The sequence below is a fragment of the Rhamphochromis longiceps genome, linkage group LG12, assembly GCF_057381845.1.
Source record: "Rhamphochromis longiceps isolate RC_006_pf linkage group LG12, R_longiceps_female_GT1.1, whole genome shotgun sequence".
NCBI classification, from domain to species: Eukaryota; Metazoa; Chordata; class Actinopteri; order Cichliformes; family Cichlidae; genus Rhamphochromis; species Rhamphochromis longiceps.
In genome coordinates this window covers 44987064-45129215 of record NC_140568.1, presented here as the reverse complement: position 1 = coordinate 45129215, position 142152 = coordinate 44987064, and the positions used below count along the sequence as shown (strand labels likewise).

The 142152-nt window shown below is 45.5% G+C and overlaps 8 protein-coding genes across 16 annotated transcripts in view; 3 read left to right on the top strand and 5 right to left on the bottom strand.

Annotated features, from left to right (window-relative positions):
• LOC146658128 (dematin-like) overlaps window positions 1–11473 on the bottom strand; it is a 30055-nt gene extending 18582 nt beyond the window's left edge. For 2 of the 6 annotated variants that reach the window (XM_085426573.1, XM_085426572.1), the window contains exon 1: window positions 11195–11469. The gene's annotated coding sequence lies outside the window, so the exon portion shown is untranslated. Of the gene's footprint in view, window positions 1–11194 lie in introns of all 6 variants that reach the window. The other 4 variants (XM_085426580.1, XM_085426576.1, XM_085426575.1 and 1 more) reach the window with 4 other exon arrangements.
• A 295-nt stretch (window positions 11474–11768) lies between these two features.
• Window positions 11769–17434, bottom strand: rsph14 (radial spoke head 14 homolog). 2 transcript variants are annotated; one of them, XM_085426564.1, is made up of 6 exons: window positions 17136–17434; window positions 16754–16856; window positions 15728–15846; window positions 15302–15524; window positions 15081–15220; window positions 11769–14930 (listed from the first exon to the last, which is right to left on the bottom strand). In XM_085426564.1, the coding sequence occupies exons 1-6, from the start codon at window positions 17308–17310 to the stop codon at window positions 14632–14634; spliced, it is 1059 nt and encodes a 352-aa protein (XP_085282690.1). In that variant the 5' UTR covers window positions 17311–17434; the 3' UTR covers window positions 11769–14631. The 2 variants fall into 2 exon arrangements, with proteins under 2 accessions (XP_085282690.1, XP_085282692.1); XM_085426566.1 differs by having other exon boundaries at window positions 11770–14912.
• A 3962-nt stretch (window positions 17435–21396) lies between these two features.
• Window positions 21397–24514, bottom strand: srp19 (signal recognition particle 19). Its single transcript, XM_085426570.1, has 5 exons — window positions 24316–24514; window positions 22786–22861; window positions 22028–22099; window positions 21835–21943; window positions 21397–21750 (listed from the first exon to the last, which is right to left on the bottom strand). The coding sequence occupies exons 1-5, from the start codon at window positions 24351–24353 to the stop codon at window positions 21620–21622; spliced, it is 426 nt and encodes a 141-aa protein (XP_085282696.1). The 5' UTR covers window positions 24354–24514; the 3' UTR covers window positions 21397–21619.
• Window positions 24515–26939: 2425 nt separating this feature from the next.
• Window positions 26940–46219, bottom strand: LOC146658125 (uncharacterized). Its single transcript, XM_085426563.1, has 6 exons — window positions 46141–46219; window positions 40826–40940; window positions 40276–40320; window positions 37830–37917; window positions 29054–34187; window positions 26940–28954 (listed from the first exon to the last, which is right to left on the bottom strand). The coding sequence occupies exons 1-6, from the start codon at window positions 46217–46219 to the stop codon at window positions 27411–27413; spliced, it is 7005 nt and encodes a 2334-aa protein (XP_085282689.1). The 3' UTR covers window positions 26940–27410.
• Window positions 46220–86012: 39793 nt separating this feature from the next.
• LOC146658124 (serine/threonine-protein phosphatase 2A catalytic subunit beta isoform) lies at window positions 86013–98646 on the top strand. The gene is made up of 8 exons (XM_085426567.1): window positions 86013–86423; window positions 88582–88620; window positions 91454–91624; window positions 92871–93044; window positions 95469–95558; window positions 96153–96314; window positions 97340–97458; window positions 98112–98646. Exons 1-8 carry the CDS (start codon window positions 86322–86324, stop codon window positions 98182–98184), a joined length of 930 nt encoding a protein of 309 aa, XP_085282693.1. The 5' UTR covers window positions 86013–86321; the 3' UTR covers window positions 98185–98646.
• Window positions 98647–99833: 1187 nt separating this feature from the next.
• Window positions 99834–105645, top strand: shld3 (shieldin complex subunit 3). Of its 2 annotated transcripts, XM_085426569.1 has the most exons (3): window positions 99834–100680; window positions 100746–100974; window positions 104501–105645. In XM_085426569.1, exons 1-3 carry the CDS (start codon window positions 100505–100507, stop codon window positions 104702–104704), a joined length of 609 nt encoding a protein of 202 aa, XP_085282695.1. In that variant the 5' UTR covers window positions 99834–100504; the 3' UTR covers window positions 104705–105645. The 2 variants fall into 2 exon arrangements, with proteins under 2 accessions (XP_085282695.1, XP_085282694.1); XM_085426568.1 differs by having other exon boundaries at window positions 99838–100974; window positions 104501–105644.
• Window positions 105646–106336: 691 nt separating this feature from the next.
• Window positions 106337–124302, top strand: LOC146658122 (phosphatidylinositol 3-kinase regulatory subunit alpha-like). Its single transcript, XM_085426562.1, has 17 exons — window positions 106337–106534; window positions 109165–109617; window positions 110391–110520; window positions 112929–113021; window positions 113468–113539; window positions 113623–113739; window positions 113839–114037; window positions 115050–115132; window positions 120042–120147; window positions 120222–120320; window positions 120851–121031; window positions 121103–121228; window positions 121475–121617; window positions 121875–122051; window positions 122123–122197; window positions 122503–122673; window positions 122757–124302. The coding sequence occupies exons 2-17, from the start codon at window positions 109426–109428 to the stop codon at window positions 122944–122946; spliced, it is 2154 nt and encodes a 717-aa protein (XP_085282688.1). The 5' UTR covers window positions 106337–106534; window positions 109165–109425; the 3' UTR covers window positions 122947–124302.
• A 2616-nt stretch (window positions 124303–126918) lies between these two features.
• On the bottom strand, window positions 126919–141152 carry LOC146658121 (GTPase IMAP family member 8-like). Of its 2 annotated transcripts, XM_085426539.1 has the most exons (5): window positions 140688–141152; window positions 140567–140604; window positions 137689–137740; window positions 131062–132216; window positions 126919–130976 (listed from the first exon to the last, which is right to left on the bottom strand). In XM_085426539.1, exons 3-5 carry the CDS (start codon window positions 137705–137707, stop codon window positions 129415–129417), a joined length of 2736 nt encoding a protein of 911 aa, XP_085282665.1. In that variant the 5' UTR covers window positions 137708–137740; window positions 140567–140604; window positions 140688–141152; the 3' UTR covers window positions 126919–129414. The 2 variants fall into 2 exon arrangements, with proteins under 2 accessions (XP_085282665.1, XP_085282666.1); XM_085426540.1 differs by lacking the exon at window positions 140567–140604 and having other exon boundaries at window positions 126920–130976.
• Between the last annotated feature and the right edge of the window lie 1000 nt (window positions 141153–142152).

Below are 142152 nucleotides of genomic sequence, written 5' to 3'. Positions count from 1 at the left end.
GACACCGAAACAATCGCATTAATCCACAGATACGAACGTTAGCTGTCCTCTCGTCAACATCAGCGACCTGAGCGGGCCGCCGCAGGACTGTGAGCTGGTGCTAAATGTGGCGGCGTCGGAGCTGTGAGACGCCTCGAAGCAACGAGGCAACAGAAGAATTCAGACTGTAGGAAAACTTCTGCTTGTCTTACTGAGGACTTTTAGGTGAATGCAGCACCGAGCAGCAACCCGGCTCACATAAAAGATGCTGTGGGCACAAATGGCAGGTTTAAATGTGCATCGGAGGACCGCTTGTTCTCCGGGGCCCAGTTTGTTTGTAATAAGCCGGTGACCGGCACTAACGACCCTCTCAGAGAAATCAGCCCAATAATTTACATCCAAACACAAAGAGTCAGAGAAGAAGAGACGACCGCTGAGGTCAGCGAGCCGGTGACTTTGTTTCTCGTTTCCAGACAAATCGCTCGTCCTTAAACGTCTGCAGAGCGCGAGAAAGAAGAAACGAGTGCACAGAAGCGCGTCTGTAATATTTAATGGAATAAATGTTTCTACAGCATCTCTTTATGTCACTGGAGCCATTTTTAAGCCCAGAGCTGCAGAGGATCGTCTCAGTGATGCTAATTATTAATGACCTGTTAGTGACTGTTCATACAGCCAGGACCACAAATATGTGGACACTGAAGGCTGCAGTTTGACATGCGTGTGTTTAACATGAACACAGGTATGAATCCAACACTGTGGACTCTGCGTTGGTTCTCCGGCTTCCTCCATCAGAATCCTGCATTTCTGTTGTTGGTCTTAAAGAAAAGCATATTCTTATGAAGGCACGTGATGCACTCACCTGCTGCTCAAATCTGTTTGAGAGTGGTGGCCAATCAGTAGAAATGTGGCTTAAAGGGGGAGGAGCTAAAACAGCTTGTTTCAGACAGAAGACCACTGGCAGGCTTATTTTGAGCTGTGCAGTCAGAAATAAACAACAAACACATCCACCAACTACAAACAACTCAAAGGAACTACTTCCTGTCTGAACTTTTAAGGCAATGACACAAATAAATGTGTAAAAGAACCACATGAAGAGTCCCATGCATTTGGTGCACAAAACAATCCAATCGAAAGCTGCAGTTTCAGAGCCACACCGACGACCCTCCTCGTGTCGAGTCGTGATGCAGGAAGTGGGTCAGACACTGAAAAGTGCCGAGTCACAGCTTCACGGTCCTCAAACATCCACTGAGCTCTCAGTGAAAGAAGTCGGACTCTAAACGTCAGCAGATACACCAACTCATCTAACAGAGAAGAAGACGTGTTTAAAGAGGATTCAGAGACTGAGCAGCAACTTCAGGGCTAAAGAATGAAACCAACACTGAAGCACCAAAACCTGCAGTTCCTCTGACGTGCAGCAGGGGCAGCAGCGAGTCAGTCCCATAGACTCCCATGTTAAACAGCCTGATACACAGACTGGTCTCTCTAAAAAAACACCTCACAAAACTTGCGACACGGCGTAACTCGGCTCATAACCGTAGCACGTGGGAGCAGTGTGCTCACGTGATAGAGCGGCTGTGTGTGTTTGTAGCCTCAAACCAGCATTTCATCTCCGAGGAAGTTTTCCCCGAGAGAAGTGAAGCAAGTGTGTAAGTTCGTCTCTGAATGTTTGTAAAGCATTCCTGCGTTAAGCTTAACAACCGATATATGGAGCGACTGCCTCTTCTTGCTGCTACTTCAATCATGAAACTGATCAATGATCAGCTGATCGTCTCTCTTCATTGTTTTTGGCCCACTTTGCACCAGAAAGAGGAAACCAGCGGCTGAACAACAGCAGCACGTTTAAGCTTGATCAGCTGTTGTTAGAATTTATTTAATATTACTTTCTACACCAGGATCTTTTTCTACAGCTGACGCTGGTAACTGTGCAGGGGCGGATCTAGCAAAGTTTAGCCAGGGGGGCCGATAGGGCATGAACAGGGAAAAGGGGGCACAAAGACATACTTTTCTTTCTTATTCTCATTTAAAATGTCGAGCTTTTAATAAATAATTATCTGAATCTTACACCCAAAGTTTTAATCTGATGTATAGAAGTCCATTACTGTATATAGTAACTGTTAAGTCTAATATACCCTAGTAAGCTATAGTACTTTTTCCTTTGGGAAGGTACCATCTGTGCAGTTCTGTTGAAGAAAGATGTTGAATCTATTTAATTATTCTTGAAAAATAATTGATTTCTGTGCATTTTTCCACACTGCATCAAATTAAAGTTGATTACGTCGATTAAGCATCATGAGGTGGAGTTTTTTGCTGGGAGTTTGCAACCCTATTAGTCAGGTTGTTTAATATTTCTGCTAAGTACTCTTTAAAACACCAGAATAGGGAGGATGGAGCAGGTTTAAGTTTATTAGATTGATCAGTTTTGCTGAACTATGAAATATTTTGGGTGCAGTGTATTTTTTTTTTTTTTTTTTTTTTTTTTTACACACAGGTATAACAGAATAGCTTTAGTGTTTTTTTTAACTTGAGTTTGAACTTATACAAAATGTGGCAAGATATTAAAAAAAAACTGTTTTATTGATTAAAAAACACACTAAATTGGATTCATATCGGTAGCGGCAGATATCCAAATTTATGATATCGGTGTCGGACATAAAAAAGTGGTATCGCGCCATCTCTAACCAGAACCAACAGTCACTTGTGAGGACACAAGTTTGAAGCCTTTTTGAGGCTCAGAATGTGGTTTTAGTGTCACAATTAAGTCATGGTCAGGTTTATGGTTAGCCATTCATTTTTAATGGTTAGGGTAAGGGGCTAGTAAATGCTAAATTTATGGTAAATAACCTGTATTTGTACAGCGCTTTACACATTCAGTCATTCACACACTGGGGATGGCAAGCTGTCAATGAAGGTCCTCACTAAGATAGCTGAACAGGCTTGTGTGTGTGTGTGTGTGTGTGTTGGCAGCGTCTTATCTCCGCTCACAGAGACGTGACCACACCCAGCCTATCATCGTTTATGTAACGGCTGCTCTCATTGGCCGATGCGGATGACATCACAGTGTCTGTGGCGTGTTTGATCGGACAGGAAGTTTAAACGTTTCTTTATTTCCAGCAGAAGAAGAGATGAAATCAGCTGTTGGATTCGTTTTCCTGATAAACTAATAAAACCAAACAGGAAACGCTGGTTTTTACGGCGCCCCGCCAGCGTCTGTCTCGCCTCCGATCCTCGTGAGGTTTCTGAGGCGGAGATTTGACGCTCTGCCCCGAACAGACCCAGACTCATCCTTCCTTCCTCCTTCCCTTTCTTATTCCCTTCTTCATTTCATCTTCTTGTTTTTTGCCAAATCTCTACCATTCATGCTTCCTTTTTATTTCCTACATCCTTTCTCCCTTCTCCAACATTTTGTTTTTGTCCCCTTTCTTTCCTTGCTTCATATCCTTTACTTATTCCCTACCTCCTCCTTTCATCCCTTCTTCTGTCAGATCTATTCGTGTGTCTTTATGCAGGCTCTGTCCTTCCTTCCTTGCTTCCTTGCTAGTGTCTCTTTTTTCCTCACTTCCTTCTCTCGCTACCTTCCTCCCTCCTTTCCTTTTAATCTCTTCCTTAAAGTTTTCTATTTCCTTTCCAAACTTCTGTTTCCTTCGTTATATCTCTCATTCTTTCCTTACCACCTTTCCTTCCATTCTCTTTTTTCCACCCTGTTCCCTCTCTCCTTCTTTGATTCTTTAACTGTTTCCTTCCCTCTCTACTCTCTTATTTCCTTCTTTGTCACCTTTATCCATTTCCTACCTCCTTCCTTTCTTTTCCCTTGCCTTGCTTATCTCCCTTCCTCTCCATGCTTCCTGTTTCCATCCCTCCTGTCCTAGTTTCCTTTCCTTTAACATTAACTCGTTCCTTCTGTCCTTCTCTCTCGCTGTTTTAAGGAAGCCATATTTTATTTGATCATGTGACAGGTTTGATTTGCAGCTGTGTGGAATAAAAACAGGTCACTGTGAAGCGTCGGGGTCGTTCTGAACGTGTTGTTTTGAAGCTCGCCCGGCTGCAGGATATCAGCCGACACTTAAAATTCCTGCAGCCTAAAGGCCTGCAGCTCCGCCCCCTGCCTCATCCTCACAGCATCGACAGCCCCCCGTCGCCTCCTCGGCCCCCTGCTGCACTTGCAGATAAGAGCCGAGGCCTCCGTCGTGGTATTAAAGGACCAGGCTGCACTTTTACAACCCGAGGATTAAACTGGAGCCCAGAACACCACAACACGTCCCTGAAGTCACGTTAGGCGTCAGGAGCCCCGCCCCCTGACTCAGACCCTCAGAGGGTGACAGCTGGAAGCTGCTGCTTCACAGTAATACAACGAGACAATCAGACGAGCTCCCGAGAGCGAGCACTTGGTGAGAGTAGGAACAAAAAACTGGAGCACGCTCAGGGAGGGGCGGGGCCATCTGCTGTGACAGGTTCAGGGTCATGCTGCACACCTAACCTGCTCTGATCTGAGGTCAGAGGTCAGCAGGTACAAAACCACCGCCGACTGACCAATCAGATCTCTGGAAAATCGAAGGCTCCCTCAGACCTCAGCGCGCTGACAGTGACAGCTCTGCAGTGTTTGTCTGCGCTCAAGGCGACGGTCTCACGCCGCGAAGCAACGAGAAGACAATGAATCAAACTCCTCACCATCACTGAACAGACCGGCGTCCAGCGTCTCTGCGGCAGACGCAGGGGAGGAGCTGAAGCTGCAACACAAACCTTCAGATTAGAGCGAACGCAGCCGTTAGCTCACAGCTGCACCTCCAGCAGGTTCCTGTACGCGCTGCAGCAAAGCCCCAAACTTGCTGTTGTATAACATGAGTGAAGATGACTCATGTGTCCAGAAATAGAGAAGAAGAGCGCCCACGCAGCACGGCGAGGCGTTCAGGGACTCTACGAGCATACGGGACGCCTCTGAGGACTCCACAGACTAGCGTGCGCCTCTGGATATGTGAAAGATTTACAGACGCAGATGATTTTCCACCAAGAGCCCAAAAACCACGACAGCAGGAGAATGTTAACTGCACGAGACACACACGAGCAGCCACGCTCAGCGCACACACGGTCGTGTATGACGGAAACACAGTGTTACGTCCCCACATGAAAGCTAGAAGAGTCATCAAGGTGACTCCAGAAGAAGAAAATGCTGACCTCCGAGCGGGAGCTCAGAACAGTTTATTTTATTGGGATTCCATAATGTTGATTGGAGGATGTGGAAGTCTTCTGTGAAGCTTTTCCTGACCGAGAAGAGCGACCACATCTGAGGCTGGGATTTTTTGTTCACGTTACCCAGTCACCTTATGTAAACTGGAGGGTTTTTGTGTTTATGAGGACTATTTTGAGGGGGAGAAAAAAAGCTAAATGTTCTTTATATGTTTGTATAATTGTTGTAATAGCAAAAACACATTCACTGCATATAAGCTTTGTTTATATTTGCAGCACCCATAAAAAGATGCAGTGCTTGGTTTGAGATATTGAATTTAATCAATTATAAAATAATACAAATCTTATGTCTTAATTTCTTTGTTATTCAAATAATCTGCGACAGGATATATGTGTATAAAAAAGAGCAAGAGAGGAGGCGGAGAAAAACACCACGCCCACACAAGGGCAGTATCAGGGGGCCCAGCTAGGGCCGTAACAGCCCCTCCATACATACAAACCAGTGGTCTGTCACAGAATGTCCTACCCAACTTTTAAACATATCACTTACCATGCACCATAATAACGGTTAGGCATAGCCTGCCAAATCTGACCTTTTTGATGGGTCGAACACTGAACGGGGTTGGCTCAAGTCCCTCAAAATAGTGTCCAAAGCGACAGCCAGGTGTGTTTTGAGCCTTCACATATGGAGAACCCAGCGAACAGCTAAAAGGCCTTTCACTTTTCAGACGCTTCTTCGCTAGGTCATGGCGACAGGTATGCTGGTTAGCCAGAGGTGCAGGTTTGAATGTTTGTGTTGTACACAGTGTGTCACACTGCAGGTCATCTGGACCTGAAAGATTGTCAACAGGTGGCATCTCATAATTAGGTGACCTCTGACATTCACCAAATGACACCACTGAGCAATTATGCTCCAATTGTTGCCTAGGACTGGCAACTTTGCCCGTTTGTGAACCACAGTTCACTCTTTTGAAAGCAGATCGATTTTGCTTTTGAACAGTGAGCAATCAGGTGGCCAGGCTTGTGGCAAAAGAAACAGCTTTATTCTGGATCTTGAAACCATGCCTGCATTAACTTCGTTAGCAGGCACACTCCAGCCCTCGAGACTGTCTGTTTCTGTTTGTAGGTCTTACAATTTGCTACTAAATGGCCAGATTTAAAACAGTAAAAACATTTCCGGTCTGACCTGGGACGAGGCCCAGGCACCTCCCCCCTCGTGCCTTGTTCACCACTAGCACCGCTAGCCTTCGCTAGTGTGTCGCGTCGCTCTTGCTTAACGACACTGGCTTTATGGACGAGTGCGAACTCGTCAGCCAGTGTCGCGGCCTGCTGCAAAGTGGAGACTTTCTGTTCGTTCAGATATACCGCCATCCGCTCGGAGATGCAGTTTTTAAATTCCTCAATGAGAATTAACTCCCGTACCGAAACTAGGTCTGCAGATTTACAGGCCATACACCTTCGGCCAAAGAGGACACTCTTTTCCCTCGCAAAATCCAGGAAGGATTGACCCTGCAGCTTTTTCCAACCCCCGAAATCGCTGCCTATAAGCCTCGGGGACTAGTTCGTAGGCCAACAGGATTGCACTTTTCAGTTTGTCGTAATCCAAACTGCACTCAGCGGACAACGAGGAACAAACTTCTTGTGCCTTGCCCACCAGCTTGCACTGCAGCAGGATGACCAACGCATCCCGCGGCCAACGCAAGGCTGTCGCTATCCGCTCAAATGATTCAAAATAAATCTCCACCTCCGTGTCACAAAATACAGGGACCAGACGACTATTCCTTCCTACATCAAACTGTACCTCTGTCTGTGACAGCAAAGCCGCCACAGGAGGGGAGGAGGCCTGCTGGAGTTCCAGCTGTCGTAGCTTGACCTTAGTCTTCGCCTCCACCTTCTTCAGCTCAACCTCCCTAGCCCTAGCCAGTTCCGCGTCCAAACGCCTAAGCTCTATCTCCCTTTTCAGCTGGAACTCTCTCTCAAGCCCCTCCTTTTCCAGCTGGAGACGAGCCAGATGGACTTTGAGCCTAGCATCCTGCTTAGAACCCTCTGATGACTGGGTGGAGAGCAGATCAAAACGGGGCAGCATCATTGGCCCGCCCTCGGGCAGCCCCTGGCCCACAGGTGTAGACACTGACAGATCTACGGCCTGGCTTGGAACCTGAGGCGCTGCACTTCGTCCAGCCGGACCGGGTGTGCTCGGGGGTTCTCGCCTTACAACTAGTGATGTGACGTTCTGTATCGAGGCTTCGAAGCTTGTGTCGAGTAATGGAGGGGGCGTTTCCGCGATGCGCGTATCGAGGCTTGCTTCATTTATGGGAGGAGCTGAAAATGATGACGTCCGAAGCCTCGCTGCCCGGCTGTACCACGTGACTGGTTCATGAAGTGGTTCGAACTTTGCCACGAGCTATGACAGCGATATAAACCCCTCAGACTTCATTCAAAATGTGGGTGTTTGATGGAGAGTTGTTAGTGAGAGTTTGGAGACAGTTTGGAGGTTTATGAGAGTGAGGAGAGAAAGTCAGGAGAGAATGGAGCCAGCTAAGGAGAGGAGGATGTCCTCCCCTGTGTGGGAACATTTTGATCTTATTCTTCCCAACAAGGTATGTAAATTTCTACAGAAGATGCATTTTCATAATACTGATGGTGCAATAAAACCTATGTGAAGCTGTCTGTACTTTTGTACAAGGTGAAGTGTTTGCTATGTGCCAGGGAGCTGGGCTATAACAACAACACCTCATCCATGCTTAGGCACTACAGAGCTTTGCATGTGAATAAGGGGAACACCGATTGTGGAGCAAGACCAGGTGAGCCATCAAATGCCATGATAATACAACATGCAGTAATGTTACTAAATGATATAACAATATTATACAACTGTTATAAGTTACGTGTGTGATATTTATATTTGTGCTTTATCTTTATTGTCTTTCCTCAGGAGAACAATCTCAAATAGATGAAGACCTGGTTACCATGGTGATTGAGGACTCACAGCCATTTAGCATTGTGGAGGACAAAGGATTCAAAAGATTTGTTAAATCGTTAAATCCCAGCTATGTTCTCCCCACTAAAGGTTATAGAAGCAGTGAAAATTTAGTTTTTACTGAATAAAATATGGGCAGGACTGACGCCTCAGTGTGTAGCTGTCCATACCTCAACGTTACAAAAGCACAACTACTGTCCACACCCCAACCACACCTCACCTCACAGTAAATGATCATTTCCATTTTAAGCATTTCCAAATAATCATTTTCCATACTGCCAGTATAAATATACACAGTATACTGCCATCACTACAATATACATGTTTTACACACTCCTTTTGTTGTTGACATTTACAGGCTGTGTGCAAAAGGCCACACTCTTCAAATTCATGCCAGCTATTATTTTTACGTCCAGTAGGTGTCCTACTAGAGCAAATGAAGCTTCAAGAAGCTTTGCGCTGGGGTGAACCAATTGGATGAAAAGCTTCAGTGCTTCACGAAGCTTCATCTGCCCATCACTACTTACAACCACCCCCTTCTCCAATAACCCAGACACCAGAGCGGCCTTCAGCTCCGCTTTGCGTAGACCAGTGGAGACACTGATCCCGTAATATGTTGCCACCTCATGCAGATCCCTCTTCCTGCAAACATCCAGCAGGGCAAGTGAAAAGCAGCATTCAGATGATTTTAATTGTGTTTAGATTCATATGCAAAAGGTCAGCTGAAGAACACTGGAAGCTTCTTCAGAGCAGCCTGAAGCTCTGCACATGTGACATCAGAGACACCAGGTTTGAACCCTGACAGAAACTCTGACATGTGAATGATTTTCATTGACAGGAGCTAAAGAAACACTGATGGTGCCTGAACTCAAAATAAACAAAAGGTGATTCTTCATGTTTCACTTTTAAACCAATCAGAATCCAGCCTGCACATCACATGCAGTCATCACAGTCAGGCCATGTGCTGTTGTTTCTTTGGAGCTCTACAGAGACCACGTCATATTATTGCTTACCCAGAATCCTTCACTCCATGTAGCCAAAGAACGGCGTAAACAGACACACCGTGAATGAACCTTCCCCACGCCCACTGACCCTGATGATCACGCTGACACAGCAAACACGAGCGCTCGGATTTCAGATGCGTGCAAAACACCCCAAACATCACTTTAACTTCAGGTTTGAAGCTCCTCACGAAGCCCTCAGAGGTCTGCACACACACACACACACACACACACACACACACGCACACACACACACGCGCACACACACACGCACACACACACGCACACACACACACGCGCGCACACGCACACACACACACACGCACACACACACACACACGCGCGCACACACGCGCACACACATGCACACACACACACACGCGCACACATGCACGCACACACACGCGCGCACACACACACGCACACACACACACACACGCACACACACGCACACACACACACACACGCACACACACACAGTGTTCTCCTGCTCTCTCAGGACTGCAGGCTCATCATTCACAGCAGCACAGAGAGCTGATGCAGTTTACATCACACACTCTGTTCAGCGAGGGCCGGACACGTCAGCGCGCTGTGACCTCTGACCTTTAACCTCACCACTGCTAGATTCAGCATCACACACAGTTAAAAAAGCTCAGATTTTAAACAAGTCGATTCAAATCCATCTATCCGTTTTCCTGTTGTTTCCATGACTACGCGTCTTTCCCACACCTCTGCTGAGGTCACGTGATCAAACAGTCATCCATCATCGTTCTGCACATGAACAGACACAGGGACACTCCACCTCCACAATCAAACGCACCTCCTCAGGTCTGTCCTCCGTCTTAAAGACTGTACATAAAAGATGGACATAGCTAAGGCGAGGTCACCGATTGGTTGCATGTTGAAGCCTTACTGTTAGCGTTTTGTAGTTGCCATGGTGATTTCTTAGAGACCAGGCTGTGTAAACACAGATGAATATGAATATGTACTCAGAGGCTGAAGGCGGCGATCGCTGAGTTCTTACTGCAGAAACACACACACGAGCCATCGAGCGTGAAAACAGATTAAAATGTGGACAGAGAGACATGGAGGGAGGTAAAGGTACAGCCAGAAACAGAAAGACATGCGGAGACACAGATAAACTGAGATACTGTGTGGGGTGACCTCACTGACAGATTTATAAAGACCGAGACAGAATCTGGCTTTGAGGATAAAGAAGAAGAGAAATCACCAGAGATAAAAACTGAGATAAAGGAGCAACATAAACCGATCAGGATCAATCAAGAGAAACTGATAGAAGCTGAGATCCAGAGAGCAAACCACAGGAATGAGACCGGACATGCAGAGAAATCCAGCTGGACAAGAGGACAGGAAGGAACAGAAGAAATACAAGACGAGACAGATCAGGAGACACGGAGACAGAGCAAAGATAAAGACACGTGAATAAACCAAAACCAGTGGGAACAAACCAGCAGAAGTGAGAAATCCCGGAGACATAAATCAGAGAAACGAATAGAAACACTTTTGAGTCTCTGGTGAGAAGAAAGTTGCAGAAGCTCAGAGAGGAGAAGACAGGGATGTGTGGAGGACTTCAGGGTGGAGGCCGGCCGGCGGAGCGATGCTGGATGAGGAGGAGTGTTACATAAACCCTCCTCCTCCTCTCCTCCGCGTGCTCACTCTCCAGCAGCCTCTTACATAATTTCACACCGTCATCATCATCATCATCATCAGTATTCATCATCCTGACTTTAAAGATAACTGAACACCGGGAGGAGCTTGTCTCTGTGTCCGGCGGAGGCGCACCGCAGCCCGGCGTGATCAGCGGCTGCTCCCCCGGACAAGGTCGACCTCAACCGTCGAGAGAGCTGGCCAACGTCCCGCTAAAAACTCCGCATTTTAACCCAACAGCATCCGCCTGAGCTCTGAGAACGACTCGGACTCTCAGGATCAGCTTCACGCTGAGGCTGAAACAGCTGCTGCTCAGGAGGAAGCACTGAAACTCCCACGATCACAGCGTGTAACTCGTCACGGCAAGCACGAAGGTGAATCTTACCTGCGAGCGTCAGCGCTGCTGGTCAGAAACATCCAGCAGCTCGTCACCACCTGCTCTGGGTGATAGCGGCACTGCGCCTCTCACTATCTCTGCCCACTACCCCTCTAAGTCTCTCTACCACTCTCTCTCTCTGGACTGGTCCATTCACAGCAGCGGGGGGGTTAAACATAACTCTGCAACATGCCTGTGCAGGGGCGTATGCAGCGTTTTTAAAGCGAGGTGGCACAAAGCAGAGCCAACCTGTGTGTGTGTGTGTGTGTGTGTGTGTGTGTGTGTGTGTGTGTGTGTGTGTGTGTGTGTGTGTGTGGCAGTGGCTTCTGCTGAACTAGAAAGAAAAAACTGGGAGTTTCATCGCAGCCAGCGGAGGCTGTGGATCAACGCATGAACGAGCTTCGAAGCAACCGGAGCCAACGAGAGGAGAAGAAAGGGACCACCCTTTGAGCTTAAAGGGGGCTCCTGATTGGATAGTCTGTCCCCAAACTCAGTCAGTAAGAGCTCCCCAGCTGTGAGGCGACTGTCAGCTGTACTGGGGGTCGGGTTGGGTGTGTCTATTACTTTAAGAAACTCATTAAAGTCTCAAAACTGTTTATTTGCCTTGTTTGGTCTCATCCTTTTCAGCACAACCTCACGTGTCTGAATTTACAGTCATGTTTTCATTTTGACTACTGTATTAACATAATTGATCTAAAAAAAACATAAAATGCGAGTAGAAAAAGTTATATTTTTACTGTAACAACGACAAACATGTTTAATGAATCATATTTCATAACAAATATAAATTGTGAATTTTAAAATCATATGCTCAAGTTTTGCAAACAACAAAGTTATTTGCAGCCATTTACCTTTTTTAAACAATTTCTTCAAACTATTTACAGAACAATCAGCTGTTCTTCAATAAGATGTCACACAAATTATTTATGCCACTCCAAAAAAAATAATTTCTGTCCACTATAAAGGAAACATCACAGCCTGATACCTGCAGGTCTGACAGCAGCAGGTGTGTCAGACCTATTTCTACCCGGAGACAGCAGTCGCCTCATAAACGTGACAAAACTATTGAGGAAAAAAACACACGTATGTGATTGTTTTGCCCCCTGAGCTCCAGGTGTTGTGCTAGACAGTGATCGTGATCACCGTCTGCGGGAGCACAGCTGCTTAAAGCTGTAGCGCTCAGATTACTTACAGCTACTTCCTGCAGCTGATATAAGATGCTGTAAGCTGAACACAGCTTCAACCGTCTGTTTGTTGAAAAATAGTAACGCGACCACATTTTTCTTGTTAGTAACGGTAACGGCGTTGTAACGATAGGAATAGTAATTAGCTAGATTAGTAGTTACTGAAAAAAATAACGGCGTTAGTAACGCTGTTACTTGTAACACTGTTATTCCCATCACTGCCAGTTACATATCCATAATATCAACGTCCAGTGTCATGGCACTTGTTCATCATGTGATCCATTCAGGCTGAAGCTCCGTCATTCATTTTTGAGGCGTTCACCGCGTGTTTGCTGAGGATAGTACCATCCGTGCCACCACCAACCTCCACATGCTCCATCTTTGTGATATTAATGTGTTTGTTTGACCACACTGCCACGTTCTAGTGCAATGCGTGTTTGTCCCTCTGTGTCGTCTTGCAGGTTCCTGGTAGGCGGAGTCAGTGACGGTGAGCACCTGTCCAGCCTCCCTGTGTCAGTCTCTGCCCTCTCTCTGTTTATGCAGCACATCAATTACAGTTAATTATGAGTAATTTTTCCTTCTTTATATTTAACACATTTGTATATTTTTGTTAAAGTGCGTGTCGCCCATTATTTGGACCTGACTGAGCTCCCTGTACAGACGACCTGAGACAGTCTTAGTGTGTCAATAATCTGCTGTTGTGTTTGTTCTGTTCTCAGCTATTTTCTTATGTGTAAAGGGACAGACATTGGAAACTCGTCTGATATAAATCACGTTTCCTTGCGCAGACTCATGTTTCACACTTTTGAACAGCGCTGGCCTCTCCGGCTCCCTCTTTTGTTTCGTTCATGCAGTTTGTTTGGCTTCATGTCACCACCTGCAGCGTCAGGCTCTCAGTTTTGTTCAGAGCAGCAGGTCTGAGAGGAAACGCCATTCAGTACGAACAAGGCGATCCCGCTCACAGGGGCTCAAACACTGGTGCGTGACCCTGAGGGGGTCACAGACGTCTCTGGTTGTTTTCTAGAGTGTGCATCACCCTGCTCATCTGCTAATAATGCTAATACATAATACTGAATATCACTTAAATATTAAATATTTATTTAAACTACAATAGTTAAATCAAAGAGGTTTTATATAAAGTCTGTCATCAATGACTTTGTTTTAGACTAAAAACTGAATTAGTTTGATTTGTATCCGAAACACGCTGCACAGGTCAGGTCAGATTATATTTAAACTTTACATTTGGGACACTGGGGGACGTACTTGTACCTAAACCTTTCAGGTTAAGTAGAAAGTGGGCGTATTTTGCTCATTTCACGTCCGCTGTTCTTCTAAATGTGTTCTGGAGATGACTAAAGTGGCTTTCCATGAATAACAGTTCAAAGTAATCCTTTATCTGAGCTTTCATGGAGCTGTCTGAAATAAGCTGCTTTAGCTTCTGTCTCTTTAACACCTCACTCACAATTTAAGCCCCCTGTCTTCTGATTGGATGACTTCAGGAAGCCTGCTGAGGGGCAGTACTCTGCACTGATGAGCTGTGCGGCCTACACCTGTGAGATGTGATGATGTGATTATTTTTTAAGAGTCCATCAAAATTTCCGAACATTATTTCATGTCCCTGAACACGGCGTTTCACCCGCATGTACTGATTCACGCCCATGTAGCCACGCCTCTTATAAAACAAAAGTTCAAATTTGGAGTTGGGAGGTGTTGGTGATGTCATTGCGTGTGTGAGAGACGTTTTTTATTTCTCGTTTTTCAAATACATTTAAAACGGTGTCACTTGGTTAATGTTAGTAAGACTTTAGTTCGGGTTAAAACGCGACGCCTGTTGAAGCTTTGTTCCCTTCTTAGTTGCCGTGGTAACGCCTCTCTATTGGACAGACAGTAAACATAGTTCCCACTAAAACACATCGCTTACAAATCTGTAACATTCACGGACATTAACGATACACGTCAGACTTCTTTACTCAGCCGGAGGTGTCGCCCCCTGCTGGACATTAGAACAAATGCAGGTTTAAGCTCTTCAGTCAGAAAACACAGTGAACACATGCTGGCATTCATGAGCACAACACTTTAGAGTAAATGTCCTCAGCAGTTAAAGTAAACAACCTACTCTTATAACACATTTATAGAAATATCCCATGATGCACCCAGATTTGATTGGGCTGGTCATGTGATGTTTAACAATGACATCAGAAAATGTGTGATGAGTTTTGCTTTTTTATTTTCTTACTCCATGAGACCTCTGGAGGTCAGAGGTCATGGAGTCCAGGTGATGACCTGGATGGCGGTCTGAGTGGCCCGCCGGATGTCCTGGTCCGCCTCCGCAGCCTCAGCCTTCTTCTCCAGCAGGGGGAGCTGCTCCAGGAGGAGGCGGCGGCCGTTAGGAGCCTCAGCCAATGAGGTGAGCGCACGAAGGACGTACATGATGAGGGCCTTCCTCCTCTTCTTCATCTCCTCCTCGTCATCGTCCCCGTGCTTCTCAGACAGCAGGCCGAGGAGGACGGGGAGGACGTCCAGGTCCAGGCACCGCTGCTTACCTGCAGTCACAGATACTTCTGTGTTTGAAACATGGAACTAAACTGAAGCTGGGTCGATACCTTCAGACTGATCGTGGATGTAAAAACCGATTTTACTTAAACTGATCCTGATTCAAAGTTTGGAGTTTCTGAGTTGAGGGTTGTGGAAGCCGGTGTGTGCGTTTGTACCGGTGGTGATGATGACGGTGTTCATGATGACTCCTGCAGCGTTGGCTTGAACCTCCACGTCTTTGTCCCGTAGAAGACCGACGAGGACAGGAAGGACCTCGGCATCCTCGCAGACCTGTCGCTTCCCGTCCATGGGAACGCTGTAACCAGCAAACAGTCGGTTAAACCAGCGCACGGCGAGGAAACAAAAGCACAGCCTGGATCAGAGCGAGCTGATCTACCTGAGTGCCATCATTGCTGCGGCCGCCTCTCGGCGGATGATCGAGGATCGGTGGGACAGTTTGCGTCCCAGCAGTGAGACGCCATCGGAGGCCAACCCCGGCAGGGCGTCCAGCCTGGAGCAGTGGGTGAGGGTGGAGAGGAGCAGCAACTGCACCTCCTCATCTTCCTCCTTTGTGAGTTTCAGCATCAGTTTAGGCACCAGAGAAAGGAGAGCCTCTGCTCCTGCAGGGCGGCATGGAAAACCCACAATTAAGCCCTGAACTGTCCTCATGAACGCCCACAGACGTACGAGTGCTGCAGCATGTGACCTGCTGCCCTGAGGACACGCCCCCTGACCCCTCAAACATCAGCTTAGTCCTCAATCATTAAACTCCAGGTTTGAGTTCAGGGTTAGGGTTAGGTTGATGCTGAGAATCCGAGCTTACCTGCAGGCAGCAGAGCGAGGCGGCTCAGCACTCGGTGGACGTTCCTCCTGCAGGAGAACGAGGAGTCGTCCAACAGCTGACAGAGAGGAGGGAGCAGGGAGGAGGCGAGGACGGCCTGCCTGCAGGAGGAGGCGACAGGACACACACATGAACCCTGAACAGCTTTAAAGCTCCTGAACTTTCAGAAAGATTCAAAAAATGACACAAACGGATCCCAACAAATATCCTAAATTTATAAAAGAAACTCTGCTAGTTAATGTTCCACAGGCAGACGCAACTCTCATGATTTAGCTCTTATGTGATGCTTTATTTATCGTAATAATTTTAAAAAAGGTAAATTCTTTGTTTTTAATAGGTTATTAAATAAAATTGAAAAGTTATTTCACAGCGTTAATAAAAAAAGTATTTTGTGTAATTTGGTGGTTTATTTATTGTCAAATAATTTTAAAAAGTGTTTGTTCATTTGTGTCGGACATTTATTTCAATGTCATGTTTAAAAGCTCCATAACACAAAGAGGAGCCAAGCTTCAGCTTCACCTGGACCTCACAGCTGGGACACAGCGCCACCTGCTGGTGGGGCCGCAGCACAGCAGAAACTGAGAGCCCAGCAGTTCAGATTTTCTCTTCATCGTTCTTTCATTCTGCTCACACGTCGCATCCTGTTTTCCAGAACAGCCGTTTGTCAACTTTTCAGGCTCAACATTTTCTCTCCTGTCTGAAAAACTCCAAAACAAGATTCTGTTTGCTTCTTCGTGATGAACTCGAGTGTTTGAGCGGATCTTTGGTCTGTGATCGACTCCAAACACGTTTGTCTTAAAGACACGAGAAGCTTTATTTACTAGTTTTGGTAGTTTTTGGTTGTCATTTTTGTGTATCTGTTGTTTTGCATTATGTGGTTGTTTGATCTGTTTGCCTCTTTATTGCAATTGTGAGTGTTTTGCTTTCCTGCTTTTCCGTTTTAAATAGAATGACCCGATGACCCCGTCTTCCTCCCGGTGCCGTGCCTGTTTGTCTCGGTGCACGTACCTGCCGATGCTGTGTGAGGTCAGCAGGTGAAGAAGCTCACAGGTTTTTGCTCTGACTGATGGATCTTCATCCCTGAACAAAACCTTCAGCTGCTTCAGAAAACCTGCAGAAGAAGAACCAGTTTGTACTTTTCCCAACTTTCCTCCATTTTAGTCACAGCAGACTTCAGAGTGGGCCGGTGCCACCCCAAGTCCCACCTTCAAACACGCCAATAACAGCTAGTGAAACACCTGAAGTCCTCAGGTTATGTTTTATAGTTTTCAAAAGCAGATGTCCAGCACAGTGTCACGGCTCCTCCCTTCTCTCCCTGATTTCCCCTGAACTGCACACCTGTCCTCCCTGTGCAGAGGGCGGACCTTACGGTGACCCTCTGAGCTCTTACCTCCGGTAACAGCCTGGTGCAGTCGCTCCGGCTCGTGCACCAGGTCGCAGAGTGACGTCAGAGCCCGGAGCCTCGCCGCAGCCCCGGCCCGCTGCAGCTCCCCGAACAGCTGCGGCACGGCCCGCCGCCCGAAGGCCACCGGAGCCCGGGTCGGGTCCGTGAGCGCCCCGGCCATCCGGGACGAAGCTCCGCGTAGAGGTGAGAGAGGGGGCAGGTTAATCGATCAGGAGCACACCGGGTCCGCTGGTCAGCCGATCAACGCTCACCTGTTGCCTAGTAACCGCATATAAACATCAGGCCACTGTGGTGATGCGTTTCAGGCCCGTAGGACTTATGGGAACCTGAGTTTTCAGTTTTATTTGTCATATGCAAGTTAGCACAGGGTCAACATTGAAATGAAATGTGTTTGACGAGCAGCAGTCACTCAGCAACATGATACAGTAGGAGAAAATATAATAAAATAAAATAAAATAATAAAAAAAATAGAAAAATAGTAAGGAGCAAAATATTAGAGAGACATGGCAAAAGAGAAAAGATGACTAAATATATATATGTATCTATAAATATATGTACACTAGTGATTAAATAAGAAAGTCTTGAAAAGAAATATGACGGGAGGGCAGATGGGACATTGCACAGGAATGAGCAGCAGAAAATCACAGTATTGCACTTTTAAATATAAATATCAATAACAATAAAGTGGAGTGACCAGTGCAGATTAAACAGAGTACTTGTGAAGCTGCAGGTAGCTTCTGAGTGCTGTGTTGTGTGTGTTTAAGTGTTGTGGTTGAGGTGTCGTGTGGCTTGGTGGTAAAAACTGTTTTTAAGTCTTGTAGTCCGAGCAGACAGACTCCTGTAACGTCTGCCAGATGGTAACAAGGAGAACAGCTGATGTGCTGGGTGGCTGTGGTCCTTGGTGACCTCCTGACTGGTCCTGTTATTCCGTGATCGTTTGTTTAAATTGAATAGAAACACAATCATCAAATCAAACAATCGCAAAAAATAAAGCGGAAGCAACACCCGAAGGAGCTACTGCCACGGAAACCATCCAGTGAGGGTCCCGGTGTAGCTTCTGTGCTGTTTGGTCTAAGGAGCTTGGAAAGAAAAGCGTCTGGACTTCTTTAAGTTGCTTGAAGACGTTTCACCTCTCATCCGAGAAGCTTCTTCAGTTCTAAGGTCAAATGGTGGGGAGTCCCAGATATAAACCTAGTGGGAGTGACCCCCCACAGAGGGACAAAAGGACCCCTGATGATCCTCTAATCGCCTGAGCCAAGGTGGGAAACTGGGCGTGGGTCCCAATCAGCCAGAGTTTCGGGTGAGTTCATTGTGAAACCTGGCCCCACCTTATCATGCAAATTCCTGAGGTCAGATGGCCCAGGATGTGAGTGGGCGTTAAGGCGTCTGGGGAGGGAACTCAAAACTGGATTATAGATGGCAGAGAGTTGGTGTCGTAAACCCCCGCCTCTGTTCAAAGATGGTCGCTCACAGTGGACATAGATGCTTCTTTCACTCCTCTTTCAAACCATCTGTCCTCTCTGTCCAAAATGTGAACATTGGCATCCTCGAAAGAGTGTCCTTTATCCTTAAGATGCAGATGGACTGCTGAGTCTTGTCCTGTGGAGGTGGCTCTTCTGTGTTGTGCCATGCGCTTGTGAAGTGGCTGTTTGGTCTCTCCAATGTAGAGGTCTGGGCATTCCTCGCTGTACTGTACAGCATACACCACATTGTTAAGTTTGTGTTTTGGAGTTTTGTCTTTGTGATGAACCAGTTTGTGTCTGAGTGTGTTGCTGGGTCTGAAGTGTCAGAATCAGAATACTTTACTGATCCTTGGGGGAAATTATTTTTAAACAAACATTAACAAGACAGACAATACACTAACTAAGAACAGCACCATATATATACATAAAAGTCACTTATTAATAAATAGCTGAAAAAGAAACATGTAGCTGTTGCAGCAAACAGTGTGTTAAGTGGATGCGTTGTACAGGGAGATGGCCACAGGCAGGAATGATTTCCTGTGTCGTTCAGTGTTGCATCATGGGTAATCTCAGTCTCCCCACAACATTGCTGGCCTTACGGATCAGTTTATTAAGTCTGTTGGCATCTGCGACCCTCAGCCTGCTCCCCCAGCATGCAACAGCATAGAGGATCGCACTGGCCACCACAGACTCATAGAAAATCCTCAGCATTTTCTGGCAGATGTTGAAGGACCTCAGTCGCCTCAAAAAATAGAGACGACTCTGGCCCTTCCTGTAAAGTGCTGTGGTGTTTTTAGCCCAGTCCAGTTTATTGTCAATGTGTACTCCAAGGTATTTATAGTCCTCCACAATGTCAACACTGACCCCCTGGATTGAAACAGGGGTCAAGTGTTTCCTGGTCTTCCTGAAGTCCACGATCAGTTCCTTGGTCTTTGCCACGTTGAGCTGCAGATGATTCTGCTCACACCACGTGACAAAGGAGTCGACCACAGCCCGGTACTCTGTCTCATCATCCCTGCTGATGCATCCAACCACCGCAGAGTCATCAGAAAACTTCTGAAGATGGCAGGTCTCTGTGCAGTGGCTGAAGTCTGTGGTGTAGAGGGTGAAGAGGAAGGGGGAGAGGACAGTCCCCTGTGGTGCCCCTGTGTTGCTAATCACCTTGTCAGACACACACTGTGGGAGACGTACATATTGTGGTCTTCCTGTCAGGTAATCAACAATCCAGGACACCAGAGAAGCATCCACCTGCATCGCTGCTAACTTATCACCCAGGAGGGTCGGCCTGATGGTGTTGAAAGCACTAGAAAAGTCAAAAAACATGACCCTCACAGTGCTCGCCGGCTGGTCCAGATGGGTGTAGACACGATTGAGCAGGTAGATGATGGCGTCCTTTGTTCTGAGACGAGGCTGATAAGGCTGATCCAGATGTGGTCTTACTATGGGTCGCAGCTGGTCCAGGATGAGCCTTTCCAGGGTCTTCATGATGTGGGAGGTCAGTGCCACGAGCCTGTAATCCTGGGGGCCACTGGGACGTGGCGTCTTTGGTACAGGGACGAGGCATGATGTCTTCCACATCACCGGGACCCTCTGCAGACTCAGACTCAGCATAAACAGTTTATGAAAGAAGTGCACTGGGATGTCGTGCTTGGAGAAAACGCTCCTGAGTTTCTCTGATACACCGGCTACATAGGGGATGACAATGTTGTTGCGTCTGTCCTCTTATCCTCCCTCACTGGTGTCTGATCTTCTTTTCGGTGCCTCTTTGCTGACTTTAAGAACGCCCAATTACGATAACCATGTTTTGAGTGCTTCCTTCACATGTGTGTTCCTTCTTTTTCCCTTCAGGCTTAGAGGGAACATGTTCTGCCCGGTGGTGTAGGGTCTTCAAGCAACCCAAAGAAGTCCAGACGCTTTTCTTTCCAAGCTCCTTAGACTATGATGACCTGGATGACTGAGAACCTTCACAGACAAACGTCTGTGCTGTTAATGCTGGACGAGGTTTGGACTCTGGACCCTCATTCACACAAGTGCGCTCTTCTATGCTTTGAGTGGTTACCAGTTAACATTCACCTCACAGTGTGACACACCTCTGTGTCGGCCGTCCGCTGGGACTGAACCAGCTGATGTTAATCAAAGCGGCAGGACTGATGTCAGCTGGGGTCACGACCTCCGTCCTCCTCATGTGTTCAACTCTTCTCCTGTGACATTTCTCATTATTACACATAACCTCTCTCTGCTTTGGTTTCTTTGCATGTGTCGACCGGATGAGTTGTTACAGAAAGAGAATTTCATTGCAACATCACTTTTACAAACATATTTAGAAAACCGGTAACGTGTTCAAGACTTATTTTACCCGCTGTGAGCTGCAGAGACTGAGAAAGTGCTAAGACAGTCAAAACTAATCCACCCTGTGAGAAAAGAGCCCACTGAACACAAATCAGCATGATGAGAACTACTGATGATGAAAGGAAGCATCTTTATCTGAGGACTTTATTTTAGTCTGAGCCCAGTCCCATCTGCTAACATGGAGGAGGCGGGTTTATGACCTATACTGCAGTCAGACACCAGGGGGCGATAGAGACGTCTGGGCTTCATTTTTTGAGAGCTATTAGGTCGTCCATGTTTTCTACAGTCATTGGTCAAACCTGTGGGAAAAAAAGAACTTAGGTTCTCTTAAACCTGAAAAACACGTATTGAAATTACTGGAGAACATCAGAACGCGCCGATGCTGACGTCACTGTTGGATTCGTTCTGAGGTCGACACACGAAGGCAACAAAAAAAAGGAGAGAAAATGAAACGTTTATTGTGTGAAGCTGTTGGACGAGGTGAACGGAGCCCTCAGTTCAAACATAAATGAAACATGAGAACATGAAAAACATTCAGGTTTTCATTTTGGAAGCAGAATAAGAGAAGAACAAAAACCTGCCTCCATCCGATTCTCATCCAATCAAATCAATAACCAACAAAAAAACATTTAAAGACAAACCAAAATCATTTTGTGTCTATTTCTTCTTCTTCTTGCTCTTCTTCCCTCCCTCTCCCTGCTGAGAGCTGGTGTCGCCTCCTCCGCTCTTCTGGGTCCGAGTCTTGAGTTTGGGGATCATCTCTGCGACGTAGATCATCACGTCTTTACCTGCGATCACCACAAACGGCACACCTTTACCTCGGCTAATGTTGTCTACGTGCAGCAGTGTCCTTTCAAAATAAAAGCACTCACGTGAGCTGAACTTCTCCTGACACGGGCTGCCGTCCGCCTGCTTAATCTGAACTCTGACCCGACCTTTGAACTGGCCGTCCCTGTTCCACTCCCGGGGGTGGATTTTGTTCTGGAAGAGACACACAGAGTCCGACCACGCTGTGTTTTACAGTGTGTGTGTGTGTGTGTGTGTGTGTGCGTTCTCAGGTGTTACCTCCATGTAGACGTTCATCCCTGCAGCCGCCAGCACGTCTCTGATCTCAGTGCAGGACGGATTCTCCACCGCCTGCAGACACAGCAGCACGTTCACACTCAGCACGCCACTTCCTGTCTATTTTACTTTAGTACATTTGAGCGAGCAGCAGATGTCCTGATGCCCGATCAGTCATCCAGGTAAAGAAATCCCAAAAGGTTGATTCTGTTCATCTGGATGTTTTCAGTGGGAGAAACGTATCATGATGATTAACAGCTGCTGATCAATGACCCTGATCTTTGATCAATGGTCATGAGAATTTGCATATCATTGATGATAAGCTGACCTCCAGCCCACTGCTCATGGACAGAATCAACCTTTTCACAGTGAAACTTTTTGTTTCAGGGTTTTTTTCTCCATCTGGTCTTTTTTTTTTTTTTTTAATCCAAGAGTTTCTTCACTTTTATCTCGTGTTTCAGTCGACTGTAAAATGCTTTAAAAGAAGATGAGTTAAGTTCAAAGATCACAGCTCAGGTTTCAGAGGTAACATCAAACACGATCATTCAGGCTTATCAGAGGCTGTTTCCATGTTATGCTACAAACACTTGTGCCTCATGATTTTTACTTATTTAAAAAAACGAATCTTCCAGCAGTCGTGCGTCTCCTGTAGACGCACAGCACGAGCTCTAATGATCTTTATGCCGTTTTCATCTACAAAAGCATGTCACACAGGCTGCGAGCGTACGTAGTCATCAAACACGTGAACGTTAAACTGTCACCTTCTCCGCGGAGATCCTTCGTCCTTCAGCCAGCGTCTTCTTACTGTTGATGTAGATGGGATAGAGGCAGACGAACCTGAAACAGACGACGCAGCGACTCAGTGACTGACGGCCGTCCTCATGCATGAAGCCGAGCGCGCTAAGTAAGAACTCCTTATCCAATAATCGCTCGGCTGGAATCACTCACCAAATGGTAAAAATGGTAAATGGCCTGCATTTGTACAGCGCTTTACTCAGTCTGTAAGGACCCCAAAGCACTTCACACTACATCCAGTCATCCACACATTCACACACTGGCAATGGCAGCTACGTTGTAGCCACAGCTGGCCTGGGGCGCACTGACAGAGGCGAGCTGTCAGTGCGCCCTGCCTCTGTCAGGTCTTTCAGATCCTGTTGATCCACTGTAGAGTTTTTTAGGCCTCACACTTCTTCTTCTGTACAGTTTTTCTTTAGACTTCTAAATAAACGCTCCACACCACGCTGAGATATGCCACGTTATCAGCTCTTTGGGAATCAGCGTGTTGGATCAAAAATATTATTTTATGTCAAAATGTGATGTTTTTGGCATTTTTCACAGACTCGACTAAAGAAACGGTCTGCTATGTGTCGGCACGGCGCGGGTTCATGCCTTCAGCTGGGAGCTGTTTTTAACGTTTCAGTGATTCGTAGGTCAGAGTTCAGAGGCTTCATCAAAACAAAGATAACAAACACACACTATAAACACGGGCAGGAACAAGGACTGGGCTAAAAATGAGGGAAGACAATGGAGGCCTTCTGGAGAACTGTTGCTCAAGAGCACTTTAAAAGTTACAAGAACGTCTGTCTGCTTGTAAACAAAACAAAGACATGAGACCTTTGTCTTCCAGTTTGGTTTCTCCGCTCTTCACTCAGATCTCTGTGGTACCAGCTCCTCTGACTGAGGAGGGAAACATCCTGTAAGCTCCACAGATCTGATCAAACTCTCCGAACCGGAACGTTCAGCAAACTTTCTGCACATTAATGTGACTCTGACACATTAATGTGACTCTGACACATTTCGCCCCTTTAGCTTTAAAAATAAGGCGGTCTGTAAACATCAAGCTTAAGCTTCTAATCACACGTCATGCTTAAGGATGAGGACCACAGGCCAAACTTCATGTAGAAAATGCGCAATTTAACTTTCCCTCTGTTCCCCGTGACTTTACACACAGCTCAAAGACATTTCACTAAAAGTCCATTAAAAACTCAGTGTCAGCTTATCCTAATGTCCTCGTTTCACCGGCGTTTCATCGTCGAGGTTCGACTCTGAAGTGAACATTTAAACCTTTAAAACAACCTTTTTCCGTGGAGCTTCAGTTAAAAGCTGCAGGACTGTATGCCGAACTGAAGATCAGCCTCCCAGGATCCACATGAGTGCTTCAACATCTTAAAATAAGCACGTGTCGTTTGTAGATGCATTGTTTCCTTAAATGTTTAAAATTCTCCACAAGAGTCCGCACGAGAAACCGGCTAGCTCTGTTAGCTGTAGCTTAGCCAGGGTCCTGGACTTACCGCTCTTTATCCGCGGGGTTCTGGGTGAGATGAGCCATGGCTGTCGCTGCTCGGGGACTAAACGCACCGTCTGATCCGAGCCTCTCAGTAATGGACACTAATATGTTTGTAGTATCACCTCACATACACACAGGCTACCGTAAGGATAACGCAGCCATACGGCCACACTGTTGACAACAGCCGCTTCTCTTCTTCGGCTTCTGTATTTAGGCAGAATACACACAGCGCTGGGATGTTGCTGCCCTCTACTGTTTGTTTGTCAGTTCCGTTTTGACATGAATATGAAACCTGTCAGTGAAGAAAGAAGCCGTAGACTCTAAGGCTTATGTCACATGTGAGCTGTAGCCTCAGCTTCTTGTTGTTAGCTGACAGGTGTGGCCCACAGTGTGGTCTTCTGCTGCTGTAGCCACTCTGCTTCATGGTCTGATGTGTTGTGCTTTCAGAGATGCGCATCTGCATAACTTGTGTATAACAAGCGGTTGTTTGAGTTACTGTTGCCTTCCTATCACCTGTCTCGAGTTCATTCTACGAGCCAGTTTCACCCAGAGAACTGCTCCTCACTGGATGTTTCCTGTCTCAGGCCGCTCTCTGTAAACCACAGCAGGGAAAAGTCCAGCAGTGTCTGAAATACTCGGCCCGTATCAAGAGCCTCGTCCAGTCATCCTCCTGATGCTCAGTTTGACTCCAACAGGCTGTTCTGACCATGTCGACATGCTTTAACGTTGCTGATTCATTACAGGCTGATTAAATGATATTTGCATTAACGAGCAGTTGAACAGATGTACCTAATAAAGTGGCTGTTGAATCCATGTAACTGTTCAGCACTTTGTTTGAAAGTGCTTTATAAATAAAGTTGTTATTATTATTATTGTTGTTGTTAAAGCGATGCAGGAAAACTGTAAATGTGCAGCTGTCTGCACTCTGCCAGCCACTTCACATGTTATCAGTCATTCACTTTCTACACTCCTTTATGGCTGAAGAATTGTAAATATTATCACATTTACAGCTACATAAACATTTATTATTAGCCAGCCATTCCTTTAAGCAATAAAACACAATGAAAACATCTCAGTGGACGTAAAAGTGCTGCAAGTAAACATAATTCCTCTGAGGACAAATATTCCCCCTCAGTATTATTGTTGTGTTTGTTTCAGGCTGGGGTTGTTTAATTACTTTTTAAATACTTTACATGTCCAGGACCATATTTTATAAATCATGTTGCAGATGTTGTCCTGTGAGAACAGCTGCTGATGAACATCAGGGAACAGTTCCCCCTGCCTGTGTATCAGGGTCATAAATAACATTGTTATAATTACACAAAATGTGTTCTAAACTCCCAAACTGCTCCTTTTATACCTGACTTTTAGGACCTCCAAGCCTGTAGTTGTGTTCATTATCAGTTAGAGCCCCTCCTCATTCTTTTCTTCTTCTTCTTTGGTGCAATCCTATAAATACAGTGCACCCCTTTTGCCTCTCCCCTTTTCTACAATTCCCCTGTGGGAGAGGTGGGTGTCATTTCTTTCCAACACTTTAAAACACACATATAATGCATATTTAGCCACCTGGATGTTTCTGATTGCGATTTTAATTCAATTATTGTCATTATTAAGCCTGTTTTTGTTAGATGTTATAAGTGTGTAGTATGTGTGTATCATAAATGTGTTTTAGGCGCCATAAATGCTAGCATGAATATATACTCCTTGCTAGATTGGAAGTTGTGGTGGGTTGAGCTAACCCTCTTCCCCACTGTTTGTATTTGGTCGTAGGAGCTGGAGTGGGCAAATTATTTACTTGGAGGTCTTTCTTTCTTTTACCTTTTTTTTTTTATCAGACACAACGCAGAATCACACCGGTTACACCTGGGATAGGTTTACTGGGTTAACGTGTGCTGCAGCGGCCAGGACTGTCTCAGGCTGGAGTTGCCCGGGTGAGAGGCAGTGTGCTGGGCTGAGTGTCCCCTCAGCTTGCTGCTCTGTACGAGAGAGTGTGTTCCCTGCGCCTTCTGGTTAGGGAACGGATCCTGACTTTACCTGTGCTTCTGCACTGAGCAACAGTCAGAGTCTTGGAGTCCGTGGGTAGGATGGTTGAGGGCGCTCCACCCGGGGACTCTGTCATCTTGGATGTGCTTGCTCATTGGACGTCATATGATTGTATCATTGTAGGGTCTACTTTACAGTATAAAGCACCTTGAGGGGACTGTTGTTGTGATTTGGTGCTGTCTAAATAAAGCTGAATTGAATTAAATTACTATGTGATTTTCTACATTTCACAATGGACTAAGAAAAAAAATCCCATTCACTTGACATTAATATTAAAATAATACATAATACAACTGCGGCCTGTCCAGGCTGTGCCCCGCCTCTCGCCCTAAGACGGCTGGGATAGGCTCCAGTGACCCCGCGACCCTGAAAAGGATAAGTGGAAGTGAATAGATGGATGGATCAGAGTGGTGGTTACACTTAACATCACCATACAGCACAAATCAGTGACAGTAAATGTTTATTGTTCAACTATTACAAAATATATAGCATGAAAAATCAATTTTAATGGTGTGGGGAGATGAGTCCACATTACAAAACAGCTCACACTCTCCACCTCTGAATAAGCTCAGAAATTTGCAGCCGTTACAGTAAATAAAAGCAATAAAAGACGATCAGTGTTATGTCAGGTACATGTTTGGTAAGAACTCGACTAGCTTGTTCAAGCTGTGAAATTCACACAGTGTCTAATGATCCACGGTGGTAAATCCCAACGACACCAAGTGCAGTTCTTTTCTTTGGTATTTGGCACGTTTGTCCACAGTTTGTCGACTTTGTGTAATTTAAAGATGTTTGAAGCTGAACGACTCCTCGGTTACTCTGGGTAACTGAACCAGACACATTCAGGATCTATGATTACAGGAACTTTCCTTTAGTTTGCAGTTGATTAATAAACGTGACAGATTTAGACTTTAGAAAGCAAGAATACTCATGATTAGCTCAACATTTAGAGTAACTAGCAAAGTGAGTATAATTATAAGTATAAAAAGAACTTATTTGTGAAATCACATATTTAAAGAATGTGTGACCTGCAGCAGCAGCAGCAGCAGTGGCAGTCTACTTTACTGTTGGTGCTGACTCTGCTTCAACATTAGTTTCATCTTCTTTTTGTCTTTTTTGTTTTTGTGCTTTTCTGATTAATTTTCGAGACCCTTGTAAAGCAAAAGCCAAGTGGAAGACAAGAAGAGTGATGCAGATAGCCCAGGTTATGATCAATGACCAAAGTGATTCCTTCTTTCTATACTGGCACTCTTGCAGCAGCATGTCCACCGACGCCTCCACCTCCCTGAACACCAGCACCAAATGGCCACATTCATCATCATCACTAATCCAGCCTCGCAGTGCAATTCTTACAGTTGATTGATCGAATCCAAAGAAGGTCAGCAGGACTCGGTCAGATAATAGTTGGCAATCAAACTCTGGACTTGAATTTGAGCTCAGGTACAAAACATCTGTGGCGTTGTCTGTTGCACAGTTGTCTATGGTGACTGAGCCGTTGCTGAAAGTGAACATGTAAATGTCATTTCCATCACCTCCAACCAGATAATCTCCACCGGTGGACACCAAGATGTCGTTACCATCTGAGCCTTTGAGAAGAGAACTTTCATAACCAGAGACTAAGATGTCCGAATAGATGGTGCCGACCACAGTTTCCACATCCTTCAACACGTCGCCCTCAGCGTCAGCATGGTGGCCTTGGCCCGTCAGCAGGTTAACATAAACCCCTTCACCCTTCTCATGATCACCCCGATAGAGAACCGAGTCTCTGCCTGGACCTCCATCCACCAGATCAGCTCCTGGTCCAGGAAGGAAGACGTCCCGGCCAGAGTTTCCCATCAGTGTGTCATTCCCATCTTCACCATAAAGAGTGTCGTCTCCTCTCCCACCAATCAGGATGTCAGCTCCATTTCCTCCTACCAGCGTGTCATCTCCATCACCTCCATCCAAGGCGTCGTCCTTCCACCCACCAATCAGAGCGTTGTCTCGGTTGTTGCCTATTATAACATTAGACTGGGAGGGGCAGCCTTGCACTGTGTGAACCTCTGACAGATTTCTCTGAGCGCTGAGGTCCAAACGACAGTCCACCTGAGACTGTGTGAGAGTCACTTTGAAAGCTTCTACCTGATAGAAAGAGTCGTCTCCAGCTGAGTTTAGAGACTTGAGTTTGAAATGGACGCCATCAGAGCTCTGAAATTCTAGATGCTGATATTTTTCACCATTAGCATAATTGCGGAGAACGAATTCTAATCTTTCCTCATTTTTCATGATTCTAACATGAACATCATTTCTTGTTGGTTCCATTAAAACTGTTGAGTCCAGTATGACTCGACTTCCATCAAGGAAATCCATATCTACCAGCACAGTGTCAGTTTTCTGATCTTCTGCAAAGTTATCAATGATTACCATGTTTTCATCCCCATGTTTGATTATGTAAGTGTCTTTGCCTTCCCCTCCTATCATCAGTGCCCCCCCGGTGTGTGGATCCAGTAAATTCTCATTGCTGTTTCCAACCATGATGTCAAATCCTGAGGAGCCGTACATTTCTTTCACTGATTCAACATCATTCATAATCATCACTTTCCCCCAGTGCATGCAGTTGCCTCTATCAAAATAAATCCTTGCTTTTTGATGAGAGTAAACTATCTTTTTATAAAAATACATGCATAGATTGTCATAGTTTACTGGAAGTAGTTCAGGACTCAGGTTTCTGTAGTCGATGGTTAAAGGCAGCATTAAATCCCATCCACAGCTGCTGATGTTGGGCTTCAGTTCAGCTGTTACTCCATCACTGGTCTTGATCTGCAGGTGCTGATAATTCTTTGATTTAAACCAGTTCTGTAAAATAACAGTTCTTCTGCCGTGTACCCGAATGATGATGCTCTGACCTTCACATCTACATGTTATATCCTGATATTGTTCTTTAAGGAAGAGCAGGTCCAAGGTTAGATCTGGTGATAGATTGTTGATGGTTTTCACTCCTTGTCCTGCTGTGATAACGTACCAGTCCTCTCCTCCTCTCCCCTCAATGAAATCATCTCCTAATCCAGGGACAAGAACGTTGTGTTCTTTGTTTCCTTTGATGACATCACTATAGTTTGACCCGCGGACCTCTGTCACGCTGTCCAAAGCATCATCCTTCTCAAGGTCCACCTCCAGAGGAGACGGGGAGCTGCTGTAGTCAATGCTGAGGCTCTTTATACATGTGGTGAAGATGTTCCTCTGCAGGCAGTCAGCTTTGTTATCTGACATTGTGAAGGTGATCAGATCCTTTGTGATGAACAGTAAGTGTCTGTGTGCTGATGACCTGAACCAGTTCAGTACAGCAACATGAAACACTGTGCTGCCATGCTGAGCCTCCAGATGAACATCATCACCTTCTACTCTGACTCCAAACGTATGAAGATTTGCTTCTATGATGGCCAGGTCAGTTTTCTCGTCTCTGGAGTAATTTTCAATGAGCACAAAGGAAAAGTTTCTGCCTTTCACCATGTAAATGTCTTCTCCTTCAGCACCAATCAGACGATCTCGCCCTCCTCCCCCATCTATCAGGTTCCTTTCTCCATTTCCAATGAGTTCATCACCATACTGAGACCCAAAGATGTTTGTAACTGTGTGTAAAAGTGGCTGTGATGCATCAACAACTTCACCTTGTGTCTTGAACATCTTGTTAATCCCTCTGGCCACCAGCTGAACTGAAGAAACCACCGTGGAGGAAATCTCAAATAAGACTCCGTCTCCTGACATCATGTTCATGTGACGATAATCTTCTCCTAAAAACCAGTTTTGTATTCTTACAGTATGACTGCCCTCATACATCAGCACAACATCGTTTCCTGACTTAGACACAGAAATGTGGCTGTAGTCGACACTGAAATGCAGATTGTCTTGTGCTCTGGAGGGATCGTAGTTGTTAATGATCGTTTTCCCTCCATTCTCAGGAATGATGTAGGTGTCCCTTCCTCCTGAGCCTTCAACATAACTTCTCTGTGGACCGAGGAAGAATGTGTCATCCCCTGGTTCCCCATGAAGTCTGTAATAGTAGCTCAACATGACTTCAATCATGTGTTCGTCCTGTGATTTCTGAACTGCAAAAAATCGATTAGAGTCTCTGTTTCCCCTGTATGTCCCGTACCTCGAATAGGAAAGAGTTTTATTACCTGAAACCACTGTCACAGATCCAGCTGGTATGAACATGAGTATTTTTCTTTCATATGTCGCGTGCTCTAATCCATGTGACTCTCCCAGACCAAGAATTATATCTTTGCTTCCATCTGTGTTAATGCTCCAGCATTGTCTTCTTGGACTCTCATCACGAGAAACAAAATAGTCCATGCAGAGCTCAGACTGACCCTCATCAGCGAGGCAAAAGTTAATACCTCCTCCATTCCAGGAGGAGGCGCCAGCAGTAAAATCAATGGCAGTCGTTCCATCCTGTTGCTTTGTGACTTTATAATATTGGTGATAATCTGAGATCTGTGCAACAAGTCTTCGTCCCTCCTCAATTTCATCATAACGCCAGTCATAAAACACACTAGCCACATGTATAGCAAAGTGCATGATCCCTTTTCCAAAGCCAACAAAAACAGCAGCTATTTTGTCCAAAACTCCAGCATCCGCTGGGAGGCTGTTCAGTTCATTCTGGATGCCCATATAAACATCATCAATGGCCATCCGCACTACTGATAGAGCCAGATTTATAGGTGTGATGAAAGGTGCCAGTTCAGGCTGAACAAGCTCAACAATATCTAACTCAACCATGTATAAATCGAACGCAGCATCAATGTATCCCAGAGCATCTCCTCTCTCCAAATCTTGTTCTACATTGTAGATCCCAAATCCAATTCCCACTATTGGTATAACTGTCATAAAACGCCTCATTGCAGGGCTCCTCATGATCACTTTTGCGATTCTTGACTCTGAGGTCAGAGCTTTGCTTGCAATAGCAGATGTTGTCATAGCCGTCACTCCATGAGCCGTCTGCAAAGACCCCACCACACCATCTTTGATGTTTCCCTCTTCAAAGGCACGAGCAGCTCCTTTCAGTCCCAGCATGAGACCCAGAGCGCCAACAGCAGTTCCAGTCCTCTCTACATACTTGTTGACCTGATGGGAGGCTGCTGAACTGTGCTGCTCCATCTCATGCACTGATGTCTCAATGTTCTTCCACATCTTTTCACTGTAATGTTGACTCTGTGGTGATAAATCAGCCCTGAACTCCTCGGGCTCAGCACCAGGTCTCTCTGACACGAGCTTACATACAAACTGTCCGTTTTCTATTCGGGCTGTTCCCTCCTGAAGGTGCATTCCTGCCAGAGTTTCACCATATTTGTGCTGTAGTGCAGCATGGACCTCTTCAGCCAACGATGCAGATGCTCTCGAGAAATAAGATTCATGTTTGAAGGTATTTTCTAATTCTGAGGCTGAATTCAGGTCTCGCATTGTGACGTAGCCATCATCGTATCCTCCCAGTGGTCCAGATGTGGAAGGTTGTCTGTGATCTTCAGGTTGTGTAATCTTGGTGTCTGTTTTGAAATCATTGTATTTTTTTTGAAAGTCTGAATTATCCGTCATTGTTTTGTAGGTGTTTGAAAGTTCAGTCATGCGTTTCACCACATCACTTTCACCATTACCAACGGTTTTCTTCCATTCTTCAAAGAAGTTACCCTCTCGTTCTACAAGTTTAACAAGGTCACCCTTGAGCTTCTCGGTTTTTCGGAATTCTTCTTGATGATTTGTTAATTTGCTGGAATCTTCATGTGTTGCTGAGCCTCTGAATCCTCGTCTGCTCGGGTCAATCCAACTGCCTCCTCTTGCCATTGGATGATTGTCAAAGAAAAAATCCAGACCTTTCTGTCGGGTATTATCGTTATTGTTTCGAACCAGATCCAGGGCCATAAGAGTCAGAGGGAATGTTCGGAAATTTCTCGCAGATTCAGATATAACTGTTGCAGTGAAATACGTGGTGAACCAGGCCTCCATGGACAGTCTTTCGTAACCTGTCAGATGTCCTTTAAAAACATCTGGGTGCTCCCCAAGAAAAGTATTTTCTACATATTCAGCATATCTTTGTTTTTGTTGGTTTTTTTCTTCCTCATTCTCTACATTTTTAAAAATGTTTTCTCGCATGTCTTTATATCTTTCGTTCCCCGCCTGTTCATTAATACATTTCTTAATATCATCAATTACATTATTGTTTCCTATTTGATTGTTGTCAAGCTTTTTTCCAACTGGATACACGTACAGACTCTGAGGGTCAACTTCATATATCCAGTCATTGATCTTCAGGTATGTAGTCTCTTCTTCTCCATCCTTTGCATAATGACGTATTATCTTTTTTATATCTTCTCCTGATTTGATCTCATAACGTTCATTAAGGACTTGTCTTTTTTCACCTTCATTATCTATCCAAGTAATAGTTGTTTCAGGTTTCCCATCTATATTATATTCTTTTCTTTTCGCTAGTAAATATTTTCTTATTTCTTCTGGATTGTTGACACTGATTTTCTCTGGTCTTTTACCCAGATGTTGACCTGAGTGAAAGATTCCCCAAGACAGAGCCTCGAGTTCATCAATGGCAGATTTCATCTCGTTAACTTTATTTTGGTCAATCTTCTTAAAAACCTCTGGGTTAACAAACCTCTTTGGTTCATCTGGCCAGCTGTTTTCTTTTATAAAAATTTTTGCTGGATTTTTGATGTCCGTGTTTTCTCCTCCACCCAGAAAGTTTCTTTCATTGGTAAAAACAGCCTCTCCTTTACTTCCAGGCTCGTTTCTCATTATTACATCTCCGTTGCGATCAAGTGTTGCCACCACTTTCTTGCTGTTGTCTTTATGTCTCCATTGCAGCCCCTCTGGAGAGATTTCCTGAGTGATTTTCCTTCCTGTGTGTGTGACTTGGACGAGAGCGTCCCTCACATGAAGCTCTGTCTTGATGTTATTTTCATGGAGGTCCCTCAGCAGAGTTTCCATGAATCGTTGGTCTGATCCAACCTCACAGGCCACCACACTCGTTGTTTTGATTTTATCGCTGCCTCTGTTTGTCCTTTGGATGATTTGTGCCACCTCTCCAGAACTGTATCCAGACAGTCTCATTTCTCTTGCGTTGTCTCTTTTACCATGACCTACCAGCACCAGTCTGCTGTCCTCTGACAGAGACACTGGTTCACCGTGGATCAGTTTGGGTCTTTGGTTTTCATCAAGAACATAGACAGAACTAACTGCTGGATGTTTCTCATACAAATATTCAGCAGCTCTTCTGACCACAGGGTCATTTTCCATCATTACGATCTGCTGGTGGTCATACTGTGTGGTGTGATCAGCTGGTCTTTGTGGGATTTTGTAGCTGGAAACGGAGTCAGGTCGATCCATCACCTGGTAAATCTGCTGATTGTTCTGGTTGGTTTCTAAGACTGTTTGGAGGCCGCGGAGCATAAAAACCCGAATGAAGTTCTGGTGGAACTGTGTGGTTGTGTTTCCATCAAGAGAGAAAACTGGAGCTGCTTCCAGAGATGGTTTCAACATCAGCTTTGCAAGTGAAGCTCCATCAAGTCCAGACACAGTTTGTCCATCTTCTGAAACACTTCCAAATATTTTGACCACAGTGTAGCTGTCTGCTGCTGGTACACAGGAGTCGTTGAACAGGCAGTCCTTGGTGACTTTCACGGAGTAATGAGGATCCTTGCTGTATTCCTGCTGGACTCTGTCACTGGTGGATTCCTCTGTGTCGGTCATGATCAGAAGCTTTTGGTTGTAGCTGTGGGAGATCTCTGAAGCACCCAGCAGCCAGTCTTGTACCTTCTGTTTCTCGATATGTACCAAGAAGGTGTTAAAGTCCTGAAAAATGAAGCAAAGAGTGAAATGAGAGAGAGCTCCAGGATAACTGTTTTGGTCTCAGTTAATTTCTATAAGGTGAAATTTCTGAGCATTTTTTGGCTCTGTGGATATAATGTGAAGAATCTGTTCTGCTGAAGTAAACCTGCAGTTTGAGCCTGACGCTCAGTTGGCCCTGATCAGCTGTTTTGGTCTCATCAGTGAGGACCACCAACAGGTAACATAAGTGACCCCCGTTTATAAGAAAATGTACACAACACACACACCAGGCTAGTTATAGTTAATTTAAACTAAACTAAGAACTAGATCCTGGATGCATGAAGGAGCGTTTCTGCAGGTCCTTCCTCTCTGCAGCTGTCATACACACACACACACACACACACACACACACACACACACACACACACACACACACACATACACACACAGACACACACAGACACACACACACACACACACACACAGACACACACAGACACACACACACACACACACACACACACACACACACACACACACACACATACACACACAGACACACACACACACACACACACACACACACACACACACGCACATACACACACACACACACACATACACACACAGACACACACACACACACACACACACACACACACACACGCACACACACACACACACACACACACACACACACACGCACACACACACACACACACGCACATACACACACACACACACACACACACACACACACACACACACACACACACACGCACATACACACACACACACACACACACACGCACATACACACACACACACACAGACACACACACACACACACACACACACACACACACACACACACGCACATACATAGTGTTTCTTATATGCCTTACACATAATAATATAATTATAATTTCAATTTTTCAATGTTATTTATATTTCGCCAAACAGTCGCCTCAGGGCGCTTTATATTGTACAGTAGATCGTACAATAATACATACAGAGAAAAACCCAACAATCATATGACCCCATGATTCAGGGTCACCTGGTCCAGCCCTAACTATGTGCTTTAGCAAAAAGGAAAGTTTTGAAGCCTAATCTTGAAAGTAGAGATAGTGTCTGTCTCCTGAATCCAAACTGGAAGCTGGTTCCACAGAAGAGGGGCCTGAAAACTGAAGGCTCTGCCTCCCATTCTACTTTTAAATACTCTAGGAACAACAAGTAGGCCTGCAGAGCGAGAGCGAAGTGCTCTAATAGGGTGATATGGATATTTCTAATTTTAGAGATGTTGCACAAATGGAAGAAAGCAGTCTTACATATGTGTTTAATATGTGTGTTGAAGGACATGTCCTGGTCAAAAATGACTCCAAGGTTCCTCACAGCGTTACTGGAGGCCAAGGTAATGCCATCCAGAGGAAGAATGTCACGGCTGGCGGGGTGAGCCGTGTGGTGTAGGAGAAAAAGGACCCAAAATGCAGGCCTGGTGATGAGAGTGATGTTTTATTTACAGAAGTGGAGCGACCGAACAGGCAGTGAGAAAAGACGAATGACTGAAAAAACCTAGACTGGAAAAACTAAATGACAAACCTAAGCATGAAACGTGGGCTGAGAATGCAGAGAGACGTAGTTACACCGAGAAACACAGACGATCCAACGATGAACAGAAGCCAACACACAGTATAAATACACACTAGGTAATGAGGAGATGACATGCAGGGGTGGACACAGCTGACACTAATGGACATGATGAGAAGCAGACCTACAAAGTAAAACCGGAAACACACAGACTGTTTTACAACAAAACGCAGGGACCTGAACAGAGCACAGAGGGGAGACACAGGTAGGGATAATAAACACGACAACCAACCCAAAGAATTAATACAGAATCAGAAGAAACACCAAACACAAGATGAAACCAAAAAGAAACACAAAACACTGGGTCAACGACCCAGGATCATGACAAAGAATCTGGTTAGAGACCATATTTCTAAGCTTTTCAGGGCCGAGCACAATAACCTCAGTTTTATTTTCTGAGGTTTGTGTTATTATAGTTTTGCAATTTCTAATTAACATTTCTTTATATTTCACTTTTCTTTTTACAATTTAATTTAGTTTCAGCCAAGTATTTATTTTTAGTCTATATAATTATCAGTATAATAATGCGATTGGAACCCTGACTGATGGACAACAGGTGACTCTAACTAAAAAGCCAGATGGCAGGACTTGATTAAAAAGCAGTAACAGGCAGAGTAAGTTACAGACATGTTGGACTTGCATTCATTTTGATAGGAGCTGATTAAAGCTGCTGGCGGCAAAAATATAGAGCGAGGGTTGTTCGTGTTCCAGCGTGAGAGAGGAAGCAATTTGCCTTCCCGTGAGGCTGGGAATAGGAATGCAGAACACCATCGCCTCCATTTCCTCGCAAGCTTGAGCTGCTTTTTTCCAGACGCTCGTGTCATGTTCATTAACAACATCTCCTTTGAGAATATTCTTCAGGGGAAGTAGAGGATGCTGCTAGGCCTGACCCTGAGGAAGGCTCTGGTGTTCATGCAAGTTTAGTTTTTCCTTTTCAGTCTCATTTGTAGTGTTTTATTGCTGGATGGAAGCTGATTGATTGATCTCTTCTTGGGACCGTGGGCTGCCTCCTCTCAGCCCTTGTTCAAAGTCCCCATTTTAAAATGTCTGCTGTGAAATAAAGTTTCTGATCTTACTATCTGTGACAGTGTTCCCTGTCATGTCACAACTTTGATTATTATACTAATAATTAAATAGACTAAAACTAAACATTTTCAAACTGCCTGAAGCTAAAATAAATTGTATAAAGAAAAGTGAAACATAAAGAAACATTTATTAGAAATTACAAAACTATAATAACACAAACTCAAACATCCCTTGTGTGTTTCTATTAGGAGAAGATAGTGACTGAGCATTCCAGGGTGGATGTAAAAGGGAATGTTTTCCTGTCATCCGACTGGGATGATGACAAAACGTTTCTCCCACTGAAAACGCGACGTCCACATGAACACAGTCGGATTTTTGGGGATTTCCTCACCCGGATGTTAAAGACATTTACTGTCATACATTTGCTCAGGTTAGAAGATAAACGTGCAGCAGCTACACTAACGTCTGTGATGTTTGTGTGTGAGGAGTGAGGTGGGACATTTTAATGCAAAACTATTCATTCTGTCTTATCCCAAATTCTCAGACAGCTGAAGAAAGTGCAAACAGGAAGAAGTACAACACTCTGCTTCAATGAAGACCGGGTTCAAAACCAGGCCCGACTGAGCTGTGTGCGTGTTGTAATAACTAAGTTAATACTGCTCTGATGTGTCGATCTGTACGTAAGTGTGCCAAATGCAAACCTCACCAGGTATGAAGCACATGTCCTCGAGCTAACCCAGCTACCACTATGAGCTGTTTTAATGCTGTTAGTAACTCTTTTTCTTTGTTCATGTTGAATTCACATTTTGTCCCATTTTAGAAGAAGAAAAGATGCAGATATTCAGTGGAAGGAAATGCTGATCTTTATCAGCCCAATCAAGTTCTAGTTTAGATCTAATGACTTTCATCATTAGAAACAATCTCTGTGTTTTCAGCACTGTTTAATCTCTTAAATCTAAATGTGTGTTCATTTTCTGTCTCATGTTTACTGACCTTCTCCTTCGTAATGACATGAGCTGTGACGTTTTCACAGTCCTGAAATCCATCCAGCAAAGTTAGTGGGTTTTCTTCAGTGTCCAGCCTGATGGAAAATTAACATATTAGCATAACTGAAGTGATCTCATAACCCTGTGAAATAAACGAAATGACAAAATATATTTTTAAAACACGGTTCTTGGATCTTATACAACAGTCAGAGGTTCAAACATGGGTTCTTCAAAATGATTCTAGAGCTGAGCTGGAGGGCGTCTATCAGGATGGGCCTGGGACCCCTGTTCTCAGTGGGCTCCTCCCACTCCATCACACCCTCACACATGCAGGGCCTTGGGGGGTGCAGGTGCGTCAATGAGGACATGTATTCCTTCTCTGTCTCCTCCTGGCCACCTGTGTCTGAATTTAATTCCACAACTTAGACATTCTCATTGCTTACACTATCTCTTGGAGAAGCTAAGCCTCCAGTTCCAGGCAGACTAAGATATGGGAAGACAATAGCACACATGGCAGACCAGAGAGAGCTAGAGAGACAGCAGGAGAGAGAGGGAGAGCAAGGAACAAGAGGGGACTGCTAAAGGAAACTAGATAACCTAAAGACGTCTAAATTACACCAGAGAAACAATACAATCAGGACGCTCATGAGCACAAGGAAACTAACTATAAAAATTAAGCAACTCTGGACCCCCTGCAGAAATCCAACAGGTCCACGTCAGACACCATCGCTGCTGCCTTCACTATTCCCTCTCCCACCTGGAAAACGAAGACTCATACATCAGGGTACTTTTTGTTGATTACAGCTCCGCATTCAATACTGTCAGCCCACACAAACTCACTCACAAGCTGGCAGCACTCGGCCTGCAGCTCACCCTCTGTGACTGGCTACAGGGCTTTTTGACTGGCAGGCCCCAGTCCATCAGGATGGGCAACAGGACTTCAGCCGGCATTATTACAAACACTGGTGTCCCACAAGGTTGTGTCCTCAGCCCCGTCCTCTACACCCTGTACACCCACGACTGTGTCGCCTCCAATAGGGATAACACCATACTGAAGTTCGTGGACCACACTGCAGTGATCGGTCACATCACTGAGGGGACGAGGCGGCTTACAGGAGAGAGGAGGCCGGTCTGGTGTCATCGTGTGAGGACAACACCTGGGCGTCTACATCTCGGAGGACCTCACCTGGACACTGAACACCACACAGCTGGTCAAGAAGGCTCAGCAGCTGCTGCATTTCCTGAGGAGGCTGAGGAAACCTGGTATGCCAGCAGCTTCTACAGCTGCATCGTGGAGGGCACCCTGACCAGCTGCATCACTGCATGGTACGGCAGCACTACTGCGATGGACGGCAAACGCCTGCAGAGAGAACCCTAACAACCACGGAGAAGATCACCAGGACCCCGCTGTCGTCTCTGCAGAGCATCTACAGAGTCCAGAGGAGAGCTGCCTCCATCCTCAAAGACCCCACACACCCCCAACACGCACTGTTCACACTTCTGCTCTCGAGACGAAGGTTCAGAACATCCAGACTCAACAACTCCTTCTTCCCCACTGCAATCAGACTCTTGAACAGCTGACCCATTTTTGAACAGCACTTCTGGTCATCTCACATGTCGAAGCAGTATATTAAGCTCACAGCTCCTTTGTACATAAATCTATTTAATACTTCATTTTTTTGTCTCCATTTATTTATTCATGCTATTTGTATTTTATCTATTTGTACATATTAACCAGCATCTGTGTGTGGACAGCAGAGAAAGAATTTCATTGAACAGAGAAATGCTTTTCTTTGTGCACATGACAATAAACACTTTGAACTTGAACATAAATCCAAATTCAAGATCAAAACAATGATGAGTGACAAGATTCAAAATTCAATCAGCACAAAACACCAGGTCATAGCCCAGAACAAAAACCTCAGCAGCAAAAAAAGAACCAGGATGTGACAGTGGCGACGTGTTGTTTATTCACTTCTTTAAAATACTCCAAAGTAACATAAACAAGCTAAGTGCCGTTTGTGGACCCTATCTTTAAAATAAATAAATAAAACAAACTAAATCCACGTTGGACAGAGTTGATTGTACATCAGAGGGACAGCTGCTGCTGAGCAGGCTGGAGACGAAGTTAGAGACGTGCAGAGGAGGGAGGGTGGATACACTGGACAAAGGATGTTAAGATGGAGCTGCCAGGCAGCAGGAAAACAGGAAATCCTCAGAGAAGATCCATGGATGTAGTGAAGGAGGAAGTGCAGAGGAGGCAGATGATCTGCTGTGATAAATCCTAACGGGCTTTTTGGCTCATTAATAACCAACTATTAATAAAAAATTCCAGTGTATTGTGAAGCACTGTCCAAATTCTTTTACAAATACTTGCAAAGGACATAAAACATCCAGATGTTAAACCTGCTAAACACCATTTAAAAAATGTAAATGACTGAAAGCTTCTTTACCTTTTCACAGATCTTCCAAATCGTGATTGGTGGTAGTCGTTTCCCCTAAACGAAACACATCCTGCATTATTTGTTATAGATTACTTTTTACTTAATTTTATTTTGTACAAGTGGTAAAATCTCAAAGTGAAGTCTGAAATCTGTAGGTGCATTCTTCTGTCATGGTCACTGGGTCTTTGTCTGGTTCCTCGTCTCGTCTTCTGATTAGCTCCCACCTGTTTCCTCTGCCCTCCTTAGCTGCTGTGTGTTTATTGTCTGAGTCTAACTCCTGTCCTTTGGCTCGTCCTCCCTCATTCTGTGGTTTCACTCGAGTTCTGCTTGTTATCATTTACTCCTGGGTCCACCTCTGTGTTTTTGAAAAGACTTTGGCATTAAAGCTTAAGTGCTGTCTGCGGCACGCCGGGTCAGTATCTGCCTGCTGCACAGGATTACATTACATCTATACAATTCCAGTCACAGTGGCAGAGCCCCACAGTGCTTCTGATAACCAATGTCTATGATACCCACAGGAGCTGTAATGTAGTAATAGCTCTTCACAGTCGTAAGATACCTGGTTGTTGAGGTGTTCATAAAGCTTTCATCAAACATGTGTTCAGACAGTCCTTGGAGTCGATGCAGTGCAGCGATGTCAGAGCCGAGCTCCTCCCACTCATCTTCTTTCACCTCTGGAAACATTGAAACACAGTTTAAATTAGTTAAGGGGAACTAAGTGCTGGTTCCAGTTAAGAACCACTCCTACACTGGATTTGTATGCCCCTAATCAACTATAACAGACATTTTATAAGTGATTGTGGCGCGGCTGCAGCGCACCTGAGCGGCATCAATGATCACACTGCGCCTGAATTAAAAGGGTGACTGACGTCCTGTCGTCGTCGTTGTTGTTGGGGAAGTGTTCACGTGTGTGCGTGTAAAGTGACGGCAACCGAGAGTAAAAACAGAACGCTGAAAATCATAGAAATGTGTTTGTCTCTGCTGTGTGCCTTTAAAGTGATCCATGCTCAATCATCCAGGTAAGTCACCCTCCAAACTTTGATCCTGTTCATCTGGACGTTTTCAGTGGGAGAAACGTTTCATCATCATCATCAGGTGACTCCTTCCGTCTCAGCTGACAACAAGTGGCAACCTTATAAACAGCACATTTGCATAATGACAGAAACAATGACTGTTGGGGAATGGCTGCAATCACAGCATTGTAAGATGGTGACAGATGTTCCCTTAGGCCCCCTCCTCGATTCAGAGATGGTCTTTCCCTTTTCACGTAAATGGCCTCCTTGACTCCGCCCTCAAACCAGCGTTCCTCCCTGTCCAGGATGTGGACATCCTCATCATTGAAAGAGTGTCCACTGGCCTGTAGGTGTAAATAGACACCACTCGGTCGTTGTATGCGTCAATGTACACCTGGCTCTAAAATACTCTACGTTCTTGTTTGTACCTTGCCTAAGGGCTAACCTGTGACCTGTGACATCAGGTCAGGTGGGTGATAATACCAGTGAGATTGGGTACCAAGCTCCAAGTACAAAGAAAGGAGCGCAGAGTGCGACAGAAGCTGACCAGAGAGACAGGATGATGGTGAAGCTGGAAACCTGGAGCCTTCAGTCACCAAGACTACGTGAAGTATCCTCTGAAGGTCAACTAGAAGATGTGAAAGCAGCATTACGGGCAGTCCTCACTGCGACCATCACCAAAACCAACCAGGTGATCAACACTACAGCCATGTGTATGCAAGCAGGCCGCTTGGTGCTATAGCTACAGGAGAGGCTGGATCATTGGATGGTTAGGGGTCAATTTATGATGAAGGTGGAGCAGGACAGTGGAGTTGTGGCCCCATTTTCCTGCTTATTGAACAGAAACTACCTCAGATATTCCCATTTAATAATTCAGAGCAATAAACGTAATATTTACATTATTGATTTTAAGCAAAGCAGAATGTTGGAAACTTAAGGTAGGATTAATTCAAGCATTATAATATAGTAATACTATCCAAATAGGCTAAAACATCAGTCACTATTACCTTATTATTATTACATTATTCCAATTGAAACTGTATAAAAATGTGAAAATTCAAACTCATTTTTGTATTGTTACAAAGGTATTACACTATTATTACTGACGGCCACCATGAGTTTACTTGAATATTAACTGGTTACTATGTTATAATTGAGTGGTAATAACTTTGAAATGACAACAACTGACTTTCCTGGGGGAACCCACCCGAGCGATTAATACAGTTTTATCCAATCTCTAATCATTATTACAGGATTGTTTCCGTCTTCTTATCCTACCTCTGCCACTTTATTGCAGAATGTAAAACTCAAAGTCAGAATTTCATTGCAGATAACAAAGTGACCAAGAAACCCCAAAAGGCAAAATACACTATCTAAGCTGGGCAAGAACAGAACAAGAGACAGAGACAAGAGGTGATGTTCACGGAGAGAGCAAAGAGAGACGCGAACATGACCGGAGAGGTCGGAGGTGAATTAAAACAGGGACACTGAAGACAGAACATGGAGCAGAGACAGACTGTCAGGGTTCCTGGCTCGTTGACCCAGTGTTTTCAGTTTTGTCATTTTAGTTTATTTTTCCACATCAATGTTGTTCTCACTTCCTGTTTTTCCTGTCAGCTCGTCTCATGTGTCGTTAGCCAGAGTGTGTTCAGCTGTGTCTCTCATCAGTCTGTGTGTTTAAGTCTTCTGTTTCCACTCGTTCAACATCATGTCTTTGAATGTGTCTATGCCATACGTGATCCACTCCAGCCAGTTCAGCTATTTCAGTTCAGTCGGTCCTCCGTTTCATGTCCTGTTCATCCGCTCATCATAACAAACACTAGCCTTCACCTATCTGTGAGTCCAGCGTTTGGGGCCTCCTTTCCTTTCATCCACACACAACACAAGCCCTGGCACAGACTGGCCAAGAAGAACGAACATTACCAGAAACAACACAGAGCTCGTAAAGACTGCTCACATTAAACATAAATTAAAAACATAAAGTGAAGTTTAATTTTATATTTTTGGTTTTGGTGCCCAACCAAAGGTAAAACAGATCAGATCGATCGATGGCTGTTAGAAGAATTATTGGAAATCTTGTTATTACGTGTATGATGGGCAATTTCCATTGTAAATATTAATCTATGAAATGAAGTAGTCTTCAAGTACGCTGTCATTCCAGTGGTTGTCATGGTTACTGTCAGCAGACTCACTCATCCACAGTTCAGTGTGTTTATTTAAAGTGACGACTGTAACAGGGCTCATGAAAGTTTGACCAGCAGCAACAACAGAAACAAACTACTCACAGCTCAGGGCCCTGTGCTTCGTACGTCGCTTACTACATCCAAGATCAAATGAAACATCCAAGACCAAACCATCGCGCTAACCGTGAGCGCGCTAATCCGGTTCCCCGAACACACCTGCTGTTGACGATTAGTACAGCTGGACGCAGTAATGTGACATCACTGGGTGTCGTAAAAGGGGCTACGCATCGATAGTAGAAACATTGATCGGCAACCCTCTGATTGGTCGGCGAAAATGTCGACGGAGCTCGCTCGGCTCGGTATTTTTCGGCAGCAGAGCAAGAACTCCTGAGTGAGGGATTTCAGGAGTTTCAGAGTTTAATCAGAACGCAAGGGAACACTGCAAAGGCTGCAAAAGCAAGGAGAGAGGGCTGGCAGGAAGTTGCTGACAAATTAAACTCGTAAGTAATTTAATAATAACAATAATAATGGAGTGGATTGATATAGCGCTTTACAATGCCACTATTCATTCACTCTCACATTCACACACTGGTGGAGGCAGCTACAGTTGTAGCCACAGCTGCCCTGGGGCAGACTGACAGAAGCGAGGCTGCCATATCGCGCCATCGGCCCCTCTGGCCAACACCAGTAGGCGGTAGGGTAAATTTATTATATTACACTATATTATCCAATATTATATTACATTATATTATAATATGTTATATTTTATCCTCTTTCACATTAGAGCCACAACAGGACCCACTAGAACATGGGAACAGGTAAAAGTGAAATATAAGAATGTTCTACAGAATGGTAATATTTATCACTTATGTTGCTTTTAGTCTCTTGGAAAGAGACCCTGAAATAATCTGTTTGTTTGTTTATAACAGCAACCAAGAAAAGGGCGGAGCAAAAAAAGACAGGTGGTGGTCCTGCACCCCCTCGTCAACAAGTTGGTTAAGTGAATAATACCCTCACGGGAAAATCGATATCTCTCTATGAGCACACTGTCGCGCTGAGCTAAAGGATCCTGTCTGTCCCGCAATATACGCTGAATTCTGAGGACTCTCCTTATCAATCTTGCACCTTCCGCAATGGGTTGCTCGCGTATACGGACAGGACATGGCTGCGACAGACTTCCCAAATCCACCTTGGCTTTTATAGCCGTGGTCTCTCATCTTGATTACACGAAGTAATTTACAATTACTACTCTGAAATATGAATTACATCTGTAATAATCACATACATGTAATAGAATGTTAATAGTACATTTCCCTTTTTTAGGGAATGACCTGTATGTATCTGTGTGAAATCAATAAAAGGATCAGGTGCTGCATTGTCTTTAGTTACATTGATGTTATTTATTTATGGTGAAACAGTGGTGGAATATCGCTGTTGCTTTCGTATAAATGAAGCGGGCATACCTGCGTGGCCGCGATCTAATCCTGTTTACATAAAGTAAACCTGCTCCCCAGCAGGTTTACGCTTACGGCTCTGTTGCTATGACAGCAAGTCCCGGATGGGCTTCGGGGAACCGAACGATCCAGGATCACGCGAAATCGTCAACAATCTCATCCAGCTAACTCACTTAGCGCGGTACGAAGAACGGGCCCCAGAACAGTCACTTTAAGCCCATCTTAGTCAACAATCTGGTGTTGAATGACTGGTGTGATAATCAGCCCAGGTACAGACACGCCGCGACAAAGCAAAGTGTGATTAAACAGACAGAGAGAGGAGAGTGCAAAAGTGAGAGCGAGCCATGAGACCAGAGGACCATGATGATGGTAGAGTGATGGTGTCCTCCTGTTCTTGGAAAGTCTGGACTGCTGTACAAATGTTTGAAGTACAAACTAGCAAGAACACAAGCACAGACCTGCTTACTTGGGTATTGAGCAACAACTTTGTCTGAGTCTCTTGTTGCTGCGTGCCTCGTGCTTCTTTGTAGTTCCTAGTGTGTAAGTTCCTGGTTTTTGCCTTGAATGAGTTTTTGTACGCTGTTCCTGTGGCTTCCATCAATGAAGTGTGATACAAAATTTGTGTTTTATCTAACCTTTGTGTACTGCTGATATGTAATTGTAACTTTCTTGTACAAATAAAGATGGGAAACAAGTGTAAGCTTTGCTCCGGGTCACGACACGCTTCATTATGAAGCTCAGCTCAACACGAGGGTGAGAACTTCACTCCAACCAGCCGAACAAAGACTGTATCCTCACCATGGGCCTGATTAACATGCGTGGTTAACATGACTATCAGAAATGTCTTGTGGTCCAGTTACTGCAACAAACAATGAAATAAAACAGCAGCAACAAACAGAACACGATACAGTGATCCAGACTCTAAACTTTGTTTGATGTTAGTGAAGAACCTGCGAGCATCAGGGATTTTACTCTAAACGTCTTTTCTCACAATCGATCCAGCTTCTCCATCATAAAAAATTATGTTCTGAAGAGAAGCCGAATGTTAGTTGCAGTATTCAGGATTCTCATCCAGTGATGTCAGCTCCAAGATGTTACAATATAGACATCTATCCATCCATTCTGGTCTGTTTATCCTTATCAGGGTTGCTGGAGCCTATCCCAGCTGTCATGGGGCAGGGGACACCATGAACAGGTCACCAGAATAAGGAGGAAGTCTCTTACCGAACTCTTCAGTGAGGCCGAGGAGGCTGAAGATGACCAGGAGCTTCCAACTCCAGCAGCCCTGCCTCTGTCCTGGCATGGCCCTGCAAAATATGATTAACATTCAATTCAATTAAATTTTATTTATATAGCGCCAAATCACAACAACAGTTGCCCCCAAGGCGATTTATATTGTACAGTAGATCGTACAATAACAGAGAAAAACCCAACAATCATATGACCCTCTATGAGCAGCACTTTGGCGACAGTGGGAAGGAAAAACTCCCTTTTAACAGGAAGAAACCTCCGGCAGAACCAGGCTCAGGGAGGGGCGGGGCCATCTGCTGTGATTGGTTGGGGTGAGAGAAGGAAGACAGGATAAAGACATGCTGTGGAAGAGAGACAGAGATTAATAACAGATATGATTCAATGCAGAGAGGTCTGTTAACACACAGTGAGTGAGAAACGTGACTGGAAATGTCACGACCTGCGGGATCGGCAAGGCGCTGATCAGCATCTCTTCACTCCTAGCCCTCCTTCTCTTCTCTTTTTCCTCTCCTTCTCCCCTGTTTTGCCGGGGAGGAACTCATGGCGGGTTCACGCCCTCAGTCCACGCCTTCCCGGATCGTGCACACCTGGGCCTCATCAGACCAGCTGGTATATTAGAAGGAGGAGATCAGCTGTTCAACGCTGGATTGTTGTGAAGACTCTAGTCAGTACACGTCAAGCCCAAGTTTCGCATGCTTCCGTCTCAGAAAGTTAACGTGTGTCTCTGTGTTCTAGATTCCCCGGACCTGTCCCCATGTTTCCCCGTGTGGAGTGTGGAAGGAGTGACTGGTCACTAGCGGAGAGAGAGAGAGGTTGGAGTGCGCGCGTGTGTGATTCCCTTGTTTTCCCTGGAACCCTGCCTCTCACATCTTGTATATAGCACTATCCTCGCACTGTCTGTTAATACACTTGGTGAAGATCTTGTAAATAAACCATCTCTGTTAAAACACAACTCCGGAGTCCTGCGAGTGGATCCTCAGAGCAACCCGTGACAGGAAAGGAAAAACTCAATGCATCATGGGAATCCCCGGCAGCCTACGTCTATTGCAGCATAACTAAGGGAGGATTCAGGGTCACCTGGTCCAGCCCTAACTATATGCTTTAGCAAAAAGGAAAGTTTGAAGCCTAATCTTGAAAGTAGAGATAGTGTCTGTCTCCTGAATCCAAACTGGAAGCTGGTTCCACAGAAGAGGGGCCTGAAAACTGAAGGCTCTGCCTCCCATTCTACTTTTAAATACTCTAGGAACAACAAGTAGGCCTGCACAGTGGCGTGTCAGGAAATTTTTTGTTGGGGGGGGCAGGTAGGGGCACAGATTTGGAGAAGGGTGGCAGATGTAATTGGCAGATAATGTTAAAAAAAATTCTACCAGCCGTTAACCATAATCCAATAACCCTGTAAACCTAATAACCGAATGTGCTTTTAACTCTTGTTAGAATGAGATTTTAACCACTACGGTGCAAAGTTTTTAGATACTGCGTTGATAAAGTACAAGAGACACAATCAGTCAGTGTTTATTCAGCATTCAAGGACATCAATATTTGCATAGTATTTTTACTGACATATAGTGCACATATTTTTTGGGCAAAAACATTTTTGAATATTAAAATACGAACATTTTTAACATACAATTGGCAAATATGCCAATGTAAAACTTTATCTGCCTGTTAAAAAAAGAAGATAATCTTCTCACAAACTGGTGTTTGATTTTGAAACAGGAAAAAAGTGGGGAAACAACTGAAAAGACGAACATTTGAATAAAACCTGAAAGCAAGTAAATACTTTCTATGCTGCCTTATGGTAAACGTTGGTAATATTGATAAAGAACAACACTGGCTGATGATGAAATACAGTCAGCTGGCAGTCAGCCACCACCTCTCATTGTTCATGTCGTTACAAAAAAAACCAAACAAACTCATCAGCCCACCGGGCATATGCCCGGTATGGTCAGTCCAGGTAAGTTAAGTCGCGTCTTCTGTCCTTGTAGTTGCTGGTCCGTCTGTGTATCTACCATGTTCCACTCGTGTGTCTCCCTGCTGTCTACCGTCGTCTGCCTCTGCTTGCCCTTCTCGTTTGGCTCTCAGCGAAGGCGGTCGCACTTTTTCTCCTCTCCTCTCCCTTATCTTCCCTGCTTAGCTTCTTATGTCCTTGTCTTGTCTCGTGCTTTTCTCACTTTCCCTGGAACACTCTCTCACAGTCTGTTTCTAAAGCCTAAAGAGAATTATGGATTTGATCAACTGGTCTCTGAATGCAATTGACACGCTCTTATCAACGAGAAGCCCCGGGTCGGGAGAGCCCGAGTGCCCTGGATGGACTTTCCCTGCCGGATACACGATGGACGGGTGGCATAACTGGAGGGTTGTGTGCCTGGTGGGACTGTCGATCGAGGACGCTGAAGATATCTACCTATTTGGAACCATGATAACAGGGTTCTTACTGATCGGAGCTGGCTTGGCCCTGACTTATCGGAGAATTAAGAAAGCAGAACCGGCTATTCAAACCCCCCCAAGGCTGCCCGCTGGGATTGAAACGCTGGGACGAGACGCGACTTTTCAGAACGGGCCCACTGAGTGCAGCATGGTTAAGATCTTGGAGAAGCTTACGGCTGCAGTGAATACTCAGTCCAACACCTCTGAGCGTATATTAGATCAGCTCACTGTAACATTGAATATTTAGTATTTACTGCTGTTTACACTTAGCTAGATTAATGCGATGGTGTTGTGTTTAGTATGTTGCTTTGTTTTTTTTTTGGTTTTTTTGCTTGTTTTCTATTCTTCTCTCAACAGGTGATCCAGGAGATTTTTATTTTTTTTCTCCCCCCCTTTCTCTTTTTTTTTCATTTTTTTTTTTTTTTTTTTTTTTTTTAATAAATAGGACAGGGGGAATGAATGAGAGAGAGAGGGGGAGAGAAAGAAAGAAAACCAAAGGGGAGAAGAGACGGTGAGAAGGGGGGGGAAGAGAGAGAGAAAAAAAAAAAACTCCTGGGTCACCTGTATGGAGAAAAAACAAACAAACAAACAAACAAACAAAAACAAACAGAGGAGACAGCAAACAACAAAGAGCAACATAATAATAGAGAAAACAAAGCACCATCACAATAAACTAGCTAGTCATAGATATCAGTATTTACTAAGTAATAAACGATATTGTGCAGCACGCAAGATAGACAGCGCACAGTGTGCTTTGAGGCAGCAGCCAAGAAAGCTTTAGTCCGCGTCTGTGAATACCCATGTGTGCATACCTGTGTGGATCAGCATGCTTGCATTCCAAAGGTTTCTCCATGTAATGATCTGCTAGGGAGTGTGGGGGGGCCACAGCCCCGTCCTCCAGGGTGTGAAGCGGGTATGGAGGAGATCAAAACTCCAGACATCCAGAGGCCCCCAGAACACAAGAGACCATGGAAGACCAACAGAGGGGCAGCCGCGCCACTGTCCCAGTAAGAGCTGAGGAGAGTCCCAGATGAGGGCTCGCCCAGCAGCCGCGGAGCAGAAGTCAGGGGGAGTTGCAGTGACGCGCCCGTGAGCTCCGCCGGCCCCCAGCTGCGCCTGAGTGACCGAGCCCTAGGCCGAGAGGCCCCTTTCTCACTGTCCCTCTCCCCTTCTGTTTTTCCTTTCCTTCCTCTTTCTTTCTCCCTTTCCTATCTCTCACTCATGTCTGTCCCGTCTGTAACATCTGAAAATAAAATATAATAAATAATAAAAACAAAGATCGACCAAATGGACCAATACGGCAATGCCACGATGATCCATTTGGCAAAGTAAATCCATTGGGTATCCTTGTTGGTCTTCAGACAACAATTCTGACGGCTAAAGAACCAAATGGGACAGGCAGAAAAAAATTTTTTTTTTTCTGAGACCTCACTGTGGTCGTGAGGTCTCAGAATCTGCTCTCTGGGCACAAGAATGACAACACCATGGAGCGTAAGCTTGATAACATCATGGAAAAGCTCGCGGCTCTCCAACGGGAAATTGAGAGACCTATGTCGGTGTCGGAGTGTTAAAGAACAGCTCTTAAATTATCATGAGTTGTTCGCATAAAAGAAAAACCACCATCACTTCATGCGGCTACCCATTCGGCGCCAGCTGTGGGCTCAAGGCTGGAGCCGAACAAAAAACACCCTGATAACGACTGTGTTGTGACTGTTCCTCCCATCCTATGCAAGGCCACCTGAGTTGGCTGGAAGACTGTTTTACTTAGGGCGAAGGACACTGTCTCAGCTTGACTCTGGACACGCACACACATACACACATACTGATATGCACACACTGATCCCCCTGCCTTTCCAAACGCCTTCGATACTTGTTCCCTCCTGGGAACACGGCGGGTCTGTGTGCTGCGCTGGAATGATACCGCTGTGCAGGGCGGCTGCTGAGTTCGCTTCGTATTACTCCTCACCAACCACCCAACCCTGTGGCTTGTCAAGTCTTTCATAATGTTGTGCTGTGGACATTTATGTGCTTTTCTGTGCAGAGGAGTTTTTGTTTCCTGCTCTCATGCTGTCCTCCTGTAGCCCAGCATGAGTAGAGGTCTCTGTCTTTCCTCTTGTACTTTCCCATTGTAGTGTACATTTCAGTGTTTTTCTGTAACGCGACCGATCTCCGACTTGTATCCCCATGTGATGTCTGTGTTGTGTGTGTAAGGTCTGGGGGGGGGGGTGTTCCATTTCACTGCAGGGCAACCTGCATGTGACGAATAAAGATCGATTGATTGGATTGGATTGAATTGAATATTCATGTTCGCGTTTTTGTTCATGCTCAGTAGTTTAGTTTATCTTCATTTGCCATTTTCTCCCTGAGCTTTGTATTCAATAAATCACCTTCACTCCTTCACGACTGCCTGTGTTTGGATCCTCCTTTATTTCTTCCACATGGCTCACTCTACTCGCCGTGACACCATCTCTGAGTGAGTCTCACAGACCTGAATGTGCTTCAAGTCATTTATTATTCTTAACGTGTTTGATCTGCTGCTCACCCATACACCGCAAACAAGTGCAAGAAAAGGGTTTGGACTGTATTTTTATACGTTTTACAGCTTTTACTACAGATGAAAACCTCCCTCATGGCTATTCATACTACACAAAGTCATTAGCAATAACAAAATTAACCTGTTGAACCCCAGTGCCCTGGGACTCGAGGTGATCTGTTACTTAAATATAAACGTGTGGTTTCCATGGAAATATCAGAATTTCAGCAACACTAAACAGGTAAAACAGATAAAATGATTACAGAGCAGGCAAACTGATTCCTAAACACAAAGCGTGGATCGTTCTCCCGACGGCACGTACTCAAGACATGCTGTTGGTGCTGAAACCCGACAGCTCACAGATCCTGAAGCTGCAGGTTTCATCACTCAAAACAAGAGCCAAACTCTGTTGATGTTTGATAAATATCGTCATGAATTCCCTCTGACTTTGGCTTTTACTTCCTGCACTCTCCCTCTCAGTGTACTCAGAGACCATTTTACCTGCATTATTCAACTGCTGATCAAGCACCAGTCTACCGTTGTGTTCAGTGATGTCGGACAGTTTTAAAAAAACAAAAACAAAACCTTTGACAGGAAAGTGTACCGCTGTTCAACATCGAAGAAATTTCAGCTTCATGAATTTTGTGAAATTGTAAAACGCTTAGCTCTATCTCCAATAAAACCTGTGTAACTTTGTGAAAAACAGAAAAAATCTGTGTATCAATTTCTACCTTAGAGATTAATGGAGAGGAGTTATGACTACAGTTATGAATATTAAATATTAAATAGAATAAAACAACAAAAACTGACAGTGTGGGCAATGAGCTAGCAGAAACTTTTCTGTAATTTTATTTCTTACAGTTTAAGTCCAAAGAGTCGTGCTGACAGAGTTCTTTGTCTTTATCATGTCTGAAACTTACAGTGACAGGAAGGTCAAAGTGGGCAGTACGTGGGCCGCAATGGAAAATGAAAGTTTAGACATATAGATTTAATCAGAGGTTCCTTAGATGCCTGTACTATAAAGTTTCATAATATATGTATACATATATATATATATATATATATATATATATATATATATATATATATATATATATATATATATATATATATATATCCATAGGTCCCTCATCCTATTCATGTAGCCCCTTCTCTTCTCTGACCAAGGGCTCAGAGAAGAGCTCGAGAGGATGTGGAGGGTGAAGGTAACGGTGGTCCCCGTGGTAATCGGAGCACTAGGTGCGGTGACTCCCAAGATAGGCGAGTGGCTCCAGCAGATCCCGGGAACAACATCGGAGATCTCTGTCCAGAAGAGCGCAGTCCTGGGAACAGCTAAGATACTGCGCAGGACCCTCAAGCTCCCAGGCCTCTGGTAGAGGACCCGAGCTTGAAGGATAAACCGCCCGCAGGGGCGTGCTGGGTGTTTTTATATATATATATATATATATATATGTATATATATATACATATATATATATATATATATATATATATATATATATATATATATATATATATATATATATATATATATATATATATATCCATCCTATCCTATGGATAGTATAGGATCATGGCCAAGCTTGAAACCTGGATCCCCCGTAGCCGGTTACCAAGATTACGTGAAGTACCCTCAGAAGGTCTGCTAGATGATGTTAATGCAGCACTACGGACAATACCTACAACCACGATTACCGACACTAACAAGCTGATCTACAATACAGCAGCAGTGATCAGTGAGATGCTTGGCTACAAGTTGAACAGCCACAAGGGGCAGTACCCTCCATGGAGAAGGAGGCTAGAGAGCAAGATCAAAGTAGCACGGAGGGAGGTTAGCCAACTAACGGAGTTGCAGAAAGGTGCGACAAAGAAGGTGCATAAGAAATACAGCAAGCTGTCCATACCTGAGGCCTTGGAAACTGCCAAGCAAAGACTCACAGCCTTGGCCAGCCGCTTGAGGAGGTACACCAGAAAGATAGAAGGCAGGAGAATAAACCAGCTGTTCTCCACAGAACCAGCAAAGGTGTACTCTCAGTGGCAAGGGAACAATAAGAGAACAGCACCACCAAGGCTGGAGACGGAGCAATACTGGAAGAGCATATGGGAGAAGGACGCAATCCATAACGGCAATGCTCAGTGGCTAGTGCATCTGAGGGCAGACCACAGCGACCTCCCTGAACAGGGTCCAGTAACCATCACAGTGGCAGATATCCAAGAAAGGGTCTCCAGTATGAAGAGTTGGACAGCACCAGGGCCCGACATGGTTCACGCCTACTGGCTGAAGAAGCTGACTGCACTCCACGAGCGTCTGGCAGCACAAATGAACCAGCTGCTAGTTAATGGGAGACACCCGGAATGGCTAACCGAAGGTCGGACGGTCCTGATCCCCAAGGACCCCAAGAAGGGACCGGTCCCCTCCAACTACCGACCAATAACCTGCCTCAGTACTACATGGAAGCTCCTGTCAGGCATCATATCGGCTAAGATGAACAGGCACATGGGTCAATACATGAGTGGGACACAGAAAGGAATTGGCAAGAATACCAGAGGCGCAAAACACCAGCTACTGGTAGACAGAACAGTCAGCCGAGACTGCAAGACCAGACTGACCAACCTGTGCACTGCCTGGATTGATTACAAGAAGGCCTATGACTCAATGCCCCACAGCTGGATACTGGAATGCCTAGAATTGTACAAGATCAATGGGACCCTAAGAGCCTTCATCAGGAACTCAATGGGGATGTGGCGTACAACACTAGAGGCCAACTCCAAGCCCATAGCACAAGTCACCATCAAGTGCGGGATCTACCAAGGAGATGCTCTGTCCCCACTGCTGTTCTGCATAGGCTTGAACCCCCTCAGTGAGATCATTAACAAGACTGGCTACGGATACCGACTACGGAACGGAGCAGCTGTCAGCCACCTCCTGTACATGGATGACATCAAGCTGTATGCCAAGAGTGAACGAGACATCGATTCACTGATCCACACTACCAGGCTATACAGCAATGACATTGGAATGTCGTTCGGGCTGGAGAAGTGTAGTCGGATGGTAACAAAGAGAGGGAAGGTAGTCAGAACTGAGGGGATTGAACTACCAGAAGGCAACATTGCAGACATAGAGGACAGTTACAAGTACCTGGGGATCCCGCAGGCGAATGGGAACCATGAAGAGGCCGCTAGAAAAGCTGCAACCACCAAGTACCTGCAGAGGGTCAGGCAAGTCCTGAGGAGTCAGCTGAACGGTAAGAACAAGATCCGGGCCATCAACACGTACTCCCTGCCCGTGATCAGGTACCCTGCTGGGGTAATAGGCTGGCCAAAGGAGGAGATAGAAGCCACTGACATAAAGACAAGAAAGCTCCTTACCATGCATGGAGGGTTTCACCCCAAGTCCAGCACCCTGAGGCTGTACGCTAAGCGGAAGGAAGGGGGCCGGGGACTGGTGAGTGTCAGCACCACAGTCCAGGATGAGACGACGAACATCCAAGAATACATTGGGAAGATGGCCCCAACTGACCGAGTGCTCAGTGAATACCTCAGGCAGCAGAAACCCAAGAAAGAGGAGGGAGACGAGGAACCATCATGGAAGGACAGGCCCCTGCACGGTATGTACCACCGGCAGATAGAGGAGGTGGCTGATATCCAGAAATCCTACCAGTGGCTGGACAAAGCTGGACTGAAAGACAGCACAGAGGCACTAATCATGGCAGCACAAGAACAAGCTCTGAGCACAAGATCCATAGAGGCTGGGGTCTATCACACCAGGCAAGACCCCAGGTGCAGGCTGTGTAAAGATGCCCCAGAGACAATCCAGCACATAACAGCAGGGTGCAAGATGCTAGCAGGCAAGGCATACATGGAACGCCATAACCAAGTGGCCGGCATAGTGTACAGGAACATCTGTGCCGAGTATAACCTGGAAGTCCCGAGGTCAAAATGGGAGATGCCCCCAAGGGTGGTGGAGAATGACCGAGCTAAGATCCTGTGGGACTTCCAGATACAGACGGACAAAATGGTGGTGGCTAACCAACCGGACATAGTGGTGGTAGACAAACAGAAGAAGACGGCCGTAGTGATCGATGTAGCGGTTCCGAATGACAGCAATATCAGGAAGAAGGAACACGAGAAGCTGGAGAAATACCAAGGGCTCAGAGAAGAGCTCGAGAGGATGTAGAGGGTGAAGGTAACGGTGGTCCCCGTGGTAATCGGAGCACTAGGTGCGGTGACTCCCAAGCTAGGCGAGTGGCTCCAGCAGATCCCGGGAATAACATCGGAGATCTCTGTCCAGAAGAGCGCAGTCCTGGGAACAGCTAAGATACTGCGCAGGACCCTCAAGCTCCCAGGCCTCTGGTAGAGGACCCGAGCTTGAAGGATAAACCGCCCGCAGGGGCGTGCTGGGTGTTTTTTTTTTTGGCTTATATATAAAAAAAAAAAACACCCAGCATATATATATATATATATATATATATATATATATATATATATATATATATATATATATAAGTATATATATATATAAAAAAAAAAAAAAAACACCCAGCACGCCCCTGCGGAGAGCTGGAGAAATACCAAGGGCTCAGAGAAGAGCTCGAGAGGATGTAGAGGGTGAAGGTAACGGGTGGTCTTGCTTTACTCACCTGTAAAATGTAATCCTGGTCTTTGGATGTTAGAGTTCAGCTGGAGTGTGAGTTCATGCGTGAGATGGTCGCACCCTTCCACATCATCACAAGTTTCTGTGAGTTGTTTTCTTTCAGTTCTCTTTTTTATCATGCAGAGCAGACCTGCCCCTTTGGGCTGGGACTGTGAGAGACGCCAGACATGAGTTTTGTAGGCAGACACACAAACTTCAATCTATACTGGAAAATAAACAATATTCAAGAAAAACATAAATATTTATATAGATAAGATGTTTTATAATATTCAAACATCTCAGTTACATACTGAGATGTTTGAATATTGCTATAACCTGTAATGTTGTGGTGCTTTGTGTCTGTGAAGGTTCTCAGTCATCCAGGTCATCGTAGTCTAAGGAGCTTGGAAAGAAAAGCGTCTGGACTGGATGTTTCATGCAAGAAGCTTCTTCAGTTCTAAGAGCAACTTTTAGGCCCTATGAGAATGTCCCCAAGAGGGTCATGGACCCTCTGTTGCTCCTCTAATCACATGTGCTTTCACATCAGACATAGTGCATGCAAACTTTCCTCCATGAGAAAGGAAGTGGGTTCCAGGAAAGCGGGGTCAGGACTTTCTGTTAAACTCTAAAAATGAAACTTAGTTGATTCTAGGAATGAAGTGAAAGCAGCACAGAGCTGAATAAACCCAGTGTTCAGGTAATGTGCCAGAAAATTATTTCTGATGTTTGTGTTTTATGTCAAATATGTTTGCTTATATCAGTGAATACACTGTAGTCAAAATGTAAAGAGGTTATACAGTCCAGGAATTAGTAGCTTCGCTCTCTTCCAAATAAATGAACAGTCTCTTGTTTTTATGATAGTTTCTTTTAATTTTATTTCCATGTCATGTTTCATGTCCTCCCTTACGACCCAGCCACAGTTCTGGCTCCCACAGGCCGGCTGTGCCCATGTGGCACACGTTTGATGGTTGGTATTGTTTCTTCACATGTTCAAGGCTGAACAGGTTTACTCAAGTGTTTCTGTGAGAGTCACACTGGAAGTTTTAATATTTGGTGTCTTTCATTTGTAGTTTATAATTAGAAGTTAAGCTTAAATAGGCACAATTAGTAAACATCTTCACTATTTAATTACTTAACTGTAAAAGTAACGATATTAACAGCGACCTTCTCCTTTCATCTTGAACAGCGTCCTGTCATTTCTGTCATCGAGTAAATGAAATGGTCACGGCCAAACCTGGTAAAAGACTCACAAGTGGAGCGCACACAGAGACTGTGGAGAGCGTGACTACAAGACTTTATTTACACCATTTTCACAAAGACAACTGAATGTGAGCGATGAACTAATGATGCACAGAGCCTAGAAGAAAAACATAAAGCTCCTGTTCTCCAGGTAAATGTAATTACTAGGATTTTTGTGAGAAACTGGACTTATGGAGAGTATAAGCAATGGTGGTGTGTGAAAGTCAGGAGGCTATGGAGGAGAACAAAAGCTGAGATGGTTACTACGACAAACTCTAAACTTTAACAAGAATTGTGATGGCCAGCACTGACTGAGGGTGGCAGATCACTTGGCGGTGAATGCTGGTCTTAAATGTCAGCAGCTCAATCGCCCGCAGGCGTGTGGAAATGCCAGTGCACGGTGACTCCGCCCAGGGGTGGCGACCAGAGATGAGAGGCGACCAGAGATGAGAAAAAAGTAATCGGATTACTTTTTTCAAGTAACGAGTAAAGTAAGGGATTACTATAGCAAAAACGGTAATTAGATTACCGTTACTTTCCCGTAGGAACGCTGCGTTACTGCATTACTAAAACCGTGATTTTTTTGCGAGAATGTCTCACGACAGTGACGTAAGCAAGTGCGACGTTCGTGACAACAGCTGTGTGCAGAGCAACAATGGAGTATGAGCGTGCTGTCATGGTCCTGGGTCGGTGACCCAGCGCTTTTAGTTATCATTTTCTAGTTTATGATGATGATGATTATTATTGTTTGAGTTCTGTGTGTTATATTTTCGATCTGCCTCTGAGTCTGCATCTGAATCTGTCTGTTTAGTTCAATGTCTTGTCTGGTTCCATGTATCTGAGTTTCCTGTTTTATTGTGAAGGTTGTAACAAACCTTTTGGGTTATAGCACCACTAGGGGGGGTTGCCCAACTATTGTAGTAGCTGTGGGGGTCTCCTAGTGGGTGTGTGAGTTGTTAGCGGCAGCCATTTCATGCTGCTCATGTTCCATGCTCCAAGAAAGCACCTTACTTACTGTTGTGACAAGCTGGCGCTGGTGGTACCAATCCCCGCGCATGTAGGTTCGGACGAGTACAGCCGAGGAGACCTGGCTTATAAAGTGTAATGTTGCTGACGGCGAATAAAGGTCTGTTATTGGATTTAACCGACTGGTTCCGTGTTATCCGGCTAACCTCCACACCACATGCCCGCTGGACCGGCTAGCCGCTCCTTCCTCGCCAGACTGCTGTTACAAGGTCCGCGTCGTATGTGAGTGTGATCAGTTTACGTTTCCCCTGTCCCGTCAGCCCAGATTCCTCCCAGCTGTGTTGCCCTCCTGTCTCTCATCCCCTGATTACTGGTGTGTGTATTTAAGCCCTGTGTGTTCTCCTGCCTGTTGCCGGTTCGTCTGTGTTCCTCCGTGTCAGTCTGTGTAACTCTGTGTCAGTCTGTTACCCTGTGTTCCACGGAGTCCTGTTCCTCGTCTGCGTCTCTCTGCTATTCATCATCCGTTGTCATATGCTCCCAGGTCTGTTATTTTAGTTCTCCCAGTTTAGGTGTCTTTAGTTGTTTGTTATGCCCCACTGTTTGTTTGCCACTACACCTCTGTAAATAAAACCACCGGTATCTCATCCACTGCCTGCATCTTGGGTCCTCCTTCTATATCCACACGGCTCGCCTCGGCAGCCGTGACACGTGCAGCGTTTAAAGCGTGGAAGTACTGACCTTACTTTGAGTTTGATTCCATAAAAAGTGACAAAAACATTAGTGTCCGCTGTGCGTGGGAAGAAAACTTCTTTTTACAGCGAAAAATCCCCTAAACTTCCAACAAGCACCGAGTAGCTACGACGTAATGGGAAACTCACAGAGAAACTCGCGGATTCTTCCACTGACCGCGGCACACCTGCACCAGGGTAAACCTCCGCCTGCCCACACTTCTGCTTTACAGGTGAAAATAGAGCAACAGGACCGCTGAGTCTTTGACTTTATTTATTTTCTGCTGTGTTTTACTTGCATCTATTTGAAAGACTGAGTGTAAACACAAAAAATATTTTATTTTATGTGCTGGAATGTGCAGAAAAAAGGTTTAAATGTTAAACTAATTTCTTCCAGTCAGAGAATGTTGCAGATAATTAAATTTTTGCTTGATGCATAAAGTTAAAAGATTAAAACTAATAAAACAAGTTTTAAAAAGAGACTTTTCCATTTGATTACATTTTGTATGATGGATTATGCAGGAAGTAGAATTGGGCTGAAAGATCTATCGCTTTATCACCTCTTCAGGTTGTAAATCGTGTTTTTAAAAAGTAACTAAGTAACTAAGTAATTAATTACTTTTGAAAATAAGTAATCAGTAAAGTAGCGGGATTACTTTTTTGGGGGGGGAAGTAATCAGTAATTAGTTACTGATTACTTTTTTCAAGTAACTTGACCAACACTGGTGGCGACCGTGCTCCGGTGGAAAACCGCAGCACTCACCTGGACCATGACATGAAATAATAGTACAATTACAAAGAAACAGATCAATGGACTGTCAGTACATATCAGTTCATACAGATGGCACATTTCATAGTCCTTTCGTGTATCTTTAACGTACACCATGTTACTCTGTTTGTGTCGGGGACCCGATCCTTGGGGTGGACCAGTTTTTGGCGCAGCGTGTTTTGGGCTTTAAAAGCCACAGAGACCCGGTGTTTAGAAAAAATGCGTCTCAACTCCTCGATACTCCTGACACGTACGGGATCACTACAGGTTTTCGCTTAGGCAGCGGTTACTCCCGTTACTCCCCAACACTGATGGTGGTCATGTGACTGATCCTTTTATTTAGCAAAACGGTGATTAATAGTTAAATGTTATTGTAGAGGAGCACAGGCACACATGAAAAAAAAACTGCCTCAAGAAAAGGGCAGGTTTTCAAAGCCCCCCACCCCCACCCTGCATGTACCGGTGGAGGATCAGAAAAACAAACCCACATCCAGCATGTCTGGGCAGAGCTTCTATACAACTGATAAGGACTTCGATAGAACAGGAATGTTCATCAGGAGGCTGGATCAGGTCACGGACAGCTGACTGTACCACGCTTCGTTCTCAGCAACGACCTGCAGCTGATTTCACAACATCAAGCAGCAGGTAGAGAGTGTGAGCTCTTTTCTACAGCTGCATATGAAAAGAACATGAAACCATAAAGAAAGCTTCATGGACTGATCCTCAAATAGCACCTCTCTACTCTATTTGAGGACTCACACCACTCTCTACCAAAAGCCTCATTCACTCTCTGTCACTCACACACTGATAGCTCACCTGCTCACAATCAAAGCTTTGAGCAGGTACTTCAAAGATGACAGGACCATTCCCACCAACATACAGCTGGACCATTCAGCTCATATTGATAAAGACAGTGATGGGCCGATCAACACAGAGGTGGATGAGGATGTTAGCCCTGCTTGTTTGAAGAAATGACTCCAATTATCAACGTTTTAATTCAAGTGACCACTACAGAGGAAATGCAGGCATGAAAGGTCCAGCTGCAGCCCTCCATGGTGCAGCTCAGTGTTTCCACCTGACATGCCTGTTGTCTGCTGTCAAACACAGGTGTTAAGTATTGCTTATGACTCAACTGTAGAGGAAATACACAATTTTGCAAATGTCATTAGAAATTAATCACAAAAAGCACAAAGGTCTTTCTTTGAATGAAAAATCAATGTTTTCTGTCTTTGAACCACAAACAATCAGGATATACGATTTGATACGCAGGATCCAGAAAATATATTCTTTTTACTATTTTACTCTCATCATGCACTCTTTGTAGTTCGTAGGCAGTGTCAGTGGAATCAAAAACAGATTCTTTGGAAAAGAGGAATCATGTCCAAAGTATGTGAATGCATGAGGTTGAGTGACAGCTTCAGGTTTTTGTGTTTGTTTCTTGAGATAGGCACAGGTCCCAGCTGTTAATTTCACAGTTAACAGCAGCATGAATAAAAGGTTTTGTCCTCTGGGAGAAGCTTGTCTTAGACTCATTGTCATTACATGCTTTCCTCCTGACTTCTCTGTGTGTGCAAAGCATTTGTAACAGCAACTAAGATGTCTGTTGTTTCTAAATTCAAGTTTTCAGAAAATAAGTTGTCATCTTTCTTTTTATAGCACATTTAAAGGACATCGAGTGTCGGCCAAGTGCTGAACAGAGGGATAATATAATCAGATAAAAAGAGTTAAAATAGATAAGATGAAAACATTGTAAGACATCCAAATATGTTTGTAAAGTCTGACTGTTACGGCTGGGACCGTTTCAGACGAGTGACAGGACTCAAACGCAAGACGCCGAACAGCTCGTAAATATATTTTAAGAATAATGTTTAATGTGCACACAAAATATTCATAAACAAAAGGTGAGCGTAGACGTTAACTAAATAATGATCTGGTCCGGGTCCGGGGATTGGACTGGAAAGCAAGTCACAAAAGGTCCAGGGAAAGGTCGGGGTCACAACGGAGGTCGGAGATAACATAGAGGGGGAGTAATCCGGGTGTGTAAATCCAAAAACTCCTGGCGTGGAGGCAGAGAGGCAGGTAGGTAGTTTTGGTGGTAGCCTGAGGGACTGCCAGAAGGTCCAGCATCCAAGTAGAAGCTCTTCGCCAGAGGTTTAACAGTTAGGTGTAGTGATGTTTAGCAGAGAATCTGGCGAAGAGAGATTGAGAACGCTGGCCTTATGAGTCCCCCGGCTAATTACCCACAGATGTCAACGATCAGCAAAAACACTGAGGCCCCTCCCAGGGGTGGAGACGCCGGCTCGGAGGGAGACACACTGGCACACACCCGGACCATGACAGTACCCCCCCCTCAAGGGACGCCACCCGGCGGCCGACCAGCACCCGCCCCACGACGTGACCTAAAAAAATCAGAAACCATCACAGAGTCAAGCATCAAAGAACGAGGAACCCAAGAACGCTCCTCCGGCCCATAACCCTCCCAGTCCACCAAAAACTGCAGCCCCCTACCCCGCCGCCGCACATCCAGAATGCGCCGGACAGAAAACGCAGGATGCCCGTCAATGAGCCGGGCGGGAGGCGGGGGCACCGGAGGCGGGCACAGATGACTAGACACCACCGGCTTCACCTGAGAAACGTGAAAGACCGGGTGAACCCTCAAGGCAGCAGGCAAACGGAGCTTGACAGCCGAAGGGCTGAGGACCCTGTCCACAGAATAGGGGCCGATGTAACGAGGAGACAACTTGCGGGAGGATGCCCTGAGAGGGATGTCTTTCGCAGCGAGCCACACCTTCTGTCCAGGTGAGTAAACAGGCGCAGGAGACCGGCGACGGTCGGCACAGCTACGTTGGCGAGCCACAGCTCGCAACAGCGCCTCCCGCGTACGAGACCAGACCCGACGGCAGCGCTGTAGATGATGCTGGACCGAGGGGACAGCAAGATCAGCCTCCTCCACCGGAAACAGGGGCGGCTGATAACCCAAAGAGGCCTCAAAAGGTGACAACCCAGTAGCAGACGAAACCAAGGAGTTGTGGGCATATTCCACCCACGGCAGATACGAGGCCCAAGTCGCAGGGTTATGACAGGTCACACAGCGGAGCGCGGCCTCCAGCTCCTGATTTAAACGTTCCGTCTGGCCATTCGTCTGAGGATGGTAACCAGAGCTCAGACAAGGCCTGGCCCCCAAAGCAGCGCAAAAAGAACCCCAAACCTGGGACGAGAACTGCGGACCCCTGTCCGAAACTATTTCCACAGGAATGCCATGAAGCCGAAAAACATGGTCCAACAACAACGTAGACGTCTCAGCCGCAGTGGGCAACTTCTCCAAAGCGACGAAATGAGCAGCCTTAGAAAACCGATCCACGACCGAGAGAATAGTGGTCTTCCCAGCCGAAACCGGGAGTCCCGTAACAAAATCCAGGGCGATGTGGGACCAAGGGCGATGAGGCGTAGACAACGGCTGCAACAGCCCAGCAGGACGGTGAGTACGCGACTTACACCTGGCACACACAGGGCACGCAGCCACATACTCCCGAACATCTTTATCCAGAGTGGCCCACCAAAAATGTCTCTTAACCATAGAAGTCGTCCTGCCCCTGCCCGGGTGACACGCAAACCTCGAAGCGTGCACCCATTCCAGTACCTTGGAGCGAGCAGCCGCGGGAACAAAACGCCGGTTAGGCGGTCCCGTGCCCGGATCCGGTTCCGTCCGGAGGCCCCGGTCGATGGCGTCCTCCACCTCCCAGGTAATAGCTCCCACCGTACAGCCGGCCGGAAGAATGGTGGAAAACTCCGCCGGACCCGTGTCAGAGTCAAACTGCCGAGAGAGGGCATCCGGTTTGGTGTTTCTGGAACCCGGGCGATAAGAAATGGAAAAGTTAAAACGTGCGAAAAACAGCGACCAACGAGCTTGACGTGCATTCAACCTCTTCGCACCGCGCAGGTACGTCAAGTTCTTATGATCCGTCCACACCAGGAACGGTAGCGCCGCGCCTTCCAGATGATGACGCCACTCCTCCAACGCCAACTTAACGGCAAGCAGCTCCCGGTCCCCCACATCATAGTTCCGTTCCGCTGGTGAAAGCCGCTGAGAGAAAAAGGCGCACGGCCGCAGCTTAGAGGAGGGGCCGGCACGTTGTGAAAGCACAGCCCCCACCCCCACATCAGAAGCATCCACCTCCACAATAAAAGCCTTAGACGGATCGGGTTGAGCGAGGATGGGCGCAGTAGAAAACAGATGTTTCAGCTCCGTGAATGCGCTGTCAGCTTCGGCGGACCAGCCGAACGGAAGCTTCGTAGAGGTAAGGCGTGTAAGCGGAGCCGCCACTAGACTGTAGTTCCTTATAAACCGACGATAGAAATTCGCAAATCCCAAAAACCCCTGGAGTTGCTTGCGAGTAGAAGGCACAGGCCAGTCAGTGACCGCCTTCACCTTAGCTGGATCTGTCTTCACCTGCCCCCCTGCCAAGATGTATCCCAGGAAAGAGACTGATGTCAAATGAAACTCACATTTCTCAGCCTTGGCATACAGTCTGTTTTCCAAGAGGCGTTGAAGGACAGCACGGACATGTGAATGATGCTCAGCCAAAGACTTAGAAAAAATAAGAATGTCATCTAAATAGACGAACACAAAACGGTCGAGGAAATCCCGCAGGACGTCATTTATTAGGGCCTGAAACACCGCTGGAGCGTTCGTTAAACCGAAAGGCATAACGAGATACTCGAAATGACCCAGGGGGGTGTTAAACGCGGTCTTCCACTCGTCTCCCTGACGGACTCGCACCAAATGATAAGCATTGCGAAGATCTAACTTAGTGAACACCGTGGCACCCTGTAGCGATTCAACAGCGGAGCTAACGAGTGGCAAGGGATACTTATTTTTAACAGTGACGTCATTCAAGCCCCTGAAATCAATACACGGCCGAAGAGACCCATCCTTCTTGTCTACAAAAAAAAACCCCGCCGCCACGGGGGACGAAGACGGACGGATTAACCCAGCCGCTAATGAATCCCTAATATACTCCTCCATCGCAGCACGTTCAGGCCTAGAGATACTATATAACCGGCTCTTGGGCAGGGACGCTCCGGGGAGCAAATCAATCGCACAGTCATAAGGGCGATGGGGCGGTAGGGACTGCGCTTTGATCTTACTGAATACCTCCCGCAAATCATGATACTCAGGCGGCACTCCTGAGAGATCGGGGACATATTCGTCAGTCCCCGTAGCCTCCCCCGGGCCGGGAAAACGGGCGGAAGTCAGACAATTGGAGTGGCAAAAAGGGCTCCAGCTGACAACCCTTTGCCCCTCCCAATCCAAGTGCGGATTGTGTAAGCACAGCCAGGGATAACCCAAAGTGAGCGGAGTATCAGGTGAATCGAGGACAAAAAAGGTGAGTTTTTCCCTATGATTCCCCGAAGTGCACAGTGACACTGGACCAGTGCGAAAAGAAATTCTAGTGAAAACCTGGTTATTAATCGCTCTAACTGGAATGGGCGGCTCAAGGCGCACGAGCGGAACGCCTAATCGTTCAGCGAGATCGAGACTGATTAAATTCTGTTCAGAACCAGAATCTAATAAGGCTGTGCACGAATGAGTACTCTGTAGCATCTCCAAGGTGACAGGGAGTTGTAAACGGGGTTTCTGACCAGAATTCGAACCGCCCACCCGTATCCCCGATTCTACCGGCGGGCGACACCTTTTCCCTCCTTCGGGCATGCAGCAATCAAGTGTTCCAGCGAGCCACAGTAAAAACAGGCATGAGCCCGACGCCGCCGCTCCCTCTCCTCCGGTGTCAACCGTGACCGGCCAATCTGCATAGGCTCCGGCTCGGGATCAGTGACGTAAGCCGAGGCGACAAACTCATGCGAGTCCACAGTCGGAGGCGGCGACGGTGACGTACCCGGAAACGAGCGCGGTAAACGGCGCTGGGATTTGTAGTTCCTGTCCCTCTCCCTGTCACGCAACCTGTTGTCAATGCGAAGGGAGAGGGACGCCAGTTCCTCAAAAGATTTTGGCTCATCACGGGAGGCAAGCTGGTCTTTCATACCCTCGTTCAATGCCCGGAAAAACACCCCACGCAGAGCGTCGTCAGGCCAACCGGTTTCGGCGGCAGCAGTACGAAAATCAATCAAAAAATCAGCAACCCTCTGACGGCCCTGGCGAAGATCCAGCAGCCTCTGCGCAGAACTACCCTCAGAAATGGGGTGCGCAAACGTTTTCTGGAATTCCCCCAAAAACACCTCATAAGAACAGGTTAACAAAGGATTCTTCGATAGATACGCCTCCGCCCATTTAAGTGCACGATTACGCAGTTTACCCACCAAATAAGATATCTTATTAGAATCCGCAACAAATGTGCGCGGAGAACGACCGAAAACAAGGTCAACCTGAAGCAAAAACCCGCTACAACTCCCTGGATCCCCTGAGAATGGTTCGGGCTCCGGGGACGTAGCATCACGGAAAGCTGATGTAGGTGGAGATGCAACGGCAACAGGTTGAGGCAGAGGAGCTGGTGTACCGGAGTCTTGGCCCGCGGGGCCCGAGGCGGAACCAGCAGCAGTAGAAATATCAGTTTGTAGAGCCTGGAGGGTCTCCAGTATTTTACTTTGACCATCTCTAAGAGTCTGCTGCTGGGCTAACAGGAACTGAATAGATTGTTCATGACTTCCTAATATCGCCCCCTGCCTCTGAATGGCTGACCGTTCCGCGTCTGCTGAGTCCATAACTGCTGGCCAGATTCTACTGTTACGGCCGGGACCGTTTCAGACGAGTGACAGGACTCAAACGCAAGACGCCGAACAGCTCGTAAATATATTTTAAGAATAATGTTTAATGTGCACACAAAATATTCATAAACAAAAGGTGAGCGTAGACGTTAACTAAATAATGATCTGGTCCGGGTCCGGGGATTGGACTGGAAAGCAAGTCACAAAAGGTCCAGGGAAAGGTCGGGGTCACAACGGAGGTCGGAGATAACATAGAGGGGGAGTAATCCGGGTGTGTAAATCCAAAAACTCCTGGCGTGGAGGCAGAGAGGCAGGTAGGTAGTTTTGGTGGTAGCCTGAGGGACTGCCAGAAGGTCCAGCATCCAAGTAGAAGCTCTTCGCCAGAGGTTTAACAGTTAGGTGTAGTGATGTTTAGCAGAGAATCTGGCGAAGAGAGATTGAGAACGCTGGCCTTATGAGTCCCCCGGCTAATTACCCACAGATGTCAACGATCAGCAAAAACACTGAGGCCCCTCCCAGGGGTGGAGACGCCGGCTCGGAGGGAGACACACTGGCACACACCCGGACCATGACACTGACAGCACCGATGTCAACTTCGGCCTCCTTAACATCCGCTCGCTTACGAGCAGAGATGGGCAGAGATGATTACTTTTTTCAAGTAACGAGTAAAGTAAGGGATTACTATTGCAAAAACGGTAATTAGATTACCGTTACTTTCCCGTAGGAACGCTGCGTTACTGCGTTACTAAAACCGTGTTTTTTTGCGAGAATGTCTCATGACAGTGACGTAAGCGAGTGCGACGTTCGTGACAACAGCTGTGTGCAGATCAACAATGGATCATATATCGAGTGTGGGAGAGAGTATGAGCGTGCAGCGTTTAAAGCGTGGAAGTACTGACCTTACTTTGAGTTTGATTCCATAAAAAGTGACAAAAACATTAGTGTCCGCTGTGCGTGGGAAGAAAACTTCTTTTTACAGTGAAAAAAACCCCTAAACTTCCAACAAGCACCGAGTAGCTACGACGTAATGGGAAACTCACAGAGAAACTCGCGGATTCTTCCACTGACCGCGGCACACCTGCACCAGGGTAAACCTCCGCCTGCCCCACTCCTGCTTTACAGGTGAAAATAGAGCAACAGGACCGCTAGTCTTTGACTTTATTTATTTTCTGCTGTGTTTTACTTGCATCTATTTGAAAGACTGAGTGTAAACACACAAAATATTTTATTTTATGAGCTGGAATGTGCAGAAAATAGGTTTAAATGTTAAACTAATTTCTTCCAGTCAGAGAATGTTGCAGATAATTAAATGTTTGCTTGATGCATAAAGTTAAAAGATTAAAACTAATAAAACAAGTTTTAAAAAGAGACTTTTCCATTTGATTACATTTTGTATGATGGATTATGCAGAAAAGTAGAATTGGGCTGAAAGATCTATCACTTTATCACCTCTTCAGGTTGTAAATCGTGTTTTTAAAAAGTAACTAAGTAACTAAGTAATTAATTACTTTTGAAAATAAGTAATCAGTAAAGTAGCGGGATTACTTTTTTGGGGAAGTAATCAGTAATTAGTTACTGATTACTTTTTTCAAGTAACTTGACCAACACTGCTTACAAGCAAGGGTCATCTAGTTCGGGATCTACTCACGGATCGTAAGTTTGACTTTATCTGTTTGACCGAGACGTCGCAACAGCCCAACAACTCCACCCCTCCGGGGTTTGTTTACACCTGCCAACCCCGTATGTCCGGCCGTGGTGGAGGTCTCGCGGTAATCTATCGCGAGAACTGGAAAGTCACGCCGTTGTCTGTACCTGTCTACAGCTCCTTTGAATCTGTTCTTTGTCAACTCTCAGGACCTGTTCCAACTGTCATAGCTGTTATTTACCGCCCTCCAAAGTCTAATTCTGTCTTCATAAGTGACTTTGTTGATCTCCTGACTCACATAGCTACTGTTTCCCCTAATATAATACTCCTGGGAGACTTTAATATTCATATGGAGAACAGAGATCATCCACTCACCAAAGACTTCTCATCCTGCCTCGATAGTTTTAAACTTTCCTACTCATATTAAGGGCCATTCTTTGGACCTAGTTTGTTGCTCTGGACTTACTCCTTTTAACTGCAAAGCTGATGAACTGCTAATTTCTGATCACTTGCTTCTTTCTTTTAATGTCAAAATGACCTTTTCTATAACCAAGAACCCTCGTACCATTTTCTTTTCGGAATATTAAGAAAATCCTGATACTCTTTCTTTTGCTTTCTCTAGTCATTTGCATTTTCATAACCTGCTTACTCAAGAGGACTTAGTTTCCTATTATAACTCTAGTCTCAATAGTATTCTAAACTCTGTTGCCCCACTCAAAACCAAATCTGTATCATTCTCTCAGTCAGCACCCTGGTTCACAGCTGAACTCAGGCTCCTGAAAGCAAAAGGACGACGACTTGAACGCCTTTATAAGAAAACTGGTCTGAATATCCACAAGGAAATGTTTAATAATCATATTACGTATTGGGGCGATCGTGGCTCATGAGTTGGCAGTTCGTATTGTAATCGGAAGGTTGCCGGTTCGAGCCCCGGCTCCAACAGTCTCGGTCGTTGTGTCCTTGGGCGAGACACTTCACCCGTTGCCTACTGGTGGTGGTCAGAGGGCCCGGTGGCGCCAGTGTCCGGCAGCCTCGCCTCTGTCAGTGCGCCCCAGGGTGGCTGTGGCTACAATGTAGCTGCCATCACCAGTGCATGAATGTGTGCGTGAATGGGTGGATGACTGGATATGTAAAGCGCTTTGGGGTCCTTAGGGACTAGTAAAGTGCAATACAAGTACAGGCCATTATAAGGAGTGTAAATCTTCTTACTACTCCACCATTATCTGTTCAAAAGACCAAGATACTGTTTTCACTGTTCAACTCTTCTTTCAGGTCACAAGATTTTTTACCTGCTCACCTTTACTCGTCTTCCTTCTGTGATTCTCTAATGTTATTTTTCATCAAGGAAATTCACCAAGACCTGGTTTCCGATGTTCCATTAAGCTCTTCCTGTGTAATTCATCTCCCATCACACTGTTTTTCTGCTTTCCAGCTCCCCTCTGTTACTGATATTTCAGATCTCATCTGTAAGTCAAAACCTTCAACCTGTCAGCTAGACCCCATTCCTACAGTTTTGGTTAAAGCATGTCTGCCTTCTTTGCTTCCCCTCATATCTGCTATCATCTGCTCTTCACTTACCACTGGAACTGTTCCTGCTTCCCTCTAATTTCTGCCATCACCCCAATATTGAAAAAAACTGGTCTAGATCCCAGTAATTTTGAGAATTTTTGGCCTATTTCCAATCTACCATTCCTCTCAAAAATTCTTGAGAAAATAGTTGCACACAACTCCACTCACATTTAACTAATAATAATCTGTATGAACAGTTCCAGTCCCACAGCACTGAAACAGCACTTATAAAAATAACCAATGATCTTCTTATAGCAGCTGACTCTGGTTTACTTTCAAATCAAATCAAATCAAATCACTTTTATTGTCACATCACATGTGCAGGCACACTGGCACAGCACATGCGAGTGAAATTCTTGTGTGCGAGCCCCACAAGCAACAGAGATGTGCAAACACAACAACACAAACGAGCAAAATACAAGAATGGCCAACCTGAAACTAATAAATATATGTACAATATATAATAGTGTATGCATTTCTGGATGTGTATACTAAATATTTTCCTACGTGTGTGTGTGTGTGTGTGTGTGTGTGTGATAGATTGATTATTTGTTGAAGTCCATAATGGAGTAAAAAGTTGTGGTTAAAAGTTACCCAATATATTATTCAATTTATTTCAAATATGTAAATGTATAAACAAGGGTAAAAGAAGTCCCATTAAGAGACGTAATGTAACACAGGCTAAAATAGTTAAAAGAGTTCATGACTATGTTCAACCGGATAATAATCCTTAATGTGACTACAACCTGTGTAACATTCAATCTGTGATCTACTTGTCGAGCCTGGGAAATAATCCATGTGATTTAGTGATCATGATTGATTAGTTATGCCTGCTGTTGCCGGAAGGGGGAGCTCTGGCCACGATGCCTCATTCGCAATGAAGCTGCTGAAAGAGAAGCATCGTGTCTGAGCGTCGTCATTGACTTATCCCCTTTTCAGGTAATAATTGTGCAATTCTGCTGTTGGACTTTACAAATATGTATGTTGAGTTGTACTGACCGTGTTTCCAAATGTACCAAGAGGTTACTAGGAATACTTAGATGACCTGTGTTAACTGTGATGTTAGGATAAGCTATAAGCAGCAAGCTAAGCTAAGCGCTCTGTTGGTGGCTAGCATGAAGCATTATCGTGCCAGACTGTGTATGAAACATACATTGTGTGCATTTTGCATTTGATCTGGACGAAGAACATGTTTATTTTGTATGAAGAGACAAATGCCTATTAGTGTTTTTATATGAATATTTTGTTTATTTTCTGTACATTTCAGTTTAATGATCTAAGTTTGTCTATTGATTCATAACCTGTTTTTGTAAATTCTTACATTCAATTTAATCTGTAACTTATAGAAAAGGAAAGAAAACAGTCTTGAGGTATATTGTCTTACAACTAACAGAGACTGTACATCGTTGTTAGGATGTTTAATACTTTTGTATGTATGTTTATATTTCTGAATCATTCGCAATGAAGCTGCTGAAAGAGAAGCATCGTGTCTGAGCGTCGTCATTGACTTATCCCCTTTTCAGCCCCTTTTCAGGGTGTAACATTTTGGAGGCACCGCTGGGATGGATGTGATGAGGGCCCGCTGTCCCAGATAGACGCCCCAGTCATCATTCAACCCCTCACATCAAATACCACGGTGGGAGATACAGTGTGCTGGTTTCGACAGTTACGCAGAGGGACCTGCATGCAACCTGAGGTTAACTACTGGTGCCAGGGAAGCTGCACTGACTCTTCTGCAAAGAGGTCTTACATCACACTAATCTTTTCCACAAGCCACAGACTGAAATGGAGTCTTCAGGGCTAGAGGACCTGAAGTTAGAAGTTGCTGGTACATTGTATACAGTGACAAGAGACATTTTGATCGAAGTTTGTGATTTCCTAAATATTGCTGGTTCAAAACTCGAAAGGGTATCGGGTAAAAGTCGTTCCTCTCTCATTTCCTATATAATACAGCACTTAGAAAGAGAGGAGCTGGGTGAGCTTGAAGATGAGGGAATGTCTGAGCTACTGTTTTTGAAAGATAAAATTTTTGAGTTGCAACAGGCTGCTCAGAACGGTACATCGGGACACAAAACCTCAGATACTAACCAGACAGATGAGGTGCAGGAACAGGTTGGTGAGGCCTCAGAAGAAGAACAACTGATAAAGGAAATAGAGGCGCTTCAGTTGGCTCTTGCATTATCACGACAGAACAAGGCGAAGCAACCTAGTACAGCCAAACTGTCGATGAGTGTGGGGGACAATAGTGCTAAACAAACCCCTCCACCTTTTCTGACACTACCGTGGGGCAGAGAATTCAAAATAGCAGGTCAGATTGGTGAGCCTGGCCAAAAGGATAAACTAACTTTCTCCAGCCTAGCTCATCAGATTGAACAAGGCATCAGCAAAGGAGTCCCTGAAATAGAAATAGTTGATGCAGTAATTAGGGCAATAGCACCAGGCTTACAATTGCGTAGCTACCTAGAGGGCAAAACCAACCTTACGTTGCCTACCCTGAGGAGGATTCTAAGGTCCCACTACCAAGAACGAGGGGCAACAGAACTTTACAAACAACTCACGTCAGAGGTCCAAAGCATTAAAGAAACCCCACAAACTTTCTTAATCCGTGCCCTAGACTTAAGACAGAAAATTCTGTTTGCATCGCAAGAAGCTGAATCTGGCTTAAGATATGACCCTGTGCTTGTACAGAGCATGTTCCTTCATACAGTTCTGACAGGCCTGCAAAATGATAACATTAAGAGTGACCTCCAGCCCTACCTACAGGAAACCACAACCAGTGATGAGCTCCTCCTTGAGAAACTCAATGTTGCCTGTGCAAATGAAGCAGAGAGACAAAATAAAAAGAAGTTACTCTCCCAGCAGCGGCCAACCACTGTGCATTCACTTCAGTCTGACACCCCTGCAGATAAAAAAGGGAAATACCTAAAACCTGAATCCATCAGCAAAGCTCAGCCTGACCTACTAAATGAACTTAAAGAAATCCGTTCTGACATGGCATTATTGAAAAATCTTGGTGCTGAAGTTGCACAAATCAAAGAAATAATTCAACAGCCTAGTCCAGCACAAACACAGTATTCTGCCTCACTTGCAGCACCAGAATGTGTTCCCTTTTCTCATCTTGAGCATCTGCCACAAAACTACTGGCCTCCTGTGGGACCTGGACGGAGAGGTGATACAGCTCAGTATCAACAGAGGTTTGCACCACAACGTCAGTATCCTGCTGTAAACCGAGCACGCCTAAGGAAATGCTTTGGCTGCCAGCAAAGTGGGACTGAGTACTGCAACCATTGCTATCGATGTGGTAGCAGTGAACACTTTCTCGCAGGTTGCAGGGCGAAACTAACTAGACCAGACAAAGATCAACCTTTAAACGGACAGTGGTTGCCCCCACGGGACAGGGAGTAACCAATAATAGTGTAACGTCCCAACAGCTTTGCTATTACTGTGGTGTTCTGGGAAAACTCAAAAGACTCAGAAGGTGTGCAGCTTGTAAAAAAAGCACTTATTGTTCTAAGATGTGCCAAGCTGAGCACTGGCCCAGACACAGAAAACAATGCAACAAACACTCTCAGCCTCAAGTAAATCAGCACACGCACCCAAAGGCAAGTGTTATTCACCCCAAAAGGGTGGACAGCCAGTCCCATCTTGTTGCTCTTGTTGGGAAACAGTGTATAGTTGACTGTTATATACAAGGCCACCAAACTCAAGCCTTATGGGATACAGGCTCCCAAGTGTGTATTGTTAATGAAGAGTGGAAAAAGAAGTATTTACCACATGAGAAATTAAGAGATGTTTCTGAGTTACTTGATGCACCTGACGATTTAAAAATCTCAGCTGCTAATGGTCAAAACATCCCTTACAAGGGTTTCATTGAAGTCACTTTTGGTCTAGCTGCTGAGGGAGCAAACCCTAAAGAACTTGTAGTCCCCATGTTAGTGATGGAAGGCGGAAGTCTTTCGCAGCCCATTCTAGGCTTTAATGTCATTGAGCAAATACTGAAAACTAGTACTATAGAGCAAATGGATGCTGAAAGAACTGAGCAGCTGCACGAGGCATTAAGAGGGGCTTTCCCTTGCCTTAAAAGAGAAAATGTCATAACCTTTATTGATTTAGTGACTGCTAAACAATCACATGATTTTGTTGTGAGAACAACAAAAGAGAAAGTCATTGTACCCAAACACACTTCTGTTCAGATTGACTGTAAGGTGCAGACCCGCCCGCTGAAGAAAGACACTACACTTCTCTTTGAGCCTGACATAAACCCTCAGTGGGCTGAAGGTCTGGAGTTTTGTGAGACACTAGTAGGACTCAGAAGGGGGGTCCCCCCCTATATTGTTCTTGATGTGCAAAATCCCACTGATCACGACATTGAGCTGTCAGGAAAAACTGTTGTGGGCACCTTAGAGCAAATTCAAGCTGTGTACCCAGCGACAGTTTTAGAGAAATCTGACCAGTGCTCCCCATTATTGGTGAATCAAGTGAATGCAGAGAGCGAGCAAATTCCTGACACCTCATGGGAACCACCAATTGACCTTACGCACCTGAGTGAATCTGAAAGGGGGGTGGTGCAAAAGATGCTCCGTGAGGAATGCTCTTCCTTTTCCAAATCAGATGATGATATTGGATGTATCGACAAGTTGAAACTGAAGATATCATTGAAGGATATGGATCCTGTAGCACGCACTTACCTGTCGGTACCAAAGCCGCTATACAAAGAGATGAAAGAGTATCTGCACAACTTTATTGCACAAGGATGGGTCACGAAATCCAACTCATCTTATGCCTCACCAGTTGTCTGTGTGAGAAAGAAGGACGGCAGCTTACGTCTCTGTATAGATTACAGAGAACTAAACAAAAAGACTCATCCAGACAGACAACCAATCCCTCGAGTGCAGGACATTCTCGACAGTCTTGGCGGCAACTCATGGTTTTCATTGTTAGACCAAGGCAAGGCCTACCATCAGGGCTTTATGGATGAAGGCAGCCGACCTTTAACTGCTTTTGTGACACCATGGGGCCTGTACGAATGGATAAGGATTCCATTCGGGCTGATGAATGCACCTGCAGCCTTCCAACGCTGCATGGAAGAGTGTCTGGAAGAGGTGCGAGACAACATCTGTGTACCCTACCTTGATGACACTCTAGTGTACAGTCATTCATTTGATGATCATGTCAATCATGTCAGAAAAGTGCTTCAACTACTGAGGAAGTATGGGATCAAGCTTAAACCCAGTAAATGTGAATTATTCAAACACGAGGTTCGCTATCTAGGGAGAATTGTTTCAGCCGAAGGTAGCAAAATTGATCCAGCTGACACCAATGCAGTGACTGCCTTGAAGGACAGGAGACCAAGCAATGTGGGAGAGCTGCGAACTGTCTTGGGCTTGTTAAGTTACTATAGGCAGTACATACGGGACTTCTCCCGTATTGCAGGTCCACTGTATAGCTTGTTGAAGGGCACAGCGGAAGATAACAATGTATCCCAAAACCAGACAAACACAAAACAAGTCACAAGAAAGAGTAAAGGGGTTCCATCACACAAGTCAATTGTGTGGACTGAAGAACATCAGCGCATATTGGAACGACTAATAGACTGCCTAGTTGAGCCACCAGTCCTCGGGTTCCCAGATTTTTCTAAACCATTCATCCTCCATACCGATGCCTCAGCCCAAGGCCTCGGAGCAGTCCTATACCAACAACAAGATAATAAACTCCGTGTGATCGCTTATGGCTCCCGGACATTGACTGCAGCTGAACGAAACTATCATCTTCACACAGGAAAACTGGAGTTTCTCGCACTGAAGTGGGCCGTCACAGAGAAATTCAGAGATTATCTTTATTATGCGCCTACTTTCACTGTGTTCACTGACAATAACCCCCTCACCTACATCCTTTCAAGTGCCAAGCTAAATGCAACTGGATATAGATGGGTGGCAGAGCTTGCAGACTTCCATTTCACCATCCGATATCGCCCAGGTAGAGAGAATGTGGATGCTGACAGTCTTTCAAGAATGCCTTTTGAGATAGAGGAAATGATGGAACAGTGTACAGAGGAAATGGGTTCAGATTGTGTGGCAGCAATAACCCAAGTTGTGGAGACTCCAGATTTCAACTCACCAATGGTCTGCCCCATACTCACCCGTCTCCAGTGTACATCAGTGAGTGAAGAACCACACAACCAATTTTCGGTTACAGAGGTCAAACAAGCACAGCAAGATGATGGAAATATTGGCCCAATAATGCAGTGCAAAATGAGGAATGAAAAGCCAACAAGGCATGAACTTAATACACTAAGTGCCCAAAGCAAGTGTCTCCTGCGTGAATGGGAAAGACTTCATATTGATGAAGATGGTATTCTTTGCAGAAAAACCACAACCAAGAGACAGCTTGTGTTGCCTGAAAAGTACAAAGAAACTGTACTGAGAGAATTGCATGATGAGATGGGTCATCAGGGCACTGATCGAACAACATCATTGATCAGAGATAGATTCTTTTGGCCTTACATGCAACGAGACATTGAACATTATGTGACAAAGACCTGCACTTGCCTGAAACAAAAGATACCATGTAAAGAAGCGAGGGCACCGCTCACCAGTATTGTTACCACACAGCCGTTTGAACTGGTGTCAATAGATTTTCTCCACTTGGACAAGTGTAAGGGTGGTTACGAGTATATTTTGGTGATTGTTGACCACTTTACTCGTTTTGCACAGGCTTATGCCACCACCTCCAAGTCTGGCAAAACGGTTGCTGATCGCATCTTTAATGACTACGCCTTGAAGTTTGGACTGCCAGCACGGATACACCATGACCAAGGTGGCGAATTTGAGAACCAGCTCTTTGCCCAGCTGAAAAAGAACTGTGGCATATTGGGATCCCGAACTACACCATACCACCCACAAGGGAATGGACAAGTTGAACGGTTCAACCGGACGTTACTACAAATGTTGAGGACACTTACTGATAGGCAGAAGACAAGTTGGAAAGAGTCCTTGAACAAGCTTATCTACGCCTATAACTGCACACGAAGTGAGGTAACTGGGTTTTCTCCTTTCTACCTTCTCTTTGGAAGGTCCCCAAGGTTACCTATTGATCTGCTATTTGGTCTCACCTCTGAGACAGGGAAAACAGACCACCGAACCTACATGGAGAAATGGACACGAGAAATGCAAGAGGCATATGACATAGCACGGGAGAATGCAAAGAAGTCAGCAGACAGGAGTAAAAAACATTATGATGGGAAAGTGAGAAGCTCTGTGTTATACCCTGGCGATCGTGTTCTTGTCCGAAATCTGACCCCTAGAGGAGGAACGGGGAAGCTTCGTAATCACTGGGAACAGGACATCAATGTTGTCATCCGTCAAGTTGCAGAAGGCCTCCCCGTGTATGAGGTGAAACCAGAGCAAGGGAGGGGAAGGTCAAGAATCATGCACCGCAACCTGCTGCTGCCATGTGATTACTTACCCCTGGAAAGGCCACCAGAAGTATCACCGAAACAAAAGAAAAGAAGAGTGAGGGAAAAAGACGCAGAACAGGTGAACCAGGAAGTAGAAGATGACGAGGAGGAATGGGGGTATTATTATGGGCCCGTAACACAGACTCAAGTGCCCAGTACAGAGAGGGTCACAGAGCATGGTGATGACCAGGAGAAACCAGAGGCCGGTGGTAATGGACCACTGGGTGAAGAAAGGCTCATGTCGTACACAGAGGAGCCTGCGACACAGGACGGAAATAGGCCACAGGAAGAAGACCATCAAGAGGAAGATGGACAAGTAGGTGGAGAGGTAATGGATGACACTCTAGCATCTCCACGCCCATGCTTGCCTGAAAGCAACAGAGGAGGGACCTATAGTTTGCCAAGGAGGGAGAGACGAGCCCCTAAGGTTTTCACCTATGATCAGCTGGGTACTCCAACATGCTACAGTACAGTGTGTACAAACGAAATGCCCTACCAGTATCAACCCATACAACACAGAGACATTCAACCAATAACCATGTGGCCTAATTCATTCCAAATTTGTCAGCCACTATTCATGCAAGGATACTGAACAAAGAACAGACTTAAGACTCAGTACAAAAGAGGAAACTAAGATTAAAAACAACTGGATTTTGTGACATTTTGTTAAGTTTTAGTTCATAAGAGTTGTGATGTCGGGACGACATCTAATTTTGTGGGGGAGTGTGTGATAGATTGATTATTTGTTGAAGTCCATAATGGAGTAAAAAGTTGTGGTTAAAAGTTACCCAATATATTATTCAATTTATTTCAAATATGTAAATGTATAAACAAGGGTAAAAGAAGTCCCATTAAGAGACGTAATGTAACACAGGCTAAAATAGTTAAAAGAGTTCATGACTATGTTCAACCGGATAATAATCCTTAATGTGACTACAACCTGTGTAACATTCAATCTGTGATCTACTTGTCGAGCCTGGGAAATAATCCATGTGATTTAGTGATCATGATTGATTAGTTATGCCTGCTGTTGCCGGAAGGGGGAGCTCTGGCCACGATGCCTCATTCGCAATGAAGCTGCTGAAAGAGAAGCATCGTGTCTGAGCGTCGTCATTGACTTATCCCCTTTTCAGGTAATAATTGTGCAATTCTGCTGTTGGACTTTACAAATATGTATGTTGAGTTGTACTGACCGTGTTTCCAAATGTACCAAGAGGTTACTAGGAATACTTAGATGACCTGTGTTAACTGTGATGTTAGGATAAGCTATAAGCAGCAAGCTAAGCTAAGCGCTCTGTTGGTGGCTAGCATGAAGCATTATCGTGCCAGACTGTGTATGAAACATACATTGTGTGCATTTTGCATTTGATCTGGACGAAGAACATGTTTATTTTGTATGAAGAGACAAATGCCTATTAGTGTTTTTATATGAATATTTTGTTTATTTTCTGTACATTTCAGTTTAATGATCTAAGTTTGTCTATTGATTCATAACCTGTTTTTGTAAATTCTTACATTCAATTTAATCTGTAACTTATAGAAAAGGAAAGAAAACAGTCTTGAGGTATATTGTCTTACAACTAACAGAGACTGTACATCGTTGTTAGGATGTTTAATACTTTTGTATGTATGTTTATATTTCTGAATCATTCGCAATGAAGCTGCTGAAAGAGAAGCATCGTGTCTGAGCGTCGTCATTGACTTATCCCCTTTTCAGCCCCTTTTCAGGGTGTAACATTTGTGTGTGTGTGTGTGTGTGTGTGTGTGTGTGTGTGTGTGTGTGTGTGTATACACATTTTTACAAATTAAATAGTAAAAAAATAAAATAATAATAATAATAATAATAATAAAATATATAAAATATACAGAGTTGAGACATGTGCAAAACAGTGGCATTACTGTACAGTGTGGAGTGCATAATGTTGAAGTTCCAGTAGTGAAGCTGAGGTGTCTATGACGTGTTCAGCAGTCTGATGGCCTGGTGGAAGAAGCTGTCTCTCAGTCTGCTGGTACGGGACCGGATGCTGCAGAACCTCCTTCCTGATGGAAGCAGTCTGAACAGTTTATGGCTGGGGTGACTGGAGTCCTTGATGATCCTCCCCGCTTTCCTCAGGCAGCGCTTCCTGTAGATGTCTTGGAGGGAGGGAAGCTCACCTCCAATTATCCGTTCAGAGCACCGCACTACTCGCTGGAGAGCTTTGCAGTTGTAGGCGGTGCTGTTGCCATACCAGGTGGTGATGCATCCAGTGAGGATGCTCTCAATGGCACAGTGATAGAAGGTCCTGAGGATGCGGGGGCTCATGCCGAATCTTTTCAGTCTCCTGAGAAAGAAGAGGCGCTGCTGCGCCTTCTTCACTGTTTTGTTTGTGTGTACTGACCACGTAAGATCCTCAGCCAGATGTACTCCAAGGAACCGGAAGCTGCTCACTCTCTCCACAGCAGCGCCGTTGATGGTGATGGGGGTGTGTACTTCTCTGCACCTCCGGAAGTCCACTATCAACTCCTTTGTCTTTGCGACGTTGAGGGTGAGATGGTTGTCTTGACACCAGTGGGTCAGGGCGCTGACCTCCTCCCTGTAAGCCGTCTCATCACCGTTGGTGATAAGACCCACCACTGTAGTGTCGTCCGCAAACTTCACAATGATGTTGGAGCTGTTAGTGGCTGTGCAGTCGTAGGTGTAGAGTGAGTACAGGAGAGGGCTCAGTACACACCCCTGTGGAGCACCAGTGTTCAGTGTGATGGGGGATGAGGTGATGCTGCCCAGTCTGACCACTTGGCGTCTGTCAGACAGGAAGCTAAGGATCCAGCTGCAGAGGGAGCTGCTCAGTCCTAGATCCTGCAGTTTCCTGTCCAGCTTCGAGGGAATTATGGTATTGAATGCTGAGCTGTAATCTACAAACAGCATTCTCACATACGTGTCTCTCTTCTCCAGGTGTGACAGGGCAGTGTGTAGTGTCAGGGCTATGGCATCATCAGTGGACCTGTTGTGGCGGTATGCAAACTGTAGAGGGTCCAGTGAGTCGGGTAGTGCAGAGCAGATGAAGTCCCTGACCAGCTTCTTGAAGCATTTGCTTACGATGGGGGTCAGGGCTACAGGTCGCCAGTCGTTCAATGAGGAGATGGTGGAGGATTTGGGTACAGGGACGATGGTGGCCATTTTGAAGCAGGCTGGGACTACAGACAGAGAGAGGGAAAGGTTGAAGATGTGCGTGAACACTCCAGCCAGCTGAGCCGCGCATGACCTGAGGACGCGGCCGGGAATCCCGTCCGGACCAGTAGCTTTGCGTGCGTTCACCTTCCTGAAGCACTTCCGCACATCCTCCTCAGACACAGTGTGCGCACTGACGTCATCCGCGGTGCGCACACTGTCCGGTCTCATGGTGTTCGCTGTGTCGAATCTAGCGTAGAATACGTTTAGATCCTCACACAGAGAGGCCGTGGTCTGCGGTGTGCTGGTTTTCCCTCTAAAGTCTGCGATCGTGTTTAGTCCCTGCCACATACTCCGAGGGTTGTCAAACTGTTGCTCCACCCTGTCCCTGTACTCACGTTTGGCTGCTTTGATCGTCTTCCGGAGTTGGTAATGTGCGTGTTTGTAGTCCGATGTGTTCGCGGAGGCAAAGGCGGTGTTCCGTGCCGCCAGTGCCACGCGAACATCTCCGTTAATCCAGGGTTTTTGATTTGGGAAGGATTTAACTGTTCTGGATGGGACGACATCTTCCACGCATTTCCTGATAAATCCACAGACTGAGTCTGTGTATTCATTTCCATCCTTATTCTCCTCGATCTGAGCGCTGCTTTCGACACTATTTCTCACTCTGTTCTCCTCAGTAGGCTAGCCTCCATCGGTCTCTCCCATACTCCACTAGCCTGGTTTAAATCGTACCTGTCTGATCGCACTCAGTTCATTCAACTCAAATCCTTTACTTCTCAGCCCTTTCCTCTGAGCACTGGCGTGCCCCAGGGATCTGTCCTGGGCCCCTTCTTTTCACTATCTACCTTCTACCGCTTGGACACGTTTTTCGTAAATACAATATCCAGTTTCACTGTTATGCTGATGACACCCAGCTTTATCTGTCCACCAAACCTGATTCTGCTCTCCTCCCTCACCCTCTGCTTAGCTGAACTAAATTCATGGTTCTCTTCTAATTTTCTTAAACTCAACAGTAATAAATCCGAGCTCCTCTTGGTCGGCTCTAAATCTACATTATCCAGAACCAACAGTTTCTCTGTTACTATCAATAACTCGCCGGTCTTCGTTTCTTCCTCTGTGAAAAGCTTGGGTGTCATCCTCGACAGTACTCTATCTTTCACTTCACACATTAATAACGACACTCGGTCTGCATATTTTCAATTGTGCAACATTAATCGTCTCCGTCCTTTCCTCTCCCCACATGCTGCTGCCATTCTTGTCCACAGCCTTGTTACTTCCTGGATTGATTATTGTAATTCACTTCTTTTTGGTCTTACTCAAACATCCATCCACAAGCTCCAACGCGTCCAGAACTCTGCTGCCCGTATCATCTCCAGGACCCCTTCTGTCCACCACATCACTCCTGTCCTGCAGCAGCTTCATTGGCTTCCAGTCAAATATCATATCAATTTCAAAATACTCTTGTACACATTTAAGGCTGTTCATCATCTCTCTCCTCCATATCTCTCTGACCTGGTTCGGATCACCGCCCCATCTCGGTGTCTCAGATCTTCTTCTTCCCTTTCTCTCTATGTCCCCTCCGTCTTGCCACCATGGGGAGCTTTCAGCTGCTCCTCGACTCTGGAATTCCCGACCTCCTGATTTAAGAAATATCTCTTCCTTGTCTCTCTTTAAGTCCCAACTCAAAACTCACTTGTTCAAAACAGCTTATCCCACATAACCTCTCCACTCTGCTATTTTAAATTTGTTTTATGTCTTATGCTTTTATGATTGTGTAAACTGCTGGCTTTCATGTTGCTTTTATTATTCTACCATGTACAGTGTCCTTGAGTGTTCTGAAAGGCGCTTTCAAATAAAATGTATTATTATTATTATTATTATTATTATTATTATTATTAAGGCAGAGAAGAAAGTAACAAAAATCAGCAAAAAGTGGAAAAGTTGGGTCAGAGCATCCAGCACGGCAGCCCACCTCACCGGTGTTCTGGGAATCTATCCTACCTCACAAACCATCCTACCGTTTGTTTCTGCACAAACGCTGCGCATGCTCGTAACCCAAACCCCTAATTTACATATTTTTTTAATCCATTGTGAATATTTCTTATGGTTAGGGTTAGGGGTTGGATTAGTCAGAAGTCTCTGGCAAATTCTAATACAAGTAGGACGATATGCCAAAGTAGGACGGTTTCTCAGCACACTGGAATTGGAAAATCGCACCATGCCACCATCTTCCTTATGCCTGCTTACAAACAAAGGCTAAAGCAGTAGGCACTAGTGATGTGCGAATCATGAACCTATCGTTCAATACTCGAGAATCACTTTCCTGACTCGTGAATCATGATTCACAAGCCCAACTGACTGATTCACTGACTCCTCCCTGTTCCTGATAGCAAACTCATTTCATTAGTAGAAATATATCTAGCTTATAATTAAAATTGTGGCCCCCTGGCATAACTTTGCTAGACCCGCCCCTGCACAGTTACCAGCTACTTAGAAAAGGATCCTGGTGTTATTTGTCTCTCAGAAACAGTTCATAACTTTGTCTTGATGCATTCTCAGTCATCCAGGAAAGTAAAGCTCCAAAAAGTTGATTCTGTTCATCTGGACGTAGCGTTTTGTGGGAGAAACGTTTCGTCATCATCCAGGTGACTTCTTCAGTCTCAGCTGACTGCAGGTTTCTCCAACCTTATAAACAGCACATTTGCATAATGACTGAAACCAGCCCACTGAAGGACCAATGGGCTGGGAGGTCTCCCACAAAACTTCCCTTCAGCTCATTCATGTCATCTAAAAGGTAAACCTGCTTCTCCATCACTGTTCAGCTCTGATGATTCAGTAAGGACATCTCCTGGTTTCATCTTCATGTTTCCCTCTCACCACATATCCAAACCGACATCATGACCAGCAGCTTTACAGCTGTGGCTCCAGCAAACATCAGCTGATACTAGAAATTAATATTAAATAAACTCTAACAACTGATCTGGTTTCCTCTTTCTGGCACAAAGTGGGCGATAAATAAACAAGAGAGAAAAGCCAATCAGCTGATCATTGATCAGTTTCATGATTGAAGTAGGAACAGCAGAGGGAGGGGGAGAATGAAGGAAGAAGAGGCAGCTGTGCAGCGTAAAGACACAGAATAACTCCAGCTTTGTGTCATTTTTTGTGTCATAATAAAGTTACGTTGAAACCAAGCACACCATTGTTTTTCTTGTGACATTACCAATAAGTTTGATGTGTCACATGACCCTCTTCCTATTGAAAAAACAAAAGTTGTATCCAAGATGGCCGACTTCTAAATGGCCACCATGGCCACCACCAGAGATGGGCAGTAACGCGTTACTTGTAACGCGTTACTGTAATCCGATTACTTTTTTCAAGTAACGAGTAAAGTAAGGGATTACTATTGCAAAAACGGTAATTAGATTACCGTTACTTTCCCGTAGGAACGCTGCGTTACTGCGTTACTAAAACCGTGATTTTTTTGCGAGAATGTCTCACGACAGTGACGTAAGCGAGTGCGACGGTCGTGACAACAGCTGTGTGCAGATCAACAATGGATCATATATGGAGTATGGGAGAGAGTATGAGCGTGCAGCGTTTAAAGCGTGGAAGTACTGACCTTACTTTAAGTTTGATTCCATAAAAAGTGACAAAAACATTAGCGTCCATTAGCATTGTGCGTGGGAAGAAAACTTCTTTTTACAGCGAAAAAAACCCCTAAACTTCCGAGCAAGCTCCGAGTGCGCTACGACGTAATGGGAAATTCACAGAGAAACTGCCGTATCCTTCCACTGACCGCTGCGGCACACCTGCACCAGGGTAAACCTCCGCCTACCCAACTCCTGCTTTACAGGTGAAAATAGAGCAACAGGACCGCTAGTCTTTGATTTTATTTATTTTCTGCTGTGTTTTACTTGCATCTATTTGAAAGACTGAGTGTAAACACACAAAAAAAAAAGATTTTATGTGCTGGAATGTGCAGAAAATAGGTTTAAATGTTAAACAAATTTCTTCCAGTCAGAGAATGTTGCATATAATTAAATTTTTGCTTTATGCATAAAGTTAAAAGATTAAAATTAATAAAACTAATAAAACTTTTAAAAAGAGACTTTTCCATTTGATTACATTTTGTATGATGGATTATGCAGAAAAAGTAGAATTGGGCTGAAAGATCTATCGCTTTATCACCTATTCAGGTTGTAAATCGTGTTTTTAAAAAGTAACTAAGTAACTAAGTAATTAATTACTTTTGAAAATAAGTAATCAGTAAAGTAACGGGATTACTTTTTTGGGGAAGTAATCAGTAATTAGTTACTGATTACTTTTTTTCAAGTAACTTGACCAACACTGGTCACCACCCATCTTGAGGAGTTTGCCCCCTCACATATACTAATGTGCCACAAACAGGACTTTAATATCACCAACCATTCCCATGTTATTACGGTGTATCCATATAAATGGCCACCCTGTAGTATACGAGTAGTAGTTGTTGCAAAGATTTTTGTTTTTCTTCCTCACTCGCCCTAACCTTACCTGACTTACCTTGTTTCCTTTTCTCACCTTCGATTGGCTCTAGAGTTTGCCCTTAATTGCACTCACCTGGCACACATTATATAAGGACTGCACTCACTTACAGCTGGGGCAGCAGCTGACGTGAGTTTGAGTTGGTCTCCTGAGTTTAAACCTTTATTCCTAAGTTCAACATCACCTCCGTCACATCCATCACCTCCGTCACCTCCGTCACCAAAAGCGCCTCCACTTCCTGAGACGCCTGAAACGGGCCAACCTCCCTCCTCACCGTGTTCTACAGGAGCACCATAGAGAGCGTTCTGACCAGCTGCATCTCCGTGTCGTTCAGTAACTGCAAAGTCGACGATCTCAGCCAGCTCCGGAGGAACCCACCCGAGGGATTAATAACGTTTTATTTAATCAAATCTAAGAACTTTAATCTCAGCCAAACTGATTTACTCCCCAACAAATAAAAGACTGAAAAAAGCAAATCAATAACATCTTAAGTTATCTGAGTGACTTATATATCATGTTTAACCTGAGTAGCGAAAGACCGCGGGGGTTGAACGATTAACCATGTGCCGGGGGTCTGGTGTTCTCGCCGGCTCGAGTGACCCTTGAACCCCCGGTCAGCTATCAAGCTGGTGGGTAACAGATGTCTCTGAAAATGTCGGAGCACTTTTGCAAATATGTGATGTCTTGATAAACCGAGCAGATATTTGAAGTTTACACAGCTACATTCTCGCCTGAATATATGTTAAAAGTTTATTTTGTGACCCAGAAAGATTAATAAGAGCATGTCTGTGAATGTCCTCAGTCATCCAGGTCATCGTAGTCTGAGGAGCTTGGAAAGAAAAGCGCCTGGACTTCTTTAAGTTGCTTGAAAACGTTTCACCTCTCATCCGAGAAGCATCTTCAGGGCCACGAAGGACACACCCGACCCACCCTTCAAATCTGGGGAAAAGGAGGACGTATTTGTCGGCCGGCTTCGGAGGAGTCTACGAATTGGGACAGCCTTCGTTGCGCCGCTGTGACGTAATCGGCCTACAAATGCGGCCTCAGGAGGATGCAGCCTACGTTTTGGGACACAGCTTATGTCTCCCTTTAAGTTATGCTATATAACTCTGATATACTGCAACAGATTGATGGCTGTTTTATTTTGCATTCTGACCGGTTGATTTCATGAGGATAACAATTTCAACTTTCCTTTGAACCTCCTCATTAACAGTATTGATAGTGTAGTAATAGCGTAGTTATAGTATTGCAGTAATGTAGGTGTACTGTGAAAGTAGCAGTAATGAAGCTGTAGCAGCAGTAATGTAGTAGTGTAGCAGCAGTAGTTCTGTACTTGTACTGTGTTAGTAGTACTAGTAGTGTTGTGGCGCGCATTCGCGCCGTAATTCAAGGTCTGTCCACACGGTGTCACTGCTGTGCTGAGTCCACACGCTGGTTAAATCCCCGGATGTTATTGTGGCTAGCTCCTTTAGCAAATCGGCTAGCCGCTGCGACGCCGCAGTATTCTGCCGCTACGCTCTGCCGCATCGGGGACTTTTGATCCTTTTCACTCCCCCGGCCGATAGACCCGTGTTTTTAACGTTGGTATCTTAACATCGGTCATTTATCATGATAGAAGTTGATTAAACAGGTCGTTGTTTTAAACTGGTGCGGTGATTTTTTTTCCAACCGGTCCGGTGGGTTAACAATACGAAGAGCTAAAGGCTAAATTAGCAGCTAGCGTAGAGACACAGGCCCGCTTGTTTCTTCAGGTAGCTAACACAGCTAGCTTAGCGAGCTACCGCGGCTGTCATGGAAGACAAATCCTTCACTAAAGAGTTAGACCAATGGATCGAACAGCTAAACGAGTGCAAGCAGCTATCGGAAAACCAAGTCCGGACGCTCTGTGAGAAGGTAAGTTCCAAAGTTTTTGACATGATTTCCCGGCAGGCCTGGCTCAGCCCAGCGCGGCCTGTGTTGCGAAAGTGGCTTCGGCTAATTTCCGGAATGAAGGAGCGACGAGGCGGCTGTTTGCGCCCAATTTTCCTACGCATTCTGAGTCAGAATTCCCTTTCAGGTGTGATATATATGTGTGTATTTCTATTAAATAATCCCCACTGTGAACTGTTGTCCGACTATCGTCGACTCATTACACACGGGCCGAAAAATCGCATCTCTAGCCCAGTGCCAAGAAATAGACGCAGCCCATTTTACTGCCCGGTTATTACCTGCGCTGTCTTTTGCGCACAGGCCGGGATTCAGCCTGATTCAGCCATTCACTGTAGGGGGCTTTATTCTTAATTCTCTCTTAAGGCGAATCATCTGTTAATGTGTGTCGCGATTGATCGATTAGTACCGCGCCCTTAATGTATTGATCAACCATTTGATTGCATAAACGGCAGGTTGGTTGCACCATTAAAGATGAGCCGTTTGTTCAGCCGTGTGGCGGCTCTCGTCCTCTGTCGAAGCGATTAAACCCGAAATATTCTTCGTTGCGTACTTTTAGAAGTGTGCGTTGACTAAATGAGCAGCGATGTTCAGAGAAAATACCCATCAAACTGAAAATCCACGTCCGAGACAGCAGAGCGTAAAATGTCTGTAACCTGATTTATTATGCTCTCTGCATGAAGAGGAATCCATTGTTGGTGCCATTTAACATCTAAATGAGGGCTGAAACCGTCTGTACTAATCAGTCATTTATTTGTTTCTAGCTAATCAGCAGAGTCAGAGATGGTTTAGATGTTAAAAATAAATAAATAAAGAGACTTATAGTACAGGTTCTGGTGTCCCCGTTTTGTCTTCTTAGATTTTCAGTATAATAAAAAGATGAAAGTCTCAAAGTAAAAACTGGATAAACATGGCGTGGAATTTGAAGGACAGAAGAATATAATGGAGGTATGATGAACATGGCACAGACTGGCTCATATCTGATTGATCTCCATTAGGAGATTATTGCAGTAATCTGAGGGGGAATGAAAGTATGCAGGTGGTATTGGTCAGGTGGGTGAGGAGGTTTGAGCGCAGCCAGGTTCTGCCAGCTGACTTCATATGAACTAATCAATTACTGAAGGGGGCTCTTATTACAGTTAATAACAGCAACATTCATGAGATGAATGAGGTTTGGCCTGTTGTAGGTACATGCTGTCATCTTTCAGCTATGAGTGGAGCTGAAGTGATGTAAAAAGTACTGATAAGTCTTTCTTTTGCTCTTCCTACACATTGCTGTTTGCAGTAAATTTGAATAAAAACCAGCAACATGTTTATGGACTTTTTCCTTAGGTGGGTACATTTTTAAAGGTTATTGATTTTATATTTCCACGTATTGAAGCTGTTGCATGATTCATTGCAGCAAGTTTTTCCTGCTCTAAATGAGCCTCACACAGCGAGTCCACGTGTAGCTGATGACTCAGTGTTGATGAGTTTACTGTGCCTAACAAAGGGCTGTGTAAGGTTTGGATATTTCTGACATTTTGACTAACAAAGATGGCGTTATTTCGAATAGAGGGAACTATAACCTGCTGTTCTGAAGGGTTCTGGTTGGAGGACGCTGTTGGTACAGCATAAAAAAGATATTTAGCATTTTGCCCGGTTAGCTGTTTCCAGTAAAATAAATTAATAATACTTTATCAGTAAGAGAATTTTAAAAAATGACAGCTTAAATGTCACATGTGTGTGACGTGTTTAGCTGGTCAAAAATGAGGCAGTCCCAGCTGTAGCCTGTGTATCCTGTGAATTCTGATGTGAAGGAGGGAAGTTTAGCTGCTGAGTGATTGATGGTTAAAACTCTAAAATAAGATCAACTTTATTTTCTCACTAATTTAAAAGAGCTGTGGGGCTGAGGAGAGCAGGTTTCCAAACAGTACAGTGTCCTCTGAGGTCACGTGGGCCTGAAATCTTAAGAAGGAAAAAACAAACAAACCAAAAACAGTCGTGTGTGTGACTCTGGGCATGTAGGAGCTGAGTTTGATTTCACCTCCTGTCAGCTCGTCACATGATCCCCCCCCACTGTCTGAGCTGTGAGTCCTTTAGAAAAAACCCCCAAAGACACTCATTAAATCTGTTTCCTCTACAGGCCAAGGAGATCCTGACCAAGGAGTCCAACGTTCAGGAGGTGAGTTTTCCGAACTCATTATTGATTATTCATGGAAAATATGAAAGTCACGAGGAAAAAGAAAAGCAGAAGATAAAACCAGAGCTGATATCAAACGATTAGATTCTAATCCAAGTCAGCCGTTTATGGGTCATCGGTCCTTTATAAATGGTAAATGGCCTGTATTTATATAGCGCTTTTCTAGTCCCTAAGGACCCCAAAGCGCTTTACATATCCAGTCATCCACCCATTCACACACTGGTGATGGCAGCTACATTGTAGCCACAGCCACCCTGGGGCGCACTGACAGAGGCGAGGCTGCCGGACACTGGCGCCACCGGGCCCTCTGACCACCACCTTTATGTGTTTCAGAGTGAAGATGTGGCTCTGTGACTCGGGTGGAGCGGAGCTCAGGTTAACATTTTACATGCATCCGTAGTTCTGTGTTAACCTGAGCTGCACTGCTCACAGAGCCACGGTACTAGGACTCTACCTTTGACAATATTTGAAGTAGGTCCAGCCCAGGGAGCCTTCTAGATAGTGGAGTTGTAAACTGTGACAGGCTCCTTTCTCCTCATAAACACCTCCAGGCTGCTCTTACAAAAACCCATAAAAGCAGCATGAAGAAACACGCTGTGAAATGATGGACAGTTTCCAGGTCCCAGGTATCAGCACGTGTAGGTGAGCACCAGCCTGTTTTTAAATGAGCTCTCCACCCGCTGATGGTGTTTCTGCAGGGCACAGGTGAAGAAAGGTTCCTGTTTGTCCAAATTCTTTCTTTCATTTGTATCAAAGTGTGGAAAAGATTTGAGGAACAGATTTCAGTGTGCGGTTTGTTCCCTGTGGGGTGTTTGAGCAATCTCACACCCTGTTTACACGGCCTACAGCTGAGGCGTGGGCTCGCACACATGCCCACCGCCATGTTTTTATGGAAACGGTTTTCCCTCAAAAGCACAAAACTGATCCAAACATTCAGCCGTCGGTGAACGTCCTATTTCCAGCCGCTCCTGTCAGCTGCTTGTTACTGATTCACCTGCAGTGAGGAAGGTGGAAGTGATTTGAGGAAACTGTTCCTCCTGTGTGTTCGGCCTTAAAGAACTTTAATTGATCATATTGACTTCCTGTCAACAGAGCAGTTGCCAGATCGGATCAGATTTCTTTTGTTTTAATGCAGTTCTTAAACATTTTTTGGTGCCTTCATTTTTTTATTATTTGTAAACAATAACAAAAATGAGGATTTCTGTCAGCAGCTTAGAACCTCTTTAAACCCTGAAGTAAGCAAACGCTGACGTTCTGAAGTAGGGGGTTCTTTGAGACTCAGGTGTGCTAAAAGGAACGAGTGAAAGTTACATTTACTGTGTGTGAACACATGAAAGGGCTGATTGATGGTGAAGAGGTAAAACTGATCCCTTTGACGTTTGGAGAAATGACCTGAAGAAAAACGCAGTCGAGAGAAACGACAGTGAAAGCTGCCTGACGACATCAGGTGTGCCGAGGTGTCGACAGCTTTCAGTGAAACCTCCTCTAAAAGGAAGCTGGATCTGAACCAGAGTGTCTGATAAGACCAGTTATGATCCAGTGAGCTTATCATGAAGAGAGCTTGATGCTGCTACAGGTGACATGAAGACGTTTCCCTCGCAGGTTGTTGAAACGTTACTTCACTCGGTGTTGTGCCTTGGCAGTAATTGGTGCGCTCAGTGTGATGTTGCACAAACATGCCAGTGTACTCAGCACGGTGAGGCTAACGTTAGCAGTGCTAGCACCTGCAGCCATCATGTGCATGATGTGGGCGCCTTGGTCCCGTGGTTTTATCTTAGTGTGCCAGGAAACACATGCAGGAGTTTTAACAGCAGTGTGGATATTTAGTGATATTCCAACAGATCAGCTGGGAATGTTTTTTTTTTTTTTTCTTTCAGAAACAAAACAAATGGACGTCTCTAACATCTTTTTTGTTTCTTATTGACATGATTATATACTGACGCTGATATTGGCCCACCGATAAACTGTGCTAGCTTTACAGGAAACTGTGGTTGTAGATTAATGAAATACTGCTCAGTTTAACCACAGAGTAGTTATGTAACTGTCGAGTGCAGCAGCTGTTAAACATCTAATTGATGAGTCGCACACATTCCTGGTAATTAGTGAGCACAGGTGAGTCAGGTGAAGGTCGAACAGTGTTACACCGATTATCATTTTCATCGTCTTTCTAGCCGATCTGATTCCTGCAGGTTTGATGTTTTTGTGTCCAAAAGGCTAACAAACAGTAAAAACTAGAACTGACTAGAATATATCAGCCTGTTGTCATGGATACCCAGTTCAACCTTTTGAGTTGAGATCAAATTTCTGATTCAAAGATCAGGTCAGTGCATCCCAAATAAAACCCAGCATTAAATATTCACGTACTGTGGCTCAGCTCCGTGTGTGTGTGTGTGTGTGTGTGTGTGTGTGTGTGTGTGTGTGTGTGTGTGCGCGCGCGCGTGCGCGTGTGTTCATTTGTTATCAGCCTAAATATTGACGTTCCTCTGCTGCAGACACAAACATGAGTCATGTCAACATAAAAGCAGGTTGTTCAGGGTTAAAGAAAATCCCCGACTTTTCCTTCAGTTTTGTATCCTAATAGAAATGTAATTTATTTAATGACCCAACAGTTGGATCCTATTTGATCATCAGTCATCGGAGCCAGTATCTAACAACTATATTTGTGCTTTTATCTAAACTCAGGCCTTGGAGCGGATGTTAGAGCAGGAAGATAAAAAACCCCGCTGGCTTCCTTTTGGCTTGGTGTAAAAAAACAAAACGAATGAGCTTCAGTTTCTGTGGCGCTGACCATGTGACTCTGTGTTTGTCCCCTCAGGTGCGATGCCCGGTGACGGTGTGCGGCGATGTCCACGGTCAGTTCCACGACCTGATGGAGCTCTTTAAGATCGGAGGAAAGTCTCCCGACACCAACTACCTGTTCATGGGGGACTACGTCGACAGAGGCTACTACTCTGTGGAGACGGTCACGCTGCTCGTCACGTTAAAGGTAAACCTCTGTGTTTCTGTGTGGCGTTCACGTGTGCTGCGTGGAAGCGCTCTGATGTCAGCTGATGTTCTCTGAGTTTACTTCCTGTTAGGATCACAGCGGCCCTCTCGGTGGCCACAGGCTGACAGACTGTTTGTTTGTTCTGATAAGAAGCAGACTGAACTTGTTTGCTCCGTCAGTCTGAAAGCTTCCAAAAATCATCTGCAGTTCGTCTGAGCTTCAAACAAACAGATCAACATCAGCTCAGCTGAGCAGACGTTTAATCTGAGGACTGATGGTTCTGTAAAGTTTTAGAGCATCATAAACACGTTTTATAAAAACATGAAGTGGTGGCATGTGAGGGGAAATCAGCTGACTGAGGAGATGGCCAATGTTTCTGCTGCACACAGAGGAGCAGTCGGGGGATAAATGTGGTCTGAACAGAAGCAACCACATGATGTGAAAATGATGTGAACTAGTTTGACTCTGATTGTGTTCACAGTACAGCTGCAGTGTGTAAATCTCAAGGAAACTGACAGACTTTAATGACCTTTTTGTTTTCTAACCACAACACGTGTCAGACCTGGACTCTGACGTGTGATTCTGGTTAGATATCAGGTTTGTTGCAGGATTCACAGGCTGTGAGCTTCGAGTTTACAGAAACATGGTTGTTCACAGGAACAACCAGGCGTGATCGGCCCTTCAGACAGTTATTTATTCTTAAAGTTTAGTGTATTGTAGTTAAAATGATACACAGACAAATAAAAATGATGCAAAGAAACTTTATTTAGAAAATTGCATCACTGTGGTTATTGTTGTACTTGCATGTTTCACACATGTTTACCTGGTTGTTATAATTTTTTTTTTTAACCTGTTTGAAAGAACAGCGCTGCTGCTTTAGTAGTTTACAACCTCTTTGCTTTTATTTTGAAAGTATAGTTAATGCCATCCAGCTAGCTTCCTGTCTCGAAGGTTCTTCCGGTATGTCTCGTCCTGCCGTCAGACTCCTCCCCCGGTGGGGAGCGGTGGTCCTGTTTCTGTTCTAGAGGCTGCCAGCAGAGTCACACTTTGGTCTGAGTGCTTCTTCTTTCCCGTCTCGGTATCACAGCGTGATGGCTTCCTTTAGCTAATCGTTTCTATTTTACATCATGAAGTCTGACAGAAGAGTCATTAAACATGTAGCTGAGTCAGCATGCTGCTCTCTGGGGGTCTGACCCGGCTTTAGATCGTCTTTAACGTTATTATGTATTTTTAAATTGTCGTTCAGGTTCGTTTCCAGGAGCGAATCACCATCCTGCGAGGGAACCACGAGTCTCGGCAGATCACACAGGTCTACGGCTTCTACGACGAGTGCCTGAGGAAGTACGGCAACGCTAACGTGTGGAAGTACTTCACAGACCTGTTCGACTACCTGCCGCTCACCGCGCTGGTTGACGGACAGGTAGGACGCGCCACGCCCAGTTTCACTGTGACGTTTTCATCTGATCAGACCTGCAGTTAGAATGGGAATCAATAAGAATTTAGTTATTCAGATTCCATTATTAATATTACTTATCGATTTGATTCCTTATGAATTCTCTTATTGATTCTCATTGGCTCTGCTTTGAGAGTGGCCACCGTCACTGAGCAGCATATCAGTTCATGCAGATTAATTTCATGTTGTGTGGTCAGTTATTTGTGCATGTTGGAGGTGTTTCCTGTTTGTTGTGATCGGTGTTGGGTCAATACTCATAGTCAAGTAAAAATGTTAGTTTCTGTGCTACCAAAGTTCCCCGGCTTTCATTCAAACTGTGTATCAGCACCGACACTTTAAACTACTTAAACATTATAAATGTCTTCAAGCTCACACTGAGGCCTGTGGCGCACAATCAGCCACTCACACAGTACACACAGTTATGTGTGTTTGTATATGAATATTTCATAGTTTGAGGCTGCCTGTTTATCTAAGGCAGATGAACAAAGTACATCGGAATTGTACATAATATCACAGATGATAAATTCAATAGATTTTAAGTAGATGCTTGTGCTTTCTTAAAGTCTTATATGTTGAATTGAACTATGTGATGTGTTCAAAGCCTCCCAGTCAGTGCTGTTCTCCGTGCCTGTCTGACATGATGTTATTAGCACAAACACTTTAAAGGTGATCGTTCAGGATTTCAGCAATAATACAGACAGCAACGTAGTTAGCAAAAAACAGTTTTATTGGGAATTAACTTAAAAAACAAACAAACATCTGTCTCCTATTTTTTGTCACACAGGAAAGAAGCATCAATATCTGATGAGAAGACTCATTGGTTTCTTTTTGTGGGGTTTTTGTTGTTGTTGTTGTTGTTGTTGTTGTTTATTTTAGAACATCTCTAACAAGTTGATTTGTTCACATTTTCACATCTTAATTTTTAAGTGAAATGTGCATTTTGAGTTTACACGATGTGTATAAGGCGACCGTTTCCTTTTGCAGTATTTTTGTTTGGTGCGTTTTTATATGTCTCAACAAAAGGGGAACAAAGGTGTTTAAGTTCACCCAGGATGATTTGTTTTCATTTTCACATGGTCTTACTGACGTGATGCGAATTGAAACATGCATTCTTTGTGTTGGGCGGTGGGGGGGATGTGCTGGAAAAGCTTGAAAAGTGACCTTGAAAGTGCTTAAAAAGTGCTTGAATTTGACCCTGAAATAGGCGTATGAACCCTGACACTGAGTCAGTTACTGTTTAACATTATAAACCTGAGGCTACAGCTGCATACACCGACACAGATCCCTGTGCTGATGAGGACACGCGATCGTTCTTAGTGTTTAGGTATGAGCAGAGCTGAAACCAGCAGAGAGACTGTAAAGTGGTTGCCATGGTGATTCTACCTCAGCCTGGCTGGTCACTTTATCGCAGCGCGGTGTGGTGTTGGGATTCACTCAGCTTTAGCGTCACTCTGGGCTCTTGGCTAGCTTAACATTAGCATGCTGTTAAAGAGCGTGTGTTAACAGTATGATGCAGGCGCTTCTGTCCTGGAGGAGTCTCCATATTATCATTGCGTCCACGCTGGAGACGGCGCCACTACTTTCCTCCTCCAACACGCAAACTGAAATCAGCTGATCGTAGCCAAGTGTGCAAGGATCTATAGGCAGGCAGACTAACAATTCCAAGCACGTAGACTACTAGAATTCCAATAACCGGTTCTTCTACCATAAGAACCGGTTCTCGTATCCCATCCCTGCGTGTAAGGTTAAATCAGTGCTCCTTTTTTCAGGTATGACATTGTGTTTATTATCATAACCCACAGATGGTTACTTGCACACACTTGTTTTTGTTTGTTGGTTGGAAAACGTTTTGTAGCTGCATCACTGCCCCCTGCTGGTGATGCTGGCATGTTTTTAGCTGAGAGTAGAAACGGGAGAAACGACTCTATTTAAATGACTTCATGATTGTTCCATAGATGATAAATCTCCTCACGTCGTGCTTTTTGATAGACTAGAATAAAAGATGAGTGCAGAGATCTGCTGTGAACTGTAGCTGATTAAAGAAACCTGAACACATGAAAGAATGGTGATCATATTGTTTTTGGCAAATGTGGCAAATCTTTTTCTTAAGCATGAATCTGACATTAAAAACGGTCAGTATAGATCATGATTCTTATTATTTTTAATCGCCTGTTTCTCGTGTCTGCGGTCTGTCCGCCTCTTAAACATTTACCCTATTTTTCAGCCACATCCTGTCAGTTTTATTTGGGTTTTTCTTTCTTCATGAGTGAATATTTGAGCGTCCACACACTCCCGCCTGAGTTTGAAGCTGAATAAAGATGTTTTTAACTGTTTGTTGGTGAATCTGTTCATTAATTATTTAACTGCAGGTTTTGTTGTTCTTTGTTTCAGATCTTCTGTCTCCACGGAGGCTTGTCTCCTTCCATAGACACTCTGGATCACATACGAGCTCTGGACCGCCTGCAAGAAGTTCCACATGAGGTACACACACACACACACACACACACACACACACACACACACACACACACACACACACACACACACACAGGTCAGCTTTCAGATTGTCAGGGATGGAAACAGAAATACTTTTTAAACAAAAGCCCGTCGGTTGTTTGAGAGACGGCCTCTGTGGAGCTTTTATTTTCACACTGATCCATGTTTGGCACCACAGCAGTTTGTGGTGATAAATGGGCAGAACAAACGCGTCGGCCGGCTCGATGCTGACACTCATTCGTGAGCTTCAGAGGAGCCAGAGCCGAGGCTTAGACCTGATTGTGTCATTAAAAACTACAGACACAACTCATCTGTTCACACGTAGTAATTTTACTGCTTTATGTACAAAATTGTCACCAAAGCAAGAACAGGAGAGCAGTTTATTAAAAACAATCAGTGCTCTGCAAAGCTCTGCAACACCAGTCAAACCTTCAATAACATCTGGTGTCCATCATGAGTTTGTGCGTGCAGTGCAGTTACGATCTGTGCTTCTAGTTTAAACTCTAAGCGTCATTTATCAGGTTTATATTTAGGATTCTGAACTGTGCAGTTTACCTGAGCTGTTGGCTTCTGTTTCAGGGCCCGATGTGTGACCTGCTGTGGTCGGACCCCGATGACCGCGGCGGGTGGGGGATCTCTCCCCGAGGTGCCGGCTACACCTTCGGTCAGGACATCTCTGAAACCTTCAATCATGCCAACGGACTCACTCTGGTGTCTCGCGCCCATCAGCTGGTCATGGAGGTATTTTGGACACTTTTTCACAGCACGGTGTCACTTTTATGTGAAAATATTGTGCTGTTTAACCAAAGAATGAGTATGAATATTTGTTTGTAGAAAATCTCCTCGGGGGTTCGCTTTAAAAAAAACAAATCTGGCTGCGTAAAAGAAGGAAATCCAACCTGTTAGCAGCCTGTTTATATGCAGAGATGATTCAGATTAGAAGGAAAAAAACAAAACACTTTATTTTGGGTCAGGTGACCTCGTTATCCTGGTCAGGTGACCTGTTTGTCCTCTGATGTCATGATGATGAGCTTCAGAAACCCACGCTGCTGCAGGTTTGTCGTGATGAGCCCACAGACCGGCGCTCACATGTCCTGTTATTTTTATGTTAAACCTGGCACACGTGTTCACACAGCCAGTGGACTGAAGGGTCCTATAAAAATCCTCTGGTTTCCATGGCAACAACATGAAGTTGGAGCAGGCTCCTCATCTCCTCCCTGGTGTCCCAGTTTCACTCCCACGGAGGTTCAGTTCACTGTTCAGAAGATTCGCCAAGCAGCTGCACGAACTTCATCTGCAGCTGAAGGAAAGCTCCGATCACAGGCGGCTGAGGACGCGCCGCGCCCACAGATCGAGCTGGTTTGACCGTTATTCTCACTGGAAATGTTAAAATGACGAAGTTCTCGTCAGTTTTCCTGAACTGATCTGCGAGAGCCGTTCCTGTTGATGTTAGCACGCCATTCAGTTCACGGTTAACTTGACAATTTCATGTGTCTGAAGTGAAATATAACTTTGTAGTCCTTTTTTCTTCTTCTCACAGACTATTTCGTCCTTCAGAGTAAAATATCTCTGCTACTCTGTGCTGATTGGTCGGTTAAAGACTGGCTGATTCTCACTCAAAAACATTTCACGACCGCAGCGGTGAAACGTCAAAAACAAAGAAATGAAACTTGTTCTTGAGCCCATGGAGCCCTGCTCGTTCAGCTCAGTAGCGCCCCCTGTTGATCAGAGGTGTCCCAGTCTAACTGACATGTTTGTTCCTGCAGGGCTACAACTGGGGCCATGACAAGAACGTGGTGACCATCTTCAGTGCTCCAAACTACTGCTACCGCTGTGGAAACCAGGCGGCCATCATGGAACTGGACGACACTCTGAAATATTCTTTGTAAGTACGAAGAATGCGTTCACATCATATGAGAGGCCGAACGGTGCTGAGGTTAAATATGAATACATCCATGTAAAACACACGGAGCCGTGTGGGGACCCTGAGGGTTGGACACTAAACATCACGAATCCCCAGATTCCTTTTAATGTTTCTCTTCTTTCATATAATAAGTTTAGCATGAATACTCAGACTGTGCTTCTGCGTAACGAGTCAGAAACATCAGAGCACACATTCAGTTTCATTCAGGGACACACTGACAGCTGCCAGCAGGGGGCGACTCCTGAAGGTTGACATGAGCTGAGCTCAGTAAACTCACCTGATGAGTTTTTGGTCTGAATAAAATGTAGTTATTCTGGAAGTTTTGGTCCTGTTACAGTTGAAACATCCATAAAGGGGGAGGGCTTAGGGGCGGGGCTTCATTGTGACAGACAAGCAGCTCCACGGCTCGCTCCTTATCATCTGATTTTAAAACGCCAGGTCAAGGCTTTACATCACTCTGACCATCTTTTATGTACAGTCTGAGTCTAGGTCTCATCTGCTAAAATTACATGACTGTCTTGGTTACCATGGATACAGAAGCTAAGGTTTAACTGATCTAACCTCACTCAACTTAAAGGAAGTCGTCACTAACGAGGTTTCTTCTGTCTCCTCAGCCTTCAGTTTGACCCCGCCCCTCGCCGTGGTGAGCCCCATGTGACCAGACGCACTCCCGACTACTTCCTGTGAATGTCCGAAGCATCCCCGTCCATCATCCACGAAGCTCCACCCACCCCCACCTCCCCCCCAGTCATTTTGGATGGAAAGACCATTCTAATCCTTCTTCTGATAATGATGATGATGATGATGAATAGAGACAAACGATTGGCTGAATCCAGATTTTAAAGAGGGCGCCCCCTACAGTCGTGTTTTCAGTATGCTGTCTTTAATGCTGTGCTGCAGAAACATGTAAACTCTGATCTGTTCTTCTTTTTGTTTCTTACATGTTTGAAATCGAGAGAATAAAACTACCAACGTGGACCAAATGTGCCATAATTCTGCTCCTTTACCACATGTACAACGCAAACGCAGGCTTCCTCCTTCCTCTTCTGTTTCCTTTCTCTTTTTTTCTTTTTAAAGACCACAGCACTAAAACAGACCTGACGTCACCGCCAACACCACACGTCTCCTGGCATACCTGCTTTTTTTTTTTTTTTTTTTTTTTTTTTTTTCCCCCCTGTTGCGAAATAATTTTAAAAACTGATTTAAGTTTGCTTCTAGTAGTACAGCTGTGAGTTTTAGCTGTCCGGGCTGCAGCCGGTGGTCATCTCAGCAAGTATATTACTGTAATTTGAATAAAGACAACAGACGTATGAAATAAAATGTCCTATTGATGAACTTCCTGTGTGAGTCGACCTCGTTCTTCTCCTGCTTCACCTGGAGGTTCGAACTTTGTGCTCCAGTTCTGTTGTTTTCTGAGCGTGCTCAGAACACATGTTCAGCTTGTTACTTAAGCCCAGGGGTGGGCAACTCCAGCCCTCGAGGGTCTGTGTCCTGCAGGTTTTAGGTCTCACCCTGGGCCAACAAACCTGAATCAAATGATTCATTACCAGGCCTCTGGAGGTCACTTAGTCATTTAAATCAGCCGTGTTGGATCAAGGACACATCTAAAGCCTGCAGGACACCGGCCCCCGAGGCCTGGAGTTTGACACGTGTGCTCTAAGGTCAAGTCAGAGAATGCTGGCAGGAAATGTATATATTTTTTATTTACATATTTTAAGGCAGAGATTCAGAAGGAAATCTGAAATGTTTAAAAGTGTTAAATGAGACTACTTTGTACTTTGCAGGATGTTTTTATTTGTGTTTGATGAAAGACTAACATCACAGTGCTGAGCAGCCTGTAGCTTCAGACCTGCATCTACTGCTGGAAACGGTAACCGGAGCTCACCGGCAAGTATGAGTGATGTCACGTAAAGTGAATCACAGCTGTTCTGAAATCAGGTGATCATGAACTGGTTGATGTGTAGTGTAGAAATCAGCAGGAACCTTTTCTTTAAATGATTTCTGCAGAGCGAGTTTTACAATTAAGAATGAGAAAAAGCCTGAAAGACAAATTTGATAGTGATAATTTATTTTTGAATTTATGGCAAAAGTTTAAAAAGTTTTTTCCACTCTTTGCTATTTTTATGCAACTGAACAACCATCGTTTCTCCATCGTTTGCAGGAAAATGCGAATAGATACATGGAAATGCTGCGAGCTCTGCGCAGCTCACAGCACAAACTTCTCCGGGCTCCCTGAAGCTCTTCTTTGGATGTTTCTGCCTTTGTGGATGATGAGCAGATGTTTCCAGATGTTACTGTTTATGATATCAAACTTTGATGAAAATCAACGACTGTAAAAAAGACACGTTTTCAACTTAAAATGACTTCCGTATCAGCGTTACATCAATATCGCGAGAGTTGGAGCGATATTTGCTCGACACCGTCCATGTTAGCTTCCTGGAGTGGTTCGCGGCTGCTTGATGGAGGCGCGCGGGTCTGAGGTGTGGAGGTGGGCTAGAGTCATCACCTGTGAGCTCGGAGAGGCCCGCCGGTAAATACCGGCTCTGCTCGCCGGTCAGCCCGGTAGCTAACGTGAGCTAGCAGCAGAGGCTAAAAACATTAGCCCCCGGTGCTCGAGGGAAGTTTGGTACCTGAGCGCGAGCTGAGCCTGAGTTGACTTTAAAGCCACAAACGTCAAAAGTCACGGAGTCGGTAAAGATTTGTTTGAATGTGACATTTCCGGTCGGGATGCTGTGTAGTGTGAATGCTTCTGTCAGCGTGTGTAGAAATGTGAACTCTGGAGCATGCGCAGTATAGTTTCTGCTGAGCATTTTTAACAGTTAATCCTTTCACCACTTGATGACGTTAACGGGCTGTCGGTCTGAATGAAACGTGCTTCATGTCTGCCTGGACTGACGTCACAAAGAGGAAGATGATGATGGTGAGGAGGAGGGTGTTGCCGCCGGTCCCCTGACCCCGTCCGCCTGTATGGGGGATGTAGTCCTGCACTATCAGCCTGGATCAGCTGATGAGCTCGGCTCACTGTTGGAGACTACGCAGAAGCTCCTGGAGCCGTTCCCTCTCCGTGCTCCTCCGGCCTTCACGCCGTGGTTCCCCACGCTCACCGGAGACTGCCGCCTGCCCATCAGACCTGCGAGACCAGCTCCTGTCGTCACGTGTTTGGATGATTCACCAGCAGCAGAGGTGAGACCCAGAGATGGTGACCCAGAAACCCACTGTGATCTCCACCCTGTGTCTCCTAACAACAGACCTGAGAAGCAGCCACACAAGGACAAAGATGGTGCCCTTTGCACTGGCTCGGAGGTCAGGCGGAGCAGGTGGAGCGTCTTCACGCAGAGAGGCGTCCTGCAGCAGAGCTCGCAGTCGTTGTCCAAACAGTTTCACCACGCCGTCTCCGTCCACGGGCTCCACCTCCGCCAGAGGGCCAAATGGGTGATCGGTGAGCTGAACTGCGGAGCAGCGAGAGACATCGAGGAGGTCGGTGGAATGTTGTAGAAACTGTGAAGCTTTACAATGTTTTAAAATTTTGTTTGAAGGCTGATGAAGATGTTAAGAGTGAGGAAAAACCACAGACTGGAGCCAGACGTGAGACGGTGGAGTGCACAGGCACACACCTGCTAATCAGCGCTCAGTAACATTCACTCAAAGTCCCAGAATGTCTCTGAGTAAAACTCAGCCAGCCTTCCTGGGGTCAGTGCACTGACCTCACAGCAGCCATGTTATTGGTCACATGATGTCATTAAGCAAACAAACACATTGCAGAGGCCCAGTTCAGGTGAAGCTAGCAGACAGCTAGCTGTCAGTCAAAGAGGCCACGCCCCCAATAGACCCTGTGCACGAGACAATGCTAACTTCCTGGTTTGAGACCGGATGTGGGGTTGTACATTTCCGGTAGCTTTACTTTGCGGTCAATCACTACTGCAAAGATATATCCTCCACAATCATGTCCAAAACTTGAAAACGGAAAGATGACGTTAAGTTACAAAGAGCAGGAGGTGGGAACACTCACCGCTGCTGTGTCATAAAAAATCTAATGATCAATTTTGACGTTTAAAGCGTTTAGATCATCAGCTGTTTACATCACTCAACACAAGCAGAACTGCATCACTGCAGCAGAAGACACATCGTCCACATTCAGAAGCACATCTCTGTGTAGTGACTGGTCTCATGATTCAAACAGGCAAATGTTCAGCATTCAAACTACAGGTGAAGAACAGTCAAACCAGATGTTTCCCCGTTATGTTGATATCAGCTAGTCCAGTACACACCTACACAGCATGTTAACAAACCGTGAAAAAAGCCACACAAAAAACGAATGATTGTAATGGTTTCTATACATTAGTATGTAGGAAGGGTATGTTGTGACTTACCTTCAAAATTACAGCGGTCCCTCGCTATAACGCGCTTCACCTTTCACCTCGCTGTTTCAGATTTTTTAGTGCAAGTTTGCTGCTTATTTTTACAGCACATTGTGTCCTGCGTCCTGATCGCTGCAGACGACCTCCTCCGTGACGTCTCTCCTGTACAGTCCAGAATCGCTGCATCGATGCTAGCAGTGTGACTCTGCAGTGCAGTGCTGTATGTCCACGATGTCCACCAAACGTTTTGCACCGTCAAAAATAAAATCGGCTCCTTGATTTCACCTCTCGCTGGTTATTTTTAGAACATAACACCCGCGATAAACGAGGGACCGCTGAGAAATATAACATTTGAATCAATTTTCTCTTTTGCTCTGAGGCGCGGGGGAAAATATCGACAAGTCGATGAACATCATTTACAGATATGTTGGGTAAATGCCCGAGACATCTATAGAAATGTAAATCGCCGCTTGATTCATTCATTTGCTTAACTTGTTTTGGACCGTAAACCAGGCGCGAATAGGACACCGGAAACAAAGCTCCCCACAGGAGTTTCCACACCGGAAGTAGCATATGCTAACGTGCACACAGTCAATTCAATTCAAATTCTTTATTGTCCCACAAGGGGAGATTAGTTTAGCAGCAGGGAACATAAAAGTAAACAAAACAACAATATAATATGTCTGTGAAGGTTCTCAGTCATCCAGGTCATCGTAGTCAAAGGAGCTGCAAAGAAAAGCGTCTGGACTTCTTTAAGTTGCTTGAAGACGTTTCACCTCTCATCCGAGAAGCTTCTTCAGTTCTAAGGTCAAATGGTGGAGAGTCCCAGATATAAACCTAGTGGGAGTTTCCCCCCACAGAGGGACAAAGGACCCCCTGATGATCCTCTAATCGCCTGAGCCAAGGTGGGAAACTGGGCGTGGGTCCCAATCAGCCAGAGTTTCGGGTGTGTTCATTGTGAAACCTGGCTCCACCTTATCATGTGATGTCCTGAGGTCAGATGGCCCAGGATGTGAGTGGGCGTTAAGGCGTCTGGGAAGGATCTCAAAACTGGATTATAGATGGCAGAGAGTTGGTGTCGTAAGCCCCGCCTCTGTTCAAAGATGGTCGCTCACAGTGGACATAGATGCTTCTTTCACTCCTCTTTCAAACCATCTGTCCTCTCTGTCCAAAATGTGAACATTGGCATCCTCGAAAGAGTGTCCTTTATCCTTAAGATGCAGATGGACTGCTGAGTCTTGTCCTGTGGAGGTGGCTCTTCTGTGTTGTGCGCTTGTGAAGTGGCTGTTTGGTCTCTCCAATGTAGAGGTCTGGGCATTCCTTGCTGCACTGTACAACAAACACCACATTGTTAAGTCTGTGTTTTGGCGTTTTGTCTTAATAATATAATATTATTAACATAAAATAATAAAATGTTTAAGTCTTACTAGAACAGGTCTGTTATTAAAGCATGCTCACCTCTACAGCTGTTGTGAAGGAGGAAATTATCCACAGAGACCAGTTTGTTTATCAGGCTGGAAACACACTGTGAAGTTTTAACATGGGAGTCTATGGGGACTGACTCACTGCTGCCCCTGCTGGGTGTTAGAGGAACTGCAGGATGTTGATGTTTGTGTTTACAGGTGGTTTCGAGTAGAAGCGCAGGGCGATGTGTAACGAGAACTCCTCGACTCTTCCTCAGAGACGTTTCTTTAATGATGGCGGCGCCGTGACTTCACACTCGCTGTATTGGTTGTTGCGTGTTCTACTGGACTCATTGCAGTCTTCCTCTGAACTTCAGGTGTTGCATGGTAGAAATAAACGCTGCAGTGTGTGGGTGCAGATGAAGTTACAGTGGGAGCGGTCGCTTCCAGCAGCGTGTCCGTCTGAAACATCTGTGAATCTGCAGCTGTGACATCACATCTGCTGCACCTGCGTTCACAGCACGCACGGGAAACCTCACACGTACGAATGCTGGCGGCGGCGGCGATTGATAAATCGTCACGAGTCCGAGTACTTCTCTCGCATTCTTGCTGTTCAGACAGCTTGTAGGTGCATCGCTGCCACCTTCAGCCATAACAGTGCGTTACAAAAACAACCAAACACAAACAGGCTTTAATAATCAGTGACTGTGGAATATTTAATCATCGGGACCGTTCGTGGTAATCACCAGGTGTGAGTGTCACACACACGTTAAATATTAGAACGAAGCCACAGAAAGAAAACTTTATTTGCTGGTCAAAGTTAATAATTTGTTGGCTCTCAGAGAAAAACGCCAAAGATTCGCAGCTTCCAGGTTTTCCACTGACGTCTCGCCATGAAATAACGAGTGTGTGAGTCAGACGTGCTTTATCAGAGATGCAGTTTCTAAGCCTCCACAATCTTCACGCTTTAAATGTTAAAGCGGGCACGAGGACTGTGAGTCTGCTCCTGGTTAATGTTACCTGTGGACGGCGCCAGCGTGGACGGCGCCGGCGTGTGCTTTCTTCCTGCGTGCTGTGTCTGCTGATCCTTATCGGAGTGTCCGACCTTCACCTTGTTTCCACAGCTCGTCACATTTTAACGTCCCACAGAAATAAGTCTGCTCAGCAACAGAGACGGAAAATACAAACAGCTGTTTGATGTTGTCACACTGTTTACGTGGAGTTTGCTCCTCCTCCCCGCAGGTGTGGCGAACTCTGAGCCGCTTGGCGCGAACTTCCTGCCTGCCGTCGTGTAACGCCAACATCCAGCGCGAGCGCGGCGAGATCTGGGTGTTCTGCGACGTGCTGCACTCCGAGCAGGTGGGGCGCTTCCTGAAGGAGGAGCTGCGGCTGTCGGGGAGGATCGACCTGTCGGTGCGCCGGCTAGGAAACGTCTTCAGCATGTAGAGCGCCCCCTGCTGCACTCGCTTGGGTTTCTGCAGACGTCGCAGCTTAGACGGAGGCTGCAGTGACATCTGCGGGGGCAGCTTCGGTCTTATTCTTTGTCACTGTGGTTTAACCTGCAGCTCGGCCCGGCCGGCATCAGTGTGAGTCACAGTGTGAGTCCTGATAAGAATCAGCACCGTAAAAGTGATAAAAGGAAGCAACAGTGAGAGTGAAACGATCAGACCCACTCAGGGAGACGCGCTGTGTTACAGCAAGCTTTCTGCCATAGCTAACATTCTTGTTTTAGAGATGCAGACATAATCCAGCTGATGTTTATCAGCTGTTCACATCAGGTTGTAGCTGGAAACTGTTGATGAAGACGAAGAAGCTCCAAGAAAAATCAAGTTAGCATTCTGCTCTGTCTTCAAATAAACCAGCGTCCGTTAACAAAACCCTCACAGAGCACATTAAAAAGAACAGTTGGTGTTACAGAGTGCACACTGAGAGCGAGGCTGTGTGATAGTGAATGAAATATGCTCATCAAACAGCAAATCCACGCTGCCATTTATCCACCGTTCAGGCTTTCTCTGAAGGAAACAAGGCGATTATTCATCAAGTGTTCTGCCATACTGGCTTTATGAGCAGATCAAACCCAGTTTCCACCAGTAAGCCTGACCTGTGTCAAACAGTAATATGTGATCAGGAGCTGTTGCAGCTGTGCGCTGCGTCCACACAGGATGTAAAAATATATCTAAGTTAAGCTAAAGCTGTTTTTCCTCTTCATCAAATGCTTCAAGGGCAGAAACCCATTTATATTTTATTCAAATCTACTGAACTATTCATGAGCTGGGGGGAGGGGGGTGCTCCAGCTGGATTTGTGTGTTGTGTGTGCGTTTGTAAAGTGTTTTCATACTGATGTTTGTCATCCTTCTCTGATGCCAATAAAGCTTTTTTAATATTTGTAATAAGTGTCTGGAGTTGCTGCATGTGATGTGATGTGACTGTTCTGGAAAAGCTGCAGCAGTCACATGATGCTGGAGTCTCTCGCACACACGCACACGCGCGCACACACACACACACACCGAGCAGCCTGAATGAATGAGTGCAGCATGAATACAGTACAACCCCCATCCCTCTCACACGCACTCTTTTGTTGCTGTGGGCTCTCTGCACACTGCGTTAAAAAAAATATCTGGGTTACCGGATGTGACGTAAGCACCCAGCCCCCGTTTTCAGCTTTAATCGCTTGTCAGATCTTCAATCCGTGTTTCTGGCTCATTAACGCCTCAAATATATGATGCAATAATAAAGGAAACGCAGAATACGTGACTATCTTCGGTTTGCTTAACGTCTCACTTGCTTGAAATTAGCACTATTGATTTTTAAGCACGTTCGTATCCTCAGGTTTATTGTGAAAGACATTCGGAAATGTAACATTTTGATCGCTTGTTTTATTTAAAAGAAACACACATATTTGATACATTAAGCAGAAAATAAATAACTTTAACATTTAGATTTTGGATTCTGATAAACACTATTATCCTGAAAACGAAGCATTTACGGTTAAATTGAACTTTTACGCCGATGCTTCGCGCTGTAAAATTAAAAGTCCCTTTTATTTTGAAAGCCCGTACCGGAACCTCTGTCTGTCACGCGCACTTGACACCTGTCTCCCTGCTGTAATACAGACGGACGAAGCACGAGTGTCTTCATCTGGGAAATAATCGATAAAACAGCGGCACGTCTCAGCTTTGAACTCCATCAGGAGGTCGTGTGCCCTCACTGCTTCGTCATGGCGCCCGCTGCTCGTGCTGTTGGAGGCTTTTATTGGTGAAACATCAAGAAATAAAGGTGAGACGTTTGAGCGTCTGAAGCTAGGTGGCTAAGCTAGCGCTGGCATGCATTGTCGTTTCCCGTTTCCTGAGGGGATCCATCGTCTGAAAGCTGCTCCTGATGCTGTTTTACAGCTTCTGGGAGCTTTACTTAAACTCTGTATCGATTAAGATTTCATGTGGCTAAAATAAAGTCAAAGTGTTTGGTTTTAGGCTCTGTGGGATAAACCCCGCGAGGTGGAAAGTCCCCTTAAAGTGGGTTTTTCTTCCTTTTCTGCTCTTTGAGTGACGAAAGTACCTTTAAAACCCGACAAATGTTCTCTGTTTGGTGTGTATGTTTGTATTTTTGTATATTGTGTGTATTTTATAATTATTAGCATTTTTAAATGTCGTCGCTTTTTCATTTATACGTCAATTTATCCAGAAATTCCAGTTTATTTAAATTAAATCTTAACGCATGTCCGCTTGAACCTGAACTAATTAAAATTCGTTAAACGACTTTTTTAAAAAAAATTTATCGGTCGATTAATGATTGAAGAGAAATTGGCGAAATTCAGATTCCAGCTCCTCAGTTTCGGGCTTTGTGTTTTCGGAGTGAGCCTTTTTCAGCCACACGGGAAACTAAAGACATCAAATCTGTTTCTGATTATTGGTTCAGTGTCTGACTGTTAAACGTCAGCAGGGACTTATTCTGCTGATGTTGTTAAAGTGTTGTGCAGCATCCACAGGCGTGTAACTCATTGTTGTCCCAGTTTATTATTCTCAGTTCTTATTTTCATGTTTTATGTTAGGATTTAATGCCAGAAATATTTTTCACAAATTCCGAAGTTCAAAATTAAAATTTGAGCTCTCCAGCTCCGAATCACGTGATCATTATAAACGTCTGTGAACAGAACGCAGTTTGTGGATTAACTGGAGGCGATTTTTACATTTAAATGATCAAAAACTAAACACGTTTCATTTCTGTGGTTGGATTTAAGCTACAGTTATTTACAGCTTAACAACAACAATAATAATAATAATAATAATAATAGTATTCCTCAGATGATTTTTGTCACGCGATTCATAAATAAATATAAAGGTGAACCACTGTGGAAAATGAGGCTTTGTTTGCATAATAACAATGTTGTCTCATTTTTACTGTTATACATCCACATTCTTCAGAAATGAGAAATGTTGTGAAATCCTCGAAAAAAAGAATTTATTATAGCGATGATGATGATGATGAGGCGCCTGATGAAGACCTGGAGTGTCTGAGTTATAACAGGAGCTGTCAGCAGCAGCTTTTATCTGAAAGCTTTTATTTTGATGGTCTGGTGATGGCCTTAATGATGGTGTTCACGCATGGCGCCGCCTTCTCTGACCGCAGCCGATGCACCTGTCCTCCAGTCTGACCAATCAAAGTCTGAGGTCTGGGTGGAAGTGATGGATGCTGCAGGTCATCAGCACTCAGTTCACAGCCAGCGTCCCTGACGGGGTGGGGGTTGGGTGAAGGCCTCATTAAAGCTGAACCATCTGCTCCATCAGGCGGTGCCGGTGTGAGGAGGCAGGTGACGCTCGACCTGCTCTGGCGTCTTTTTCAGAGAGAGTCTGTGTTTAAGCACAAAACTGCAGCCGGCCGTGACTCGCTGAAGCACTCGGAGGTTTCTGAGGCTCGTGGCGTGGAGTCACGTCTGATGCTCACAGCTTCGGTGAAACGTGTTACAGAACTTAAAAATGTCTCATTGTCTTTGTACCGTTTTCTTTTATTAATAGGATTGGAATAACTTGCATATTATATTATTTACATCATAAAAACATAAATTATATTTTTAAATAAAACACCCAAAAAACAACCGTGTAGATCATAACGTAAACGAGCTGTGAGCCGCTGCTCGCACTGTGGTGTCATGTGAGCACAGCTCAGTGTTCAAGCAGTACAAACCAAACAGGGAAACTCCAGGAAATGTAGTTTTGGTTTTTTTAAAATTTCTAATATTGTATGAAAAGCAAAACTGCAAACTTGACTGAATCCTTTCATTGAACCATCAGACACACTCTCTGCGCACACGTGGCAGCGCTGCTGCTGTCAGTGTGTTCCTGTGTAACAAACTGCAGACATGCGTGTGCGCATTAGTTTGACATCCCTCACACGTCTGTAACACTGTTCATGTTGCCTTCATATGAAGTCATTTAAAGGACAGGAAGTCACTTCATGTGTGTCCTGTTTCTGCATGTTTGACAGCCCTGATTTAAACGGTTGGTTATTAAAATAACCCACAGTGAGTTCTCCTGGCTGCGCACTAACGGAGAGCATCATGAAGACACGAGGATATTCATGAAGATCTGAAGCTTTGTGTTTAAGTGCTGATGTTTTCCGACGGACTCTGAGATCCGAGGCAGCGGGAATGACAGCGGCTCGCTGTGGTGGCTGAGCTGCTTCCTGGGGGAAACCCAGCACTGCAGCAGAACCAACGAATAAACTGACAGGAAGTTGGTTCTTCCTCGTTTTAAAGGTTAAATAAACGCTCGGGGAGCAGTTTATTAGGTACAGACTGTGTAGAAAAAGCATTTTTGTTTTGGAGCTTTTGCTCGTTAAATGATGAAAGCGTCTTCTGCCGCATCGCGTTCCTCACACTCATATGTAACCTTTGACCTCTCGTCTCTCAGGTGACCCGTCGCCTCCACAGATGTGGCCGCTACCTCTGCTGAGACTGCTGTTCATGAACCGCGAGGACGCGCTGATCGAGCGGCTGCGGCTCGGCCTGGAGGGATGACAGGACTGTGGCGGACCAACATGGAGACAGGGGAGACGCGCGTCCACATGGATTCTCCTCTTTAGACCCCTCAGGACACGGACTCAAACCTATGTTCATATTTTTTCACTCAGAGCTGTTTTGTTAGTTTTCGTGAAGCCATACTTGAGTCAGGATGAGCTCGGAGGGCTTTCAGTACCGAGCGCTCTACGACTACAAGAAGGAGAGGGAGGAGGACATCGACCTGCACGTCGGGGACGTGCTGCTGGTCACTAAGGGGGCGCTGCTGGCGCTCGGCTGCACCAACGGAGCCGAAGAACGGCCGTCGGAAATCGGCTGGCTGCCTGGTTTCAACGAAACCACACAGGTACGATGCCGCAGCAGAGACAGGAAGTGCTTTCAGACCGCACGAACCTCTCCCGTCACAGGAAGCTCTTCTTTTAGCAGAAGAAAGTAATAGAAGTTCTTAGTCTTTATTTTGGAGTCTTTTTGGCTCTGCTGGCCGTCTCTGTGAAAGAGCTGATGTGGTGACATCAAAGGTTACAGCAGTGGAAGCTCTGTGATAGGCTAATAACCTCTAACACACAGAGATGTGAGGCAGAGCTCAGTCTGGGCGTCTTTGTTCATTTAAAAGCTGCTGTGCAGACTGAACCCTGGTGCAGCTCGTTCAGTCACAACTCCTGCAGCAGCGCTTCCAATAAATCCTGCAGTCAGTGAAGCACTCGCTCTATTAGCACATGTGATGGAGGAAATGCTCCGTGTTGACTCGTCAAAGTGAGATATTTTACTTGCGTTTCCTCTCGGCTTCTTTTCGGTGATGCAAAGAGAAAACGAAGCTGAAGTAAAAGTGGAGGAGCGGCGTAGCTGCACGGCTCCGTCATCACGAAACTCCACAAACAGCTCTGCATCCCACATCCTCCTCGCTCTGACCCCACACCGAGGGGCTCCTCGGTGTGGGGTCAGAGCGAGGAGCTCAGGTTTTCTGACCTTCACGTTCGGTCCAGTCTGTTAGAATGATGGTGGGATTAACGGGAACGCTTGTAGCGTTTCTGCTGTGTGACCCAAACTAGCCTCCAAAAAATGATCGTTACTGACTTTATATGATTCTCACATCTGCGATCTTCGATTCGTGTACGACAGGAAAAAGGCGACTTCCCGGGAACGTATGTGGAGTTTGTCGGCAGGAAGCGGATGTCTCCACCCACCCCGAAGCCCCGCCCACCCAGGCCCCCATCTGCAGCGTCGGTGAGGGCCGACTCGGAGTCAGAGGGTGAGTAAAGTCGCTCAGATGCTTGTAGTTTGTTACCCACGTCCGATCCTGCTGAAACTTGTCCAACTTTTAAAACCTGAACAGCAACCATGGACCATCCTAATTATCTGTCATGTAGTCGTTCACACAGGACTTGTCTGGTGTTTGATACGAGTGACGAAGCTGCAAACAGAAGTCGTAGATTACAGGTTTCGACTCCACTTTGGTTCAACTGTGTGACTAGTTTGCTTCAAACCAGCTCGTTTGCTTCTAGAGTTGTTTTTTGTTTTTTTGAAACTGTTAAACGTGTTTTTTAAACATCATCCATCTTCATCCGCTTTGTCCGAGGCCGGGTCGCGGGGGCAGCAGCCTAAGCAAAGAGGCCCAGACCTCCCTCTCCCCAGCCACCTCCTCCAGCTTATCCGGGGGAACACCAAGGCGTTCCCAGGCCAGCCGAGAGATATAATCTCTCCAGCGTGTCCTGGGTCTGCCCCGGGGCCTCCTCCCGGTGGGTCATGTCCAGAACACCTCACCCAGGAGGCGCCCAGGAGGCATCCTTGTCAGATGCCCGAACCACCTCAGCTGGCTCCTTTCGATGTGGAGCAGCAGCGGCTCTACTCTGAGCCCCTCCCGGATGGCCGAACTTCTCACCCTATCTCTAAGGGAGAGGCCAGCCACCCTTCAGAGGAAGCTCATTTCTGCCGCTTGTATCCGCGATCTCGTTCTTTCGGTCACTACCCACAGCTCGTGGCCATAGGTGAGGGTAGGGACGTAGATCGACCGGTAAATTGAGAGCTTCGCTTTTACACTCAGCTCCCTCTTCACCACGACGGACCGGTGCAGCGTCCGCATTACTGCAGCTGCAGCCCCAATCCGTCTGTCGATCTCCGGCTCCCTTCTCCCATCACTCGCGAACAAGACCCCGAGATACTTGAACTCCTCCACTTGGGGCAGGAACTCATCCCCGACCCGGAGTGGGCACTCCACCCTTTTCCATTTTTTAAACATGTTATTGAATTTTGTCATATACGTCAGGCCAAATAAAGAGGCCGACGTGCCTGCATGACACGATGTGGAGCCGTCCTCCTGGTGTCACACAGGGTTGTATAAAAGCGCTCTGAGAGGAAGTGCTTATGTTTTAAAAGCAGACTGAGCTCGAGCGTCAGCCGTCCCAACATCCCAGCACAGCAGCAGAAACCAGTTCCCCAGTTTATGAACCAGTGAGCACAGCGATGTAGATGAGAAACATCAGGCTGCTAAAACAAACACATCATGTGTTTTCTGCTGATTTTATAGAAGAAGAAGAAAAGCTGGCGTAAAAATGCAGATTCAGAGACGATCAGCTGTGCAGCAGATCTGATTAAAACGATGCACGGGAAGACGGCAAGAGAATGAAGACAGTAAATAATAAAGCGAGTAAATAAAAATGTAAATTATTGCTATTTCTTGTTTATATTGTTTCCTCGGGCGGGTCGAGGAGGTCGGCAGGGAAGCGTCACACAGGCGTCGCCTCCTGCGGGTGCAGTGCTCCGATCCCAGCTTCGTGATCTCACAACTGCAAACTCAACAACTAAGAATCTGAAACAGCCTGATCCCTGTCAGCTGTTACCACAGCAACCACTCTGCACAACATCCAAACGCCACGGTCACGGAACACGTTAGCTTCCTTAAACCTTCAGTTAGAGGTAGACGTGATGCTCGCCGTCACATGGAGCCAGAACAGATTCTGATCTGGGACCAGCCGAAAGCCTGAAAGAGGGAGCCGTGAAATCTGTAAACCGACACTGAAACTTGTTTTTGTCGCTCTGCCCTGAAGAAACTGAAAGGTTTCAGCCCGATCGCTCGCTCAGTGATTCAGGTTCCTTCAGCTGCTTCCTCAACAGAGCAACAGCACACACCTGTGTGTGTGACGACCCTGCACCTGCAAGCTAGAGCCTGAGAAGACTCGAGCAGATTAGAGACGCTCACGTCCTGATACACTCCTCAGAGAGACACACACGCACACACACACACACACTAACAGACACACACACACAGCTCGGGTTGAGTCAGGGCTGCGGTTGCTGAGTGAACAGATCTGCTGCCACCCGCCTCACAGAGCACAGGAAGTGTGTGTGCGCGCGCTGTGTGTGTGTGTGTTTGTGCGCGCTGTGGTTAAAGCTGCTGGCAGCAGAATCCTGATTATTGTTGTTACCTGCGTGTTTCACAGAACTGTTTTGCTCACTCAGCTTCCTGTTGCCTACATCCTTTCAAAGTAAAAGCTGTTATATGCTCTCATTTCCTCCTCCATAATTTTAGTCCCCCCCCGGTTTCCTTGTATACTTTATGACATCATAAAGGTTAAGGGAGGGAGATCAATGTCTCGTTATGAATCTTATTACTTTGACTTTTGAGTTGAAATCTTGCGTGTGCTGTTTGTTCTTCTTCAGGTCTCGTGCTGCCGGACCTCCCCGAGCAGTTCGGACCCCCGGACACGGCCCCGCCCCTCCTCAGCAGACTGATGGAGGCCATAGAGACCAAAGGTACCGAACACACTGACGTGGATTTCCAACCAGTTCCCGTCTCTGTGTCTGGTTTCAAAGTTTATCTTTGTTGTTCTTCTGAGGCTTCGAGACGCCTACATCTGCAAACGGCACACTAACCCTTCAGATGCATTCACAGCTTTATTCTGACCTTTTCTTCCTTCACTCTGATGTCACTGCGTTGGTGTTTTCCAGCATTTAAACTGAACATTTGAAGCTTCGTGACTTTCAGTCTGTAGGAACTTGTTCACAGTTCTGCAGAGTTCTCAGAAATGCATTTGTGGACACTTCATTAGATCCAGCTTCAGTTTAGGAGCTCATAATAGTTCTCTCTAAACTATGTTCCTCATGTCAGGTTGAACATAAAGCAAACTGAGTGTGAAGTTTGAAATATTGATCTGACGAAGTCTTCAGCTGGTGTTTGTAACATGCGTGTGTTGCTGCAGGTTTGGACAGCCCCGGCCTGTATCGCAGCCTCAGCGGCGGCGGAGTGGACACGCAGCAGCTCGCAGACGCAGGTGAGGAGGGCGTGTTTTCACCTGTGAATTACAGAACGACTGCATCGTGAAATCTCTGCTTAAACTGATGTGTTTGTTTTCAGACCTGGAGCAGCTGGAGGCCCCGTCCCTGTGTGACGGGGTGGTGCGGTTCCTGCAGGATCTCCCCGGTCCCGTCCTGCCAGCCTCGCTGCAGGCCGACATGATCCACGCCGTTCAAGGTCAGAAGAAGCCCCACGATCCCGCCCCCGTCTCCCTCTTTCACACCGCATCTGGTAGTTTGTTCACACTTCTGTCCTGTTTCCTGTTCCTGCTTTCAGAGGTCAGAGACCTAGAGGAGTGCGCCCAGTTGCTGCGGAGCGTGGCCAGCTCGCCAACTTGCCCCGCCCAGTATGGGCTGACCTTGCTCAGCGTGGTTAGACACCTGGCCCGACTGTGCCTGCACGGCTCCAGGAACCAGCTGAGCCCCCGAAACCTCGCCGAGAGCTTCAGCCCGCTGCTGTTCAGACAGACAGCCGGGTCAGTGATCTACAGCTGTTAATACACACGTGACGGGTTATTAACACACACACACGTGACGGGTTATTAACACACACACACGTGACGGGTTATTAACACACACACACACACACACACGTGACGGGTTATTAACACACACACACACACACACACGTGACGGGTTATTAACACACACACACACACGTGACGGGTTATTAACACACACACACACACACACGTGACGGGTTATTAACACACACACACACACACACGTGACGGGTTATTAACACACACACACACACACACGTGACGGGTTATTAACACACACACACGTGACGGGTTATTAACACACACACACGTGACGGGTTATTAACACACACACACACACACACACGTGACGGGTTATTAACACACACACACACACACACACGTGACGGGTTATTAACACACACACACACACACACACGTGACGGGTTATTAACACACACACACACACACACACGTGACGGGTTATTAACACACACACACACACACACACACACGTGACGGGTTATTAACACACACACACACACACACACGTGACGGGTTATTAACACACACACACACACACACACGTGACGGGTTATTAACACACACACACACACACACACGTGACGGGTTATTAACACACACACACACACGTGACGGGTTATTTATACAGACTTTATTTTCTTTTCCATACTAAGTTGAAGGAATGTTTCATAACACATTTTATGACTCGTAAGAGCAGCTAACATGGAGAGGTAAGGTTGTCGTGTTGTCTGGCTTGCAAACCCCGATGCCTGAAGCTTAGCTTCGATGGGTCACGCTGCTCTGGTTCAGGGAGTCACTGATGGCAGGAAGGACGTGAGCTGCTCGCAGGTCCTGGCACATGCACATATTTGAGGCCACACTCACAGGAAGTGTGATGATTAATGATGATTAATAAGATGAAGCAGAGAAAACCTTTGACCCATTTTGTTAACGGCACTGATGATGTTGTCTCTGTGTTCAGGTCTGAGTCGGGTCTGGATCCTCTGGTTCAGGTCCTGGAGGTTCTGATAACCAGCGAGCTCAACATGAACCAGGCCGCACCAGGTAACACACCTGCCTGTGTTCGAGTGGCTGAGCGTTGATGTGCATGTGTGTGAAACTCCCGTATGGTTGCTCTCAGCCGTCACGTTTAGTCTGTCACGCACAGCTGTTGCTCAATCGAACGGTTCAGATGAGACGGCGGTGGAAAGATGAGTCTGAAAAAGTGCAGCAACAAAGATTTGATGACGGGGTTTATTGGTAAAGACTGCACGAGGCTTTGGTTTCACTCCGGGAAGTACTGAAGCTCTCAGCCTGACCACTGTGGCTCATTTCCAGCTCCACAGTTTTATTCTCGGACTCTGCTGAAGTCCAAAAATTATCCTCCTTTCTCTTACACTCAAGTTGTTTTGGCTCCTCCTCCTTTAAGATGATCAGGGATGCCTTTCTCCCGATTGGCTGCTCCTCGTGAACATGAAGTAGGTGGTGCTTATCCATCCTCTCTGACATCACGCAGATCCAAGAGTGTTTAGAGCGTTCTGAGGCCTGAGCGCCGTCCTCACACTGTCGAACGACAGGTTTGTTTTTACATTTTACACGTCGTACAGAAGAATCAGGCGCCGTTTAAGCTCGCGGTTACTTTGGCAACATCTGTGAGGCCTTTGGGTTAAGATGTGACAGGAAGTGATCAGCCTGTGCTGAGGTACAGTCTGGTACTTTTGTTCAGCAGACGGTGGAAACGGTTGAAATGATGCTCGTGATGAAAGCAGCGCAGCTCACGGGTGGTTCCAGAACTTCCTGTTTCATGTTTTTCACAGCGAGGATGACCCAGAGCACCGAACGTCTGTTCTGTCTTTATTATTGTTATTATTATTATTTCATGCTTACTTTATCATGTGTCACGGTGTAATTACGGCCTCACTCCTCTGGATCGTTTTTGGCAGCTGTTGTTAACATTGGTCCTCATGTGTGCACCGGCACACGTGATTGGCTGTTAGAAAGCAGATGATTGGCTCTTCGGCAGGATTTCTGTCATACATTTGCCATTTTGGGGGTTCAGGAATTCTGCAGCTCATTCCTGTCCCATTAAGGAAGGAAGGAGTTTTTTTTTCTTTGTTTTGTTATTTCAGGATGATGATTGGCTGAAGCATCGGGTGCTGCGGGTAACAGAGCAAAGATGGATTTGGAGAGAAATGGAAGGTTTCAGCAGATCAAACCTCTCAGATGTGACGGGAGGGAATATTTAAAGCCTGAATCAGCTGATTTAAAAAAAGCACACATGCTCGCTGGCGTTTGTCTCTGGGTCAGTTAAGTGGGTCAACGAGCAGCTCTGACTGCGTTAGTCACTCATCCATCGACTCATCCATCCACTCTGCTCGGCTCTGAGTCAGCCGGTCAGCAGCTGAAACGATGACATCACCCGTCCACAGAGTGAGAGATGCAGCAGACGAAGAGGGGAGGGAGGAGGGGGGTGTTGCCTTGGTGATATCACTGCCATCACAGGATTGGCTGGAGCCATCGGTGATGTCACACATCTCCAAGCTGCTCTCCTGAGCTTTGAACCGAGACTGCGAGAGAGAGGGAGAGAGAGACGGATGGGAGAAAGTTGCGTCGTTTGGAAACGTCTCCGAGCCGCGGACGGCGAGCTGGAAAAATAAAAAAGGAGGTTTTGAGGCCGTGGAGGCGGAGCAGAGCTGCAGGTGCAGAGCGAAGCCACGTCCAGCAGGCCCGAGTCGAGCGAGGTGACCGAAAATGAAGATGTAGCTGAGATGACGTCAGATTTTTGGCGGCCGAACGGGCTGAAAGCAGCGGGACATGAGAGCCGGGCGTCCGTTCGTTTCTGAGGACTCGACAGGTGACGGTTTAGGGGCCGACATGGAGCGAGAGGAGGGAGGCAGGGCCGAGGCGCTGAGGGGACGAGACAAGATCCTCTGCTACATCAACATGCAGAGCCCAGGTAGGAGTCAAACCCCCACCTGGAGGGAGCAGCGCCTGATCAGATGGCCGCAGCGGCGAGACTAAACCTGTGTCGGGTTAAACATCTGTGTCGGGTTAAACATCTGCATCAGGAGCTGGAAGTTTGTTTGCTGTGAAGCCTCAAAATGTGTTTCCATGTTATTCCTGATGTTCTCGTCATCCCACCCAAGTCACCATGATCAGGCTCAACCCGGCGGTGCACGTGTGAATGCAGATGTGCGATGGAGTCGAGGTTAAAAATGTGACGTCGCTGTGTGCTTCAGGAGTCGGCACATCTTCATCTCGTGGTGATTTCACCAGAGCGAGTGTCGGAGTGTTTCCCGAAGCACAGATGCGTCTGAAGCGATTTCCTGCCATGCGTGAGAAAGAAAAATGGTGTCAAACCTGATCTGAGCTCAAAGTTCAGACCTAAAAATGGCCACGAGACGCGGCGAGCTCCGAGAAACTGCTCCGACGCTTAGTTTAGTTTCAGGTGTTTGTGCTGCAAAGCTCTGGTTTTCACTTGTTATCAATGGCGTGCGCCTCCTCCCCGTGCGCCTCCTCTAAAAGCTCAGACTCACTTGCTGTTCAGTTGAGCAGAAAGTGAAGCTTCAGTCAGAGGGCGAGGTGTTCCTCAGAGAAACATGAAACGTGTTAAACTTTATTTTGGTGAAGCAGACAGTCGATTTGGAGGCTGCTGTTTTCAGGCCGGATGGGCTGAACGCAGCGTGCTGTCACTTTTATTTGTGAGTGACCAAAAGCTCAGTTTCACTTCCTCTTTAACAAACGAAATGGCGCTCTTTCTCTACAGCTCGGTCCTAATATGCTCCGTTATTTTAGTACTCGAGTATTCAGTCGAATAATCGAGTATTTGGATAAGAAAGGATTTCTGACAGGTGTGTGTGTGTGTGCGCGTGTTGAAGAACATCGACATTCTCAGAGTTTTACTCTCTGCTGTGATGCAACGTTTCCTGCTGGTGTTAATAATTAATAGTTAATATAAATACTTAATCAATGTTAAGAATAATTTTCAGTTATTAAGACAATTTAATAAACATTTTGTTCATATTTATGTGAATCTTGAAAATAAAGTTACTAAAGCCTTGAAACAGTTGTGGTCTGGTACCCCCCGAGCCCCCCTTTAGACTCCGCCCTGTTGCTGCCTGATTTAAACATGGTGTCAGACGGAGCTCACTTTGCTGCAGCCGGTGACGTGTGGAGCAGGTGCACAGGTGTTTGTGCAGCACCTGTTCTCAGTGAGGAGGCTCCTCCGTGCTGCCGGCACGTCGCTGAGGTTTCTGTTGGTTGTGCTGTCAGATGAAGACGCGTCCCTAAATCTGGCGTGGAGCTTTAAAAGCCCCGCCAGCGCACGCGCTCACACAGTCCCACTGTTCTTTCTGTGGGTCACACTGCTGGTTAGTTGTGGTTTCTTCGATATAGTCTGCACAACAAAGTGATCCCTCCCCCCTCCCCTCATCAGTCACTGATGTGTCACATGACTGCAGATACCTTTGACATCAGGGTGAACGTCAGAGTCAGTGAGCGCCTATAAATCAAGTCGCAGGATGTTTGTTTTAACAAAGGTTTAAATACTTTCTGTTCACTCAAATGCTCACCTGTTAGCGCCCCCTGGTGGTGTGACTTTAGAACAGGTGACGCTGTGAGGAGGAGAGCACCGGTTCCCAACAGCACTTACCTCACGGTGTTTCATGTAGTACAGACTCTACAGCAGCGGTAGATAACTCCAGGCCTCGAGGGCCGCTGTCCTGCAGTTCTTAGATCCAGCACAGCTGAGTCAAACGGCTAAACCACCTCCTCGACATGTCTTGAAGTTCTCCAGAGGCTGGTAATGAACTCATCATTTGATTCAGGTGTGTTGGCCCAAAGTGAGATCATTGAGCTAAAACCAGCAGGACAGCGGCCCTCGAGGCCTGGAGTTGCCCACTGCTGCTCTGCAGCATGAGAGAAACTCACCCAGGAGCATTTGGTGACAGTGGGAAGGAAGAACTCCTTTAATCCGCTCTTTAAGTGATGACGTGATGAAACCTGCTTCCAGGCCCAAACTACTCTGCGTTTAATAAGCTGTTGTGTTTTTAACATGTTTTGTATCTTGTTCTATTTAATCTCAAAAAGCCCCTAAAAACAGTCAGTGATCCCTGTTTTTATTGCCGCTAATCGTTTTAAAGCTCAGTGTTTAAACCCTTACGATGTAACTGCAGCCCAGCAGCAGTACATTAATGACTAACCTCGTACTGTGGATGGATTATCTCAGTTGTTCTCCTGACTGAAGTTTGGTCCGTTTACAGCATCCTGCCATCGATTGCATTTGTCTCTAACCATCAGGAACCTTCACGTTAACTTTCATCGAGTGGAAAAGTGTTAGTGTTCGTCCTCCAGCATTTATGTTGGAAGTGACAGCAGAGCTGTACGTTTGAATTTTCAGAAGTCTCTCAGTCAGAACATGTTATATCATGTTTAGGTGGAAGCTAGCGAGCTAACCTTCTGCTAACTTCTAACTCTGTTAAATGTCATAAATCCTGTTTTCATGGATGTTAAACTCAATTGTTACACCTGGTAAAGCAGCAATGCTGATGATTTTATTACAGATGAAAGACAGTTTGTAACTCTCAGTGATGCCGCAGTGTTCATTTGACTTTGGGCCCAGACACAGCTAATAACGTCAGACTTAAAGACCAGATAGGATGAAAACTATTAAAAGAAACCAGGATGAGGGAGTGGAGGATCCAGGGTCACCTGGTCCAGCCCTAACTATATGCTTTAGCAAAAAGGAAAGTTTCAGGCTGAAGAGGGGTCTGAAAACTGAAGGCTCTGCCTCCCATTCTACTTTTAAATACTCTAGGAACAACAAGTAGGCCTGCAGAGCGAGAGCGAAGTGCTCTAATAGGGTGATATGGTACTACAAGGTCATTAAGATAAGATGGGGCCTGATTATTCATCCATCAAAAAGACAACTGCTCCGTCTCCGGGTGTGACTCCTCCTCCTCGCTCTCTGTTTCAGCTTTACCTCCTAAACCTGTGAAGTCTTCGGCTCCGGCTCCTTCCACCAGTTTCAACAACAGCATGGTTCTGCAGGACGCCGAGTGGTACTGGGGAGACATTTCCAGGTAACACACACACACACCGTGGGAGGACATGCAGGATGTACTGAGTGATGCAGAGTCTGTTTTTGCCGTTTTAGGGAGGAGGTGAACGAGAAGCTGAGGGACACGGCCGACGGTACGTTTCTGGTCCGAGACGCCTCCACCAAGATGCACGGAGATTACACTCTGACTCTGAGGTAAAGCTCTCAGTGCATCACCGGCTTTTCAAACACAGGTTTAAAATCCAGTGAGCAGAAATGAAGCGTTTAAATAATGTTTAAATGTAAAGACTGAATGATCTACAGGTGTGACGGGTGGAAGAGCCAAAACTCGTGGATACGAGGCTCAAATAAAGCTGAGAGAAACGTTCAGCTGAAAGTCGACATTAACAGTTGAATAGAATGTGGAACAGGATGAAACCTTTGCTAATCTTGTAAGAATAAAACATTCATACAAAGTTAAACAACTTTATACTCGTTAATTCACATTTTTAAAATCCTCTAAAAATAATTTACTCTACGTGAGCTGTGGCTGCTCACCTGCAGCGCCCTCACTGTCCACCAGGGGCCAAGGCTCTACGCCTTCCAGCCGATTTACAGATTTCGTGGTTTGCACAGTTACAGTCTTGTTTGTGCAGTAAACGTCCACAGCACGACTGTCTGCTTTGTGTCTGGACGATGCCGCGGGCTCTGAGTTGACCAGCTCTCCGTTCTCTCGTCACCTGCAGGAAAGGAGGCAACAACAAGCTGATAAAGATCTTCCATCGGGAGGGGAAGTACGGCTTCTCCGACCCCCTGACCTTCAGCTCGGTGGTGGAGCTGATCAACCATTACAGACACGAGTCTCTGGCCCAGTACAACCCCAAACTGGACGTCAAGCTGCTCTACCCGGTCTCCAAGCACCAGCAGGTGGGTCGCGCTCTCCGAGAGTCTGCGTCTGGTTAACGACGGCGTCTGACCGCTGCGTTGTTGTCGTTCAGGATCAGGTGGTGAAGGAGGACAGCATCGAGGCGGTGGGGAAGAAGCTGCACGAGTATCACCTGCAGTACCAGGAGAAGAACCGAGAGTACGACAGGCTGTACGAGGAGTACACCAGAACGTCGCAGGTACGCTCGGAGGAAGTTCTCTAATAAAACTACAGATTTGTCAAACAGAACTACAAACAGTGATGATCAGGATACTTACAGGGTTTTTAAGAAAGAGCTGATTCTTTACTTTTAGTGCTCGATCATTTAAGGGTGTTAACGGGGAACTCTGAGTACTGGAGTAGAAGAGGACTGAGAGACTACAGTTAATTAAAATGATTACATTTAAATTATGGTAAATAAAACATTCCTCCTCATCATCATCAGGAGATCCAGATGAAGAGGACGGCCATCGAGGCGTTCAATGAGACCATAAAGATCTTCGAGGAGCAGTGTCAGACTCAGGAGCGCTTCAGCAAAGAGTACATCGAGAAGTTTCGCCGGGAGGGAAACGACAAGGAGATCCAGAGGTAAGCCGCTACCATGGCAACTGTGACGGAGCTCGTTGAGGGGAAAGCACATCTACACACACTAAAAGGAAGCCGGTTGCCATGGCAGCAGAGACTGCAGGGGGAAAGCCACCTGCTGGTAAACGAAGTTTGGAGTCAGAAATGAGCTTCAGCTCAGTTTGATCTGAATGTTTTTATATCCAGACGACGAGTCTGCGCGCTCGCCGTGCAGCGGCGTGTTTGTCACGTGACAGTGAACTCCCGCTGTGTCTCCGCAGGATCATGGAGAACTACGACAAGCTCAAGTCCCGCATCAGCGAGATCGTGGACAGCAAGCGCCACCTGGAGGTGGACCTGAAGAAGCAGGCGGCCGACTACCGAGAGATCGACAAGAAGATGAACAGCATCAAACCGGACCTGATCCAGCTCCGCAAGACCAGGGACCAGTACCTGATGTAGGTGACGCCCAGAGCGCAGCACTGTGACGCCCGGTGTGATAGACTAATAACTGTGTGTGCGTTCACAGGTGGCTGACTCAGAAAGGCGTTCGGCAGAGGAGGCTGAACGAGTGGCTCGGCCTGAAGAACGAGACCACAGAGGAGTAAGTACCGACCGCACCAGCGGCTCAAACTGTTTGTTTTAGTGCCCAAAGCCTCCGTCAGCTGCTCCACCCAAAGGAGGAGGAGTCACAAATAAGTCCAGCCTTTAGCATTCAGTGTGACTGTAAAACGATGATGGCAGGTCACGCTGTGTAGCCACAGAAACCTCGTTAAATTTACCTGAAAGGTCAAAGGTCACACAAGGGGGCACCAGCCCACACAGTGCAGGCAGCTCTCAGCCTGAGCAGAAAGTAGAAGTACTCGAGTAAAGCAGCTTCCTCACAGTCCTCTGTCTCCGCCCTCTCAGCGAGTACAGCATGGTGGAGGATGAGGAGGACCTTCCTCATCACGACGAGCGTCTGTGGCGCCTCGGAAACATCAACCGCAGCCAGGCGGAGTCTCTGCTGCGAGGGAAGAGGGACGGCACCTTCCTGGTGCGGGACAGCAGCAAGCCGGGCTGCTACGCCTGCTCCGTGGTGTAAGCAACACTCCATCTTCCTCCTGCTCCTCTTCTTCACCCGTTTGCTGCACATCAGCCTGACCTTTCTTTCTCCCCCACAGGGTGGATGGCGAGGTGAAGCACTGCGTCATCAACAAGACGAGCACCGGCTACGGCTTCGCCGAGCCCTACAACCTGTACGGCTCGCTGAAGGAGCTGGTGCTGCACTACCAGCACACGTCGCTGGTCCAGCACAACGACTCGCTCAACGTCACGCTGGCCTTCCCCGTCTACAGCCAGCAGAGACGGTGACCCGCCCCCCGACATCGTTTACACGCCCCCCTCCCCGCCTCTCCTCATTTCCCTCCTCTGACACAGATCAGCGTCTGGATGAAGCTTGTTGTTCAGGCTGACGCGCCGATAAAGGTTTTCCTGTGAAAGGCGACGTGAAGCTTGAACTTCCTGCGAGGAACACGTTACAGACGTGCCCGTTTCACGCTTTCCCTTCTGTCAGCATGCTCAAGGTGCTCCGGGCTGTTTGTCTGCTACAGATCGATGTCACCGAGGAACAGAAGCGAGGCGGGGACGCCGTGTTTCACGGGCGGGGCTGCTGTCAAACCTGGTGTGACCAAAATTTACAGGCTTGATGATTTATTCAGTATGACCCAAAATGAGCAGAGGTCAGAGGTCATTGGTTCCTCAGACTTCTGTAGGACTGGAAGTATTTGTCGCCCTCTGGTGGCGTTCAGGTAGAATGCAGGTGAAGGTGTTTCCTGACTGTGACCCTGCAGCTGCGTCCATGTTTCCCTGCCTGTGTTTAACTTTGTGCGACAGTTTCCGGTCCTTCGTGCAAACTCGACACATGTAAACATTAATACGTTTGATTTAAAACGTTCATTCTGACTCTTTGATTTCAGCCTTTTGTTCTCTGTGATGCGGCTCAGAGTCACAGCAGGTCGTGCGCTGGCGTTGTTGAAGAACATGTTTCAGTCTGAGGGGAAACGAAGCTCAGCCCGACGGGTCTGATCCGGCGTGATACGGGCACGTGTTCGGCCTGAGCGCAGCGGGCACGTCGGGATGATGAACGCTTTAATCATGGCGCTGATCCGGCTGCAGCTCGGCCGATGAGCAGGACGATGATGAAGAGGTCTCGGTGTGAACACTGTGACTCTGGACGAGGGCTAAACCCGACCGAGCGAGGACTCGTCCCCGCCTCCCTCCCGTGTTTCAGTTCCTCAGTTTGTGCATCCTGGACTTCGCCGCTCTTTAATTCTTCTTTTCTTTACGCGCCCGTCAGCACAAGTCCGAGGTCTGGATCAGAACCGAGGTCGATCATAAACGAGCGGCGGAAGGTTTCAGTCGTGGAATCGAGTTTCCTGAACTTCGGACTAAACAGCCGCTGAACACCGGTTTGCTCAGTTCGACCACTGACGAGGTTTTTATGGCTTATTATTATTTTCCTGTGTGGCTCGTTAGAGGACACGCCCCACTGTGACACTCAGTACGGAGGCGTGGCCTGAACTCCCGCTGAGACGTTTGAAACGTGGATGCTTCAGGTTTGTGGACTTTGTGACGCCTGTTACTAAAAAACCAAAACTGTAAAATGTTTGAGATGAACTGTTTGGAAGCTGGAATAAACAAAAGTGTCGGCCTTTACGCTGAAACATTGACGCGTCTGTTTGTCGTCAGTCTGTGCTCCGTTTAGCGTCAGCATCACGTCTCAGTGCTCGCTGAAAATCAGCTGATTGATTTATTTGTACAGTAAACTCAGCTGATGTAACAGCTGCAGGTTCTCCGGCTACGTGGAGGCGTTAACCCTGACCCCCGACACCCGAGCAGGAATGAGTAGGGATGGGTACCGGTGTCATGGCATCGGTTCTGACATAAACGGTAGTAACCAGACCGAAAAGCAGCGCACATTTCGGTGCTTTTTTTTCCTGAGCTGTGATACACTTCTAGCCAATCATTTTACGTTTCCGAGGATAGTAGGCGGGGCCAGGTACGTGCGTTCTTTTAGAGCAGAGCTACAGATTAAAAATGCCCAAGGCGAAGCGGTCAAAGTCTGGCTGTACTTCACAGCAAAAGATGCAAACTCAGCAGCAACAAGTGCTTTAAGCTGATACTGTGATACTGTCAAAGGAGGTAACACCAAGAATCCGATGAAACACATAGCGTTTTTTTTAAAAGCCCAGAAATGCGCCGTATTTGATAGCTTGCTGCGAGACCTCACACTGTGCACATCTACTGCGGGTGGGTTGGCTGTTATGCAACATCCCCCAAAAACCCGAAGAGGAGAGTCCTGGCCCCTAGCCCTGCCAGTGTAGCAGAAATGATGAGGATGATGATGCAGCAGCAGCCGTTCTTCTCTGCGTGAGTAGCTAATTTACGTTGAGTAGGCCAACCACGTTATTACATTAATGCATGTAAGGTGAACTAGCAAACATCATCATAGCTACATGCGGCTGTCTTCTTGTTTGATGGCAGATACTCCCTTCACCCTGGCCAAAAAGGCTAAAATGACCAAAGAAAAAGTGGAAAACAGCTGAACATGAGAGGTTTAGGACAAAGTTTGTGTTTTTTCCATTGTTTAAGCACTGCTTCCAGCCAAGAGTGATACCATATATGCCCCATAGCTGCAGAAAAGGCTAACATTGTTATCTTTTTACAAAAACCAGCTGAACATGAGAAGTTTTTGGACCAATTTTGTGTTCTCCATTCTTTAAGCACCGGCACCGTTTCAAAAGTACCGGTTTGGCACCGGTATCGGATAAAACCTAAACGATACCATCCCTAGGAACGAGCATCGCTGTTTGATCGATTTGATTCACCGGAGAAAACTTCACAAAGTGCATTCTGGGTAAAATTTGAAGGTTCACATCGGGCTGCTTAGAACAGGCCACAGCAGAGGGAAGGTCTCCCTGCTGGATCAGGATCCACACGGCTCAGTGACGCGCTGGTCGAGGCTTCAGATCGACGCCCAAAGATGCTTTTCAGCGTTTGAAAGTAAACATTTAAACATCTTCTTAAAGTTACTGCACAAAACAGCTGAATGTGATGGAGTCACTGCTCCATGACGTGATCTCAAGTTGTAAAAATATTTACTGCCGAGCAAGAAGGACAAACTTGTAACCTGTTTAAATAATCGAATCTTTGTTTTTCAACACTAAGTTTTTGGTTTTAAATGAACTTTTAGGCTTGTAGATGAAAAGTGAAGCTGAAACCAGCAGCGCTGCTTTGGTCATCGTAACATTAAACAGGTTTATAAGTTTTAACTGTTTTATTCTAAAGTAAGGTTTGTTTTATTGTACATCAGAGGACTTTAACAGCTGTAAATGTGTAATTATGTTACAATAGGTTTGAGTATAAAACAGCTGACACGTCAAACACAACCTGCACATCCATCAAATCATGTGACTGTGGACGCTGCATAATACCAACAACACTGATTCATTTCATTAGTCTTACAATTAGTACTGAAAACCTTTAATTTCTTGTATCTGTACTATCCCCACTAAATTATTCCAGAAGTATTACAACAACCATATTTTTTTAAATAGTTTTTAAAATATTTTAAAATATCAGAAAATATTTAATATTTTTAAAGTACTAGAAATTGAAAAAAAGCTTCCTGTCAGGTTGACGTGTTTAAACGTGTCCGTGAATGACGTTAAAGCCGCAGCTCTGTGTCGACTCACCTCGTGCTTCGGTTTATCTCAAACATGCTTTTTAATCTGCAGCTTAACCAGCTGATGCCACCAAATGACCACCAGGGGGCAGGGCTCGACCTGAGTCGTCGCCTCCATCCCGATTGGTCCGTTCAGCCTCATCGTCTCCTCTGAGCACACAGCTTTGACCCCACACAGATGTGTACTTCATTTACATTTGAGAACAGGAAGCAGTCGTGTACGATCAGAAACAGAATCGTTTTACTTCCAAGGATTCACATTAAAGTTGTTTTGGTCAATAAATGTTTTTAGATCTGAGTAAAATGATTGTATTTCTCTTTTGAGCTCCACAAAACTTCTTCTCAGAAGATGATGTTTTTTAAGCACAGCGAGCCAACGAACGCAGGAGGCAGAAAAGGTTGTCGATGAGGTGAATCAGCCGCTGAGAGGTGAAGCCGGCTCAATTTTGAAATATCGAGTTTCTCAGTTTCAGACAGCAGCTGGAGGCTGCAGCTGGCACCTGGACTCGTCTGCTACGCAGTCCTGCTGAAAACGAAGGCTGTCAATGAAAAAGCTTTTCCGCACATATCTGCCGAGTGTCTACGTTATCTCTGAGCTCCTAGACGCACGCTGACGTTTATTATTTTACAAGCTGTCGTTTTTGTCTCTTTACGTCAGAGGCCACCACCAGGGTGATGGAGAAACGACACGAGTAGACGGTCCAGGCGTGTCAAGGTTTGCGCTCATATTTTTCTTACGATGGTGCATTTTCCAGTTTAAACAGTTTAGAGAATAAATGAACAAAATATTTATTTATGAGAAAATTGAGCTCTGTTTTTATTGACATATTTACACACAGCGCGGCCACATGTTTGTACTTTCACCTTCTAAATGTCTGCCCTGCTTCAAGTCCCTGCATGTTATCTACACGTAGCGTTCAGACGTGTTCGAGCACATCAGCTCAGCCATCTGCTCCACAGGTCCGAGTGCTGCTACGACTCAAAGCTTCATTCTGTGATATCTCAGGTGTTTACAGAGACAGATAAGTTTGTTAGTATCTGAATAACGACACTGTGTTGATGACTCTGCTCGTCACCGCAGAGGATTTTAAACCAAAGTTTTTATTCATGTTTAAAAAACAAAGCCGAGCATTTTCAGAGTGTCAAAAGTAATTGGACAGTTGACTGACTGGCAGTTTAGTCATGTTTATGACAACAGAAGCAGATACACTCAGACAACAGACCAAAGGTGTGACAAACACATGAAGCCAAGGTTCGATAGTACCGGACTGACGGGAGGAGAGAAACAGCCAATGATCTGAAGGAAACCACGTCATGTGACCAACATGGTGGAGCCAGTGTTACAGTGCAGATGGATAATGACCCAAAAAACTTCCACGTAGCTCGTTCACCTGATGAAACTGGTTCAGCTGTTTTAATCTGACTGTTGTCCTGATGAATGTTTCTGATCGTCAGACTCTTCCTGCGTTGGTGCTACTGCAGCTGCAAACAGCAGCAGGCCAGAACAGGCCCTGCGATCTTTGTGCGCGCAGAGTCGGTCGCCTCGGACAAACAGATCGTCTTCACACTCTCAGCTTCTCACGAGATCACAAATGCATGCTGCGTTCAAGTGACAGTGGACGAATGATTATTAATGTTTATTTTAATGAGAAAATGAACAGGCAGAGGAGGAACAACAGTCAGATGACAGCCAGATATCAGACATCAGCCTGCACTGATGCAGATGTTTGAAGGAGAGTGATCGACATACACGATCTGTGTAACATGATTCTGTATCAGTGATTTGGTGGCTCAGTGATGGTCTGGGAGGCAAATCCATGGAGGGAAGTACAGACAGATCTCTACAGGCTAGATACCACCACCCTGACTGCCATTAGGTACGGAGATGAAATCCTCCACTAACTGCAGACTCTACGTTGGTGCACACTAACGCCCGGCCTCATGTGGACAGAGTTTGCAGGCACTTCCTGGAGGATAAATGAATATCACTGACTGGCCACAAAGCTCGCCTGACCTAAATCCAACAGAGCACCTCATTATGTTTCTGTCCACCTGACACCATCAGGTTGGACCTCAGACTGTCCAGGAACTCAGTGATGCCTTGTCCAGACCTGGGAGGACACCACAGGTCGTCTCATTAGAAGCAGGCCCTGGTGTCATCGGGCACACACACCATCACGTGGGGGCCAAACAAATGACAGAGAACCGTTTTGAGTTGGTCACATGACATTTCAGTGAAATAAACGAGCCACTTTTTTTCTCTTTGTGTCGTGAATTCAGCTCCTTGTATCTGATCTGACGTGTTTGTAAAGTGAACAGTCAAAGGAGCTTGAAAAGAAAAGCGTCTGGACTTCTTTAAGTTACTTGAAGACGTTTTACCTCTCATCCGAGAAGCTTCTTCAGTTCTAAGGTCAAATGGTGGAGAGTCCCAGATATAAACCTAGTGGGAGTTTCCCCCCACAGAGGGACAAAAGGACCCCTGATGATCCTCTAATCGCCTGAGCCAAGGTGTGAAACTGGGTGTGGGTCCCAATCAGCCAGAGTTTCGGGTGAGTTCATTGAAGTGGAAAGAGACGTTAATATTTTTCGAAAGTAGAGTCCAAAGGCAGCATATACAGGAAGAACAAAGTAGGACCAAGAACAGGCCCCTGGGGCACACCACAGTAGATATGGGCAGAAGAGGAAAAGTATTGTCCCATAGCAACGGAGAAAGTCCTCTCTGAGAGATCTGATTTAAACTAAGATAGGACTATGCCTTTGAGACCAACAGCATGTTCTAGCCTCGATAATAAAATGTGGTGATCAACCGTATCGAAAGCAGAGGTCAAATCAAGTCGAACTAAAACCACAGAGCAGCCTGAGTGGACGGTTAAAAGTAAATCAATGTTAGAACTCAGGAACACAGAAGTGCATGTAACATGTAACAACAGCTAATTACTATACATGAGATGAATTAGTTTTACCAGTCAGAAGCATATTTAATGTTGGTGTAATGACCTGTAGTTTAATGATGACATTGCTGAGACTGATGATCACTAATCAGTTTCTGTGCTACTTCTAAATGACAGAAAGAGAAGAACATCTGACGTTTCATTTCATAAAATGCTGCAGGCTGATGAGCTGCTGAGCTCTTCTCCCAAAATGTTTTTCATCAACTCATTTAGTTGATCTTTTTGTTTTTCCTGGAGGTCTTCTATGTCCTCCTCATTAGTTTGATTCTTCATTTGTTTTTCATGTTTTTGCATTAAATTCTTGATCCTATTCAAATTTTCAGTCTTTTTGGTCACACGTCTCACTAAGTCGTACATTTCCTTCTTATGTTCTTCCCTCTGTTTTGCTAATTCATCCATGTGTTTCTTCTGGGCTTGGTTGAACTCTTCAGCTTTCTTTCTGGCTTCCTGTTCATGTTTCTTCTTTAGATCATCCAGAGTTTTCTTATGAATTTCCTCCAATCCTTTTATTTCCTCTTCTCTTCTTCTTTGATCCTCTTCTTTATTGGTTTTTTCACATTCCAGCTTTTCGTTATAATCTTCCTGTAGTTTTTCCATTTTTTCTTTCTCTTCCTCTCGTCTTTTGTCTTCGTCTTGTCGTTGTTTGTCCCACCATTCCTTCTGTTCTTTCTCCCACTCCTCTTGTTTTCTTCTCATCTCTTCTCTGGCTTCTTCCAGTTTTCTGTCCACATTTTCTTTTGCCTCTTTTTCTGACTGAATTTGTTTGTCCAGCTTTTCAAGTTCTGTTTCAAACTCTTGTCGGCGTCTTTCTTCTTCAGCTTCCTTTTCCCTTTTCTCCTTTTCCCTGAGTTCCTGTTCCTGCTTTCTCTTCTCTTCTTCTTCTCTAATTTTATTTCTCATTTTTTCGAGTTCTTTTTCTCTCTGTATTCTCTCCTTTTCTCTTTCTTCATCAATTCTTTTCTCCATGGCCTCCATTTCTTTTTTATATCTTCTTTCAATTTCTTCCTTTTCTTTCTGCATCTCTTCTTCCTTCTCCTTTAAAATCTTCTGCATCTCCTTCCTTATCGCAGTTTCAGCCTCTTGCAGCATCTTGTTGGTAAAGCAGCGCCTTCCATTGTTCTTCATCGTGGTGTCAATCTTTGCTATCAGATCACTGACTTGTTTTTTATTTTGTTTGTCATTGTTATTGAACACATGGTATCTTCCTCCACAGTCAGAGATCAGCTTCTTAAAGGAAGGATCACAGTTGTTTTTGATGTAGTCCTCTGAGGACAATCTGCTACGCTCCAGTTCATCACCTCTGGTTAAAAGAACGATGGTGAACTTTTCAGAATTCTTCCCAAAGAATTGCTTGATGAGTTTCAGTGTCTCCTTCTCCTCTGCTGTGAATCTGCCGATATGAATCACCAACAGGAAGACATGCGGTCCTGGAGCCAGGAGACTGACACATTTCACCAGCTCTTCTAGAACCTCCTCATTGGACAAACTTGTGTCAAACAGACCAGGAGTGTCGACCACAAGAACGGGACGACCGTCCACCTCACCGTGTACTTTCCTACAACATTGTGTGACTGATATTTGACTTGATTCAGCTTTAAACTCATCTCTTCCTAAAATGGTGTTTCCTGTAGAGCTCTTTCCACAGCCGGTCTTCCCAATCAGCACAATCCTGAGACAGTCTGAGTCCTGTTCTCCAACTTCACCACCTAAAACATGAAAACAGTTGCATTTAACTTAGAGTTAGATCAGGACTCAGTGGGTCATTGGAAATAGAAAATCTAAATTACTTACCAGTGACAAGTTTTAAGACTTTCTCCATTTGTGCGTGTAAAAATGTTGCAGTTGTATAACAGCACAGTTGTCCTGTAGGCTGACTAATTTTGTCCACAATCTCAAACATCTCTGGGATCTGCTGTTTTTTCTTGATGTTGAGAACAACTGATCTTCCTCCACAGCTCTCACAGAGCTCCTGGATGTCCTTGTCTTCCTTTAGAAAGCTTAAAACAGTTGGATCTGTCGGATCTGACTTGACAGTGAACAGAATCATGGTGAAGTCATTGACTCGAGAGCCGAATGCATCCTGGATGGTCTCTAACTCTCCCTTGTCTTCATCAGTGAGGGGAGCCACAGGTAGGACCAGGATGAAGGCATGGACACCCTCAGGATCACAGAGGGAGATACACCTGAGTGATTCCTCCATCACTGCCTCCTGAGGTTTTCCATACAAGGCAGGCAGCTCCACCAGGGAAACCCAACGTCCACACACCTCTCCCTGATGTTTAACACACTCTGATGAGTTGGAGGCTGAATGAAGCTCAGTCTGACCTAAAATGGCCTTGGCTGCTGACGTCTTCCCTGCTCCTCTCCTCCCAAACAGAACCAGGTTCAGACTGGACTTCAGATTGGGTTTAGCCTCTTCTTTTAACATTAGATATTTTCCCCAGTTTTTACTCACTATCTCATTCATTTCTTCCATCAACTCTGAGGAATCTGAGAAGGACTCTTTCCTGTCAAAGTTAATGAACTGCTGCCTTTGTTTGGATTCTTCAATGAGTTTATCCACTGAGTTATTCCCTTCCTCGTTATGCGTTCGGATGACAATGGAGTGATTAAAAGCATCTTGACCAAACAAGCTCAGGACCAAATTCAGAGTCTGTCTGTTCTCCTCAGTGAAATCAGAAGGTTTGACTAACAGCAGCAGAACGTTTGGTCCAGGAGGACAGAGACTCACACAGCTCTTCATCACTTTAAACAGCTCATTCACAGGCAGACTGAAGATGTTGGGTGTTTTTACAACTGTGGGAGGTTTCCTGTTCCTCTCTCCAGAGGCAGCACCAGATTGCTTTCCTCCAAAACCTTTAGACTCTTTTTTCCCAACGAGGAGCTTTTCCAGCGCTGATTTCTTGTCATTACTTTTTCCAAACAGCATTATCCTGAGTTCACGTGCTGCAATTAGAAAAAAGTTATTTTACATCAAAAATTATGAAACACATATTTACGTCACATTCCATTACATAGTTTGCAATTGTTAATCATATCACTTGAGAAATAATCACTTATAACTTTGTCTTAAAACAGGTTGCTTAGTGATAGCGCTGGCAGTTTCACTTTCAAATATGGTTTCTTGATGACGGGCCGGGCTAAGTTTGAACAGCCATGTCAGCCCTCTATTAAGGAGGATAGGCTTCTGGGCAGGTTTTAAAGGCACTGGCCTGATATTGTTGGACAGAGGTGGCAAAGATGCAAACTTTCTTTACTTAAGTAGAAGAAATGAAGCAACTTCTTTACTCAAGTAAAAGTCCAAAAGTACAGGCTCTGAAATGTACTCAGTGTAAGAAAGTAAAAAGTAACTTGTTGAAGAACATTTCTATGAACAATTTTCATACAAAGGTAACTGAACCTTGTGCTATACTAATATAACAATGAAATAATGTTAGTGCATAAATCTAAATTCTAATGAATGTACTCAGTTTGAATCTGTTATCTCGGACAACTGCATTGAATGATAGCTTTAAAAAAATAACTATTTTCTGTTGCCTCTTGTAAATGGTAACAGTGAAATGAGTACAGTCAAGGGTTATATTGGCGGGTGGGGAAACCCTAAGAGGGAAAAATATCACAACTCACAAAAATCTTTAATATGAGCTTCAGTAGATTTTCTTGACTGATGTCCATCCTCTACACTGATACTAAACTGTTTATACTGTCTTTACACTAGACAGTATAGAGTTGGGATAAAGTTGGAATTTAGTTAATGAATCATCAGCTTAAACGCAAATTATGAGCACTGGACCAGCTCTTTACCCTCTAGAGGACACTTCAAGGTGCATGGGAGTTTGCAAAACCAGTCTAGATGTGTTTTGTGAACATGGAGTATGGGGAGTCTGCTCCAGATCGGTCCACAGTTCTGGAGCTGCTACAGCAAAAGCACGATCTCCTCTAAGTTTACGTCCAGTCCTGGGTACATTCAGGCGCAGCTGATCAGCTGACCTGACAGAGTGGATAGGTGTGTAAAGCTGTAGCAGCCCAGAGAGATGAGATCGTGCTAGGCCATGGAGAGCTTTAAAAGGAAATAAAACAATTTTAAAATGAATCCTAAAATGAATGGGCAGCCAGTGAAGTGAAGCTAAATTAGGGGAAATGTGCTGAAACGTTCAAGTGCCAGTTAAAAGATGAGCTGCAGCATTTTGCACCCTCTGTAGATGGGTAATATATGATGCGCTGACCCCAATATAAAGTGCATTACAGTAATCCAACTTAGCGCTAACAAAGGCGTGGATCACTGTCTCAAAGTGCTGCTGTGAAAGAATTGGCTTTATTTTAGTTAGCTGAGTTAATCTATCTGTCAAGCTTCAGATCACAGTCCACTTTCACCCCCAGGTTTGTGACAGCTCGTTTAACATATTGGGCCAAGGTATCTAAATACACATTGGGGTCTCAGTGGGGCTACCAAAACACATCACCTCTGTCTTTTTATCATTGAATTTTAAAAAGTTAACAGACATCCAAGCCTTAATGTCATCAAGACACTGAAGTAATGGCTGTGTGGAGTATGTGCCTTTTTCCTTTAGAGGGACATAGATCTGACAGTCATCAGCATAAAAGGGAAAAGGATGGCCGCTGTGTTTGCTTCGGACTACTCCTCACCCCCTACCCAACCCTGCGGCTTGTCACGTCCATAATGTTGTGCTGTGGACATTTATGTGTAATGTCTGTGTTGTGTGTGTAGAGTGTGGGGGGGTGTGGGGTGTGTGTGTGGGGGGGTCCCATTTCACTGCAGGGCAACCTGCATGTGGCGAATAAAGCCTTGATTGATTGATTGATTGATTGAAATGCAATGCCGTGTTTTCTCAGTATAGAACCAAGAGGAAGCAGTATAAAGATAAGAGGAGGGGGCCTAGAACTGAGCCCTGTGGGACACCACACAAGAGAGGAGCGGAGGACGACACATGTTCGCCCCTCCAAGTAGGACCTGAACCACTCCAGTGCTGTGCCCCTAATGCCCACCCAAAACCTTTAAAAGTGCTGATTCAGAGCTACAGTGGGGCAAAAAAGTATTTAGTCAGCCACCGATTGTGCAAGTTCCCCCACTTAAAATGATGACAGAGGTCAGTAATTTGCACCAGAGGTACACTTCAACTGTGAGAGACAGAATGTGAAAAAAAAATCCATGAATCCACATGGTAGGATTTGTAAAGAATTTATTCGTAAATTAGGGTGGAAAATAAGTATTTGGTCACCTCAAACAAGGAAAATCTCTGGCTCTCACAGACCTGTAACGTCTTCTGTAAGAAGCTTTTCTGTCCCCCACTCGTTACCTGTATGAATGGCACCTGTTTGAACTCATCATCTGTATAAAAGACACCTGTCCACAGCCTCAAACAGTCAGACTCCAAACTCCGCCATGGCCAAGACCAAAGAGCTTTCGAAGGACACCAGGAAAAGTATTGTAGACCTGCACCAGACTGGGAAGAGTGAATCTACAATAGGCAAGCAGCTTGGTGTGAAAAAATCAACTGTGGGAGCAATCATCAGAAAATGGAAGACATACAAGACCACTGATAATCTCCCTCGATCTGGGGCTCCACGCAAGATCTCATCCCGTGGGGTCAAAATGATCATGAGAACGGTGAGCAAAGATCCCAGAACCACACGGGGGGACCTGGTGAATGACCTGCAGAGAGCTGGGACCAAAGTAACAAAGGTCACCATCAGTAACACACTACAACGGCAGGGAATCAAATCCCGCAGTGCCAGACGTGTTCCGCTGCTGAAGCCAGTGCATGTCCAGGCCCGTCTGAAGTTTGCCAGAGAGCACATGGATGATACAGCAGAGGATTGGGAGAATGTCATGTGGTCAGATGAAACCAAAGTAGAACTTTTTGGTATAAACTCAACTCGTCGTGTTTGGAGGAAGAAGAATACTGAGTTGCATCCCAAGAACACCATACCTACTGTGAAGCATGGGGGTGGAAACATCATGCTATGGGGCTGTTTTTCTGCCAAGGGGACAGGACGACTGATCCGTGTTAAGGACAGAATGAATGGGGCCATGTATCGTGAGATTTTGAGCCAAAACCTCCTTCCATCAGTGAGAACTTTGAAGATGAAACGAGGCTGGGTCTTCCAACATGACAATGATCCAAAACACACCGCCCGGGCAACAAAGGAGTGGCTCCGTAAGAAGCATTTGAAAGTCCTGGAGTGGCCTAGCCAGTCTCCAGACCTCAACCCCATAGAAAATCTGTGGCGGGAGTTGAAAGTCCGTGTTGCTCGGCGACAGCCCCAAAACATCACTGCTCTCGAGAAGATCTGCATGGAGGAATGGGCCAAAATACCAGCTACTGTGTGTGCAAACCTGGTAAAGACCTATAGTAAACGTTTGACCTCTGTTATTGCCAACAAAGGTTATGTTACAAAGTATTGAGTTGTATTTTTGTTATTGACCAAATACTTATTTTCCACCCTAATTTACGAATAAATTCTTTACAAATCCTACCATGTGGATTCATGGATTTTTTTTTTTTTTTTCACATTCTGTCTCTCACAGTTGAAGTGTACCTCTGGTGCAAATTACTGACCTCTGTCATCATTTTAAGTGGGGGAACTTGCACAATCGGTGGCTGACTAAATACTTTTTTGCCCCACTGTATGAAAGGATTTAAAACCAGATTGGAAAACCTCTAAAACATTTTGCTTTTCCAGGAAGGTCATTAATTGGCTGTGAACCATCTTTTGAAGAATTTTGGAAAGAAAATGTAATTTGGAGATAGGCCTGTAATTTACAAGAACTGTAGGATCAAGAGCAGGGTTTTTAATCAGGGGTTTGACTACTGCATGTTGCAAATCTTTAGGGACTACACCTGACATCAAACTGGTTTACCAGCTCAAGAACCAAAGGCCCAACTGTAGGTAACACCTCTTTTAAGAGTCGAGGAGGGACGGCATCATTTGCCCTGCAAGCTTAAAACAACCAACAGTCTTCTTTAAAGTGACTGAGAGGTCACGAGCACAAGGAGACATGTGAGCCCTGGTGGAGGAGACCTCAATAAAAAGGGGAAAAAAATTTCACAGGCTGCAGACGAGGGCTCGATACATTCAGTATGTGGTGCACCAAGAACAGAGTTAATGGTTTTAAATAAAACAAGCGGGTTGTGACAGTTTGACAGAATAATGTCAGATAAGTGTTTTCTGACAGCTCGGGTTGTGCTGTTCAGCCAGGACTTGGATTTAGTTTTAGGCAGTCTGGTTTTTAATGGAGCCACAGTGTCCAAAGCAGTCCGACAAGTGGAATAAAACCATGAGCTCAGGTTCTCAGTCTGTGTGCATGAACACTCCGGGATTTTAAAGTTTTAGTTTTAACTAAACTGTTGAAAACTGCTCAGCAGTGGAGGAGTTAAACACGCGACAGTGCTGAGCAGCAGTGCGATGTTTGACCCAACATCTGCGGGGAATTAAAACAGCAGCAATATTTAACATATTGTATTGTTAAATAGTCTAGTCTGTTTCTGTTACTGTACTGGAGCAACTGCAACCCACATAATTACCTCAGGGATTAATAAAGTATGCTGATTCTGCTTAAGAAAGAAAGAAAGAGTACTTTATTGATCCCCGTGGGGAAATTCCTCTCTGCATTTAACCCATTCACTCAGTGAAGCAGTGGGCAGCGATTGGGCGCCCGGGGAGCAGTGTGTAGGGATTGTACCTTGCTCAGGGGTACCTCAGGGTAGCTGTTCAGGGGAATCGAACCCCCGAACCTCCGATCATGGAATCATGGACCACTCTACCTACTGAGCTAATATATTTTTTAATATAGTTTGTGTGTTTCTGTACTGTGTCCTGTTTTGTTTGTATGTGTGTGGTTTTTTTTTGCTGCTGTTAGAACCAAATTCCGCCCTGTGGGACCATTAAAGGATTATTCTATTCTATTTTATTCTATTCTATTGCCAATCTCCTTTATGAAACTAGCCTCTGATGGGATCCAGATATTTGGGACACATTTCAATTCTTGCAACCTGATTCCAACTGTGTGATTTTTGGGCCTAGGCATCGTGGTCAAACTGTTGATACTGATGCTTAGTGAAGGTCAACAATCCTGATTTCCAAGCATTAAACCTTTGGTAAGTACAGATAGTGTTACACTGGATTATCTTGTAAGTTGTTGTTGTTGGCAGAACAGGGCGACATGTACTGTGAGCATGTTGGATATGTTTATCAGCCAACGTTGCTCCTAAAACCAGCAGCACAGTGTGATCATGGCAGTTGGATCCTGCTCCACCCTACTGCTGCACCTGTTTGTTGTGTGCTTTCACTTCCAATACCTGAACAGATGTTACAGTTACTCTCTAAATCTACTCTCTGTGGACGGTGTGAGTGCAAAATCCTCACTGCTGATCAATAACATGTGAGTGGACTCACCAGCTGTTTTGGTTGCCATGATGTCGATTTTCTGAAAAGACCTGGGGATGAACTGGAAGGAAAAAAAAAAAGTATTTTAGGTTCTTTGAGTCACACCACATGTGATGGTAGGTGGACAAAGGGGCTGTAAGCATGAATGGTTCGAATGGAACACAGAAAAAAAGAGTGTAACACAAGTTACATTTAGCCATGGTAAATAGTATTTGTATAGCGCTTTACTTAGTCCCCGAGGACCCCAAAGTGCTTTATGCTACATTCAGTCATTCACACACAGATGATGGCAGCTACATTGTAGCCACAGCTGCCCTGGGGCCACTGGCGTCACCGGGCCCTCTGACCACCACCAGTAGGCAACGGGTGAAGCGTCTTGCCCAAGGACACAACGACCGAGACCGTCGGGTCGAGCCCCGGCTTAAACCGACAACCTTCCGATTACAAGACGAACTGCCAACTCTTGAGCCACGGTCGCCCACATCATGAGTAACGGCTGAAAGAGGGATCATATCTTTCACCATTAATACCGTATTTTCACGACCATAAGGCGCACTGTGCTAAAAGGCGAAGTCTCAGTTATGTGTGCCATCGAAGTCCTCATCCTCTGTGTCTGAATTGAACAGCTGCGCTAAATCTCCATCAAACATGCCAGGTTCACTGTCTTCACTGTCAGAGTCACTTTCCGTGCCGTGCGGCTCCTCGGAAACGATGCCGGCTTTTGCGAAAGCTCGAACAACAGTGCCAGCAGACATGTTAGCCCAAGCATCTACAATCCATTGGCAAATTGTGGCGTAACTCGCCCGGCGCTGCCTTCCACTCTTACTGAAACTGTGGTCTCCATCGGTCATCCATCGCTCCCAGGCCGCTCACAGCCTTACTTTGAACGGGCGGTTCACACCGATGTCCAGCGGTTGGAGTTCCTTTGTCAGGCCTCCCGGAATGACAGCAAGCTCACAGTTCATTTGCTTCACAAGTTTTTTCACATCGGCTGTGAGATGGGCACGCATAGAGTCACAGATCAACAGCGATGGTGATGCGTGGAAAAAACCACCTGGTCTCCTTACATACACCTCCCTCAGCCACTCTTTCATCATTTCCTCATCCATCCAGCCCTTTTCATTTGCCTTAATGATGATTTCTGCTGGAAACTTCTCTTTAGGCAAAGTCTTTCGCTTAAAAATCACCATAGGCGGCAGTTTCTGTCCATTAGCATGGCAGCCAAGCACAACAGTAAAAGAAGACTTTTCATACCCCGTTGTGCGTATCGCTACCGTGCTGGTCCCCTTCTTCTCCACAGTGTGACTCACCGAATGGTGACCGTCGAAACGCTTCTCCCGCTCGCTCTTTGCTCGATGATCCACCGCTCGAGTCTTTCCTCCAACTCGAGCCACCTCGCCTTATGTCCGCGGAAACTCAGCTGCGTTTTCTTGACCTGCCGGAGCTTGTTTTCCAGCTTCCTCCATTTGCGAACCATCGATTCGTTAATCTTAAATTCTCTCGCCGCTGCTCGATTTCCATGTTCCTCCGCGTAGCTGATGGCCTTCAGTTTAAACTGTGCTTCGTAAGCGTGTCTCTTTGCCATTTTCAGGGTTGTTAAAACAACGATGTCCTGCATAATGCACATACCTGTCCTTTTATACAGGTATGTGCAATTGTCCCGGTATATACGATCAAAGCCCACACTTCACCCTTTAACGTTCTCATGGTGTTCTCTACTACGTCCTCCTTACAACACATAGGGCGCGCCGCACTTTTTGAAGAAAATCTAAGACTTTTAAGTGCGCCTTATGGTCGTGAAAATACGGTAAGTGAAATTGAAGTCTTTTTAAAGGCCAAGACTGATCAACCAGATTGAAGAATCAGGGGACCTCAGTCTGAACACATGTAGAAGTGTTTTATACACATGGATGATTTATTTCACGTTCTCAACCTCAGAGATCATTTATGCTTTCAGGAAGCCTACTGTGCACAAGAAGATATTACTTGAATGAGTTTTAATTAAAGAATATTATGATGGATCCATTTGATCCACTCATGTGTGCTGCATTCAAGTGCATAATTGGACTAAGATTATTCCAAACAGTCGGACAGAAACGACCAACTATAGACCACATCACCTGGATCATAATCACATTCACATCTTACTACAAGGATTAATTTAGCAAACGCTTCTGAGAACGATGATTAGATGAGATCACGAGAGTCTAAAAACTCCAGTAAGTGAAACACGATCTGAGTGTGGGCGGTACATCTGCAACAAAGAGAATACCAGGACCTGTTCCAGCCCGCTGGGTACAGGTGAGCAGCTGCAAAAAAGGTGTGTCTGTGTGTGTCTGTGTGTCTGTGTGTGTGTGTGTGTGTGTGTGTGTGTGTGCGTGTGTGTGTGTGTGTGTGTGTGTGTGCGTGTGCGTGTGCGCGTGCGCGTGTGCGTGTGCGTGTGTGTGTGCGTGTGTGTGTGTGCGTGTGCGTGTGTGTGTGCGTGTGTGTGTGTGTGTGTGTGTGTGTGTGTGTGTGTGAGGGGGGAGTTGTAGCAGTTTCAGTAGAGAGATTAAAAGTTTCATATAGATAAAATATTAAAATATTCCTCTTCACTCAACTGTCTCACCCTCCAGTTTATATGCAATCTTTCTGTCTACTCAGAGGAAATCATTGATGTCATCATAGGTTATATAACAAATAACCCAAGTTTCATGTTTCTGCTCATTCTGTGCAGTAATTTGATAAAAGCACAAAACAAATATTAGCAATTATAGTTCTGCATCATATCACACAGGTTCACTCTCTGCAGCCATAAAGAAAAGATGTAAATGAGGAAAAATCAAAAGTATATTAAAGGCAGTAACGATCAAAGTGAAACTATCATTAACAAAGAATCACGACGCACCTCACAGCACAAACACAGCTAACAAAGGTGCAGCAGACCTGCAGAGAATCCAAAGCATGAAAAAACATTTAGTGATGAGTTTCACTGTTCAGAAAAAACAGCAGATAAATTTGTGCTTTACCTGTTTGTCGTCCTCCCAGTTCACAGGTGAGACATGGCGCCTGCTTCTTTGTTTGGTTTCACCTCTGACGACGGTATGAAGGCGGGCTTAACGCTGCCCACCCAATCAGAAGTTAGAAACACTGCTCATGTTTTCTCTGAGCCTTCTTTTCTTCACTTTTGATTGGGTGGGAACAACCACCCACCCATACTCTGTGTGCTGGTGTTTGGGTGGGGTGAGTCTACTCGACACAAATTTATGCCTTATATTTGTATATTTGTACAGATTTGTGTCGACGTTCAGAGGCTGGATCCATGCAGAACAGATGACAAAACATCTGCATCGGTGCGCCTTCATGTTTGTCGTCTGGTTGCACCGATGTTCTGTACGACATCCTGATGTGTTGTCGGTCTGATGTTCGTTGTTTAAAGTTTAAAAGAATATATTTGCCCTCTGTCACTTTAATGCAGCGTGCATTGTGGTTGTGTGAGAAGCCGAGAGCATGAAAGTTAATAACTCCACAGACTACAGCTAATCTGTCAGAAAGCAAAGGAATGCAGGGCCTGTTCCAGCCTGCTGTGTTAGGAACGACGGTTACAAATAAAAGTGCGAGACAAAGATCGTCACAACAAAAATGTGAGTGTGCGTGCCTGTTACTGTTGCTCCTGCTTTTTCTCTTCAGCTTAACTTTTTCTCAAGATGACTCTCAATCTTGATGAACAAATTGGAGTCTATTAGACACCACAAGTGTGATTTGTAAATACTGAACATAATTTTTGAACAGCAGGGTGACTGACTGAACACTAGAGCGTAGGTGAAGAATCAGATTCCATGGTTATTGCTTTGGAATCAGGGTTATGACGTATCATGTGTATCAGTGGGGGCTGTTAGTTTTGGTTCAAAGACTTTACTGTCATTACTCAACACGTTCTCACTCCCAAAATGTAACAATTTATACTAGGTGACAAATCTTCAGTATGTTACCCAACACGTCTGCTTTTTTCTGTTTCTGTTTCTTATATTTTGGTGGTTTTCTAGATTATGATTTATGTTCTGATTCTTGACTTGTGCTGGTTTGATTTTGTATTATGGGTTATATTTTCTGTCAAATCTGTCTTTGTAAATTGTTTCCTGTTTTATTTTGATAGTTCCAGTCCTATGTCAGTGTATTCAGTTTTACTTAGCCGTCTCGTTAGCCCTAATTTCTCCGAACTGTGTCTCCCTCCTGTTTTCCATTCCGTGATTACTCAACTGTGTATTTAAGCCCTGTGTTTGCCTTTGTAGTGTTGTGTCCTCTACGTGCTGTTTGTTTGGCATGGTCTAGTGGGCCTGTCTTCCAGCGTCTCTGTTCGGTGTTGAGTTTTGTTTTTGTGAGTTTATCTATGAGAAGTGTTTTTCCAGCAATAAAAGCTGCACCTTAAGTTTAACCCTCCTGGTTTTGAGTCTTGCTCTTGGGTCCACCTTTGTGGCCTGCCTGCCACACAGC

Excerpts from the sequence above, each read along its gene's own strand:
- rsph14 (XM_085426564.1), bottom strand. The coding sequence starts at position 17,310 with ATGGCCGGGGCGCTCACGGACCCGACCCGGGCTCCGGTGGCCTTCGGG. Across the intron at positions 15,847-16,753 it reads ACCTCACACAGCATCGGCAG|GCAGGCCGTCCTCGCCTCCT; the intron begins GTACGTGCACCG and ends CTCCTCCTGCAG. Across the intron at positions 15,525-15,727 it reads CCTCGCTCTGCTGCCTGCAG|GAGCAGAGGCTCTCCTTTCT; the intron begins GTAAGCTCGGAT and ends GCCGCCCTGCAG.
- srp19 (XM_085426570.1), bottom strand. The coding sequence starts at position 24,353 with ATGGCTCATCTCACCCAGAACCCCGCGGATAAAGAGCG. Across the intron at positions 22,100-22,785 it reads GAAGGATCTCCGCGGAGAAG|GCGGTGGAGAATCCGTCCTG; the intron begins GTGACAGTTTAA and ends CTGTGTCTGCAG. Across the intron at positions 21,944-22,027 it reads GGATGAACGTCTACATGGAG|AACAAAATCCACCCCCGGGA; the intron begins GTAACACCTGAG and ends TGTCTCTTCCAG.
- LOC146658125 (XM_085426563.1), bottom strand. The coding sequence starts at position 46,219 with ATGCCAGGACAGAGGCAGGGCTGCTGGAGTTGGAAGCTCCTGGTCATC. Across the intron at positions 37,918-40,275 it reads TTTGGAAGATCTGTGAAAAG|GCTGGACACTGAAGAAAACC; the intron begins GTAAAGAAGCTT and ends ATTTTCCATCAG. Across the intron at positions 34,188-37,829 it reads ATGTCATTACGAAGGAGAAG|GACTTTAACACCTTCTTGGT; the intron begins GTCAGTAAACAT and ends TTCATTTTTCAG.
- LOC146658124 (XM_085426567.1), top strand. The coding sequence starts at position 86,322 with ATGGAAGACAAATCCTTCACTAAAGAGTTAGACCAATGGATCGAACAG. Across the intron at positions 86,424-88,581 it reads TCCGGACGCTCTGTGAGAAG|GCCAAGGAGATCCTGACCAA; the intron begins GTAAGTTCCAAA and ends TTTCCTCTACAG. Across the intron at positions 91,625-92,870 it reads CGCTGCTCGTCACGTTAAAG|GTTCGTTTCCAGGAGCGAAT; the intron begins GTAAACCTCTGT and ends ATTGTCGTTCAG.
- shld3 (XM_085426568.1), top strand. The coding sequence starts at position 100,465 with ATGGGGGATGTAGTCCTGCACTATCAGCCTGGATCAGCTGATGAGCTC. Across the intron at positions 100,975-104,500 it reads CAGCGAGAGACATCGAGGAG|GTGTGGCGAACTCTGAGCCG; the intron begins GTCGGTGGAATG and ends TCCTCCCCGCAG.
- LOC146658122 (XM_085426562.1), top strand. The coding sequence starts at position 109,426 with ATGAGCTCGGAGGGCTTTCAGTACCGAGCGCTCTACGACTACAAGAAG. Across the intron at positions 109,618-110,390 it reads GTTTCAACGAAACCACACAG|GAAAAAGGCGACTTCCCGGG; the intron begins GTACGATGCCGC and ends CGTGTACGACAG. Across the intron at positions 110,521-112,928 it reads GGCCGACTCGGAGTCAGAGG|GTCTCGTGCTGCCGGACCTC; the intron begins GTGAGTAAAGTC and ends GTTCTTCTTCAG.
- LOC146658121 (XM_085426539.1), bottom strand. Across the intron at positions 130,977-131,061 it reads AGTCTTAAAACTTGTCACTG|GTGGTGAAGTTGGAGAACAG; the intron begins GTAAGTAATTTA and ends TTCATGTTTTAG.